Source organism: Mercenaria mercenaria, chromosome 8 (assembly GCF_021730395.1).
Source record: "Mercenaria mercenaria strain notata chromosome 8, MADL_Memer_1, whole genome shotgun sequence".
Lineage (NCBI taxonomy): Eukaryota > Metazoa > Mollusca > Bivalvia > Venerida > Veneridae > Mercenaria > Mercenaria mercenaria.
The window spans coordinates 62,018,563-62,162,741 of record NC_069368.1 but is presented as its reverse complement, the minus strand read 5'-3'; positions in this window follow the sequence as shown (position 1 = coordinate 62,162,741).

Below are 144,179 nucleotides of genomic sequence, written 5' to 3'. Positions count from 1 at the left end.
ATTTAACGATGTTACGTATCCACACAAATATTTATAGAATTGAACCCAATTACGTTAAAGATCTGTCCGATATGATTTTTCACTGTGTAAAGTCTGCGACTCATGAATTGCAAGTGGGCAAAAAGTGCTAATCAGCGAATCACGTGCGAAATTGTGACGGTTCAGTGAGTTCTACATGTTGTTACAATTTGTGTACACGATATTAGTCTATGGGAAAATTTTTATTTGTTTGTTATTGGTAGTTAAAAATGTATGCAAGTCAAACCTATGCGTTTCTTTTTCCTTTTAGTATTTATAAAGCCGAATCTGCCTTGGCGGCTACCTGTATTTTGCAGCCAAATACCTAAAGCAGCCAGATTATGTCGCTCTCTGGACTTGCTGAATGAGGCAAGCTGGACTGTATAATTATCATATACCTTACAATAAATTGTAACAAAATGGCGTAGGACTGAAACCTGTTACCAACGTTAATAGCACGAAGTGGAAAAATAACCGGTTATTGGACTACATCGCATGTGTGATGTCATTTTAACGTCATTTTACCCAGTGTCGTCGCGTGATATATGTTATAAGACATTGACATTCATTACGTGTTTATTAGCACGGCTAAACTTATTTTGGCACGAGGGTGTCAAAGCAGATTAGAGCGAAGGTACAAACGTATCTTGAGACAATATACTTGGACTTTGGTGACGTTGATATGGGTATACATGTGTTAAGTATAGCCATTGATGAAATTTGGAATGTCCCTTTGTCAAAAATTCAAACAAAGGTGTTTTAAGAACAGTTAAATGTCGCACTACCGCTAAATATCGTAACAATCGTTATAGTATTTTACTGTGAATGACAATCGTTGATTTCCATGCGCTTCGGTCACAACAAGATTTTTTTCTATTCATAGCCACCGGAGAATGCCGAAATCATGTCGGAGGATACGGAAACGGACAGAAATTGTCAATTGTCATTATGGGTCTACTACCTTAAATGCGGCAAGTTTGACATTTGTTATCGCAACCACTGCTAAATGTTGCAAAGTTATCTGTTGTTTTATGTCAAAAGAATATGTACCACCGTTAATATCTTGCACCAGCATAGCTAGATGTGGCACTACCTATTCAGAAGTAAGATATTTACTAACAGTTTATTGTTTCTTATCTATTCATTTTCTTTTTATATATCATAATTCAACGCTTAACCATTTGTTGTTGGGTTCAAGCCCGACGGAAGTCATAATTACACACTATTTTATACTTTTTGTTTCAAGGCAGACTAATATCAAGTGTGGCCTTTTCCGCGAGAGCGCGGGATGAACAAAATCAGGCGTCGTTCGGAAAAAAACAATCTTATAAAATTGGAGACTACTGATATATAATTGCTAAAACTATTTCTTTCCTCAAAGTTATTATCAAAGCTGAATTGACAAGACTATATGTTTGTCTAAATGCTAGTGATAATTTCCGGAGATGTTAAAAGAAATCCACAGCCATATTTGTTAATCGGTACAGTCATATCACTCTCTGTTTGCCATCTACATATTAGGAAAATTAGAAATTAAATGGGTAACGAAAATGTACCTAATGAGTTGATTAGTTTAGTATACTTCACTTGTTAGTTGTGTCGATGAGCTTTTCATGCTTCAGACGAATAAAATCTTTGTTATGTTTTGTTATGTTATACCTGTGATATATCTTTGTATTCGGTCGATTTCTTACATATGTCTTCAATAATTAGTGTAAACAATGCGTTTTGAAAATTGAAATTACAGAAATGCCTGTGGTGACCAAATTTTTGAAGAATTAGATTAACAACCAAACACACAGACGTTTAAGCATTGCTATAGTAAAGCTGTGTAATTGTTTGGTTTTTTCAACAGTATATCAGTCATGTAACGGCGGGCAGTTAACCTAACCAGTGTTCCTGGATTCTGTACCGGTACAAACCTGTTCTCCGCAAGTAACTGCCAACTTCCCCACATGAGCTATCAAAGGTGAAGGACGAAATGGTTTCAGACACAATGTCTTTTATTAAATCGTCACGGAAAACATACGCCCCGTCGCGACCCCAAGATCAGTAGACCAGCGCTCTCCCTACTGAGCTAAGCGGGCGGGCTGCTGTACAATTGAGAGTTGTTATAATGCAATTAAATATATCTATACAATCTGAAGGCGAGTTAATATTTATTCAGATTTGAAAAGATAGATAAGTAGGCCTCGTTTAAATTCTTGTTATTGATTGCACATTAGGAACGAACTTTAACATAAAAACGAGCAAAAAGCACAAAACAAGATATATTTTATTTTCTTTATGATTAACATTAGAAATTGTGTTTTGGGTCGGTCGCTATAAAAACCTTTATACACAACAATCATAGGGAGTATAGGGTATAGGAAAATGTTATAATACGCTTCGGTTACAATACATGGTCTAGTAACTGTTGTAATATTATTATGTTGTATATTTAAAGCATCATTATTGTCATACAGCCTAGCTGAGATGTTCAGCCATGGTACGCAGATTCTCTGAAAAGTGTAATTCGCATATAAGTATATACATTCAAATCATTTCCCAAAATACGTTATATGATTATAATGTATGAATTAGATGATATAATTGTACTCAGTGTTCTTATATTTTCTTGTCAGAACATTCATTTTACTATAAAAGAATTCCGCACTAAGCCGGTGCTAGGGAGGCATGAAGGGTATTCCACATTTCCTTACACTTCATGAATGCCAATCAAACCGAGTCTGCTATTATGACGTTTAGTTGCGTTCTGAGCTCCAAAAAGTTCTTTTCACAGATTTTATTACACAGGTATATAGGTGAAGCACAAATGCTCACTGCATTGATATTGATTGATTTACATGTACACACATTTACGATATTTTGAATTAGCAGACAGATAACATAAATCAAGCAAAATTAGATTCAAATGTTAGTGATTAAACTTTCACAGTATTAGTAACAACAATTGTAGATACACAAAAGGATTAAACATTACGATATTCGTATGTATTATACAAAGATTGGATTCAACGTGACGCCGACACAATTATAGGTCATAAGGCGACTTTTAAGCTTTTCGTGTTGGAGGAAAGCCTCAGTACTTGGCTAAACTTGACCGTCCATTAGCCATCCGGATGTCTTCCTCAAACCACATAATTCTACACCCAAGTGAGGTTTCAAACTCTTATCGCTGAGGGATATGTGATTCAAATATGGGCGTCGTATGAATCTAGATATTTCAGGAATTCCAGGAGATACGGGCATGACCGATCAGGATATTGAATCTAAAATTCTTGAAGAAGCCAAGAAGAGCAATATCCACCTCACAAGCAGTGACATTGATAAGTGTCAAAGGAAGGGTAAACTCGTAGATAACGTAAACAGAACAGTAATTAACAACCATCGTTACATAAATAATATCAAAATGTTTTGTTAGGTTAAATGTTAAATAGTGGGAAGTTATTCTCATCCGCTTAGCTCAGTAGTGCAGATATACGGATCACGGGATCGTGAGATCAATCCTCGGCTGTTCGACTGTTTTCAGTGGTGATTTGATAAAAGACATTTTGTCTGAAGTCCTCCACCTCTGATTCATGTGGGGAAGTTGGCAGTTACTTGCGGAGAACAGGTTTGTACTGGTTCATAATCCAGGAACACTGCCCACCATTACATAAATAAAATACTGTTGAAAAACGGAATAAACACAACCGAAACAGACAAACACAAATATTCTAAAACGACCCGATTTGTTTTCCTATTAAACAAAGAAAGCTGAAAACTATGTGCTATTTTACAACAATTTACAGTTTTGACACCACAATTATTACGTCATACCGTCAAACGGCATAGCGGCGCGTTGGAAAAGAAACCAACAAATACAGGCAAATATTTGATGGACGTCTTCAAGTATATATTTGAAAGTCCTTGGTAACGTGTGAGAATCGATATAATATATCTCGTTGAGTGATTTACTCTTGAATAAAATCATTGTTTTTCGATCAGATGCATATTATTGTATCACTCGGTCTGCGCCCTCGGGATATAATTTTTTTCGCATCTGAACTCCAAACAATGATTTTATTCAACGACAAATCACTGGGTGAGATATATTATTTCTTAAGTAGTGGACAGTTCACCTTAGTCATCGCAATATCTACAAACATAAGTAACATTTTTATACCTATCATACATAATTTAAAAAAAGATGATTTTTTTATCCTAGAGCATTATTAAAGTTTACAGATAAAAACACAATATGATGCCAGATTAAGGAGCATTTTAGTAAAGTTCCAGTTTAGCGGTTATTAGAAAAATCATTGTTTCAGCTGCAAAATATTTGACATGTAGGTTTTGTCATTGTTTTTATTTGTTTTTCACTAGGTTTGAAATTACCGACTGGGTCCCGGCGAACCTAACCCGAATGGGGGTAATGAAGACTGTCTTTCATTTTTGCAATATATGGGTTTCAGTAGAATGATGAACGCTGTAACAGAGCATTCCGCTTCCTCTGCGTGAAGGAGTAAGATAATATTTTGTTAACCTTTTTTGTATGGCAAAACAGATTAACACAGCCTTGTTTATATTTCTATCCTCTGTGAAACATCAACGTTTATTCTTGTGTTTCGTATAAATCAGCACTTTAATCAACTTCACCAGGCGCCCCTTTCAATGCTTCTGTCTGACGTGACCAAGTGCCTAAGGTCGTTACTTTGAATCACTTGAACCTATCCGTCATGTGCTCGAAAGCCTACTTGGAATTTGTTATTTTTTATTTTTTATATATTTTTTTTTATTTAAGGTATGTACTCAAGTGCTCCCCGTGCCGGAAATAATGTCCAAAAAGACGATTTGTGTTTCTTCTACCAGTAAATCTAGAAGGCCACCATAACCTTAAATTGTATCAGTGTCACTTAAAGCCAAGACAGTTTCACACAAAAAAAATATATAAGCTTATATATTCATATATACTTTCTTTTGTTTCTTAGAGCTGTTGGTACCGGAGGAGTTGTCGGTGAGAATTGGCTATAAACATGCTATAAAGTGATATGCCAAATAAAGATTATGATGTTACATAGTGTTATGTTATATTATATTTTGCTTAGTTGTAATATGCAGGCTCTGTATCCTCAGAGCCATTTTGTTTAGATGTGTCCATTGTATTCTCGTTTAGTGCGAAGCCATTATTTTAACTTGGGACATATGACGCATTTCATGGAATGTACTGTACACTGTAGGGTATTACTGAAGTTTCTATTTGCACCGCTGTATAACAAACTTACCGATGTCTCTTAATTGGTTTTAGTACTTGCATTTGTGACATGTGTAAAAACCCGAGGCTAGAGGGCGTATATGGTAGCATGCTTTTCCACTACCGTCCATAAACAGGCTCAGTCAAACCGAGCCTGCGACATTTTGTCATGTTGAGCGACCTTCTATTTCATACCAATGATGTAAAAATGTGTACATTCATCAAACCTGGCCTGTGGGATCATCAAAAGGTTATCTCCTAACTTTATTCAACCGGAAACAAGTTGTGCCTTCCAGGATGCACTGGGGTATACTTATTAGATCCATTACCATATTTTGTCAGTTGGGGCACTAGCAATAATCCACTTTTGCAAGCTTGCTTTTTAAATACATGTTTGCACATATCGAAATTATATATTTTTGTGGTGATATTTCTTAAGCTACAGCTTCAAAATGACGAAATTAATTTCTATCCGAGATACATATATCTACAAGACTGTTGCAAGTATATTTTTATGCTTTATATTCTCCATAATTTGTTATGATTACATGCCATGTTACTGCGCTTTCTAATGGTTAAAATAGAGTTAGATCAATTCTCAATTAAGTTACTTGGAGATAGAGTACTTTTTTACAGTCTAACGATGATCACGTAATGTTAATTTATGTGTTTGATTGTTCAAGAATAATTTTAAACATTTCAGTACTCTAACTCCTGGAGATAGAGTATTTTAATCGTTACTGTAACATTTGAACGGAGGACATGGAGCAAAGTATTAGAATCTTCCTTTATGACGTCAGAAATTATGTTTTCTTGCTAAAGAACAATAGCGCTCGGCGAGACAAACAAAATAATGTAAAAATCTGATTTTTTGCAAAAAATGAAGATAGAGCGCTATAAGAATGTGGCGACGTAATGTAATTTTAATATCAACGGTATTTTATTACAAAAATATATAAAGATAATATAAAGCATTTGGAAACATTACAAACACTGTATTATGAACAAATCCTGAAGAGCCAACAATAGTAAATAATTTCGAATTTCATCTCATGTGTTATTGAAAAATATAAATTGTAGATGATTACCGTACTAAAGTACAAAAAATAAAACCCCAAAATACACGAGAGTAAAGCATCTGGATCAATTTAGTAATTTAGCATTTTCTTCCAATAGCAGCTGTTAGCAATTAAGATATTATGAATTCATATCGAGAATATAAGAATGCTAAGAAGATGACGTTCAGCACAAAACGGTGCTGTATTATTTCATATTGTAGTGTATGTTGGTGGTATTCCTTCACTGCATCCCATTGTATACCCACACAATTTTGCCTTACAATTTCTACTTGCCCTTTTATCTTTTTATCATTAATCTATTTTTAAAAACTATATAGTTCAAGTAATTTAACTTATTTGTTTTCTTTGCCATTTAATGTTTTTGGTGTTTCAATTGTAAGGAACTGTGTTCCGTAAGAGCAAAGACCGCATATTTTGAGCTCAAAACAACTAGAGATGTTGGAATTTCAAAATAACGAAACTTTGATAATGAAATCGCGACACTACGATGTTGAAAAGTCGGAACAGCGAAACTTCATTGGTGAAAATTCTACATTAGTTCCTACTTTCATTGTTGAACGTTCGGATTTTCATCATTTTGGTTTCTTTGTTGCGGCTTTTCAAAATTGCTGTTTTTGTAATTTCGACTTTTCAGTGTCGTAGTTTTTCTTTACAGCATCATAATTTCGACATATCACCATCATAGTATCGCGTTCTTGTTACACTCACGCGAAAGAATCTAAACAATGGAATAATACACGAATGTGTACAGAGAAATTAAGATGTTGCTGTCTGTGAATAATGCGATTACTCAAATGTTTTATTTAAAACAACTCAGTAGTATCATTTTCAGATTGTACTAGCTTGTATGCACACTAGTTAACATTTGGCTAACCTCAATATTTCGTTTGATATGGTCATTTCAACAAAAAATACCCCTTGCCGACTAGAGTGTAGAACATATCGGCGGTAACTCCATCCAGAGGGGTACGACTCCCCAAAAAATGGAGCCGCCGGTTTGCCCCGGGTGGCGTTCCCTAACCGAAAGAGGAGGGTCCTGGATGTTGAGGTAACCCATAGCACCCTTGGGAGGTTATGCATGTTTGTTTTGTGTGTGCATTTCCCTTTTCAAAGTGTGGATGCAAATACACATCTTTGGATTCTTATTCGGTCTAGACATTTTTGGCGGTTGTATTGGCCCGACAATCAATCGGCTAGTCCTAGGAAATATACCTTTAATTACGCATACGCCTTCTTATTCCTAATGCTTATTGCTTCTGTATATTTTCATGTCTATATTGCACAATTATCTATGTTTTTATTTGGCAAATTAACGTTATACAAAATGTATATTTCTTTTTGTTACGTCAGAGGGTAACACTTTCTTTTTTACAGTAAATAAAAGTAAAAGTAACAGAAAGACAAACCTGCAACTATCAACAATAACAGAATTGTTTTCATGAACTTAAAGGGAATTCCTATAGTTTTTTATGCGCATCTTTCTGCGCAGCCGTCACTTTCTATGGAAAACTTAAGTGAATTCAACATTTGTTGAAACGTGTGACAGACAATCTTAAATATGAGGAATCTTGAATGAAATAACATTTTTGATAAGTTTTATCAGTAATCAAATGTTGATACTGGATTATGTTGTGATGACAAGTACCCTGCCTGACAGGTATCTTGCCATTTTTGTGGTTGTGCTTTCACATCGCATTTTAGTACAAAGACAGTGTTGTTTATATTATGTAAGACTATTGACTTAGTACTGATAAGACAATATCACCTTCCAGATTATTTAGTATTCAATTATAGAAAGAATTAAGAAATTTTTAAACTATTTTTTAACTTCTAGCAGATATACATGTAATCAATTTGGTCAGGTTCGCGCCATTTTTCGTCCAAACAGGTGTTGTATTCAAGCGGTCTTAACATAAAATTTAGCCTGGTGACCCATACATTTTTAGCCATTTTTATGCTCGAAATACAATTATTCATACAGAAGAAAAACAAGTAAAAAATTCTATGAAACATTTTTTTTTCAAAATTTAGAAAAACATATTCCTCACTATGGGTATTTTTCATTGGAAAAAGTTCACAAAGTGAATAGGAAACAATATTTTTTTTTCATTTGTACCCATTATTGTAAGGATATAGCATTACAAATAAGACTATGATATCAAAAAAGTATATAATAAATTATGTAAAAAGAATAAACTTTATTGTGCTGTCTTGATGTATATTTTGGTTGGTATTTATAAAAAAGCAGAAAATGTTGAAAACGTTGAAAAATCGCTGGCAGTTTCAGCAACAGTGGGTGTTTTCAAAACAATTTTTCACAAAAACAAGCCTGGTGATCCATTGTTTTTATTTGTTCATTGTTTTCAGCATAAATGTTCCTATCATATATGTGAATTAAAAAAAATCTATAAAAGGAAAAAAAACTGTAGGAATTCTCTTCAAGTAACAAATAAAATACCTTAAAAATGTCAAAGAGCCGTAAAATCCAATCTTATAGAAGTATTGCTCCAAGATTTATGAAAACTCGGGTGTTAATCTGATTTGGTCCTTCAAGAACTCTGGAGATGTTATCAAAAAGCTGAAAAACAAACACTTCAAATGTTCGAAGATAAGACTTTAGTACTAATGTTTTTTCTACTCTTTATACTATTTTACCACATAATATCATTACGTTAATTATCTGGCTTATCTGGAACTAGAGCATTCTTTTCTAACAGTGCATTTAAGAGATACAACCTATGGATTTGTGAAGCTCTAAATATTCTACTAGATAATATATTTATCAAATTTGGCAATAAAATTACAGACAAGTAATTGGTATCCCGATGGGAACCAACTGCGTCCCCCCGCCCCCCTACCCCCAACACTCATTGCTGATTTATTCTTATACTGTTATGAACGAGATTCCATGCTTAGTTTATCCACTGAGACATAATTTGAAATTATTGAAGCTTTTAATGGAACCTCAAGGTATCTTGATGATATTTTATATATGGACAACCAATATTTTTCAGAAATGGTGAAATATATTACCCTAAAGAGTTTCAGCTTAACAAGGCTAATTCTTCAGATTAAGAAGCATCATTACTGGATTTAAATTTAAGAATTGTGAATAATAATCTAGAAACAAAATTATATGATAAAAAGGACGATTTAAATTTTAAAATTGTCAACTTTCCCCATCTTGATGGAGATGTCCCTCGAGCAACATCATACGGTGTCTATGTTTCACAGCAAAGTTAGGCTCTTGTTGCTCTGACTTCAGACAAGTTGTTTAGTACATCTATGTAATTGTACCTTAAATTTACCTTAATTATATGTTTTGCTATATTTATCTGTTACTTTTGCACTACTGTTAGAGCCTTTCTCAGCTGGGATTTTATTGACATTGTGTTGTTTAACTTTTTGAAAATAGGGTAGGTGCGACGTTGGCATGCCCTACACGCGTTTAAACCCCCAGTTTCCTTTTTTTAGGTTACCCCTATTTTCAACTGGTGGTTTTGTCTGTCTTGTATTGTCTGTTGCGTATGTTTTCTTGTTTGTTGTAAGCGTTTTTCCTCCGCCCCTTTCCCCCTATTGCCCTCTCTTTTCCCTTGCTTTTACGCTACTTTTTGCATCCACTCCCCCTTTACTTTTAGTAAGTTTTCATGGCTCACCTTTGTTTTGGCAGCCGAATCCCAAGACGGTACTTGATTGTTTTTCCTACGTGTGTGGGCGCGTTTGTATGCTTGTGAGTCTATAACGGTGCCCTACTGTTTTCTTATGTGTTGCTTGTTCGTTTTTCTATGTTATTTGGTTGATCGTAGTTGTGTGTTTATCTTTGGTATATTAGTTTCTGCGCTATTGTGGTTTACGTTGTAGTGCGACTGTTTTTAAAGAACATGGCATTCCCTTGTATATTCGTCCTTGTTCAACTTTCGGATTTATACCCCCCCCCCCCCCCCCCGACCCCATTTCGCCCCTTGCCGTTTCCTTCCCCTCCATCAATATTTAGCAAAATTAAATATGTACTTGTTGGATGTTTGAAGCAACCCGTCTGAAATATTTTTCCATTACAGCTTCTTTTTGTTGTGGGCCTGCTGTGTAAATGCGTGGCTCTGGGGCTGTGGTTTTGGTGCTCTGTCCTTCTGAGAAATCTACCCCTACCTATTATGTTTCATACGTAAAAATAGTCCAATTACTGTCCAGGTCAAATTGAAACAAAATCAGAATAAATTCCACAATATTTCACAACAGTTCAAAAGTAACTTTAGTATATCCAAAATTATAATTCCTCTCTTCAAAGATAGATATATCTAAGTTCTGGCCTGTTGTCAGACAGAACCCTATTTAATACATCACGGAATATTTCATCTGCATGCTAGTTCATTCATTTCATAATGTTTGATGTGTAATTCATGAATACAATGGCAAAAACACTTGTTATAACGACTGCCGGCACGCACATATACAAAAATATTTATTTATTAATTTTGTTGGGTTTAACGTCGCACTGACACAAGGTCATATAGCAACTTTCCCGTTTTGATGGTGGAGGAAGACCCCAGATGCTCCTCTGTGAATTATTTCATCATGAGCGGGCACCTGAGTAGAACCATGGACCTTCCGTAAGCAAGGCTTCCCCACATGAAAACTTTAACACCCCGAGTGAGGCTCGAACGCAAATCGATGAGGGGCAAGTGATTTAAAGTCAGCGACTTTAACCACTCGACCATGGAAGCCCGATACATATAGAAAAAAGTGAATGAAGTATTGCCATACAATACAAAGTCCCCTACTGGAAGGCACCAAATTTTCTCCACTGTAGAAAAAAAAAACTCATAAACTGATATCTGTCAATGATGTACATTTTGTATAAACAATATTATACTATATATACAATATGTTATAACAAAACACTTGGATTCAAATTTGAATATACAAAAACCTTTAGATGTTGATTATTTCATATAATCTATAAATATAAACAAGAGTGCCAGAATGTCACAATATATACCCGTCGTAGCAAATGTCTTTAAACTAGCACCTCTATCTTAATATGGATTTTTTTGGCCAATTATAAAAAAGCTATAATATAAATTATCTATAGTAACCACAAATGAAAGTTAATCCTAAAAAATCTATTTAATATAAGTCCACACGAAACTCTTTTACTAGGTGGGGGTCAAAATACACCTAAAATTGGATGTGACATGTATGTTGTAGCACAGGAAGGCGGTCTCGATTTTTCCCTACGGTAAGTAATAAAACAGTTACAGTAAGCTATTATTTATAGTAAAAACAAAGGGAACAAGGGTGCCTCATAGTGGTGAACTGTTGTGCCAAGGTACATCAAAATTCCACCATGCATGAAGAAGTAATGCCCCGGACAAAGTCATCCTTGTAACTGATCACTGGTCTCGAATTGTGACAATGAACTTAGACACAGGGTTCTGAATCTTGCGCAAGACACTCCCTGATGGTGATGCACATTTGTGCCATGTAATATTAAAATCACTATAAGAATTGTTGAGTTACAGACTGGACAAGAAAAAAGAAAAACATCTTTCGGACTTTGTCTTCCAGGTGTGACCTTGACCTTTCAGCTTAGGGCCCTGGTTTTGAACACGACACGTTGTCTCATCCTGTGGAATATGTATGCCAACTAATATTTAAACCTTGTTTTGCATGGCAAAGTTAAAGACCGGACAGGAAAAAATCCAATTGACCTCAAAATGTGACATTGACCTTTAAGCTAGGGTTCTTGGTGTTTCGCATGACAAGTTATCTCATCATTGGGAACATTTATGCCAAGTAATATTGTAATCCCTTGATGGATGAAAGAGTTCTGGACCGGACAAGAAAAAACAAAACACGTTGACCTTTGACTTCTAATTGTGACCTTGACCTTTAAGCTAGGGGCCTGGGTTTTGCGTATGACACGTCGTCTCTTCAACATCATGGAAAACATTTGTACCAATATCGAAATCCATTGATGGATGGCAGAGTTAGGGACCGGACAGGAAACAAAACCCTGCTGACATTTGACCTCCTCTAACTGTTACCTTGACTTCTGAGCCACAGTCCGGGTTTTGCGCATGACAAATCGTCTCATTAAGGGAAAGATTTGTGCCAAGCAATTTTAAAATCCCTTTACCAATGACAGATTTATGGACCGTACCATCCATAAAATGCGGATGGACGGAAAGACGATCGGGATGAAGGACGGACGGAAAAGCACATTCCTATAGTCCACTAAACTGGTTTTCAACTAGTAGGGCACTAAAATGCAATGACCTCAACTGTGATATCATTATTAACTATAATGACATCACAGTTAGGACAGTTTCACATTTGATCATGTCATATGTTTTTGCATTGAGTATAATGCAAATATGAGCCATCTGAAAATAAAACCTGTTTTTATATGTTTTATTTATGTATTTATTTTAAAGTTGTAAGTCTTAGCGAATTATGATAACCACTAATATCATTCTTTTATTTGTTTTATGTTTTTACTTAAGACTACTGGACTACTTTTCAAATTCATAAGATTTTACTTGGGAACAGTTCAAAATCAACCAAGTCACTTGGTACAGTTTCGCAATAACTTTTGTACGTTTTCACAGATGGAACCATTTGGACAAATTTATTACACAGCTACTAAACCCTCGTGCCACCACCAAGAAGTGGAGATAAGGAAAGGATCTGCCGACATTTCCGTGGTGCAGCTATCTAGGGTTTTAAATTATAAATATTTACATTTTGTCTTATATTGTTATTGAGTGAATCTAGTTCCGTGTAACAACACTTTACCTACAGGTTGAAGGTAATTGTTTTATATATAATTGTAAATTGTCAAGAGCTTTTCTCCTGATTTGCACGTTTGTACATTTTGATATCTGTCTGTATGCAAACAACATTTTGATTGATATACACGTTATAAAAACATTATCCCCGCATGCAAATGGTCAAAATGTGTATGATACTTACACAGACAAACACTAGAATTATTTAAATTTCCCTTAAGAAGAAATATGCTAGTATTTTTTAAAAGTGGTGGCGCTATCATATCTGTGATGGCGCTATTCAGTAGTAATGGCGCTGTGGTGTATGGTTTGCGTTTTCTGGTAATTACGGCTTCCAAGTTTATTTCCTATGAGCTCACAATTTCCTATAAAAAGTCAAGCAGTATATAACTTATCATATCCAAAAAGGAGAATATTCACCAAATTGCATTTTTGTCTGCAATCGTTTTCGAGAAATGTGTAATTTTACATATTCTACCTGTCATACGGCATCCGCATTGGAATTTTTCTTTTTACATCTTAAAACAGCAAACATGCAACATTATCATTTGGAATTTTCAGAAATGACAGAAACTCATTTTATTACTTCCTTATATTTTTTTTCCAATCATCATTATCATCATTAGAACTGTTTAATATCTTAATATGTTTTCTGATTTGATAGTGAATAACTTGTCAAAAGATTTATTGTTTTGGTTGCTTTGAAAGTAAGTTCCATTTTATGACCTATATTATGGTCGGTGAACAAATTTAGCCTTTTTGCATGACGATATTGTATGGAGTTTGCTTTCTTGTTATGTTGATTTTGTTTATTTCAAATTATCCTTTCTGCGAAAATGGCTTGGGAAATTTTTGTATTCATTAAACTTGCTAGGAGAGGTCCGCTTTTCCTTTTTCGCTTAAAAATCTCCATCTGCAATGGATAAACAGTGTATACAGAACTTATCATAGTGATACTTGAGTATTTATAGTCTTATAGTGCGACTAAAATCTTAAAACCGATCACTAACTGTTCATTCACATGCTTCTCTTGTTTCTATAATACGTTTTTGGTAAATGACCATCCATGCAAGCATACCAGATTGCTCATGAATAAAACTACTAGTGAAACATCCTAACTCTAACCTTCCGCAGCCACAGCGCCACCACTACTGAATAGCGCCATCACTGATACGATAATGCCGCCATATTGAAACAAAATACTAGCATATATCTTCTAAGGGAGGTTTTAACTATTCTAATGTTTGTCTGTGTAAGCATCATACACATTTAGACCATTTACATGCGTTATAATGTTCTTAAAGTGTCGCCGCATCGAAATGTAATTTGAATGCATACATATGTAAAAATGTACAAACGTCTGAACCAGGAGAAAAGCTCTTGACACCACATTATACATTATATTTTAAAGAAGTTACAGTCAGTCTGTAGTAGACACGTCCTTACACGGCACTACATTCTCCAATTTTTGAAATAAATTGCATAAGTAAAAATATAGAATAGAATGTAAATTGTATGTTTGAGTAAAAATAATTGGAAACAGAGAAGATATCACACTAGTGACATACAAAAAAACCTACCTTAAAACTTGAGACCAAGCCGAAATTTTATTAACAGATGGATTTATTAATAAAAAAATCCCACATTTGCTCAAGAGGCCAAATCTTCGACAACCTGTATGTATTGGAGCATGTATTGGCAAACCAAAGAGGACTTCCATTATAACTTCATCTTGGAGAGATACGTAATTCGCGCTAGCCACCATTTGCCAGACATAGTTTAGGGTATAAGACCAGCAATGAGGACTTCTACAAAGATATGAAAATGGATATTCAACAACGATCGACATATCAAACCAGCACATCGTGCATTTATATAACCGAGAGTAAACTAGAACATCCTCGAAAAGTTTCAGGATTAGTGTGGAGTAACCAAATGTCAGAATGTAAAGGTCTCCGCGCTTTGATATATGCCCCAAGCACATATCATGAAACTATTTAAGCCGTCTCTGAGTGCTAAATAATAGTTACTACTTATATCAATATTTGCAGAATCTACAATTTCAGAATTTATGCATAATTTCATATTTTATTTTTTTCAATGATGCAAACGACAGTTTTACAATATTTATCATTTACATAAGCGACGTGATTATTGATAATGACGACGTCATTAACATTCTTCTGAAGATCCATATTAATGGTGAAACCGGTTGAGATTTTTAACTTGTATTTTACTCAATTAAACTTTATAATACCAAAAAAGGCATTTCCTTTAATTTTTTCCCCGCTATACTATCCGTATTGTTCGGCCAATAAAAAAGAACCCGGAACGGGAACAAAATATCGTAAAATTATAAAATGACATCACACGCTCGCTTAGTTTTTCTTAAATTTTAATATTGTTATATATTTATTATTGTTATATATTTAGACACACTGATGAGCCATTCACGGCGAAACTAGTTTGTGACTTTTATATTAAAATTTAAGAAAAACTAAGCGAGCGTGTGAAGTCATTTTATAATTTTACGAGATATATATATATATATATATATATATATATAATATATACATTTTATTTCCACTCTGTTTTCATACATTAATAAGCCAGGACCTGAGCAACAAAAAGTTGCTCTGTCAACGACATTTAGTGCCCAGCAGGTAATCCAAAAGATATTGATTGTTCCAAGAACCTAAATCGTTATTTTTCAAGATGGCGTCCAATATGGCGGCGATACATTTCTATGCTGGTTGATGTCTTTGCATTAAGGTTGCGGATGTTTGAAGTTTTTAAAAATATGTTTCCACAAACTGATAGTTAAAAGACTAAGTATTTTCAAAGAAAAAAATGTAAACGTGTACAAGGTATAAATGTTACATTTAACTGTCAAATAAAGGAGAAATGCATTTTTTAAAAGTTGACAAGTAAATTTTTACAAAATATGTTTATTTTTAGCTTTAACAACACATATCATAAGCATAGTTGGGATCTGTAAAGAATACGTAGCAGCAATAATGTAAAAAAAGTTAGTTTAAAACACTGTCCGCTAAATTATTCCATCTTTGACATAGTACACGACTCGAGCACACGACCTCAGTATTTCACGCTCATTAAGTATGTCTATGGATAAGATAAAACGTTATTTTGATTTCTTTGCAATCAGATGTAGCTTCTTATTTTCTCTATGTTTAAAATGGATTTCTTCAAACCGGAAATTAATTCACTGGTATTCGGATACGAAATGTTAATGCTGACATTCTTGCGTAGGATAGATGCAATATTATGATGTGCTTTCAGTTGAAGTATAATATTTCTGCAAATACATTTTAAATACATTATACGTACAGCATGGTTCTTAAAGATATATTAAGTATGAGTGCCTAACTGAAATGAAACGACCCCATTTAGTCGGAATTGCATGTACTGCCTCTTATATTACCTAAAGCGGCTATAAACCATATAGTTGCGTGCGCATGTTTTTGGGATGTTGCACATTTCATTTGTTTTCTCATAAGCAAATTTAGTCAAATACAGTCTGTTTATATTTTGCTAGGGTAGTGTTGTAATAATTGCATGGTGGGTATATATAGCTTGTTAGTAACCATTTTTCATAGCCGTAACCATTTTCTATAGAATAAAATTTGAAAGTAAAGAGAAAAATATGTTCACAACTGTTTTAATCATTGTTTTAATTTAGGTATTTTTAAGTGAATGGAATAAAGCAGTTTGGTTGGAAAACTCGCTTTGGTTATGATATTTGCTTCTTCCAGATTTGACTCTGAAAGTGGATTTGATAACCTGCACATGCAACATTGAAAGGGATATTAAATGTCTCCGTCCTAACTGAAGCTGAAATCACAGCAGAAACAGTAGAATATACAGAACTTCGTTTAGGTACCTGAAATGTAATATTGTATTTCATCCATTGTTCTCCTTAGTGAAATGAAACCTCAAATACAGATTTTATGTTAAATCTAAATCTAGTACAATATCCCTCAAGCTATCCCAAACTACCCCTAACCCAAGGGTATCAAATGTCATAAAACGCAATAAGCCTCACTAAAGTACCTTGAATTCGTGCATAGTTTAAACAGCTTTAAGCAAATTGATTCTAAACAATATATCGAACTATCTGGATGATATAATTTATTTTTTTTAATAGTAATCCTGGTTTTTCCACTTCCTACAACAACCCCTACCCCTTTGGCCACAAAGTCTAAATAATCACAGCTGAAAACTGTGAATAAAGGTTAAAAGTTATATTTTTGATAGATCCTATGTAAAGAGAGGAAGAATTTTGGGTCGCCAAAAATATTCGAACGAAACAACTGTGAAATGTTATTCTCATCTATTAGCGATTCATAATCGACATTGTAGACATTTGGTATGCAAACTTGTAAAAGATTGGCCTCCTTAATACACCCCACTACCCCTCCCCCTCCGTCAAGCTCCCTACGTTCTCAAGTTTTAAAATCGCTTCTACGCGAATATAATGTGGTATATATTTCTCAGTTAATTAGATGGTATGGATCTGCCCTGTTACTTTGGAACATGCTGGTGTTAAACTGTGAGGTTTGGTGCATCATAAACAGCATTATAATTCTCTAGTGGTATTTTACCCTATTGTATGCATTTATTTGCTTCGTTTGGCTTAGAGTTTAGTTGTCTGTAAGTTTTTTTGTAGTCTTTTTATTTTTGGTGATTACGTTAAAATGTTCACATCATAAAATACACTGCTGGTGGGTTTCGATTTTTGGGGTTCTGCGCTTTCTGTTTTTACATTTGTTCTGTTTTAAAAAGGGAATGTTCATTTTAGGTAGTCTAGATATGCTTAAGCCATGCACTGAACACTTTAAAAATATTTAGTTTCCTAGTAGATCACTAGTAAACACGTAATATAATTTATACAAGAAGTAAGATAAGTACACAGTGTCACAAACTTATGTCATATTTCCAGCTTTTCATTTAGGACTTCTATAAAGTATGGTCTTGTTTTGTGGTGACATGATCATATTTGTCTGTATGTATACTTAATATTTCATATTCCATATTTGTTCGCAAGATATATATTTGCATTGCTCATGAACAAATTGAGGGTAAATGCTGATTGACCTATTAATAGCCATCTGGATCCATATAAGGGACACGTGCCATTTTGACCATTTTACCTTTCTTTTCAGTGAGACGCATTGTTTTATGCTAAAAACCACGATTTGCGATTAGCTCTATATCTGGAATGCACATTGCATAGAAAACGAACACCAAATTATTAAGTGCATTTACACAACGCCTTAAAGATCAATACCTTCAAGAATGAACTTCATTGTTAAACGATAGCTCTAAAGAATATATAGAAATTTCAAAAATGTCATTATACATTAGAAGTTCATTAATAGTATGACAACGCGTAAATATAGAACTGCCAGGTCTAAGCTAAAAACATCATCATATGATCTGAAAATAGAAAAGGAGAGGTTTAGCAATATAGAAAGAGATCAAAAATATGTAAGTTATGTCAGCTAGAGGTTGAAACTGAATTTTGCATTGTATTAATATGTCCTGATTTACTGCATATACCATAAAAACAATATATACCAAGTTAATGCTATGTAAATACTTCTATAAACAAATTTAATATATTGATGTATTCTCTTCAAAATGTTACTCTTTTAAGGACAGGAAGATATCAAGATACTGTTATGATGCTTTCAATGAAAGAAGGCATTTATAAGAAAGTAGAAATATAGATGCTGCTGTGTAATGATATTTGATTCATTTTATTGCTAACATTGATTACTTTAAAAGAACTTCTATAACTTATACACTGATTATAAAAGATGTGTGTATATATCGTTTTCGTCATATTTATGCATTAAGTATCCTAGTTGTACCATTGCCATACATTTTGCTATTACTGTCTGAATTAAATTATACTTATAGAATATACAGAAGGAAGTAAAAGAAATGTCTGTATAAATTGAATTTTTACACCACACATTGTCGGACATATTTTTTTTATAACTATGTCGATATAGGCTGGTGGCCAAAATAAATAAACTACATTGTCATTGTCATTGTCTATAAAATGAAGGTACAAATTGTAGACAAAACACGCATTTACTAACGAGAAAAGAAAAATATGTTAAATGTAGAAATGCAGCCTTCAACGTGTACATTTTGATATGTTAAAATGGTCGAAGTTTTGTTCTTGAACGACGAACTCTCATCTTTCACGTCTATTTAAATATGGTTTGAGATAACCAACGGAAATAATGTAAGAACTTTTATTCATACATATTTCTTATCCGACAGTGTGTATATAACATTTCGGATAGCAAAATCCGAAAAAAATTTAACTGATTTACTGTCTCATTTTATATATTATGAAAGTCAGAAAAATCAGAACCTTTTCTGATTTGAATAAAAAGCCAAAAAAGAAAAAGGCGTTTTACCTACAGCGAAATACGTATTGCGCATAGACCTAAGTACTGGTGTCATCTGCACGAGTAAGTCAAATACGGTGTTAAAAAGGGAGTGATTTAGCGTTTAGGAAATTGTGAAATTAGTTCTTTTCACATTCATGTTGTTGCATATACTATTCATATCAAATATATTTATACGATATATATGATTCATGCCTGAATAACACTGATCACTTAACAAAATTATCATGCAAACCTTTTAAAATGAATTTTTGCAGGTTTTCAACAATTACATGTAATAGTAAACGACATATCAATCAATATTGTATTCTATGTAAATATTTAGTACTTTGACAATTCATCTGTGCAAACATATTTTTTTCGATTTAGAAACCTGCCATCCGAATGCAAAGACATCAACCCCCGTGAAGATAAATCGCCGCCATATTGGACGCCATCTTGAAAAAATACAATTTCACAATTCGATAGGATATGATTATTATTAGTTTCCCAAAATATAGGGGTTTAGCTATTTAAAACAGTCAATATCTTTTGTATTACCTGCTGGGCAATAAATTTCACTTTTTAATAGCCCAGGGTCCTGACTAAATATGGTTGTGCTAAAAAACTGCGGCTTGGTGCCAGCTACCTAGTTTAACCTCCTTAGTGGCGCTTTTTCAAATTGTTCGTTCCAAGACAATGCCCTACTGTGTTACATCTTCATTAATGGTTTGTATACTGTTGGTTACTGTTGTGTTATGACACATCGTCTGAGTAACTGTGTAAATATTCTCTCAGTCACAGTTTGCGTGTAAACAGCTGCAAATACCAGTTGTTTTGTTTTTTCATGTGGAGTGCTCTATGGGCTGCTTGAATGAGTTTTTTTCTGTTGTACTTCTGTCCTTGCTTTTAATGCATCGTCATATTCCTCTGTCAAACCCATACTTGGAAACAACTGCAACTCAAACTCTTCGAATACCTATGTTCTTTGAAAATATTTACTAGAGAAATGCTGCCGAAATAGCCATACGAGAGGGATATGGGAATACAGAACGACACCATCAGCGATATAGTAAAATGTTTTGTATCTCAACTCAGCGCTCAACTAGAACAGGAATGAAATCTAACATAGAGGTTTAGCAGGAAGTAATATCAAGACTTACACATTATTTGGCGAATAGTCGAGAAATCTTTCAGCATCTATTCATTGAGACGATAATAAAAACCCAGAACACAGCAACACGGTGACTTGCTTTCCAGAGTTGAGTGAATTAGGGAGTGGGTTTAATTTTACTTTGTCGACATCAAACGGTCAGGTTTCGCAGAGAAGAAGTTGTAAAACGTGAACTGAAAACATAAATAGTAAACATCTCTAAATTTACACAAATTAACTTATCCAATAAGATAGTTTCGATGCTGCTTTATATACACGCCAGAATTGTACTTCACATAGAAATAGGTTAAACATTTACATACATGTATATGCTTATATATCTTTTATCATGTCATGCAAGTTGATCTGTAATGAAATATGCACACACGTTTCTACTGCAAGGCGCTTTGTGGTGTGTGTTGTAAGGATGATTAGTTAATTTAAAACCTCTCTACCTATAACAATTTAGAATGCGAACTTGTTTTCACACATATCTCGAGTATGGAAAAGTGAAATGTTCTTAATTATAACCCTTAACGCAAACTATTCCTATGAATTAATTGTATCCTCTTTATCCGGTTGACTTTCACATACACTGACGAGATAAAGAAACGCCTCATTCAAACTCAGTATACAATTTTTCGTTAACCGTGAGTCAAAATTAGAAAAGAACAGTTCCATTCGCAAATTAGATGCTTTACAAGAATTTATGGTCAATAAGAAATCATTTCATTGTCGCATTATGCTTAAATTTTGATTTTAATAGCCCGGTCGGAGAAATTGCATTAGAAAAATCAGTAGCGCGTGTGCCCACCTCTGCTGCAACCACAGCAGAAAGGCGACGCCTCATAGAGCCGCACCAGTTGCGTAACAGATCCCGTGGGATTTGGCCCACTCCTGGTGCAGCGCTGCTACCAGTTCCGGACGTTTGCTGGCTGGGGTTGACGTTGGCGTAACCGCGCCCGAGATAATCCACGCGTGTTCAATCGGATTGAGTCGGTGAACACCCCGGCCAAGGTAAAACATTAATGTTTCTAGCCTGTAGAAAGTCTGGTGACGCGTGCAACGTGAGGTCGCGCGTTGTCGTGCTGATAGACTAACCCTTTGACGTTGACGGAATAAAGGGACAAATACATGACGTATATCTGGTCGATTTTAACGCCTGGCTGTGAGATTACTTGGCAAACGATGAGTTGGGACTTAAACCTATGGTTGATTGCTCCCCAAACCATTACCCCACCTCCCCCGTACGATTGGGCTTCAAAACGCAATTGTTTGCGTGGTTCATGGCGTCGTCTATAGACACGGATACGTCCGTCGGCGTTCCACAATTTGGGAAAACGCGACTCGTCACTGAAACTACGTTCTGTCAACGCGGCCGCGATGGTTGGGGGCCCCAAAATAAGACGTTGGTAACGGTGGGCGTAACGTTAGAATTAGACGCGGTGGGGCCTACGACAGGTAATTCCGCGTTCTCTGAGTCGATTTCCATGTATGGTCGACTAATTGGACGTCACGGTTACTACAACTATAGTGACGTAGATTGCGCCGTCACAAATCTGTCACGTAATGACGTTGACGTATATAATTATCCTGTCGTACTGACGTTACACGCGGTTCCCTAAACGTGGTCTATCGATGATTTTCCCCGTGTCTCTAACACGTCAAATAAGACGCACAATTGTCGAAGTGAGACGTTAAAAGTCTGCAACTTGTTCCTGCGTTCGCCCACATTCAAGCATAGCCAAAACCTGAGCCCTCTTTTCAAAATTCACCCTGGGCATTACGAAAAACTAATGTTTTTTTCAGGAATAGCTGAAAATATGGTTGTGTGTCGTCTTACACATGTACATATGCAACAATCGTTCAATAAAAACCACATGGTTTACATGCACGGACTGCACGAGGAAATCATGACCAGGTACATGAAATGAACAATTCGCTGAATGAAATCGCGCGGAGTTTTTGTTCACTGTGTTGTCGGTCAGAGTACATGTAGATTTACTACATTTCACAACAATTAAAAGCGTTAGGAAAAAAATAACGCCAAATTTCAATGAGTAGTTTCTTTATCTCGTCAGTATATATAATAATTAATTATATAGCTTCTCTTGTCGAAATTATCTAAAAAAAACTACTATGTAACTGCTGATATGTGAGACATGATTAGAAAGATTTGAGTTTATTATCGGGCGTGTATGTAAAGCAGCATAGAAAGTAACCTTGTTTGCTCAGTATGGTTAGTAGATTTGTTTTAGAGTGTGCATGCGCGTTTGTGCTGCTTGGAGCATTGACGTTATTGGCCTGGCGTATTGCGACACTGCGAAAAAAGGGTCAATATCCGTGAGTGTACGGTCCCGTATATTTCGAAAATACGGGAGTATACGGGATGTATATTACAAATATACGGACCTAATATACGATCCCGTATTCGGAACATCTAGTATCCGGGAAGTCCGTATATTGTCATGCATATACGGGATCCCGTATACGCCGAAATACATAAATGTATATTTCCCGTATATATGCAAATCGAATTAAAAAAAAAATCCCTGGGAAATGGTATTTATGGTGTCCTGTTTTTAACATAAGTTTCATTTTCATGTATTCGAAGGGTCTTGAGACTTTTTTCCGTATACTTTCCGTATTTTAGAATATAGGAAAACGTATTTGAGCCTGTTTTATTCCGAATAACGTAGAATCCCGGATCCCGTATTTTGTCATATTACGGATGTCATTGCATCTAATTTTAGGGGGCATATATGGACTTGTATTTTCAAATATCCAGGTTCGGTTTTTTTTCCGTATACGCATGATATATTACGTAGTATACGGATCCCGTATTTTTGTCATATACGGACTGTGATTGCATTTAATATAAGGGGCATATACGGACTTGTATTTTCTAATATACGGGCTTCGGATTTTTTTCCGTTTACGCATGATAAAATAAGTATACGGATCCGTACTTTTGTCATATACGGGGCAATACGAACTGTACTTTTGATTATACGGGCTACGGACTAGTCCCGTATATGATGGTATACGCAATATACGGATCCCGTACTTGTGTCATATACGGGGAATATACGAAAACTGTATTTTCTATATACGGGCTACGGTCTAGTCCCGTATAGCATGGTATACGCAATATATGGATATGTAACGGTATGCATCTGATAAGGGGGGATATACGAACCTGTAGTTTTGATATAACGGGCCAGGTTTTCTCCCGTTTATGCAAGATATGCAGAGTTTTACAAAATTCCATATTTGTGTACATTTGATGAATATGGTTTTCGTATTCGGGGAATTCACGGACAGTATTTCTAAAAAAAATTATTACCGGGATGTTCCCGTATATGCACTATGTGTAGTATTCAATCGTATTTTTTTAATGTGAACTGATTTGTATATGGGCACACACTGAAAGTGACAAAATAAATGTCAGTAGAATACGGTATGAGAAAAATATTTTTTGTTTTTAAATTGGAGACATGTCAGATTAAACTAACATTTTATTCACTTAAATACTTTTTAAATCAGTTTTTAAAAGATTATAAATCATTTTCATTTCTTGTCTAAATGAAATAAGCAGAATTAAAATGTGAGTAACAATAACATCAAGGTTTTTTAAATATTATCATGTTCTTTTCTAATTGAAAAACTAGCAATTCGCAAAATTTAATTCTGCGCGGTTGATCAACAAATCAGTTGAGTATCATTTCCTTTAAATTGTCTGTACATGTTTCGTTTTTCCCATGAATGTTGATTACAGCTATAGGTTTTTTCGATTTGCCGTCTTCAAAGAAGAGCAGTACACCCTTCCAAATGTCCGAGATGTATTCAAAACGAGCGCTTTAAAAAGACGCATGGGGTTCTGTGCTGGAAAACGATATGTAAGCAGGTTACAAATGATGAACCACATGGAAATATTCAGTTTCCTAATCTCAATAAGTATAAGCTTTTATCTGTGTTACGAATGTCACTGAGAACGGATGGCTCACCCGGGTGTCGTCTGCATCTGTTGATCAAATAGTAGAAACTTCACACATAAGCATATTCTCTATCGTGAAATAAATAGTCGCCCCGTTTTCTGATTCCAGTAAACAACTCTTGTGTCAACCGGGAAATTAAAAAAAAATGCACGATATATTATCAGTTATAAAAATGGAACTTGCAATTCATAGATACGATGATTATATCTATTAATGATGTGAAATTATGACGAATAAAATTGACATGTGGGAGGGATGGCGACATCATTAAGTGCCCAGAACGCACCATACTCATTTCGTCCCGAAAAAAAATTAGATAATTCATTAAATGTCCCTGTTGATATTTAATACAAGTTATCTACAGTGTTTTATTTGATTTCATGTTATATTACGTTAAAATTATCTCCAAATTATATTAAATATAAAATGCATGGTGTTATAGTGCCGCCCACGTTGTCGGTCAATCCTCACCTCATTTTGATGGATTGTCTTCAAAATGACTACAGTAATAACATAAGTAGGGAGAGATTTTTTTCAAGGAGATTTTACCTGTCAAAAACTTCAAAGCACATAAAGTGCGGTAATGGGATCAAAATAACACTTCCAAAATTTATTCCGACCAAAATGTCAAAATACGGTCACGGTAAAATTTTAAAAAACCAAACGCTACCCGTTAAACGTAAACATGCTAAAATAAGTGTTCCTTAACCTGTCCGCAAATTTCCGTGTTAGAATTATTCAAATGCACAATAAATCTTTTGTCAGTTTGGATAAAAATTATCAGTGGAATAACAGTCTCGTTGTTAAGCTTTTTAATTTAATTTTCAAACATCTCTTTAAACTTTGTGACTGAACAAGTTCTGAACGATATATTTGCCTCTAAACGTTTTAATATTTGGTTAAACAATCTGAAGAGTTTCCAGAATGTCCAATATCGCGGTCAGTATAATATTCTTAGACAAGTAAAATATTCATCATAAACGCTAGCGTTAACGTAAACTATGCTAAATAAGTGTTCCTTAACCTGTCCGCAAATTTCCGTGTTAGAACTTATTCAAAATGCCAATAAATCTTTTGTACAGTTTGGTAAATTTTATCAGAGTGAATAACAGCATTCTCGATACCAGGGGTCTACCATGGTTCCCCGGGATTTTGACGAACATCTAAATGGAGAGAATGCATAACAGTCGCGTTGTTAAGGTTTTTTTTATGTAATGTTTCAAACATCTCTTTAAATTTTGGGGACTGACCAAGGTCTGAACTATATATTTGCTCTAAAGTTTTAATATTTGGTTAAACAATTGAAGAGTTTCCAAAATTTCCAATCTCGCGGTCAGTATAATATTCTTAGACAAGTAAATATTCATCATAAACGTCTCATCTATTTATGTTCAAATAAATATAATGATCTGTAAATCTGATTTAAAATTATCCAAATCTCATAGATTACCTAACTAAAATATAATAAAATTTAATCAGGGTACAGTGTAACTTCAAAAACCCGGACCTTCTGAAAACCGGAAACCTTAGAAACCGCACAAAAACTCAAAGCCCCATTTTTTTCTGTTCTTATTTCTTATATTTTAACTTCTGAAAACCGGAACTCCCAAATTCTGAAAACCGGACGATTTTGAAGCACCGTTTATATTTTAACACTAGTTTGACTTCGGAAAACCGAACGCAAAATTTTTGCTGGATTAAAAGTGTCACCTGATAATCCCAAAAAATGTGTCAACATCTTTTTTTGTTTATCTATTAGCGGCACGTGTTTATTTTGACACGCTATATAATCACAATGATCATCTGATGCAAAAGTAAGGAAGTAATTAGCGATTTTTTTCATTTGATTCAATTATGAAACATGAAGAATTAATATCTTACGTGTTAAAACCTTTCTTAATGTTTGAATGAAAGAAAGATAGGTGTTTTAAATGATTTAGTTACATCGATTAAACTATGCATTATCAACATTAATAAAATTTAATTTTGACAACTCAGGACTCCAAAGATGGTAAAATGTAAGTGGGGAAAATGTTTGCATTTAAATGCTATTTCTAAAGTTATGTTGTTCTTTTTTTACTTGTTATTTATGTATTTATTATCCTTAATGTTTGTAAATTTATTATAATTAAATTTAATTAATTTCTTTAAAGTGAATTGTAAATTAAAAAAGATAAATCTCATTCATCCTACAAGTAGGAAAACATAACTCTTTGTGCACCATGTCCACTTTGCCTACAGACTTCCAAACTTCTGAATTCCGGAAACTTCCAAAAACCGAACTTTTAGGCTGGTCCGGAGGTCGTTCGGTTTTCGGAAGTTACACTTATATCAATAAAATTTACATTATTTCATATTAGAGTGGCCGAATATTCGATAATAATTATGTAACAGTGTATACATGTCTAATATGTGGTAAAATGAAAGAAATGGTACTAGTTTGATTGAATGTTTGAAGATCGAATTTACAGACATACTCGATTTCATTCCTAACAAGTGACCACTTTGTTTTCAGAATGATTGGTTTTGCACGAGCGCATGTCTATTCGTGCACGTGAACAGGCCTGGCTAGAGTAACAGAAAAACGGTAGGACATGCAAAGATAGACCCTTTTCGCGAGATGTTTATTGTTCTCACATTTTTTTTCTTTCTTTTTTTTGATATATAGACCTAGGCAAAAAAGGCTTTAAAATTCCTTAACAAAATTCCTTAAATGCACAGGATATGCTTGACGATAAAATTCTACAAATGACATCTACGGGAAATTAAATTTGAAAGGAGGTTCGATTAAAAAAGCAGAATTATCAGTTCATCAGGATACCTTTTTAAACTGAAGTTGTCACATTATGAAACTTTAAAACGGAATTTTCGTTTCTATAAACTATTAAAAAAATGTCTATATCGAAAAAAAGATGGTCGCGCGGGAAAACGAAACCTGACCGCAGCGGAATAGAAGTTTTCCCCTGTCGTTACAATAACGCAAGGGAGGAATTAGTGTTTTATGCGCGTTAAATATACAATTTTATCGCAAAAATTAGTTTTAAAACATCTAATTTCATGTGTTTCCGCAAACATTATAGTCTGTCAGTATACGTAGCATAATTATACACCATTAATTTCCATATATCTAGAAAATATAATGCCGAGTCCATGAGAAAACCAACATGTGGGTTTGTGGGCCAGCATGGATTGAGACCAGCCTGCGCATCCGTGCAGTCTGGTCAGGATCCATGCTGTTCGCTTTCAAAGACTATTGGAATTAGAAAAACTGTTAGCGAACAGCATGGATCCTGAGCAAACTGCTAAGTTGGTTTTCTCATGGCACGGCTCAATTATATATTTTTTTTTGTTTTGTCGGACGATCTGGAGGCCCGTGCCTTTTTTTAAAATTCGTTTAAAATTGCCCTTTTTTCTAAATTTATTTTAACCCAAGTAGTATACAGTAAATTAAAAATAAAATAATTTAATTGTGTCAAATGTTTATTCACTTTTAAATTTATTGTGTATTACAATATTGCCTGGGGATAAGAAAAAATCCCGGGTTTAGTGTTGTTTCAAGCTGGGTCATAAAAATATGTTAACCCACTTACTAAAGTGATAGGTACTTTTATGGTTTTATGCTTTTTGTATTGTAATATACATATCACTTTCCTTCTTCAGTCTTTTATATCGTCTTTTTCTTTCTCACGGGGGTTTGCTTTCATGATTTTGCATCATGTCATAAATCTTATGACAGACGGAGGAATCAGTAAAAAAAATATTACCCAGCCTTAGAATTAACAGTAATAAGTTATCGTAAATGGACATGTTAATAGAGTTGCATATACTGAGTGTATATGAACAGTAAAGATCCCGGCCCAAATTTCACGAATACAATTAAGGTATCATTATTTTTACTGGGGTAAATGATCGAATTCTTAAAAGGTGACCACCCCCATCATTTTTTCCTTTTTATTTTAGATGAATGAATGAATCATGTTTCGCTTTTTCAAAATTGTTAAAAAACAAATCGGGCAGTTTGAATAAATAGGGCGTCTTTACGCACAATTTTGGTGATTGAAATCGATGTCAGTGTTTTGCGTTCAAAATCGTTTGCCTCAAATATGGCGTCTAATTAAACTTGACACATTATGTATCTTCGGAGAGATAATTTTTAACACAACCCAATTTTTTCCGATGTCTTGTTGTATATAGAAACGCTACTTAGAAAACCTGTTAAGTACATCATTTTGCGCCCTGCTGAAAAAAGACGTTTGTGGTCTATTTGAAGATTTACAGCTATAAAACGGAGTATAAAACAGGAGAACTGAAAAAATACAGTCAATCGGAAATATCGTCAACTTTAATTTTATAAATGTCAAAATGGCCGTGAAAATCGATTTAAAATAAAGACTAAGTGAGCAATTACTTATTGTTTGTCATGTATGGTCCTGAAAGTAAATGTTTGTTTTAGATGTATAATATGTAACCCATTTAAAAAATGTTAAATAAACCATATTCATTTACTAAATATTACTTTTTTTGACAATAAATTAAAATATTCTATACATTTCGACTTGTTCCGCATTTCACTTAATATTAATTTTAAAAATTCATTCAAGTACATCGTTAGTAAACCGTTTGCCTGTAATGCAAAAATTATAATGACCAAAGCTTTAGTTATCGATTCACCCCACCCCCACACCCGTGTTACTACAAACAACATTAGTACGGAAATCGACAATTGGATTATTTGTTCTTAGGTAAGCTCTCCCCCTTTATCGGTTTTAAAGATGTTACTAAAAATTGGTAATGTAAAGATCTATAGTTTTGTATGTATTTAGGTCACTATAAATTCTTAAAACGTTAGATTTTAATCAAATTCTACATAATTTTAATTTTTTATTATTACCAACCTTTTTTGATATAATTCTTTGAAAATATATTACGCTCACAACCGCTTCATAGATTACAAAGTCTTAGAGATAAAATAATTGTAATAGTATTAATTTCTTCATACGACATGATATTTTCGCAGAAAAAAAAAAAACATTTTCTCTCTAGACAGAGGCAAGGGGATGTTTTTAATTTTTTGCAAAAGTGCCCTCTAGAAAAAAAACGTATTTTTCATATTACCCGGGACCCATTTTCTAAAATAAAAGATTGTAATTATCAACTTTATTTAAAGCTTTTTCCCAGATTCCAGTTTGATTTGAATGAATGAATGTGCGTCCGCCTTATTCATTCTTAAAGCTAGCCTCGGCTACCTAGCTTCTACGAAATAAAACTTCTATCAGGAGTTGTTTTGTCCTTTCAACTTTAATTCGTTTAATTTCGGCATATGGTATTCATCAAATGATTTTTGACGATATTTTTTTATTTCAAAAAACTTGCAAAATCAACTTTGGTGATGACATCCTTGTGACTTTGGATGAAAGAATGAATGAAATAATAGTTAAATGATGAGTTGTGAGAAAGATCAATCGAATGATGAATGGATGAATGAATGAAAAGAATGAAATATTTAACGGATATTGTGAATTTCTTTTTTATATTAAGATTACAAAATTAAACTGACATTTTTGAGCTTTGAATTTTTTAAAGCATAAAAAGCAACACGTGTTTCCCATTAATTGAAATATAATTCATGGTCTGGTGTCACAAAAACATCAGTTTATTAAAATTAAAACATATTAAATCAAAAAGTACTTACTCGTGACTTCCTTTCCTTTGAAATATGCAATATACAGATTATCGGTGCGGTCACTTGAGCCAGTGTTATCGCTTGGGATATGAAACGCGCGAAGCGTATTTCCCCACTGATTGGTACCTAATATCTATGCATTAAGATCCACGTACTTTGCGCTAATTTGTGTTAATTGGCATTCATCGAGTTTTGATATTGTTTAATTTTCAGGTAGAAAATGTTAGAAATTGTCAGACTGGATTACCAGGCTTAGGGTACATGGGCTTTTCTTCTGATTTAGTTTAATATGCATACAATTATTGTTTAATTAATGTTGCAGTAAAACTGTTCGGTAGAAATTATTATGTACAGTTATTTTCGTGGAGATCGGTAAATCAGTGTAAATGTTATATATTGATTTTATGAAAGGCATCATTAATATTTGCCCAAAATTTTTTTTGAGCGTTTTCGTTAATTTAAGCAAAATTTGTATTTTATACAGTTAATTAGTGTAAAGCCATCCACGTTACCCCGGTTATTTATTTCTTTAAAGTAAAGTAATGTGATGTTATCGCTACTGTTTTTTCTTTTATTTTTTTTTCTCTTAAAGTATTTTTTTTTTGTACGCTTGTGAAGGTAATGTGTCTTTTTTTCTGAATATTTTAAATAATTGACTTTTTTACAAACGGGTGAATATGATAACTTTTAATAAATGGACCATTAATATCACGGTGCGTTTGACAAATAAGTGAAAATTTTGCCCCAAAAAAATAGGGGAAAAGATATGGCCAAAACTCGAACCCACTACCCTGATATTGGCAGCTAAACGCTTTTCCGCCTCAGCTACCTGCACATGCGACAGTATAAATCAACTAAGAATATATATGTAATATTTGTATCGCTATTTTTGTTTGGACATGAAAATGAATTTACGGAATTACGAAATATTCACATTGCTAGGTCAATACTAAAGGACCCACATCCCCGAGAAATAAATGTCTACCACAGTGTATACTACAATGGAGAGGGGAATAGGAAAAAATTTTTTTTATCAGTGCACAGTGTTAGCACCACATTCGCCATGTTTGATAACACGTGCGCACGTAATAACTATCTTAGCTAACACGTTTGCATGTGATAGCTATCACGTTCGCAGTTGTTAGCTGACACGTGCGAACGTGAAAAATTGCCAACGAAAGTAATCGAGATATCAGCCTTTTTTTTTCAAAAACAAGAAACACTTACTTCGTAAATTACAGCTAACTATAAATAACACGTCTTTGCTAAACTACAATAAAAACACAAACACCGTATGCAATGCCAGACGAACGTTTAATTGATAAATGTTGCAGCCGGAAGTACAAACTATTAAATCAATTACCATGAATGGCACATTATAATACAACAATACACATATCATTATTGTCTTACAAAGGCAAAAGTCTCTTCAATTTCAGTCACAAATTAATACGAATCAAATGCTGCAAAAAACATGCTTAATTTAAGCCTTGCTAATCTGTATATTCATATGATAGCATACCCCCAAGTCAAATGAAATAAACAATTTTAACCAATTATGCGCAAAACAAAATCCGCTTAAATTTGACTCGCATTGCAAAACCCCGGGTCGCCAGGAAAAACCAGCTTACTGGAACTGTGTCCGTTTGTCAGTGCCAGTTTGCTAATGGTTGGACCTCATTTTATTTTCGCGGCGTAAAGCTACCATGCATAAATCATGTAAAAAGCACACATCCATAATACATGCCAAAATTATTAAAGTTAAGATGAACTTTTTCATTGTCAACAAATTTGGTGAAAGAAAATGTGTATAACACGAAAAATAATAATGTGGATATTAAAAACTTTACAAGGAGAATATACAATTTATGCATTATATATAAAAAATATATATATAATATATATAATATATATATATATATATATATATATATATAATATATACGGGAGCTATAATTTAACATAAAAAATTAAAGAGACTCCCAATAGTTTAACCCAATCGTCACATTTTATATTTAGTAATTAGGTCAAACTGACGTGTCTTCCTTCTAAATAATTTTCACGGAATTCTATTTTTAAAACCAGTTTATGAGTCTTCCAGTGCTTTTACTAGACAGGACAGGTACATGTCATCAGCATAGCATAATTATAAAGGTTTGTTCTCACGGACAAAGATATCGTTCATAAAGCTATTAAAGAGATCAGGGCCTGAAGTAGACTCACAGTCTACATCTTTTATAATATTCATAAAAAAACTTCTAACATTGCTGAATTTGACACCATGATTTCTAAGTTACTTAAGTAACTTCCGACAATAGATATAGCTTTATCAGAAAGTAAAAAGCAACAGATTATATGGCTGGCAGTCAAATGCTTCCGAAAGGTCCATAAGGATTGTGTCAAGGTATTTATCATTATCAAGCCACAACTTCTAATATTCAGCTATTTTAAGATGAGCAGCGCTACATTCAATTCCAGGTCTAAAAGCGCTAACTTAAGAAGATTCAAAGTTTTTTTAATTATATTAAAATTAATAGTATGTGAGGTGCTCCAAAAGTAATGTCATCGGAGCCATGAAAATGTATGTGCCAAGGTACCTTGATCTATTTAACAATCATGGTAGCTATGATCGCCGTATGTTACTAATGTCCGAATTTGATTTTTTTTTCGCACAGCGAAAAACAAACATCTTCAAAGATGTCCTTCTATTTTTCACGGTTGACTACTTAAAGATGTAACTACACATCATAATAATTTCATATAATTAGGTGTGTTATTTTGATGTCAACTGGTGACTGTCTTTGTTTCAGTTGTTTAGTTTTTTTCTGAGCATAAAAATAGCGTTTCTTAATTCAGAATTCATAAAAGTGCTAAATTATAGGTCGTTTCTTTTTGTTTCTACTTCTGCATGCTTGTTATGAAAACATTTTAAAATTTGAGAACTTTGTCTAGCTTTTGGTGTGATACTACATTTTCTAAGTGAATATTTTCAACATTTTCTTTATACTACATTTTCTAAGTGAATATTTTCAAAATTTTCTTAATCATATTCTTTACTTGCCCAATAACAATTTAACCTAGAACTCATGGCCAAAATAACATATATATAGTTTCAACGTGTAACTAAGATTGTTTCTGTAATATGCATGTTTGGGAATTAACAAATTAATGGTGGAGAACGTCATGCAACGATCCTAAGAGTTCATTACGGCACTGTGTGCACAGCTTAGCTAAAATTATTTTTACAAGCTGGTCTTCCAAAGTCTTAAAGCATGGAATCTATCTGGAAATTGCCTTTGGTGCAGTTCTGTTTAATACGTCTAGTTATATTACAGGAATCACTGATTCATCAGTTAAGATTTAAAACATCACTACATTTCTTACAATTATTAGTAAAATCCAGATGCCTTGGGTCATTCCCTCAAGCGTAACATGTAGATTCCTTTTATCACAGACTTGCGTTAGAACAGGGCATTCTTATCAAGTAAATAGTTAGATATATTAGAGATATATATATATAATATCACCTAAAACAACATTATCGTATATTTAGCTCACCTGTCATGTAGTGACAAGGTGAGCTTTTGTGATCGCCTTTCGCCCGTCGTCCGTCCACCATTTCTTGTTAACACGACATAGCCAGAGTTATGGCCCCTTAAAGGGCCAAAATTTGCTATTTTGGCTTGTGAACACGATAGAGACCACATTTTGCAATCATATTTTAATCAAACTTGCACACAACTTGTATTGGCATAATATCTCAGTTCCTTTCGAAAACTGGCTAGATCCCATCATGAGTTCCAGAGTTGTGGCCCCTTAAAGGGCCAAAATATGCTATTTTGGCATTTGCAGCCATATAGAGACTTCATTTATGGTTTGATTTGATACAAACGTGCAAAATGTTTTTAACTACAATAAATCTTGGATTCCATGATGAATCAGTCAAATCCAATCCTAGGTTCCAGAGTTACAGCCCCTGATTGACCTCTGAAAGAGCCAAAATTTGTTATTTTTTACGTTGTAAACACGGTGACATTTCAACCACACTTACACACAACTTAAGTCACAATAAGATCTCGGTTCCTTTCGAAAACCGGCTAGATTCTGTCATGGGTTCTAGAGTTACTGTCCCTGAAAGTGGCATTTTTTTTTTTTAGCCCTTTCAGCCATATAGAGGTTTCATTTATCCTTTGATCGATACAAACTTGCACAGAATGTTTATCTTGATGATCTCTAGGCCAAGTTTGAAACTGGGTCAGGTGGGGTCAAAAACTAGGTCATCAGGTCAAATGAAAGGAAAAACTTGTTAACATCCTAGAGGCCATATTTATGACCCTATCTTCATGAAACTTGGTAAGAATGTTTATCTTGATAATTCCTATGCCAAGTTTTAAAACTGGGTCTTACCGGGTCAAAAACTAGATCACCCGGTCAAATCAAAAGGAAAGCTTGTTAACACTCTAGAGGCCATATCTATGACACTATCTTCATGAAACTTGGTAAGAATGTTTATGTTGATGATTTCTAGGCCAAGTTCAAAACTGGGTCATGTGTGGTCAAAAACTAGGTCACCACTCATATCAAAGGGAAACCTTTTAAATACTGTAGAGGCCACGTTTATGACCCTATCTTCACGAAACTTGGTCAGAATATTTATCTTGATGATTCCAAGACCAAGTTTAACAGGGGAGCGATATAGGGCGACGTGACCCTCTTGTTATAGATATTTTGTCGATAGTATCATATAGGTCATCATAGGAATGAGAATCCTGGGGTCTGTAATGTCTTAAATGAATAACCATTACGAACTACTTAATGTACATGTATGTGTTATATTACATATAAATTAATGGGCCACAGATGACTTAAAATTAATAAAGCTATATACTTACCATCATATACTATGAATTTTCTATATCCTTTACCAGGTAGGAAAGGGGAGCGCTGTTGGCTCAGACAGAATGATGGAATGGTGCGGCCTAACTTACTCATTTGCTGGAATTGGGATTAGTTATGGATATGGAAGTGATGGCTATTTCAAATTCCCTACAAATGGATAAATCATGTACTGTTAGGTTATTAAACAGCAATGATGGGCTTGAAGTGGTTTTAGGCACGACTAAACCTTTGTTTGCACGATGAATAGCCGGAGTGCAAGTATAGGCTTAGGAATGTTAATAACCACGCAAGGCACGTCATCGCCGTTTAAAGAGTTGTTTATTATATACTTAAACAAAATAATGTGTTGTCAAACGTTTGAATCACTTATTCTTATATGACTAGGCAATGCTTTAATCATCACAACAATATTACGTTGACGTCACGTCGATCTCATATTTAGCGCCATGGACGCATCGAGAAATAGCGCTTTCAAATTTAATCAAATATTTTACTCAAATAAACGTTTAAAACAAAATGTCTCATAGCACAAATAGCTTGATTAATCTAAGTTGGTAAAATTCGCTGTACAGAGTAATTCGCCATCATTCGCGCTCTAATTGAACTATTCCGCAAGGCGTATTACCATTTTCGATCTAGGCGTGTATAAACAAAGGAGCGTGACGACCTACCATTTGGTGCCATACATCCGCGAAGAAACAGTTCTATCACATTTGATCTAAATTATACAATAAAAGTCGTATTAGAATCGAAAACCGTTTTTAACACTATTTATACACTCCGGCGCTACGCCCTCGTGAAATTGTTACGCTCGACGTATAACCACCTATCGTGTATAAATAGTGTTAAACGTTGTTTTGCTATAAATAATTTCTTAAATCTCGGCTTTAACGAACTTTTAAACGTGACGACTTAGAGTAAATAATTTTGAAAATGATGTCACACATCCGTAGCGGTCCAAATAGCGGTTATTGTGCCCGCTTCCGGTTACTAGATTCTGTCCTATGCAGTTTTGTTACTATTTTAGTATGGTATATAATAACTGAAAAAAAAATGTTTTAATTCATGCACTAAATGATAAATAATCAAGGATTTGTACATTTTGATACTATTTCACAGTCAAATTTGTGAAGATTGTTATGAGATATGAAGACTCCGTACTTGGGTACACCTTACGCATAGAAGTTAAAATATTATATATCCATTATTGTAACTTATGTGATGTTTTCGTTTATCCTGTAAAATTATGTGATCAAACAACAATACACTACATTCCAGACAATAAGACTATATTGTATTCAAATAGCGGTTGTGTTCTATATTGGTGAAAGTCTACTTTGTCTACTTTGCAGACATGCACTTTTCAAAATTCGTGTGCATTTTTGAAGCTTTGTTCTCTTGCAATCCTTTAACAAGAGCACCGCCTTTCGGGTGCAGACGACGCTTATCTGATTTTTTGTCTCTGTATAAAAGAAATATTGTCCTACCCATTTGTTTTTATGAGAAGTCAATTAGGGCCATAATTGTGGCAAAAAAGCAGGATGGAGTTATGTTTCTTGTTGTACAGAGTAAGCTTTTGATGGTGAAATTCATTTTCTACGTCCAAAAGGGGCGATATTTTTTGCAAAAAAGCAATGTAGAGTTACTTGCTGTGCAGAGTCAGCTTTTAATGGCAAATAGTTGCTCCAAGCTTTCAAGCAATAGCTTTGACCGCTAAGGAGGAAAGTTGACCTAAACGCAAAACTTTACCAGGATCTCTGATATTTTCAAAAAAGGGCCATTATTCTTCCAAAATGCAGGATAAAGTTATGTTTCTCGTTGTACAGAGTCAATTGTGATCAAGTGTTGCAAGTTTTAAAGCAATATCTTTAATAGTTTAGGAGAAAAGCTGATCTAAACATAAAACTTAACCAGGCAACGCCAACGCCGATCAAGTGATGACAATAACTAATCATTTTCTCCAAAAAAAGAATCAGATGAGCTAAAAATGGATGAGCTAAAAATGGCTCTTAGATGTGAAGACCTGATTTTTGCAGCACTGGATTTTTGTGAGAAATTTTATCACTTTTGTGTTAATTCTTTGGCTTTTGATTTAAGTACTTTAAAATCATTATTTGAAAAATTTGAAATATACTGATGTGGTGTAGTTCTTTCTATTGTTTATGTTTTGATGACATTCATTCAATTTCTTGCATTTGGTGAGAAAAGTTTTGCATATTTAGGAAAATGTCTTTGACCAAACAGATTGCAGCATTTTGGGTACTTCTCTATAAATATGGGCTTATCAACTATTTCTTGGCTCTTCTAGTTTACACTTTGGACGTCCGCAGACTTTGTCCGGAGCATATCTTCTTCATGCATGGAAGGATTTTGATGAAACTTGGCACAATTGTTCACCATCATGAGACGGAGTGTCATGCACAAGAGCCAGGTCCTTATGTCTAAGGTTAAGGTCGCACTTAGAGGTCAAATGTCAAATTCAAGAATGACTTTGTCTGGAGCATATCTTCTTCATGCATGGAGGGCTTTTGATGTAACTTGGCACTTCTTATTGGATTGGAAATTATTGAAAATTTACAATCAGTTTTAGGAACACCGGACTTTAATTTTATAACAGAAATAAATTACAATTTTGGAATTTTATGTTAGATTTTATTTGCTGAAAAATATACTGAAATTTGTGCGTTTTAATAGATGTGGAATGTTTGATAATATTGACATAAATCTTTAAAGAAGTAAATTTCAGAATTGGTAGGCATGATTCAGATCTTTCTCTTTCTTAGAATGTGTGGTAAAGAGTGGACTGTAGATTTTTTAATAAATTTATAAAACTGGACTTAATCTTGTGTCTTCTTTTAATTTTACATCATTATGTGTTGACTTTTCTTATTTATAATCAAAGTGGTGTAATAATAATTTTCAAATGATCATTACAGCACTGAGCATTAGGGCATTATAAAAAAAACAACTCTGAAATAACCCAGAAAGTGGTTTTATACCAAGATTGTTCAAATCATGACCCTGGGATCAATATATGCCACGCCCGGGGCCCCTTATGTTACATTGACTTATATAGGAAAAACATCTTTAAACATCTTCTTGTCTAGAACCATAAGGCTCGGACCTTACATATTTTGTATTCAGTATTGTCTAGTGGTCAACTATCAAGTTTGCTCAAATCATAAACCTAGGGCCAAAATTAACCGCGCTCCCGGGTCAACAGCTTTTACATTGGCTTATATAAGTAAAACCCTTTAAAACAATTTCTTTTCTGAAGCCATAAGGCCAAGAGCTTAGATATTTGGTCTGTGGCATGATGTAGTGGTTCTCTACCAAGATTGTTAAAATCATAACCCTAGGGTCAGTATAGGCCACGCCCAGGTGGTCATCTAAATATAGACTTATTTGTTTTTGAAGCAATGGCAAAGACATTAAGACCACAATTATAATGTTTCATACAGATTTCAATACTCATCTTGAATTTTTTGAAATTGCAGCATAGAAATTTGGACAGCATGTATAACTTTTGCTATAGATTTTAATACTCATCTTGAATAGTCTTAATCATGACTTACTGACCTACTTTCTTGATGTTATGAACTGGTTGTCCTTTATCTTGTAAATCCTTTGAATTTGCACATTTTCACCAGTTTCAGCAAAATGACTATAAATCCAATCAGTCTGTGCATGAGTTTCACACTTTAATCCTGCCTAATTTTAAAATCCCTTAAACAGTTGTATCAATATTTAACAATTTGTTCATCATTTTGTGTTTAACATGCCTTTGAGCATTATAATCCATTTTACCTTTCACATGCTTTTGTTTTCACTGTGAGTGGCCACTTTTTCACTGCATTATGGGGCATCAGGAAGCAGTATTTAGCAGTTTTTTAATACTGCTGTTCATAAAAGATGCTAAAAATACCGCTCTTAGAAAATAACAGCATTTAACAGCCCGTAAAAGTGTTTTTTGTGAAAACATTTACAAAAACTTCAAAATAACTACAGAAAACTGGCCGCCACCAGTTTTTAAATCCTCCAGTTATATGCAGTTTCTTAAAAACTGCATTTTACTAGTCATTTCATGCTGGAAAGTTTTAATACCTGGCAAAGAAGGCAGTTTTTCTGAAAATTGAGCAGTTTTTTTCCGTATTGGTAGGTCTTAAGTCAAGGTCATACTTAGAGGTCAAATGATACAAGAATGAAAAGTTTGTCTGGAGCATTTCTTCTTCAATCATGGGGGGATTTTGATATAAAATGGCACAAACGTTCACCACCATGAGATGGAGTCTCATGCACAAGAACCAGGTCCTAGGTCTTAGGTAAAGGTCACACTTAGAGGTCAAATGTCAGATACAAGAATGACTTTGTACAGATCATATCTTCTTCATGCATGGAGGGATTTTGATGTAACTTGGCACATTTGTTCACCATCATGAGACGGAGTGTCATGTGCAAGAACCAGGTCCCTAGGTCTAAAGTAAATGTCACACTTAGAGTTCAAAGTATACAAGAATGAAACTTTGTCCGAGCATTGCTTCTTCATGCATGGAAAGATTTTTATATAACTTGGCACAAATGTTCACCACCATAAGACGGAGTGTCATGCGCAAGAACCAGGTCTCTAGGTCTAAGGTTCAGGTCACACTTAGAGGTCAAATGTCAGATACAAGAATGGGTTTGTCTGGAGCATTTCTTCTTCATGCATGGAAGAATTTTGACGTAATTTGGCACAATTGTACACCATACTTCCCTTTGTTGTTACTATAAATAGCTTATATTTTAACGTTTTCATTACTAGTCGTAGGGAAGAATCGAGACCACTTTTCTGTAGGGGGCCTCCGTGACCGAGTGGTTAAGGTCGCTGACTTCAAATCACTTGCCCCTCATCGATGTGGGTTCGAGCCTCACCCGGAGCGTTGAATTCTTCATGTGAGGAAGCCATTCAGCTGGCTTACGGAAGGTCGGTGGTTCTACCCAGAAATAATACTCATTAATATAGTATAGTATAAATAAATTCAGTATGTATTTTAAAATACACATGTAACAGATAATAAATGTTAAATAACATTAACATTAGTTCGTTGATTTTCTTGTTGCTTGTTGATTCATTTGTATTTAGTTAATTTATTTCTATCATTAAAAACAAGGAACTCTATGGTCTCTAATGAGCAAAAATGCGTAAAAGGTCATGCCACCACAACTGATCATATTGCGAAACATATGGCAGAATAGTTATATCATGTTGTTGAAGGTAAAGAAAGACAGATTTATATTAAACTAAACATATACATGAATATGGTAAATGCAAACGAGAAAGTAGACAAAAATTAGGTATAAAATCAATTATCCATTAAAATTTGGGTCCGTATTTGTTAGCTAATATTTAAAACTTCTACTTTTACCTAAATCCTTTAGCATATTATAAAGATAATCAGCTTTTGTTGAGAAGATAAATCATTCTTGTTAATTTGGATATATATAAACGTCATCAGTCTCATTGAAGGAAAAAAACAACACTGTATGGGTTTGGAAATGGGCTTTACTTATACTGTTTGCTAGTAGATATGTATTTAATATCGCATAATCATTCTTTTTCAAATTTAATCACACTCTTCGTCTAGAAAATACAAAAGTAAGACACGTGTCCCGGCCATTATACAAATAGATATAGCTTTTAGCACGTATAGCCACATCCTTCTATATGATTTTGGTTTTGTCATGTTTCTTATAATCAAAATTGTCACGAAATGATTAAAATTATACAAAAAGAAAAATATATGCCTGATACTTCTTGTGTGGGTTGTGTATTGAAAGTTTCTAAGTTGCTTCCCAATGTGTGATGCTAGATTAAACGTCGGTAGAATTCTAAAAACTTTTTTTTTTTAAATAATGCACCGTTTTCGTTTCTTTTGAAAATGATCTAATTTCAATAGTTTTTATATACCTGTTGTAAAATTGTGGTTGAGAGTAAACTATGTTACAACGTTTATAAAAGTATTAACTTTGATAATGTATTTGAATTAATACGTTATGTTATTCAATATATTAAATGTGTTAATTTTTATGCTATACACAGAGGAAACTTAAAGCTTAACGAATCTTTTAACTGCAACATCTGTTAAAGAGCATGTATCCCGGATTGATATTTTTACTATAGGAATTATACTACCTTTCTTATAAAAGTGTATCTTTTTTGCTGACATTTATATTTTTAAAGTGACATACAAAAAAAAAGGATAGCAAGTGATATCAGATATCTATAATGATATACCAGTATCGTTGAATTACGTATTTTAATGTGTTTCGTATGCAATTAAGCTAAATTATTTCTATCCTGCATCTAATTCCAATAGCGTTACTTACACTATTGAGTGTGTTCTATTTATTTTATCAAATAACGGGGTGGGGGTCGGGGTTTATAGTCAGAAAAGAAAAAGAAAAACAAAATAACAACTAAAATGCACATAATAAATTTATATTGTTTTTCTTCTTTTTTTTAATTTCAATTATCAACAAACGAAAACATTTTCTACATTATCAAAAAAAAAGAACAGCATAAATCTTGAAGCGGGCATTTCAACATCTGATACTATATGTTTATAAATTTGGATACAACATATTGATACTGATATATTTTTTTTCATGTCTGTCACATCTTTTATAATATGGCATCAATTCTGTGATCCTTTTCCTGAAACGTTTTATTAGAAAGGTAATAAAACCGTCTACATTGCCTCAATAATATGATAAAACATTCCTTAAAGCTACGGACATATTATGTTAAGTTTACATTTATCAATATAATCTAATTTTCGTAATTAAATAGTCGTGCTCAACCGTTCCTAAGATGTCGACTCCGTATCATATCTTTTAATCTAATGTGGCCGTTTCGTGGAGATAATATCTATTTCATGAGCATAGTACGAGGCAAATGCGTCGAAATTCAAATAACAACCAGTATGCATCAGAAAACAGCAATGAACTATAACATTGACAATAATAGTCTGTGTAGAATTGCAATATTGTTTTTTTCCCTATAACTTGAAAGGTTATGTTTAATGAAAGCTTATGTGATACCTTTGAAGAATTTAATTGGTGACATTTTTTTGGGCCATCAGTATGGCATCCATCTTGAATTTTAAAATGGCTGCTATATTTCAGTAAGTATGTCCTTGTATATTAGACCTAGCCTTCAAATAAACCTGTTTTGTTTCACTAAGAGATGGAAATATATATATTTCTAAATAGAAAAGGTTTGTTTTGTACGTTTTTTTTTTAACATTTTAATCAAGTATTGATTTTTTATACATGGAACAAAATTTCAAATGCAAAACCGTCTTTAATATATCTAATTCTTCAATGGTAAAATGCGGTCATCCTTTTAAAGAAAGAGTCTAACTTTCCAAATGCATGCTTCTTCAACTTAAACATAGTATCAACAATTTTAAAACATAATTTTTATACATCAAAATTTTCAGGGTGTAGCAAAAGTTCCCGCTGCACTTAATACGTATTATAATGTATGAAAACACAAAATATTGTGGTTAATTTGGAGCTGTTATTTGATTTTCCTTTCATTTTAACATCATCCGTTTTTAATGTAACAGTACAGCTTTTTCTAAAATCTACTACTGGAAGCCTACTTCAAATAGATATGATAGTGTCATAAATTGATATACTGTTGTAGAAGGCAATATGAATTAGCATTAGAAGTTTTGAATTACTTTAAGTATAATAGCAAGTTTTTTTTTACTTTGAATTGGTACTTTGTACATCGAATTCCTAAAAAGACGCGTTTAAATTGTAGACTGTTCCTGATGAAAATCTAATCTTTATAAAGGTATGTTGATAACACGAGTCAATATACACAATTTACGTATCATACGTTTTACCATCATGACACTAAGTTTGACTCTGTATAATGCTAAACTCTCAGACAGCACAATATAATCGTGCCAAGTCATCATGTGTCTAGCGAAACAGTCAAGAACTGTTGGTGGGCAAAAATTGCGCCCCAAAGGAATGGGGGCATATCACAAAAAACCCTATTTGTTTTGAATAATTTTAAAAGTAAAGCTGTGCAAATTAAGGAATTTTGGTTAGGGGGGGGGGGGGGACACCAAATTTTAAAAGGGGGAGTAAGAGGGGGGGCAATTCAGGGGTGGGGGGGGGGTGGGGGGGGTTTTGTCACCCCAAACCAAGTTTCAGACCCGATTGTTTTTGAAAAATGTAAGAATAAAAGGGGGGGTTTGCCCCAATCCCCCCCTTCCCCTTTTTGGGTTCGTGCATGTACAGAAGGACTATCCCATAGGGCAACGGGAAAACCCCTCTAAAAAATTGATTCATAGACAAAAAATTGTTGTATTAAAAAAAAACCCCGTTTACTAGTACCATTTATTTTTTAAAATTTAAAAACCCGCATTTGTTTATTAAGGCCGGCAGAAGGATTGATTCTATTTGGAAAAAAAAATAAATTTTCCCCCAAATGAAAATCGCGATTATTTTTCAAGTAAAATGACTGTCATGCCATGTGCCCCCACCCGGATTTCAGTCTTTGAAACTAAAAAACTAAAAAGCTTTTTTTGATTAAACGCCTAATTTTAACATAGTATATTCAATGGCTTGTAATTAAATTTTTCCCAATTTAATAGCCCCCAAGGCGATTTACAGTTCAAATGCAGCCACATGGCGATAATTCACCTCACTAGTACAGACACAGAGCGATCGCCCAGAGGCAAGTGAAAAAACCCCCACGCAGAGAGATCGAATCAGTAAGGTTATCGGCAATTAGCCTAGCTCGTTTCGAATAGCACCCTGGTTTTTTAACGTCCCCAGGGTTACATGATACACGAAGGGGTTGCCTGGGTTCCCGACCAGACCCTTTAGTCTTTGATGCCCTGTATTTGGGCAGAGAGATGCAAAGATGAATTTTTCTTCTTCCAAAAAAAAGGGTAAACTTGATATTGATACCCCCTGAGTAACAAATATGCCGTAGAAGTTTTAAGTTTGAACAAAATCTCCCGTTTTTCAAAACCGTTTAAACTTCATACTTCCCGGTTCAATTCAATGTATTTAGTTTAAAATTTTTAGCCAACAAAACTTCAATTTCTTATTTTAAACTGCCGAAACATCAACTGTCTTTGTCTGTTTTTTTCCCACCGGATTCAAAAACTATTGATGTGAGAAAAACAGGAATACAATTTGAAGTTTTCAAATTTAAAAAAAACAAAAAGTAAAGAAATTGACGATTGGTTTGAATGTTTTAAATAGATTTTTTGTTTTGTTGGCAAGAAAGTTTTGGGCAAAAAGGCACTGACTTTCAAGGTAATTCTGTGAGCACGTTTCTAAAGCTTTTAGAAGGCTAGACAAATTTTTGGGTAGCTCATGATTTATGCCCACGCAAACCTAAATCAAATTTTTTTGAGTTTTCGTTTTCGGTTTTTTTCCCCTTTAAAGCATTGTTTCGTGCCTACTATTTGAATTTTAAAATTTTGGGTTTCCTTTTTTGTGATCTTTATGGGGCTGTCCCTTCTTTGTTGTTCCTTTTAAATTTTTCTCTTTTTGCTCTGACCCCTTTCTAAGGTATACGATTTTGTAAAAGTTTTTTATAACAAGCGAAGTGGATTGATGAATTTTGTTACGTCTTGATTGACAAAATCAAGTTTGTTTAGATATACAAATCTTTTTTAGGCGCAGGGAATTTTTTAATTTTAAACTTAACAAGTTTTAAATTTTGTGGGTCATAAAAATTGTCCTTGTTTGATAAAAAATAAATTTTCAATCTTTTTTGTTGATAAAATTTACAGTGAGTTCATTACGGGGAAAAACAATTTTATTAAGAGGAAAACAAAAAATGAAAATGTTTTCTTTCGAAAAAAAAAAATTTTAGTATTAAAATAAAAGGGGTGATTGTTTTTTTGGTTGGTTAATTTCTTCTTTAATTTTTTTTTTCCCTGAATATTTTAATTATTCGATTTTCAAAAAAAGGGTGTCTCTTTTATGTAAAAAAACTTCTTATTCTTGCCCTCATTTTTTAAAATTTTTAAATTTCCTTTCGCGGGCTTTAACAGTTTTTTAACCCCTTTATTTTTTGAAAAACACGGTTAAAGAAATTTTTTCAATAACGAAAATGGAATTTAATACAAGTGAAATTTTAAATCCTTTTTAAACCCTAAATTTTTTTCCCCAATAAAATTTGGGCAAGATCTATGAATGCATTAAAAATTTTCTAAAAATTTAAAATGAGAAAAGAAAAAAGGGAAAATGTTTACAGGCCCATTTTTTTTAATTTATATCAGTTTCCCTTTTTTATAATGTTTTTTGGGTTATGTTTTCAATTTTTAAGTGTTTATATTAATAGGGGGTACTAAGTCAACTTTATACCCTAAATTTCTTGGGAAAAAGTGTTGAAACGGGATCAAAAAACGCCCCAAAATGACATTCAGTCCTATCGTTTATATGTTGTCCACTTTTGTAAGACTTTGTTTATATGAAAATTTAAAGTTTACCTTCCTATTTTAAAAATTCAGTAAATGCAATGTTTCATTAAGTTTTGGTTGGCATTCTACTTTGCGAAAGATTTTTTCCTTGTTGGGACTGCTTTTGGTAACAAAATATAGTTACAAAACAAATTGATAGATAGGGGAAAAGCCCCCATTTTTTTTTGGGAAAAACAAATAAGTCGAATAGGGTTAATATTGACTTCATATATAAAATTTATATATATTTAAAATTAATCATATAAAAGAAAATTTTTAGGGGGAAATCTGCCCTTTTGTGAATTGTGAAAAAAAAAAACCCTTTAAATGAGTTCAATTGCTCTTTTAGTCTTCATTATAGTGTTTTTGTGTTTTTTCCATTTCCGAGATGTAAAAAGTTTTTTGTTGGTCTAAGTGTCTCAGGGGACATTTGTTTGGGGTTTTTTGTTTTTTTTTATGTTTACGTCAGCCCCCTGTTTTCTTTAGTGGATTCTAGTTTTCTAATGTGTTTAAAAGCGTTTTACGATTTTTCCCGAGATATTTCGGGTTTTTTTTTTCTATAATTGAAAGTACCTTTTAGTTTTGTTTTTTTGGGCTTTAGTTTTTTTAGGGGTCAAAAAAGCTTTTCTTTTGTGTTGTTTCAATCCCACCAAACCGGGAAATATTTTAAAATCATTTTTTAAAAAAAATGAAAAAAAATTGCCATGGAAAATTTAATGAATTTTTTCCATGGCAAAAGACCGTTTTTGCCATGTAAAATGAAAATTTTTTCGTACTTTTTAAAAAAAAACTAGAATGATATTTATCAAAACATCTAACTTTAAAAAAAGGGGGGTTAATGAAAAGATAAAAGGAATTTTTTAGTTTTGTAAAGGCGTTTTAAATATGGGCTGAAATTCCCAAAATTTCCCGGCGGGGACAAAAAAAAAAGGGGTTGTATTTTGGGTTGTTTTTTTTTTTGTTTTTTTTTTTTTTGGGTTTTTCGGCAAATTTTAAGTCGTGTTAATGCGTTTAGGGCTCTTTTGTCTTAATTTGTGTTTTAAACGCTTTTTTTTAAACCCCCCCCCCCCCCCCCCCCCCCCTTTTTTTTTTTTTTTTTTTTAGTCTTAAATGTGTTCCAGTTTAGAGTTTTTATGCAGGGTTTTGAGTTTTAAGTTTTTTCTTGGCCTTAATATGATGAGGGGTTTTAAAGTGTTCCCGGAGTTGACTTAGGGTTTTTTCCCAGTGGTGTTGAATATGCCACAATTTGTATTTTGAGCGATTACTAGTATTCAGGTGGTCTTTTTATTTAGTTTAAAGGCTTTTTTTTTTTGTTCTAATCCCTTTTATGTGCGTTTACGGGGTTTTAAACTGTGTTGGGAGGGGTCTTAATTGTTTTGAAAGAATCAAAATTGTTTCTTGTTACTTCAGTAAGTTCTAGTGCATTTAAAGTGTTTGGTGGTTTTAAGTTCCGAAAAAAGGGTTTAAAAATTTTTTCCCAAATTTGGTTTACCAGAATTTAAGTGTTCGTTAGTGCGACCCGTGGGTTTTTAGTTGGTTGGGGTATTTTTGTTGGGGGTTTTCCCAGTGCTTTTAAGAAATTTTCTGGGGTTTTAAAAATAAAATTTTCAATGCTTTTAAATAGGTTTTTGTGTTGTTCCCTGGTTTTAGTGTTATTAGTTGACCCTTTTGGTCAAAGCCCGTTTGAATGTCAACCCAGAGGTCTAGGATTCGAAACCCGGTTAGCACTAGAAATTTAGAGATGCTCTTGAGTTTTCTCCCCAAAATTTAAGAGGCCTCTATTGGTACCCAAAGGGAAAGCGGCTTCGCGTGTATCGGTGCTATACCCCGGAACTTTAAAAGAACCGACTGTCTATTCTCAAAGGGGCTAGGCTCATTAAAGTATCAAAAATTTGATTTCTCTGTATCTGTTTTGGGGGGGGGAGGGGGGCGCTTTTCTCACTCTGCCCCCCGGGTCAGATTGCTCTGGGGTCTGCGCATAGGGGGGATGATTTTCACCCCCGGGTTTGTGGCGGAGTTTTGTTTACTTCTTAAGCAAATTTGAACGTGTTTTTATGAAAATGGCGCTATAAAAATTGTGGTATATTAGAAAAAATTAAAAAAAAAGGGTTCCAGCCCCCGGGCAAATTTTGTTTTCGTTGGTTTTCAGTGTATCCTTATGCCTTTGGGTGTTCTGTTCTTGGGTTCTAAAGTAGGTTGTAGACCCTTTTTAAAATTTTTTTTAGGTAGTTTTTACTGCGTTCTTTGGGTTTTTTTAAAGTTTTTCCGTGTATTCGGGTTTGGCCTTAAGGGGTATTAAGTGTGTTAAAATGATTTATGTGCTTTTTTGTGGTTTTAAAAGTGTATGCTTTTCTAAAGATTTTTTGGTAATATCAGTGATTTTGAGGGGAAAATCGGTATTGGGAAGAAAATTTTTTTGTGCTTTTTTGGTTTTTAAAATTTGTTCAAGTGTTTAAATTTTTCCCAAATGCTTTATGGTGTCCCTTTTAAATTTAAGTAGTCTTCAGTGTGCTTGAGGTTCCCAAAGGGTAGGTTCAGTGGTTTTTGTTTTGTTGGATTTTGTTATGTGTGTCCTAGGGGTTTCGCAATTTTCTAGTCCCCCTTAGTGGGGTTTCTAGCCCCCGTCAGTTTTTTCCGGGGACTTTTTGGTGTGTTTTTTTATTTTTAAATTTAAATGCAAAAGTATTTTTTAGACTATTCAAAAGGGGATTTTAAGTAATATAAAAATTGGCTCATTTGTCAAAAAATGTGTTAAAAATTTGTTAAGTATTTTTCTTTTTTTAAAAAGTGTTACAATTAAAAATCATGAGCGCATTCGTTTGATTTTTCATTTTTTTATTTAGGGTTTAAGGTTGGGCTTGATTTTAATTTTTAAATTTGTAATGTCTACCCAATGTAATTTTAAACCAATTGTTAGGGGTCAATGAAACAGTTGCTAGTTTTTTTTTTTTTTTTTTTTTTTTTTTCCCTCAATTTACCCGGGGAAACGTTTTAACAAGTTTATTGTCTTTTTACCAAAAAAACCGCCTTTTGTGCAATTGCTTTTATAAGTATTTATAAATTTTATTGTACAAAAAACCCCAAAAGAAATTTAAAGAAAACATTATCAACCCCTTTTATTTTGGATATATAAAACAAAGTTTATCAAGTTTTCAGGTCTAGCTTACATTAAATTTTTCATGGGGGAACAAAATAAAATTCTAACGCCGCCAAATTTTGCAGATTTTAAAAAACACTTAATTTTTTTTTTAAAAATTGAAAAAGCTAGGAAAGTAATTATAAATTCAAATGTTAAAAAAAATTGTTTTGTAGTTTTTCCCAATCAACTTGGTCATTACCGAAATTTAAAAGAAAGTCATAAAAAAGAAAAAATAAAAGGAAAAAGGGTTTGTACTTTATCATTCTTATGTAGCAAAAAATATTTTCTGCGCCCTTTTAAGTTAGGGGTTTAATTTCGGTACAAATATTACGACTTACTTAAAAAGGGAAATTTGATAAACTTTTTTGAACTCAATTAAAATTCATTTTTATTTAAATGATTTTGTTTGTTAAAATATCTGGGGTTCATAGGGACGTCCCCAAATTTTCGGGGGGGCCCACTGTGCGCAAGTATTTTTGCCCCCGGAAAACTTCAGTATGGTTGAATTTGTCGTTTCCCCTTGTTTTCTAAAAAGAATTAAAAGAAACCCGGTTTGGAAAAATGTAGTAAACCCTGTATTTTTATTTATTGTTTCTTTTTAATTTACTTGCTCCGGCACTGATTTCTACATTATATATATATAAACATTCAACGTTTTATTACAAAAATGGTAAAGAAAAAATTAAAAATTAAAATTGTATGCACCAAATAAGAAAAAATGTGAATATTTTAAAAGGTTTAAACAACATTGAATTTCATAATAGTCTTTTTCATTCTGGGCCTTAATATCGTATGTACTGATTGTGTTTGCCCTTGGGTGTTATTTTTAATTTGGGCGCAATAAATAGATTAAGTAGATGTTATCAGTAAGTTTGGTTTAAACACTTCAGAAATTAAATAAAAAAGTAACATTTAAAAAAAAAAAGTTTTAAATTTTGGGTATGGAAAATGTAGAAAGAAAATTCGATATTGGAAATCTTTTTAAAAATTTTTTTTAAAATTTTTCCGGGCCCTTTTTCCAAAAAAATACCCTTTTAACTAATGACAATGGGAAAAGCGCAAATGGGCCTATGATATTGTTCTTAAGAAAAAAAAATGTTATTCATAAAAACGAAAATCATGAGAAAAACAAAATTTTTAAAAATCCTTCGGAAAAAATTTAAAATTTTTTTAAAACTTATAACAAAAAAATATTGTAATTTTTTACTAAATTAAAAATAAAGATATTTGTATAAAAATAGTATTGTATTTTCTATTTCAAAACGAGCACTTTTGTGTATCTTTCCTTTTTTGATTTCCTTTTTAACCGTCTTCAAAATTAAATAAATGAGGGGCCCTTAAGGGTATCAATTTTTTCCCGAGTCTGAATAAACCAATCCTGACCTTTTTTCAGCAATTCTAAAACGACAGCAAATACCTACATCATGTAGGCAAAATCTATCTCGGGTTATTCTGCAATAAAAAACCCCGCGTGCGTGCGTCACCCATCCAGATGCGTTGACGTCGTTAAAAAAAACTTTTCCATTTTTTCTAACACGGGTTTATACAAAAGTCGTGTTAGAAACGAAATAATAAGGCCTCAAGTGTTTTAGAAAAAACCCAAGTTTTTTTTTTTCATGCCCACGTGAATAATTTTTTACATTTAAAAACTCAAAACCCCGGGGTTTTTTTTATTTATTAAGCCACCTTTGGGAACGGGATTATTTTTAAAACAACATACGGTGGTTTTATGCCCCCAAAAAATTTATAAAATATGACAAAGCGGGTCTTTATGTGCCTTGTGGTTGCCATGGTAAGTTGCCCGTACTTGAAATCCCGTGTTGTTTTATTTTTTTGTCCCTTTTTAATCGTGGTTTTTCCTTTAATTTCACTGTAACAAAATTCTGCTTAAGTCGCTGTTTTCGGGGGCGTGAGATGTGTTTCACATTTCATTTCCTAAAATAAACAGAGTTTTGTCCAAAAAAAGGATTTCTATCTTTTTTATTGGGTTTCTTTTTTTTGTTCCACCGCCCCTTTTTAAAGGAAATTTTATTATTCAGTTATTTTATTGTATAAAGGAATAAAAACTACTGCCCTGTTTTTAAACTGTGTTTGAGCATTATGACATAATAAAATTTCTTTTTATTTTAAAACAGTCGATTAAGTTGACCTATTTCTAAAAGCACCATATTATATTAATTATATAATTATAAATAAAATTTTAAAGCGGGGTTAAACATTGATCACGATCAGTGAAGAATTACCCTTCATGTGCACACAATTACACAATAAAAATAGGGGTGAGGGGGGAAAATTTCGGTTTGATCGTAGGGAAGTGTATTTTAAATTTTTTCTGCCAGCTCCAATATTGAAAAATTTAAATTTTTGGGGTACGTCAATATAAACTTCAATAGGTTCCTTTGGGAAATTTTAAAGTGGAATTTTCTATGAAAATATTGTTTTCTAAATTGAACATTTATTTTTTTTTTTAAATATAAAATTGGTTAAATTTGACCATGGGTTTTTATATTTTTTTATTTCTCTTGAGAAATTTTACTTTTTTGTTTTTTTTTAAAGAAAGATTTTCAATTAAAAATTGTAAAATTAATAACGTATTTTGTTTTTGAATACCTTTATGGGCACAGCGGGCCTTGTTTACATGCAGTGGGAAAAAAAATGGATATTAAAAAGTAAATTTTTTTCACCCTTTGTTTTTGGAAATTGTTTACTGGATTTTTGTCCTGAAATTGGGGTCAGAATTTTAAAATGACTGACCCCTTAAACGAGGTATGTTCAAAAAAAATACCCCACAAAGCTTCTTGTCTTTTTTTCTAATTTTATTTTTCGAATTTTGTAAAAATTTTTAGTAAGAAAAATATTGAAAAAAAAAAAAATTTACTCTAAATATTTTTGAAACATTTTGGGAAATTTTAAAATAGGAAAGTTTTAAGGCGACCCAAAACCAAAGTTTAATGAGCCCCAAAAATTTATGGGTTGGCCCCTGTTTATATCAAATAAAAAGGGTTTTCCCTACCCAAAACCCGGGGCAACGGTGAAGTCAATATTTTTTTGCCATTTGAAACATGTTCTACACCTTGTTACTTTCAAATAAGAACTGTAAAATATTTTTGTTTTTTAAAATGAAAAAGGAAAAAATGTGTGTGAGGTTCCCTTTCCCTATTAAGTAGTATTTTTGTTGTTGTTGTCTTTTTAGTATTTTTTGGGGCTAAATGATTTTATGTCTGACGTCTGAATCGTAGTCATCAGTGATGGTTATCTGATCACCCAAATTTTTAAAAAACTTTTCAACTAAAAATTTCTTTTTTTATATTTCAGGGGGCATTGGCACCAGCAAGTGTCTTTCCCTTTTAGTTTTTCGTTTTTAAAACACAAAATGTATGCATATTTTCCCTTCAAACCCCTTTAAATTTTTTGGGCCAACAATTATTTGCTAAAAAAAATTTTAAATTAATGTTCCCCTTTTTTAGTTTTTATTTAATTGGCGTTAAGGATTTTTTTTTCCCCCCCTGAAATAGAAATACCTTAGAACAGCTCGAAAAAATAAGCTTTTAAAATAGTTTATCATTGTGTAAGATAGGTAAAAAAAAAGCGAACTTGATTTTGTTAAAATATTATTTTAGATATTTTAGGTTTTTTTAAACTACCTTTGGTTTTTGATAGATTTTGGGAAAACACTATACTACCGTCAAACATAATTGTTTTTAAAAAGGGGTCTTTTTTAAATATAAGGGAAAACGTTTAAAAGATAGGGCTTGAAAAATATTTCACATAAAAAAAAAAACAATTAAAATCCTAAGTTAGCCTTAATTTTTTAATTTCAATCATGTTCCTTTGATAAAAAATCAGGGTAGTATAAAATTTAGAAACGGTTTTTTTGGGAAAAAAAAAAGAAAATACTTATTTTGCAAAAAAATATCGGGTTAAAAGATTTTTTAAAAAAATCACGTTGTATGAATCCGTCGGCGTTCAAATTTTGGTTTTGGTTTTTGTATATAAATTGTATCCAGTAACCCGTGGATGGGAAAGGAAATTTTAAAAATTAAAAAAAAAACTCTATCTTGGGGTTTTTTTAAGATGATATGCCCCTTTTTTTGCTTAATAAAAATTTATTTTTTTTATATGCAAGTGGGTTTTTAATACCCAATTTTGTGAATGTATTTAAACTTTACACTTTGTTTTAATGCCCCGATTAACATGTAGTGACAGGTTCCCTAACTCTACTTGGTACTTTAGAAAAAACACGCCCCCTTTTCGAATAGCGTTTGGTTAAGCTTTTGTATTTTGTGGTTTGTAAGAACCCCCTTTATGGGAACCCGATTTGGGAAAATTCACCAAAATTTTCTACTGTCATTAGCTTTATATCCACTGTGTAAGTTCAATAACCCTGTTTTGATATTTACAAAAAATATTTCCCCTTTTCGACTTTTTTTATTCTCCAATTTTTTAAGGTTGAAAGTTTGAATGTTTTTATCCTCCGAAGTCTTTTTTAAAATTTTTTTTTATTTAGCAAAATGTGCATAATACTTTTTATATTGCTCGGATAAAAGGTCGGGGGTTGGTTTCTAATACAGACTCCCGTAACGGGATGCAGAAACAGTTTGAAAAAACAATAAATGAAATATTTTTGTTTTTAAATTTAAAAGAGTGCTTTTTTTTACGTCTAAACTAATTCTGTTTCGTTTTTAGTAAAAAAAAAATTAAAAAAAAAGAAACTAAATTTTTTTCGGGGATTTTTCATCAAAATTGCGATAAATTTATATAAAAAGAATGGTTTTTATACATAAATTTATTGTAATTTTCCCAAAAATTGGGCTCTGGTTTATTGATTTTTAAATCTGTACTTATTTGCTATTTTATACAGTTTTTCTGTATATTTTTTTGCCGGAATTACTGCTCGAATTACATTATAAACAGTCATGAATTTATGTCTTTCTTTTTGTCTTAAGCCCCATATGACGTCATTACTTTTACCAGTCGCATACCTGGAAAAGATACGCTTGAAATTTCGATTACTCACTTCAATCTACAATTGTACTTTTTCCTACATTTTCTGTATTTTTCTCACGGCGTGCGTTTTCGTACAAACAGAAATGCTCTAATTCATCATACGTCTTTATACTGAAAACGACGTCAAATATGTAATGCCAAAAAATATGTAATAGCTTTATTTCACTCCTCTCACGACGTCAGACATGAGATAAAAAGAACATATCGTGTATGCATTGTGATTGTGATATCTGCTGAAAAAAAAAGTTTCACGAAACGTCTATATCATAATTCAGAATATGGTTTGATATTTTTCTAACAAGCTTCATATTCTTAGCTTCATATCATAGTAATGAAAAATGTTTCGTTAATATAACCTTTATTTATTGGTTGCATGTGACATTTTCTCACAATCTTGATATGCTTGAGTGTATATCGTATTAGAGTAACATGTATTTTTAGTTAGACACCAAAGGATGGAATTGATATTTTCAACTAAGGTTGTCAAGTTTAGTATAGTTGGCTCATTAAAGTTTCACATACTTTGATTTGAATAATGCTATGTCTGTAAATCTCTTCACAATTCATACAGGTATGATATAGAGACTAGACATGTTTGTTTGACTGGCTGACCGATTTAATTAATTATTATCTTGTGTACATTCTTAAAACACATCAATACAGGTGAATTTGAAATGTTATTTAGATAATCATATTATAAAAAGCCGATTTAGCATTATGCTGTCTTTTTAAAAATAGTAACGCAAATCATTGACTTTTTCGTAGGCGTGATGCAATTTCAATATTATGTTTGATATTATAAATTAGCGTTTACTGTAAACATATATGGATTTTATGTGTCATACGTTAGCTACATTGCATTTATGTTAAGTATTGTTTTCGTGTATTTTCTTTCCTTAACGTCTATAGACTGCGATATTTTAATTGGTTCCCTAGTATAATGAAACGTTCATCTGATCTCATTTCATTACATGTATAAATTAGTTTTGGAACATTGTATAATAATACTTAACAAACAACAACAGTTTTTGCATGCTTCATAATAAGTAATGTTTTTAACAACTCGCTGTACGCTCTTTCGAAAATAAAACCAATTTTATATAAATCGGTAAAATAAGATAATTATTAAGGCTACATAAACATCTATTTTGATTAAGTGAAATCAAACTGAATTCAATAAAATGTAAAAACAGTACATTGAGTTTTGAGAAATAAATAAAAGATTTGTACCAAAATTACGTTTTTATGTAACTGAAGCAGAATCTAGTATGTGTCAACTTTTCATTTCTTTTATGAGTTTTCTTAATCCACGATGAGTGTAACTGGGCTAAGGCGCTCAATAAAATGGGAAGAGGTGTAAAATACTCACTAATACGCATACACAATGAATTTATATTCCCCAGTTACTGTTGATTTGTCACAGAAACTAAGTATGATATATTTAGACTTTTAGATGAATAGCTCTATTTATTATTAATCAAGAGGCCACAACTGTCGGCAGAATTGGTAAGGTGAAAATAACAAACAAACGCTTAAATCAACAAAATTGCAGGCCAATATATTTGTAGAGTTTTACTAGTTTTGCTAAAAACTCCCGCTTAAGTGGCTGTGGCGTTACCACAGAAACGATAAATGATTGATGTTCTCTAAATGTGTTAGTTAAGGAATTTCTGTTCATTATATTAACTTTCATCAAATTGTGAAATTCATCAAATGATAAACAAAGTGGTTAGAGCACTTTGCCTTGTACTTATTGAACACATCTCTTATAATAATATAAAAAGTTGCAAGTATAATTATTCAAATAAGATCAGCTTTGATCATGAGCTAATTACTCAATTTAAACCCTAACTTTCCCTCAACTATTAATAGGTCAGCGATATTTACGAATGTGACAAGTAGAGTTTTATACACAACTGTAATGCGAGTTAAGTCTAATGTTTGTGTCTCTTTGAAAGCTTGCAACAAAAATCTTAAATTGAAAACATAAATCAATTACAATACATTTTGTCTTTTAATTTATCAAACTGTTATGTATACATCTCATATAAGATAAACACTGATAATAGATTTTTTTTTTTGTAAGGAAGCTGTAATTTAATGAAAATCGCATTTACGTTTGCTGTATATTAACTTAAAATGTCCCAAATAAAAACATTGCACTTCGTAAAAAAACAAAAAGATGATGTCATGTATACGACCTACATTTCACACCTTCCTATGCTCCGGATTTTTTCCCCTGTTATGTTCTATATGTTTAAGTCTTTTAAATGAAAATCAGCAAAATAGTACCTTGCTCGGAGATGTTAGAGCACTTCGCCTTGTATTTATTTATTATCCCTCGTAAAATATTGTAAAGGTTTGCATGTGATATTATTTAAAATAAGATCACGAAATCAGCTTTGATCTTGAGCAAATTACTCTACTTAAGTACACATACCTTTATAGTTTTCAGCTATATAATAGTGAAGTGAATATTTACGAATGTGAGAAGTTTCATTTAGACCTTAAATGTAGTGCATTTTTACACAACTTTATTGCAATTCTACGTCTCAACGAGGTTGTAATGCAGTGTCGTCCGCGAATAGTATCTATAGTTTAGTAATTATATTAACTAGTCGTGTTTGTGTCTTTTAGATAGCTTAGGACTAAAGTAAAAGTCTTCATTTATTGCAATTCACTATTTTGAGTTTAGCTAATTGTTATGTACACATCTCATAAGCATATACACTGCCTAGAGTTTTATTTTTTTGGAAGCAGCAATTGATATAAATTACTTTTCGTTTGATACACAAATAAAAGTCCCCAGTAAAAACATCGCGCTTCGTAAAATAGCACTTTTAATGTTGTCATATAATCGACCCCAACTGTTAGATCGCTCCTTGCTCCCGATTTTTTACTGCGTATTGCGTGATGGCTTTAACATGGTTTGAAACTTTTTGTGCCAGTGAGACTGATGTTGACGGTAAACGACTTTTTATTAAAGTCCAGATAATAATAACCTAATTTTCATACATATCTCAGATATGCGCATGTGAAATATAAATGGCTCAGGATTTTACATTATTTTTGTTACATTGCATGCATGCCTCGCAGGTCTTACATATTTTTGAATTTTATTATATTTGCGTTGATCTTTCATGCATTATCAGGTTAAATTCATTAATCAAAGTATGAAATCATAAAATTTCGCTACATTTGCTGGTATGTTTTTATTTCGTCTTCTACTTCCGACCATCAGGGTTAGATATATAAATTTTAGTAAATATTTAAGTGACTGCAAGGTGAAAGGTTACGGGAAAACGTGTTTATTTTCGTACGGATATCAAGCACATTTTCACTTGTATATTAAACCGCAGCAATTTTAACTGCTTTGTTATTTTCTGGAATGCGCATTGTAATCTAATAATTATGTACCATTTTTTTTTTTGCAAATAATAAAAATAAATATTGACTTTTTTTCTTTCTATGGAAATTTATAATGTCCAATTCGTATATGAACACGAAAATGAAAGCACGAAAGTTACGTCAGCTCTACTTAGTGATAACGAGCCTCTGTTTTGACGACGTCCGCGTATAGTCATGGATAACGTTCCTTTAATGACGTGGCTATTGTTCTCTCTGGTAAAATAACAATGGCCGGGAAGCTGTTTTTAATGTTAAATGCAACAAAATCTGTAAAATTTATAATTCAATCTTGATTACAAATGGAAAGAAAATATAATGTAAATATAAGAAATGAAACCTTTTTTTCGATGTTCATGCGAAAAGAGGACAGAATAGTATCGGCTAAAATTGGATATGGATTTGCCGATCCTATTCTGTCGTTCATTTCAAATGAACACCAAAACAAAATATTTTTTCTTAAATGAACACCTACATCAATCATGATGTTTTGGTAATGATGACTTTGTTGTGCCATTCACCGTTCTTTGGCGATGTCACGTGTGTTTGCTTCTTTGTTTGTACATGTGTTTGCATGTTTGTTTATGTGTGATAGACATTCCCCACGCCCGCGTACGGTGGGTTGCGTTTTGAAATGTGTTTTTTTACTTTTGTATATCCTTTTTTTTCCTTGTTTTCCTTAAGTCCAAGGGTTTTGAGCTAAACAGCATAGTTCATGCGTACATGTTATGAAAGTAAGACCACACGATAACATTTTTCCTCATACAAAACAGTCATTAATGTTTATCTTTGATCTGATTTTCACAAAATATTTTATACGATTACCTGTATATCGTCAGATACCCGAGGTAAATATATCCAGTATTGCCAGCAGCAAAAATGGTCAATGTGATATTGGATACCTATATCCCGCGTCTGCATAAGATTATTTAGTTGTAAAGGGATGTGCGTAAATGTTTAATTAACATACATTTATTATAGTCGTTAATATTTACTTTTATCAGAAGTAGTATACAACAATTTGATAAAGCTAATACACGAAGAAGAATTCATTATACTGAAACGATTTGAAATAAAACTGTTACTCAATTACACATGAAATTTAAAACAGACAATGAAGATGATTAAACGGGATTTTTGTTGCATACTATGCTGCATCGCCCTCTTTCTTTCTGTTTTTCTTTTTTTCCCCCTTTTTTTAGCGGTTTTAGTATATAGGTTATATTACTCACAGAAAATGTCGCCAAAAGCTTTCAGCAGTGTCAAAATTTGAAATGTGTGACCAAATTCAAACACAATATATACTATATTTGTGATACTTTCTGGTGTGTGTGGTGTACCGATTCAACTTTTCTGTTAGTTAGAAAATGCATCCCAATATATTGTACTACATTAAACTTCTGTTCCCCTTTTTACAACTTCATTCAACACAGTTAATGCACCGTTTTCGTTTCTTTTGAAAAAAAATTATTTCAATAGTTTCATTGATCATAATGAATGAAACCGAAAGCTGCCTTTATTTTTATGAGGTTCATCTGAAGTATGAATTTCTGATTTGTTTAGAGTTAAATGTTATCAAACAGGTTCATAGTAGAGACTAAGATATATCACAATGTTAATAAATGATAACACATTGACGTTCGCAAAAAGGTATTGACTTTTATATATTATGCTGCTAAAACATACAATGTGCTACATTTTATACGGTTCACAGAGAAAACTGGAAGCTTAACGTGAAATAACTACTACAAATCTAAAGTCTTAAGACCACTATTGAGTTTAACTACGAATTATAAGAATAAAAGTCGACCTAGTACTCCTCAAAATCGTTTACTTATTTTTAATTGGGTACTTTGATTAGCATACTTACAAAAAACGTCTTCCATGTTCAGAACATTCTAAAGTTTATTGCAAGATATATATATTATTTTGTTTGTTTTCTTTGATGTCTTACCTAACTCAAATGTTGCACAAATGCATTAAAAAATTCGTTACAGATAAATAAAAACGTTTTTGAATTACTTATATGGAATCGAACAAAAACCGCTTGAGAAGGCCCATCATTCCTCGTAATTTTTTAACAATTAGTTATAGTTGAAACATTTATCTTTCAAAGCAAAAGATGATGTATGTTGCGCGCTTTATTTTAACCCAAAAGTACAAAGAAAACCAAATTTTTGGGGTTTTAGTACACAGAATGACAAATAACGTCTATTACGCCCTTTTCTTATTGAAATTTTGAAATAGTTTTTTTCCCTATCCGGGATTTCCTGTTTTTTTTTTACATTTTGCATCTGACAAAATATCCGTGATACATAAGAATAAATTTGGTGTTGCCAACGTTTAAATATTCTTATATTATTCACGTTACCCGTTTGAAAATGCGGTATGTATGGCTTGTTATAGCATAATGTAATTTTAAAACTACATTTTCTTGCAGAATCTATGACCATGTACAAAGCTTAACGACTGTCTTACTGCAATCAATACTTATGACGTTCATAATTACGAATACATTGACGTTAAAACAATATTACGTCCATGTACATCCGCATATATTTAAGTTAGGCGGTAACGATATATTAAATACACATCGTCTTTGCAAGGTTTAAAGACATAGTACTCAGTTTATTCAAGAAAATACAAAGAAATATCAATTTTTTTAAGTTTAAAAATTTCACAATTCTACAATATTTCAAGAAAAGGCACTTAATGTTCCCCCAGCGCCTTTACTCCTCTTAATAATCTGCAAGTGTACAACGTTACAAAAGTATGTTTTATGTAGTATTCAAGAAAAATGCGGACAAAAATAAAACGGTCAACAAAACAAATCTCATTTTCTCAGTACTAAAGTCCCTTGATTCTGACAAAATCCAAGAGAATGTTATACTTTCTTCCCTAAATACTTTTAAACGATGATTAAGAAGTTTTACATGTGCAACGTAGGTACGTCTTTTTTCAAAATCAAACATAAAGTTAAGTCATATTCAAAAATGTTGATTTCGGTTAAACTAAATCCAGTCGAATAATTTCGTAGCAATCTGAAAATACATAAAAGGTTAACAGGTTTGTACAGGTCTCCTTATGTCAACGGGTTTTAGGTGGCAGATTCTACTTCATTACTTTTGAAATAATTTTGGTACAAATGCTACGACTTAATTCTAAAGGAATTAATGAACTGTTCTTTGAATGCTATTGAATTCATTTTTATTTCACTGATTTCGTTTGCGATAATATTGATAATATTTGAGTTCACAGAGTGCGTATGTAGCCATTCTAGTTTCCGCTCTCATCAAACGGGACCCAGTGTGACATCAATTGTATTACAGCCGGATACTTCAATTTTGATCATGTAGTTATATAACCATCTCAATTAAAACAAAATAGACATGTTCCTTGACATACAGATAAAGATAAAAGTCACATTTAAGACAATTGCAAAAGTAAGCAAATGAAATAGTATATTTGTAGTTGAAATATAGAAAAAAGATGACATTTTGAGTTGTAATCAGTTCGTTTTAATATGTTTCTGTCTTTGCTAAACTTTGTTTCCGCACTAAGAATATGTATTGTGGAAGGCAGCGGTAAAAATATTTAGATACATATGTGCAAAAATGAACGACTAGTTGATATATTTAAAAGTTGAGTTCTGTATACTGTCCCTTTCTTCTTGATACTTGAAATATTTCTTCCTAAATCAAATTGTTACTGAGATATGAGATGTTACAGATCAATCACTGTTGTACAGTTGAAATCTACTGTCATCAACGAAATATGCAGGTTTGATAAAAATGTAAGAAAAAAAGAAGCGGTGAGAATAAATGAATAAACAGATTCATTATATTTGTAGTTAATATCATAATTGCCACATTTTACTTCTGATGTTTATTCAGCAGTCATGCCAGTGTCATTATGTAATGAATGTCCGCAAAGTCGGTGCTAGTGGGCATAATCTCGTGTTGCAATTTATCATTTCGTTAACAGACTCAAACTTTCACATTCATGTAATAACGATTAGCGTTTGTTATGGTATCTGCTGTAAATAAGGTATTGCTATGTTTCTTAAAATCCTTGAAACACTAAACTTATTTGCACTCATTAATATAGTATAGTACGAATAAATTCAGTATTTTAAAATAAACATGTAACAGAAAATAAATGTTAAATAACATTAACATTAGTTCGTTGATTTTCTTGTGGTCTCTTTTGTACTTAGTTAAATTATTTCTATTATTAAAAACAAGGAACTCTAATGTCTCTAATGAGCAAAAATGCGTAAGATGGCATGCCACCACAACTGATGATATTGCGAAACATATGGCATAATAATTATATCATGTATTGTTGAAGGTAAAGAAAGACGATTTATATCAAAAAACATATACATGTAATTGGTTTAAAAGCAAACGAGAGACAGAATTAAGGTATAAAAGGGATTTTCCATTAAAATTTGGGTCCGTATTTGTTAGCTAATATTTGAAACTTCTAATTTTACCTAAATCCCTCAGCATATTATAAAGATAATCAGCTATTGTTTAGAATATAAATCAAGACATTCTTGTTCCTTCGGTATATACAAACATCATCATAAACATTAAAAATAAAACACTGTATGGGTTTGGAATGGGCATTTAATTACAGTTTGCTAGTAAATATGATTTAAGATCGGTATAATCATTTTTTTTCCCAAAATTTTAAACACGACCTTTGACAAATCGGGAATTTATCCACCCCTTGACAGATGAAACTTTTGTCTAGGAACACCATACAAAGAGGGACACGTGTTCAGCCAAATTTAAAAGAATAGATATACATTTTTTTAAATCTAAGAGTTTTTCTGTCTAACATAAAGCATATGTTTAATAAAGAATACGAAACCTTTTCATGTCCAAATGAATGCGGAAAAATAAATTTAGTAGGAATGTCCCAATGGTGGTGTTCTTTTTTAAAATGCCTTTATTATACTGAGAAGAAAGTGTGCTTCAAACAAAAATTAACAATTATAATAGAAATATAAGCAACAAAATTTTAAAATGTATTGTTTGAGAACATATAAATTTCGTATTAAACTCTAAATATTTTACGTGACTTCGTCAGTCAAATATAGGGCCTCAGAACAATTTTTTTTGGCTATAATAATGACAGGATTTGCAAGCAAATCTTTAAGAAAGACGTACATGTACCTTTTAAAAGGACTTAAAGTACATTTCGCGACATTTTTCTATCGATTATAATTTATCACTGAAACAATACAGGGACCCTTTTAAAAGGGTTTTTTAAAAATGATCAACTAATGTTAAAGATTTGAGTTACGTATAACTCTCCCAATAAATTCAGCGACTTTAATCAATCAAAAACCACTAAATTTTGTATTGCTTCAATATGAACATTGTCAGCCACAGTATGGTTTTAAAGCACCAGACGGTAAATTAACATGAAGAGGGTAAATCGTTTTCGTTTTTGTGTCAGCGACTGAGATGTAATTATTTTTTTGAACATAGTCTGCCAATTTACTGTACTGACACATAAGGAACTACCATAAATGTATTACGATTTGTAACACTATTGAGGTCCTAGGGTGAGACGCTCCAATAAAGATATATCATAAATGGTTTCTGTTTTAGGTTTACCACCTTGCGGCGATGATTAAAACACTGGTTTTTTTTGTATCGGCCATGTAACAATTTTAACGAAGAAAGAACTATTCAATTCTATGTGAAGTGCTTAATGGCAAGACTCAGCTTTAATTATCTCTTGTCACAACATCATTCATTTAAGATTAGGTTAGTGTAATTTTAGTGTAGATAGCGTCACATGTTTGTCATTACGAGAATTTTGGGATGGAGAGAAAATACATTGTCTTTTTGAACATCAATTAATATGATATGTCGGAATTTTTGTTAAATTCCAGATAATAAGAGTTTTTTTGTTTGTTTTTTTTGGGGTTTAACGCCGTTTTTCAACAGTATTTCAGTCATGTACGGCGGCAGTTAATAACCCGTGTTCCTGTAGCTGTACCGTATAACCTGTTCTTCGCAAACATGCCAACTTCCCACTGAATTGGAGATGGGGAACGAATGATTTCCGACACAATGTCTTTACAAATCGTCACGGGGAACATACGCCCCCCTATAGAAAATTCATGCGGGATCCCCGTGGAATTCATGGGGGTTCCCCCGGTGTTGAAATCTCGCGGGAATTCATTCATCTGGGGTTATTTTGCAAAGTAAAACCGGGGTATTAGGGGATTCCCCTTTGGCCCTAGCGGAAAATTTCCCGGGACGTTCCGGGATAATCAGAAAATAAAAACCAGGCTTTGGGATTTAATGAGAGGGATAAACGGAAATATGAAATTCCGACAATCTATAAAAAAAAGAAGTAAATGTGACGTTATACTATTCTAAAATACGAATAAAATTGAAATATCGATTTCTTGTGTTGTTGTAAAGTCAAAAACTGATATCGTCTTAGAAAAGTAATACAGGTATTTATAGAGTTCGATATAAATGTGATTAAAAATGAAAATCAATTAATCATGCAATTGCCCTAATAGTGTATTTACTTTATTCAATTAATGGTAAATTGAAACTTTTGAAAATTCGAAAATACCAACAGAGATGTCAAGAAGACGTTTCGCCCGACTATATCTATTTATATTTGGGAAATGAGACATACATGTATTTAGAAACTAGAGCAATAATTGAAAAGTGTTAATCAATACAACAAACTTGCAAGAACAGTTTAGGTTTAAGGTAAAATCCTCTTACCTTTACGGCATCGAACCTTTATCCGGAAATTCAAAGTAAAAAAGGAAACCAAAATGCAATCACCTTTTAGGTTTTATGTATCGTAATCCATGTGAATGATGATGAATGACACGTATTTTAAGTTCATAATAAAACCCGTCATGCAGAGACAAACATCAAAACCTTGATTCTGAAACCTAAGTAAAAGGGTAGACAATCATGAAATATCTAGATGCGCGACGTAAGCTCCATGTAGTCATAAGATGTTGTTGATGATGACTGACAAATCATTCGAGTAAAAATGCACTAAAAACATTATTCAAAGTAAAGGCAGACGTGTACGCCTGAGAGTAGTAGATCGTATATTCTAACAAATTAATACATATTTTTTATGAACGAGTAAGAAAAAAGTCCTTTAACTAACCCCCGTCATACTTTGTTTTTTTTTACAATAATTCTTTCCTATCAATTTTTTGGATAAAACATTACGATAATCGTACATTATTATAGCAACACATTTTCTATAATAAAGGAAGTATAATGTGCCGCTACTACTTAAAAATATAAATAAAAGTAATTAATTATCTCCATTCTTTCCGGCCTCTTTCAATTCAGTCAAACATTGGGGAGAGATGCGTATTGTTTTAATGTAGCCTCAAATATTGGTCGATTTACATGCTTCGTGTTAACGATAAGGACATAGAAGCATACTTTAATGTAATAAAACCAATTGTAATATAAATAACAAGGATTTTCACAAAAAAAAAACAACATGCAATAAACTGCCTTAATTTTTTATACCTGTTTTTAGTTTTGCTATAAAAATTTTGTGATCAATGAATAAATCAAAAATAGTATTTAAGAAAATATGACTAGATGAAAACCATATTACTATTATTATGTCCCATGAGAGCTGTCAATGATAAAAGTTTAACAAGAGATGAAACTAAGTGAAAGTTAACACTAAATTGCGTGCATATTTTACAAATAGAAGCCAATGATGTTACATAGACTAGCCACTATACTGAAAAATAACTATATTTCTATATTTTTTTTCCTTTTTGACAATTCAAATTCATTAGATGAGACAAAGCGCCAAGTCAATATAAGATTTGTTCACACAGACTGATGTTGAAATATATTGGAACATAGATATAGACAGGCTCATTCATTAACATTCAATCATAAAAATGTAAAAAGATATTTCATATCTAGAGCTAGTCTATGGGGGGGGGGGGGTACACTAATTTGTTGTTATCATTTTTAAGTTAAAAATGAAATAAGTTGCAGGAGTAACCTACGATCTTCTCTCAGAGAAACATTGAATTTCATTCTTATCGTGACAAACATGAAAGCGTCTTTAAGTGGACATCATCTGTTTTTTAGTTTTGTAAAAGAATTTATTAGTATATATAAACATTAAACCAAGCATGTTAGCGCAGATATTAACAACTGGGAACGATACAATGCACGAATGCGCACAAGTTGAATTATTGTTTCCTTTTCGACATTTCGACTCTATTTTGTATAATTTTCCAGCCATTTTCCTCATGTAATTGCCTATATTATACAGATGATATTTCAATAACTGATTTCATGAATCGTGATTTCACAACATCCGTCATACTGTTTTTATAAATTGTTATTTTTTCGGTTTAACAAGTATCGATATCAATATTTTCACATAACAATCTTTTGGAAGTTGTATCATACTTATGGATATCATTATTAATAAAAGCCAATATTTAATTAACGCTGAAGGGACTTAAGTACAAAATTTAGGCGAAGACAATATATAAAAGATTTATGAGGCACTGCAACATTAGAAAAATTATTGGTACAAATTGTTTTGACAAAAAGTTTTGCAGGAAATGCCCATAAATACCCAAAATATTTGCAGAAGGTAGAAAAACTGTTGCAACATTTTTTAAAATGCAGATAATATACCATCTACTTGGCATTTTTTACCAATATCTAACTTTATCTCAGCATACATTTTCATGTGTCATATATTACAGTGGTGGAAATGTTATCTGACAAATTTTCACCAAGATGCACTGGCGGGACTTTAAAGTGACCTGGAGCGACAAATAAGGATGTGAGTTTTTGCATACAAATTTTCCTTCTTGTCTTGTTTCATAAAAAAACCCTGACGTAAGAATTGACTAGTCTGCAACCGGACTAGGCAATCTATTTAGTTTTGAGAAAAAAAATCTTAAAACAATTCTGACTTCATTATTCTGGGGGCTCTGGGGTCTACGGATTTTTGAGAAGACAAGGGACAAAATTATACAAAATTGTAATAGCCACGGAGTTATCTCCTTAACAAAACCTACGTCGAACAAATGACTAGATATTGACAGAAAACTATTAGATGATTTTTTTTCGTTAATTAAACGAATGCAATGAATTGTTCATGGAATTTATTTCATTGTAAATTACATACCGCATCCCTACCCCCCGAAATTAAACGACAGAATAAATTCAGTATTTGTTTTTCTGTATCTCCTCATATTTTAATTAATATGAGCCTCGCCATAGAAAGCTAACATATGGCTTTGCGACCACATGGATCCAGAAAAGCCTGCGCAATTCCGCGCAGTCTGTCAGATCCCATGCAGTTCGCTTTCAAAGCCTGTTGCATTAGAGAAACCGTAGCGAAACGAGCAAGATTCATGGTCAGCCCTGTGCAGATGCCAGACTTGTCTGATCTATGTTGGTCACAAACGCACTATGTGGTTATCTCATGCGCGGCTCATAACAAGCTCTTTTTATTTCCGTTTTTACGTAGAATTTAATCGAATAGTCCTGTGTTTACTGGTGTAATGATATTATTCACGTGAAAATCACTTTGAACATGACTGAATTAATTATCTCGCAAGTTTAAATCATAATACATGAAGAATCACGATCGATGTTCATGACATAGTATATCATTTACAAAATTTTTTGTTTAGTATTCGAGCAAGTACATGTACCTGTAAAAAATCCATCAAAAGTCTTATTTACTATGCGTTAAGAAAAAAACTCAATATTTATGCATTTGATGCATTTAGGTAAGCACATTTTAGGCCGACCTATATACCATGTATTGTTTCTTAGTAATATTACCAGTTCTAACCGATCACTTTAGAAACTCTTAACAATGAATTCCGTCCTCGAATTGATGAAGGTAAACATAGTTAAAATGAAGAAGATTTATTTTTAATATTAGCAAATGACGCGGAATTATTAATCGCCGAAGAATAATTCCTAGTGTACCCATATAACCATGTATAAAAAATCGTAAATTATCAAACTTTATTACATGAGTTCGAATATAGCTCAAAATCTGAAAAGCTTCCACGGGCAAAACTGCATTTATTTGCTGTACAGATTTTTTGCTGTAAAGGTTTAAAATTCATTTAACATTTTTTTTTTCTAGTTTAAAAACATCATCCTTTATAAAAACAGAGTTCTAGCTCTCAAGAGATGTTTACACTTGCATGCAACGAAACAAAATAAAAAATTTATTTCATAGGAGTTTTTTTTTTGCTAACATCAAAAACCTGTCAAGCTATACAAATAATGAACACAGTATATGCTAGATCTTAAAATGTTAATTTCCTTAAAACGTAAGAAGACAGAATTGTTTTCGTTTGCGTTTTACGGTGTCCTGAAGAGCTACAGCCGCATAATGGTAGCTCGAAACAACGTTACTACGAGTTGACAAGTCGAATTGACAAACATGTAGTTTCGTGATTTCGACGTTCCATCACCGTAGTTTAAGTGTTTTAAATCATCGTGATTTCGACTTTCCAATCCACCACTGTAGTTTAGTGCTTTAATCATTTGTGAATTTCGATTTTCCACCACTGTATTTTAGTGTTTTTAATCCATCGGCATTCGACTTTTTCAACATCGTAGTTTCCGTTATGTCCCGACTACTTTGAACACTTTGGTGAAAACAAATTTATGAGTCTGCTTAATAACAATAATTAAATATTGACTGAGTAAAACTGCCTCATAATTATAACTAGTATTATTTTACTGTTTGCTACATAAGTTAACAAAAATATATGAGATAATCTGAGCCCAAGAAAGACTGTGCAGAATATGAACAACGACTGAAAAAAAAGACAACTTGTCTTAGCCAGACTGACCTTTCCAGTTTTCCTTGCTCTGTGTTTTTTTTTCACAAGAAACTGTTAGCGTCACGACTAGACTAGCTCCTATACAACTGATACTTTGTTTTTAGTTTTATCCTTGAAAGTTGAATGTAGCCAGTCTATATCCTGTGTCCAATATCGATATAAACATTTAATAATACAATCCGTCTCTATCGCCAGCTCAAACAAGCAACTCCCATATCTTACGTATTTACAGACCTTAGAAATAGTATACGAGTACGTGTATATTTGTAGAGAAATTTATTTTTTTATTTCATTAAGCGTCCTGAAGTGTCAAAACTCAGAACGTTACAATTTTTAAACATTATAAGTTCATAAAGATCAATACGCTCACATCTTTGAGATCACACAAAGTTAGATATAATTTAGCGACATTGCTTTTTTAAAATTTTCAAAAATCATCACTGGCCTTTAAAACAAATTCTGCCATCAAAACATTGTATAATTCTTGGACCTGCAACTTGCCTGTAATTTATCTTTTAGATGTAAGAACAGAAGCATGATATTGTCTTTATGCAGAAAAAGGCATATAATACTAGAGAATTGTTGTACAACATTTTTTATAAGGTTGTAAGGAAATCAACACCAGTAGCCATTGAGTTTTTTTTTCTATAATTCATACATTTCGCTGCAAACCTCCTATCAATGTATCAACATATACATGTATCTAAATACTGCTAAAGGAGACTCATTATTCTTAAATCCGTATCGAACTAAACTTGTTATCTGTTATTCACATTTACCATGTATTAGTGAAGCATTTATATAAAATTTTATTGTTAATATCAATACTTACAGACATGTTGTTGCAATATAACGCACTAAATTTTTACGCAATAAACATGTATAAAGTGAACTTTTTCGATACACGATGCATATGTTTATATCAATATCAAATCCACAAATCAAATGTGCAGGTACGCAAGTCAAATTATAAAATCATATGAGCTTTTAATTGTAAAACTCACAATTCATTAAATGCACAAACTTGAGCACAATGATCAAAAATTCAGAAATGCCAAAATTGTCCAAACGTATCTTTGTGTGGATATCCCGTAAGGCGTAGAGGTTCGGGTATGCAAATTCCGATGAAACAGCGGCAAGGAACCGAAGTCCCCACTGTTTTTACCAACACGCGCAAACTGTCAGAAATGATCAACATGCGAGAACATTCTTCTTGACTTATAAACCTATTTAATTTGCTGACATTAGAAAATTAATCGTAATGAGAGAAATGTTATCGTGCTTTTTTACAGTATACCTACACGAAAACTGTATTTAATTTTAAATACTAAGTAGGAAAATAAAGAATTCGAAAAAAAAAAACATTGTCAGAAATCGAAGTGTGTAAGAGTGAAAAAAAGGGGTTTCCCGCACTGGCCACATCTAAATGTAACCAATATATAGTTCTTGTAATAAATAGAATTCCATTTATATTAGAATATGTGTGTAGTGTCATATTATTTCTGATAGATTGTGAGTGTGTAATGTCATATTTTTTCATTTTACGTTTTCTGTACAGGCGTTTGTGGAACTGATATTTTTGATATTTGTACGCAAAATCCGCTGGTTTTTTATCAAATGATACCCTTGTTTCGATAAGAAGACCTCATGGGCGAATACCCAGAAAAAATCATAATATCATGATAAATTGACGGTTCTTTAATCTATTATCCATAATAATGAGACAAGCATTATTACTTTCTGACTAACACAGGTGACAAACGAAGTAAATATACTTGAAATCGAGGCGAAACCGTTAACTTCTCAGAATACATAGCTCTTAAACATATTGCCGGCATATCTAAAATAGCGCAAATTTTGTTAATAAAAGGTATACTATAAATAAATTCAGCTTACAGGCATAGCACAATACTGTAACGTGCAAAGTAGTGATTCGATACTCAACCAAGGAAAAAGTTTCTCACTTACAATTTGTAAAGACAGTATTTCAGAAGGTAATTTCTGCAACCTCTGGTCCAGAGTTCTGTGCATTACAGGTTAGAGTTGATAAAGAATCAAAATCACATTAGGTCAATTGTCCATCTATAATATGTTGACAATCTGTTCTTAATTAAAAATATATTATAGCACACCCATGTTTTTATAACGCAAATAGCATGAACATCAATAAAAAGGATAAAAAGGCAATCAGTGACCAATCTGAATCAATGTTCTTTATGAACAGGAATCGTACATGAATTATGATGATAACGATGATACTTTTGCAATAAATATCGGGTTGAAATATTAAATTTTGTTTATCGATGATAAGTATGAAAATATATTAGCATATTTAGTTGTAATCTTACTGCTTAGCATTTTATAATACATAAATGGTAAAATAATCTGTTTTAAATGTGTCTGATTTGTGACATTTTTGTCGTATTTCGTTCTGCTCGCACGTAACAACAACCGACGTTTATTGCACTCCGTCTAACGTCGCCACGACAAGTTGCCTTGCCTCGCCGAACACTGCCCATTCTACAACTATATCACTCATATCCTCGAAACCTCATTCCTGATGGAATCTTACGCCACGACAGTAAAGAAGAGACGTATTTCCCTTTAAAATGTTGAGCGTCAAGCAAGGGAGCTACTGGTACCATTTTACTCTTTGGTATGTACGCGGGCCGGGGAACGAACCCAGGAACTCCCGCACTCGAAGCGGACGCCTAAACCACTGACCTATTAAACTGAATTGTTGAATTGCAAAAAGCTACCTGTAATTTCGGTTTTTATATCTTACTCACTTACCATAAAATTGAGAACACCCATGATCAGAGTTTTGTAAAAAATAATGTTATCAACTGCGTGCAATTTTAATGCAACCATCGCTTTGTTTTTTTTTTTTTTGTTGTTGTTTTTTTTTTTATCTATTCTTTCCCTAACAGTTGTATTATTAAATTTTATAATCTCCATTTAACATTCATGAGATTTTATATTTTATTAAATATCACCTTTTTCAATAATAACTAAAAGGTTCTTTGAGATTTTTTTTTTCTTTTTAACAATATCCAAACATTGATTAAATTTAAACTTCTATCACAATGTCAAGTAATTCAATTATCTAAATTTTTATTCCTGAGCAAAATGTTTTTAACAATTTTTATGTCTCCCTTTTTAACATGGTACTGTTTTCTGCCAGGCTGGACGTGGAAGTTATTGTATGCTTTAACACTTTATGCCCATTTACAATATTTTTGATTGCCGCAAAGTCTTTTTAAGACGTTTTCCGGTAACTTTACGTTACGTCATTCTACTGCCCTGAAGATATACATGTACAATTGAAAGTGACTTGCATGAAAAATTCACATTTGCAAAGACAAAAAAAATCTTCAGAAGAATTATGCTAAAGTTTATAACCTGGATAGATGAAGTTTTTTTTTATATCATTATTGATACATATACTATAAATATATATATTGAATAAAATAAAGGCATAGTAATGTAATTAATTAGGTTCTGTTCTGTTGTGATATATTGTTAACGTGACCACGCCGATACTTTCATGCATGTTTATTAATAAATATTCGGTTGCAATCTGCGGTATGAATGAAACAGGGCCAATATAATTCCCCCCATGTTATTACTATAATGTAATGACCCACTGAAAACTCTTTTGTTGAATTACAAAATATTTCGAACATCAAAATTTAACCTTCATATTATTTTTTAGACTAGCTCCCGTCACTAGTATATTCTTAGTACATATACAGTTTTTCTTCATTATGCGGAAGTAACTCCAGAAGGTTGTTTCTCATTGACATTTTATTGCCCCCCGGCTCCAAACAATTAATAGGTGTTTTATGGTTCAGCCATCAGATAAAATTGTGCTATTTTACAGGCTTAAAATTTTCTATATAAATAGTTTCCGGTATTTGATACAATATAACCTTGCAGTCAGGGAGCCAGGCTATTTTGGATTTCAGCACCATTATTTACAAACGTTTAAAATGTTTGAATAAAAATCGATCCGGTTTAACCAAGCTTTTGTTTTTTTACTATCATGCATTCTGCACCAGACAGACCCATCTAAACGTCAGTTTACGATTGACCAGGTCACTAGTGAGATAGACTCATTACCTGCTTTGTATTAAAAAGTCGTTATCGCCAGGAACCGCCAATAAAATTCTTTGGAAATTCGGTACAAATACTTCAAAGTCTACAAGAAAGACAAGAGTTGTAAATGTTTATGAGCGTGCGTGAAAATTTGATCACGGCAGTGTAAAGTTTGCTTGCATCTTCGTTTCTTAGTTTTTCTCAAAGTAGGCAGACACATAATGGCGTAACAGCAAAAAGAAAAAGAATATACTAGAAATATTTATCTCTCCAAATCTATCAAATGTGTATTTGACATCATCTATACAGCTGATTAATACATTACACAGAAATTATTTGGTAATTGCAAAATTAGCTTACTATAATAGACGAAGATTCTCATGCACAGTTACGTATGGCATTTTTAATAAAAAATACCGTGTTGAAACATATCGAAATAAATATCGTTGCTCAGAAAATCCAAGAGGCACACTTTATAACCGATTCGTAATTTTGAATATTTTAAAACTTGGTCCTCGGTATATATTTCGGATTAGATGAAATATGGAAGCAAGTAAATCCATGGGCGCATTTTGGTGGCCAAAAAGATATAAGGGCATGCGTCACGTCAACTCGTAACTGTATATTGACAGTGCTAAATTACGGGAAATGTTCCACGTCCAGGCGGAATAACTCTGTAGGCGAAGACGTGTCTAATAAGTTCTAAGGCCCGTCTTGAAAAAGTAGATCAAATGTAGTCGAAATCTTTCTCGGTGCCTGTATGTCACAAAATAATAAATCAGCTTGAATTCAGATTGCTTTTTTTGGCTAGAATTATCAATGGGTTTTTCCCAATGTCATTCTTAAGTTAAATGATGAGAAGTAAAAGATAAATATGGCTACTGCGTCGCTAACGGCAATAGTATTTGTGTTGCAAATAATAAAATAATTTTAATGAAGGTAAAAAACAACCCAGAATGACTACTTATCAGACATAGTTACAGAGCTAAGGAATCTTAGAAGTTAATTTATCTCTCGGCATCACTATCTTTACCAAGTGTCGTATTCTTTTCGAAGCAAAGGATTGTTAAGTGTGCACGTTTATAAGTGCCAGAGCGGGCGAGAGAATCTAGCACTGATCCCTCAAGATGCTCAAATTGTTTGTGTAATAATGGGGTTAATGGGGGTGGGGAGGTATTAGGGGTAGTCCTGGCCTAACTTTCTGCTTGCTTCTTACAAACGAAATATTGTATATTATCTTTCTCAGTGTTTAGACTTTAGAATCTGCGTTGCTAAACATCGTTTTATTTATGTGTTAAATTTTAAAATCAGTTTTAAAAAACAACTGAATTCTCTTTGACATGTTATACCTTTAATTTTTATTTTTCGTTTCATGTAAATATCAATATTGGTCGTTTCAAACCGGAATATTATATTTAAAATTAACGACCGCTACCAGAATTCTACTTCTTTTTTGACATAGCGTTAGTTTCGTGGGCCATTTAAATAAGTTGCCCTATAATTTTAATTCACATTTAAGCGTAAATCACAGTTTGAATTTTGACACAGACCTTCAAAGGTAGTTTAATGAAACCTTCTTTACTAGGTGACTTGCAACCCAGTTGTTTCATATGCATACATGAATACTTTTATTTGTATATGGCATAACCGTTTACACAGGACTAAGACGGGAAACATGAATTTGAACGTGAAAAAATAGCTGACCCAAGCACCTAGTATATAAAATATTCAGCCTTTTTAAACAGTTTCTAAGAAATTAAATTATTCGATCTCGATCAAAACCTCTAGTACTACCCAATAACCAACATCTATAGCCCCCACCCCCCCCCCCCCCCCCCATCCCACACCCTAAATTTCATATATTAGAATGTACATGAGTTGCGAAAGCGGATGCACCTACTCAGACGACACCCCTATCTGGACCTTTTTCTACTGTTTAAGAATAGCTATATACTATTTGGATTTTTCAAAAAAATAAAAAACAATACACTTGCTATGAAAAGTGTTTAATTGGTATAAAAATACGCCTCTTTAAAGTACTTTTTTCTGATAATACACTCTATTTGAAATTTTTACTTGTTTTTGAAAAAAACAATTTATCTTCTCTTTTTATATTCTAAAATTACATTCCTCTTTGATAATGTTTTAATTGCTGTAAAATATACCCCCTCTGTATTTTCTTTTTTTTTAAAAAAAGAACACATCTCTTCTGAAAATGTTTATTTGTTATAGAAAAAATATCTCTCTCTTAAAACGTTTCGATTTTAATAAGGGATAATTTGGTAACTTGAACACTCTCTCAATATTTACTTTAGACATCACTCAAACAACTATGTGTAATATTATCGCGACATAAATATTCGGACAGAACAGAATTTATCTTTATTTCTAGATTCATAGCTGATCATCTGATCATTCATAAAAATAGCAAGGTCAAAACTTATTACAGTGTTCGTTGTTTATTGGTATCCTAAACACCCGCGAATACGATGGTACGATGACGAAAACGTGATGGAGCGATATGAAGCATCGATGTACTATGTGAACACGCAATAACACTAAGATGAAATCGGCGATGATGCTAGCTACGTGGTGAAATTGTCAATGTACTACCGCGTATTCATCGATCGTACCAATACGTTTCACCATCGTATCCATCGTACATGTAATATCGCGTTTTCATGATCAGACATCACGTTTTCACCATCGCATCATCGTACATGTACCATTGCATTTTAATCATCGCACCATCGCAATTTCACCATCTTGCCATTGGGTTTTCCTCATCGTACCATCGCATTATCACCATCGTGTTTTCACCATCGTACCATCGCGTTTTTATGTGATAACGCAATAACACAATGGTGAAAACGCGATGGTACGATAGTGATAACGCGATGGCACGATGGTGAAAACGCGATGGTACGATGATGAAAACGCGATATTACACCAGCATTTCGGCATCCTACCATAGCAACACCAGGATTTCATCATCGTGCCATAGCGTTTTCACCATCTTATCATCGTTGTCTCATCATCGTGCCATCGCGTAATTGCCATACCACATAAGATAAAATATAATGTTGTTTTTTTGTTTGATTGTTTGGGTTTAAAACGCCGTTTTCACAGTATTTCAGTCATGTCACGGCGGGGCAGTTAACCTAACCATGTGCCTGTATTCCTGTACTCAGTACAAAACTGTTCTCCCGCAAGGTAACTGCCCAACTTCCCCACATGAACAGAGGTGGAGGTACTAATGATATCAGCACTAATGTCGTTCATCCACATAGCCACGGAGAAACATACGCCCGCCCGAGGCTCGAACTCGCGACCCCGAGATCCGGAGACCCAACGCTCTTACCTATTGAGGCTTAAAGCGGGCGGGCAAAATAATTGTAATGTGAACATGCATAAAGTATGTTTTGCTGTTTAACTATTTATCATAGATCCTCTAGATTATTTCTGATAGATTCAATTTAGGAGCTAATAAGGGGGAATAGCACTTAGTATTTTTTAATGCACCGTGCGTATGATTTTTGGTATCATATTACAGTAAAAGTTACCACCCCCGGCATGAATGTACAACTGTTTTCTTGGTTTAAGTGATGCATTCTACTTGCGACGGTCGCAAACAATGCCATGCTCGTCTGTTTTGGCGCCACGTAAAAAAGAGATAAAAATCGTTTATTTTCTCTCATTTGTTTAATTTTATTTACACAATACGATATAATTATATAAAGGTCTAACGGCGCTAGAACAGTATTTGTCGCTTTATTTTTTTAAATATGGAAAAATAAAGAAAAAACGACATTTTCCAGTTTCTTCTAAAAATAGCACTCTCGTTTGTTTAAGTAACGGAAATACGGCTCGAATTTTTTAACTAACGATTGGTAGAAAATTAAAAAAATAAGTACGTTTACCATCCAGTTATCTTTTTACTAAATGACTTATTAAATCACCGTCAGTAAAAAGGTCGTTTGAATGCCGTTGCGTCAATAGAATTTCTAACATGGCCCGATTCGATCAAGTTAAACAATAGAATAAAATCAAGTCTGTATATTCTGCGATAAACAGTGTCGACGCGCGGACCAGTAAGAGATTCATTAGACGTCAAATATTATGTCAAGTTGCCGCATGACATCCTGATACATTACTCCTCAGGAAATGAATTCAGCAGGATATTAAAACTTTCTTATACATATTCACCACTATAGAGAAATTACGCACGTCAACTTTCAGTCCATTTCCGAAGCCTCACTCTTGTTATGGTCCATAGTAGCTTCTTGTGTTATCTGTATAGGGTACTATAAATATAGCAGTTTCTGCTTCATAACTTGATGTATTGACCCTAGAACTATGATATTAATCACCATAATGTGGTAGTGCTGCACACACAATTCGTACAGGATTGAACATTTATAAACTACAATTTTGCAACCCACACCCATTCCACTCCTGCTCATACACCCTCCCCCATGCCCAGAAATTATCCTTGGTTTATGGAGACTGGCTTCATGCCAATTGCCAAGTGCCAATGATTTTTTTAAATGCCAAAAGCCAATTACTTCTTAACACTAAATGCCCAAAAACTGAATGCGTAATGCTACATACCAAATGCTATATTGAATGCTAAATGTCAAATGCTCAATGCTTTATTTATCAAATCGCTAAATGATAAGAGCTAATATCAAATTCTTTTGATAAAGATCTGTACTTGAAACTGATGAACACACCTTTGGTTATGCGAAACATATAAATGTTCTAACAGTCTGATTTGAAGCCATAGGAACGTAGGAGACTCAACTGTTTTTATTCTGAAATTCTAGAAAATAGGTTAAAAAATTTATGTAACAAATGCCAACGAATATTGAGGTTAAACTTCATTAGGGCCTTTAATTGAAAGAACACTTAGCAATTACATTTGGCATTTATTGGTATAACACTCCCATAACGATTGGCATATATCATGTGATAATTACAATGTGACGTCAATATTTTACATAAACATTTAGCAAAAGAATTTATGAGCTTTCTGTTTGTCATTTAGCATTGGACAGTTAGCATAGAGCCTTCCATACACATCATCCTTAAATCTGAATTACTTGAACGAAATTTTTCTATCACGAGGGCTTCAGGCTGATCAAGGCATTGTTTCCTAGCCTTTAGTTGGAAGACCCATGCACCATGCTAATTGCCAATGCAAACAACAATTTTTAATGCTAAAGACCAAAGACTAAAATCTAAAATTAATGAAAATAATAAACTTTATTGATTACTATCGTTTTTAATTATTGAAATAACTTTTACTGATTTGAAAAATAAAAAATAAATGGTATTTCCCATTACTTATTGGAGCATGTTTCACCTGTTATAAGAACACGGAAACGTTATATTTGCCTGTAAAATTCACTAAAATATTTAACAGAGCGAATTTCAATATACACTTTATAATGAATTTTTGGCCATTTATTGTTTAATCAGTACCATTTATAATGACAATTACCATTTATGCAGTCCAATATTTGATAAGCATTTAATGCATAAGCATTTTGCATTAACGACTTGCCATTTAGAATTTTATAATTAGCATGGCGCATCGTCCATCCATAGCATATAGCTTTGATATGCTGCATTAAAATTAAATACCTGTATGTGAGCATGGCATTTATTATAAGCAATTTGCTACTTATTTATTTGCAATTAGCAGGTGCACCAATCTTCCAATGAAAATTTGTCATTTCGTTTGAAGATTATTTTTGCAATAAAGGGTATTTGACATTTAATTATATTTGGTTTCTGCACTTGGCAAAATAGCACTGTGCACCGTCATATGCCGTAGATACATTTATATGAACATTAGACCAACTTTGGTAGAACTACCCTGCACTGAAAGGAATTTGGTACTCCCAATATTGTATCGCGATTGAGGAAGAAAAGTCCAATTATAAAAAACGCATTTATTATCAAAGTCATAGAACTTTTAAGTTTGAAATTACTTGATTACATAACAGTAAAAGAAAATCAACAAAAAGAAAGAATTCCAAATTGCATTCATTATCTGTTTACGTATCTATACAATACAGACAGCTTACAACATTAGTGTCTCGACAAAAAAATAATCTGTCCACATTTTTTTCCAACTATTAATTTAACTAGCATGTTTTCATACATAAACACTAAATAATGCCATGCCGAAAGTTAGCGAGTTATCCCTTTACGTCATTGACCGTGTGTATTGAACCTAAATGGCATGCACTCCGCTGCATTAATCTATCAAATGAGTATAAACTTATGTAACAAAACCTGTTAACTATATTTTTTCATGAAGAATTATAAAATATTTTCATTCCAAAAAAAAAAAAACAAAAAACAAAAAAAAAAACAAAAAAAAAAAAAAAATCCAAAAAAAAAAAACAAAAAAAAAAAAAAAACCAACAGCATTAAATTGTTTTTAATAAATCTAAATAATATTTTGTAATAAAATAATACTTTTGGTTCATTATTGAATGCACTTGCTAAATTACTAGAAATCCACGAGCAACGCTTCAAGGGTTTGTAGACTGCTCTTAGACATAGATATAATTATTTTTCCAGTGTTTTTATTTCTATTTTTTCAAATACGGAGCGAACAGAACAGGTCTTTAACATTTTTTCAATATGATAATCCTTACAGTCTAAGGAACTCTTACAACACTCTGGCTTTTGAAATAACATTGAAATAAAACTGAAATAAAAATAAAACAACAACACATTATCAGTCTTGTGACTAACCTACTGATTCCCTACACAAACAAGTATGAACTGCAACTTTAATGTTATTTCAAAACCTGATGGTTAATCAATTATGTGCACTCTTTAAAGTGACATTATAAAACTTTGCTTTCATTATAAGCAGCAGAAATAATTAATTAGAACGCTTGGAATAATAAGAGTTAAAGAGGAGATGTTTTTGATACAAGTAAACGCGAAAAAGTAGGAAAATTAACAAGAAAAAGATTTAAAAAACAAACATTAACATCAAACGTTGTGCAAGAACGTTAGGTATGGTCGAAATAGTTCTACAGTTTTGACTTCCGTCTATTGCAATTAAAATCCCTTGACCGGTCACTAGCAGGTACATCATAGAATTAAATGCAGTGTAATGATATGAAGGTAAACGAAAGCGTAAAATTCCTGTGTATTTGACTCATTTCCTGCAATTTACCGTCTCCCTGTCCCGATCTAGGCATTGCATTACGGTATACATGTAGCTCTAGAACACATACCACTCGTTGTTTAACTAATTACAGTGAATGGTGTAAGAATTATATAATATTAAGTAACCGTGTCCATGTGAAGTGAACGTTTTTTGATAATATAGTCGGATAATATTTTCGTGATACTCTTTATTTTGTTGAGATTTACGAAACAATGAGTAGAGTGATCGACGGGAAAACAATTATATGCGATGTCCTAAAACTTGAATGGGATTGATATAAGATCAAAAAGACCAATACGGAAAAGCTGAAGACTGTAAGTGAATATTTATATATCATTTCAGTCTTTTACGATATATTTGTATTAATTTTAATATTATGTAGAATCCCGTAATTGTGGATTACCGACGGTGACTTTAATTAGCTCGTATATATATAGCGTTGGCTATATACGTATCCGCGGTCGGTGTGTTCGATCCTCTGCGCGTATGTTCTCTGTGACTATCTTATAACAGACTTGTGGTCGAAATCATTAGTCCTCCACCTCTAATCAAGTGGGGAAAGTTTGCAGTTACTTGCGGAGTAACGGTTGTTACTGGTAACAGAATCCAGGAACACAGTTAGCTTAAATGCCCGCGTTACATATTGAAATATATTGAAAAATGCGGTGGGAACCCATAAGAAACAAACAAATCATAAGGTAAGAACACAATTTATGATGAAATTTACATCTCAATCAACAATTCAATTTCAATTGCATTAATCTTCAAAAAAACAAATCTTAACAAAACTGTAATTTCAACCCAAATTTTTAGTTTCTTCAGCATAGAAGCTATGTCCGGAATTATTTACTATCTCGTCTCCCTAGATTTTCTTCTATTGCCGTTTGGAAAGATTTTTTTAATTACAAGTTATACATGTAAAATGTCAAAAGTTCCACCGCGTCATTGATGATATTTTTTTGTTAAGGGTAACCTTAAGACTCTTCTCATAGTAGAAACTCTGTAACCATAATCATTCATTAAATAAAATCTGAAAACTCTTAACATTAATTTCAGGTGGGTAGTTCTAATAAGTAGAATTTGTATAATGGTAAAATGTGCCGTGTGTTGACAGTTTCATGGCAAATTATTTGATATTGAAATGATTTTTTTTTTATTGCTATCAATGTTGAATATCTTATCTAATAGGCCCAATTCATTTTAATAGATGTAACAGATCCGTCACAAATACAAATTAAAAATGGTGAACTTTCTTTTTACTGCTTGCACTGAAAGATTTGCTGACATTTCTATTCTAAATAATGTATTCTTTTTTTACCTGCGTATAAATAACTGTTACTTCGAAATAATTCTGAATAGTCTCTCGTGATGATTTTTGCTTTTAGCGAAGTAATAAAAGATATTACCATTGTAACAATAAATATCTCAGATAAATAAATATTATTTCCGTGAAAGAAAGTTATAATTTTCATGCTTAAAAAAATTGTTTTTTTCAAATTAAAAAATACTTCTCGTTTAAACCAGATAATATTTTGTTTTACCTCCTTTAAAAACAAACTGCAAACTTCCACCACTTGAATCAGAGGTGGCGGAACGAAGATTTCAGGACACCATGTCTTTTATTAAATCCGTCACGGAAAAACATATGATTTTCGTTTAACGACATGAGACTTAATATTATTAAAATATATTTCGATTTTACGGCGTTATATCAAAAGTATTTAAGATCGAAATTAAATTACCGGAGGTACTTTCAGAAAAATTCATTTAAATTAATAAAGAACAACAATTAAAATCTATTCAATTGCATGTAACAATCTACAAAAGCTTCTTAAATAAAATGCTCTGATTTTATTGTTGTTGTTTGTGTGGTGTTTTCGCTACTTGGAATAACGCACTTTTACATCAAAATATACTTTGTAATGATAGAATGTAATGATTAATTGAGTAACATACTGCAGATATAGTGCATTCAAATGTTATTTATAATGTTTGTCGAACAGATATTATAGATTCAAATACTTTGTAAAGTAATTGATTTGTATAATACATTGTAGGTGACAAAAGGCGCTAATCGAAGAAAACAACTATCAGAGACAACACTTTACACATGCATAAGATATACATACCAAAGAGAAGAACAATAGACAGCATAAACATCCCAAGGTGCGTATTCAACTGTATTTTTCATCGACAGTCATGGTGAAATTTCGAAGGGTTAAAAAAATCCATTTTAATTTCATCTTTAGAAAAAAAGCAAACAAACTTGTTTTTGACAACAAAACCAGCCGTAGAAAGTATATACATCTATTGTTTAATAAAATTGAATATATCAAAAAATACATATTAGACTTTTGACAATTTTCAACATATGGCATTTATTTTTGCCTATTGCTGAATTAAGGATCTTTTATTGGATTTGTGTCCTTATGCCATGATTAATATATGAATAAAACATCATAAAAATGTGACAAATAAATGTTTTCAGAATGTTCTGTTTATTTAAAATAAATAAAACATTTATTTTAGGCGATGATCATAACGATAACCAGTATCAATTAGTCACACACGAAACTATTTTATTATAATTATATAAATTATTATTTACTTTACAATTTAGTCTCGTTTGGCTACCCGACTAGAAAAATTATTTGTTTATATTCTGACTTCATCAGTCGTTTGCTCTGTTATCTGTATTTCGAGTAGACAAAGGGACATGATTATAATAAATTCAATAGGCCTCAGGATTATGTCATGTGAACAAAACACAGGGTCAACACAGACCTAAACTTAGTCCACACCATTCTAAAACCTTGAATACTTTTATGTGAAAAAAAAAAAAAACATGGTTTGACAAAATTTATCTCCAGGTGACATAGTTTGAAAATGGTCGTGTTACAGAATATTACATTTAAAGATATTTTTGCTTTGCTAATGTCTAATATTTATTTCTTTTACAGATTTACGTTTGTCTATTTTCTGAGTCCCAGGCATTGTTTTCTTCTGTACACGTACTAATGTATCAACAATCTAGTTAATGACAATTTTAATTTACATGAAATAAATGTTTTAGACCTGGATAGGATAAACCACTACAGAAAGTTCATTTAATAGCTGCATGTTTACTTAAAGATGTAAAAAAAAACTGTTTGTGGGTTGTTTTCAAGCAAAACTTTAAAAACTTTATTTGCAGTCAATATTAACAAGGACAGAAGAACGATAGATTTAGACGATTGTGAAAGGAAACAATAGAACCTTTAGAAGTGTAATCTTTCTGAAACGTATAACTACAACAAAGATCCTGATCATTGTATTAGAAAACTGAATTTTTTCCAGTCTCTAGTGATTAATTACCAACAATGATATATACCTTCAAGGTTGTTTAATACAAATATCTTTTTATATTTTTTTATCTTTATATTATAGTTGATCCGAATACAATGAAAAAAAAGGAGTATATCATATATAAGAAAATTTATTGCAATTGTAATACTTGGAATAAACTTAAAGAGGAGATTGACGTTTTCATTGATCCTTGATATTACACAAATGTACGTGATATTAGTAAACTCATTTTAAATTGGAATATAGCTGAATTCAGATACAATCGGTTCAGAAAGGATGCGACCTTGACTCAGCCCATAATGTTTATCTCGTATAGATACCTTTTTGATCTTATTTAAATCCTTTTTAAATCAAAAAACTAGGTATTTGTATGAATGGGATCGATCGACAAAGAATAAATATATCATGCAATTATTGTGCTATAGTTCTTACGAACCTTTTAAACTTAAAGTACTGAACAGATTATATGTTATGGAACACTTCAGAAGTATTTACTATTAAACTATTTTTTCCATTTTGAAAATGTGGACGAAAAACCCAATAATTTCAGACAGAAACAAAACATGCACAATTATGTTTAAAAGTGCTTTATCTGAAAACAACACTTTAATCGTACTCAATGCACACTTATTTTATTTGTGACTTAAGTCATTTCTTACGAATCTTAAGTTTAAAACCTGTTTTATGACTAGAACTAAGTTTTACTTAGATTTAAGTGAAATCACCACAAACTTAAGTAAAATCTAAACGTAAGTCAAAACTTATACAAGAGCTTTATGAATAACGGCCCCAGTGTATTCATTTGTTAATATACATTTCTCTGAAAGTCGAATGTATTTTCTTTTAAATTGCATACTTTACTCTTTGTAATAAGATACGTTATTAATATTATTGAAGTTAGCATACAGCTGAAGCATCTTTAGTTCAGCTGCTTTGTCTGCGTAGATAACATCAAAGCGTATATATCAAAACACTAAAAATAACAGATAAGAGTGAAAAATGTAAATTGAAACATTCGCAATATCTAATTTTAATAGATAATGTTTTTAAAGGAGATTCAGACCAGGAACTAAAGAACTAGGAAATTCTACACGGTCGGGTATGCGTAACACTATACCACACGGCCGATCAGTCGATAAATAGTATGTAGATATTTTTCTCTAATTATGTGGTTGACCTTGCTCAAATGACAGGTCAGCCCTATTAAAATTGTTAGTTTTATGCATGTGCAGGTTTTTCATTTACTTTGCAAATAAGTTATATATGCAACGATAAAGATGTTTACTAAGATTAACATATACATACCCGAGATACTGGAAAAAATTATTAACCACGGATAGGGTAGTTTTGATACAAGAACACCTTTATACTTTACTCTGCGGGTCGAAGTCGTGTAACGTATTGTTGAAATTACTATTGTTATAATGATATCTTAATCAATGTGCGTCATTTCAAGTCTATGATTCACAGGTTTTAATTTATTCATGCTAATGTTAAAGATCTAGTAAGAAAAGTATATTAGCATAGGCATTATTGCTATACCCTGTGACACATTTTTACGTCTTTTCACAACATACATGTTTATATTTGTTAAAGGGAGCAAACTCAAATAAAAGTGATCAATTTTAAAATCGTTTTTGTAAGTTTGAGTTACGAAGAAACCAATTAAAGGGAGCAAACTCTATGAAAGTTAAACGTTTTATTCTATATTTATTTTGTGCTGTAATGCAAATTCTGTTGTTGTAGACTTACAATGTGTTTCCTAGTGAGTACGTATTTTAATAAGAAATAATGTAAGACTATGTAAGCACACATATTGTCAACATATTACTTACATTTTATACGGGAAACATTGTTTATATTATTAACCTGCAAAGATTAAATTAAAATATGTAAAATGATTGTGAATTTTTCGTCTCTCGCCTTCCCTGTCAAAATCATGTGGAAATGTTATTGGTGTTATAGCTAAAACTAACATCGCATTCGTTTCTGCAGTCGATATGTGTGCATGTTTCAGCAGAATTATTGCTATTTTGGATAGATTTGGATTTTTTTTCACGTTGTCTTTAATACACATTTAGCATGAGTTAAAATTATTTTTCCTCTCCAGTTAAGTAGATATCATTTTGATTAGTAATCATTGTCACTACGTGGTATCATGGGAGAAATGACTCAGAGCAAAGGGAAAATGTTATAATAAACTAATTTTCAAATTCATTTTAAAGAAAATATAAAATTTGGTTTCAATTTGCAACCTTTTAACTTTAAAACCTGTACAAAGACATTTATTTCTCTATATAATAGCTGATTTCACCAGATTTTTGTTGCGTTATTTTTGTTTGGATCCCGCTAAAATTCAACCAAAAACGCTCTTTGATCCCGGTTATTCCCAATCAGTTGGGATCCCAGCGGGATTTCGGTGGAATATTACCGGGATCTCAGTGGGAAAATTTTTCGGGATCCCGGTATATCCCGCTGGAATTCCCATATGAATTCCCGGTGGAAATCCCACTTGAAATCCGGGATTCCCGATGAGAAATCAAGTGGGATTCCGCTGGGAAAACCAATATTTCCCACCGAGAGTCCCACCGGAAGGCACTGGGAATCCCGAAAATTTTTCCCGCTGAAATTCCCACTGGAATTCTACCGAAATCCCGTCGGGATTTCCACTTAAATTTTCTATAGGGGCCCGTCCGGGGATCGAACTCGCGACCCCACGATCTGTAGACCAACGCTCTCCCTACTGAGCTAAGCGGGCGGGCTTATAAGAGTTGATGTCCATAAGAGCTGATGTCCATGATATAATTATTCAGTTTGTATTAATAAGTTTGAATAAATCAGACCATATACGTCTACATTCACCTTCCTATTGTAGAAATCCTTACAGATCACTCAGATACGCTTTGAAACCATGCACTTAATTTTTGGTTATTTTAGTATAACTGTGGGATCAAATTATCATGCTTACATTGTGACACAAAGTATTAAACGGAAAGTTTGTTATAGATATAATCATTATCTGGTTATTCAATAACAACACACCTTGGATCAGACCATTCTAGCGTGCACAAGGGAATGCAAATGTAGCCATACATGTAAAACCAGAATAACACTGCTGTAATATCAATGAAACGATGCTAAAACACCTGATGTTCTAACCCTACAACAAACTATGTCTAAAAACTGATATGACAACCGATTTAAACTAGTAGTACAGAGATGTATATTTTCTATATGTGCGTTTTAATGTATGCTGGTAAATACTGAAGATACTATGGTGATTTAAATCTATATTTTAACAAAAACAAAAATGATGCTTGGTTACAGAAACGTATTCGAGAAGCACAAAAGCTGTTATATTCGTCTAGAGGAAACGTGTCCGAAACTCCTTCAATGTCAAATTATTTTAAATTCTGTTTACGCACATTTATTTATAAAGTTATAACAATACAAAATACGAGTAGCCAGCAATCAATATTAACCAGACATTGATGCAGCAATAAGTCCATTCTATTTATATCAATTATGTCTCCCTATAAATTCTGACATGGTAAAAAACTCGTACAGTGCAAGTTTTAACTAATTTGAAATAGACATTTAAATATATTGTTATCTGAGACCTTTAGCCCTAAGACGACATTCAACATTAATATCGTTTTCAGAGGTCCATAAAAAATAATATTTTAATCATTCATTACATTACTATTAGATCCACAAGAAAAAAAAAGTATCCCAATGAAATTTGACCTCAAAAATGTCATCTTTACAACAATTTGACAGCACTTTGTCTTGTGTTTATTAAACAATTTTCATATAATGTGAATGTTTGCAAGTAAGCTATTTCAGAATAAGGTCACAAAATCGGCTTAAATCATGAACAAAATGCTCAACATTCTGACACTCACCAGTACATTTTTCGACGGTATCATTTACGAAAATCAGACGTAGTATGACAATTTTAATTGTAGTACGTTTGTATACAACTGAACCACGATTTTACATCCAATGATCTTGCAATGTAGTATCGTCCGCGAAGAATATTTCTTTGTTAATTATGAAATTAAACACTCGTGTGTGTGTCCCTGAGATAATAAAATCACAAAGGTAAAACATGAATAAATAATAACACATTTCTTTTTCATTTGATCAAACTGCTATGTATATATCTTGTATAAGTTTTATGTTATGTATATGTCATTTCCCTTTAAGCATTTTACTGACCTAGTTTTGAGGCTTCTTTTATGATTTGTTTATATTCTATGATGTTCCAGAATGTTTTACCACAATACTGATAAACGGTGTTAAATTATATTTCAAGTCTGCATTGTTCTTTGTTTTCCAAAATTTCTCTCTGTCGTGGGGGCTTTGTATCACTCTGTCCCTCTGGTCAGATCGCCCTGTGTCTGTACTAGTAGAGGATGAATTATGCGCCCTGTGTGGCTGCATTTGAACTATGTAAAGCGCCTTTGAACGTGAAATTGATCATGAAAAGGGCACTATATAAATCTGGTATAGTACATATAATAATAATAATTTGAATTTGAATTTGTATTTCCATATCGCTAAATTGATATTTGTCACGTACAATGTAGCTCTCCAGTCGCATCGTGTTTTTTAACTGACACGTCGCGAAATTGATGAATTGAGATTCCATTGACCCAATTTTTACATGAAATAAATTTGATGTTAGTATGTTTATTGAACATGAAAAAAAGTATTTTGTCCATCTTGGTCAGATTACAGAAAAGGTGGAGGTAGTCCTCGAGAATTTGCACCCCATCCCCACTCCCCGCGGAATCCTTATTCTAAGTGGTAAAGTTTATTATAAATGTTCACAAATATGAAGTTGAAAAAATGTTCGATGTTGAACGCTGTAAGAAAAACGGTATTATTATTTAAACATTTACGTAAAAATGTTATTAACTGGAATCGCATTTGGATATAAAAAGCCGCATAGCATGTATCAATACCTTCTTAACAACACCTATGCCAGTATGGAAGATAAGTTGAAGCTTTTCCTAATTAGAGGACCCTCAATTCTGATTATACGTAGATCACAAGCACCGCAAAGACGGTATTGCACTTTTAACTTCTTTTAGCCAAATATTCGTCTCGTGTCAACCAGTGTGATATATTTCTATGACGTCTATTTGAAATGTAACAAGTTTAGAAAATGCCAAAAAAAAATGATCTTTTATATGGATATTTATTTTTGATGTTTTTCATTTATTTCCTTTTGACTTTTATTTAGTGTACTACATATACCTTTTCATTCGTCATTTCTTAAAATTAGCTTTTTTCATGCTTTTCTGTTTCATTTATTTCAAGTTGAATGCAATACTATTGTAATTTCGAGATACTTCACACAAAGGCGGTAATTAAATTAACATTTCCTTTGACTTATGCGGACAAAGACTGCTGCTTCACCCCGCATATATTTATAAGAAAAACAGCTATAGAAAAGTCAAACAAAGTCGTAAAATACAAGCTGAATTTAAAATTATAATTAAAAACATAATAAATCAGTAATAAATGTTCGCAGGATGAGAGAAGGGTATCTGTCGTTAAAGATGTGGGTAAAGGGTAGGGAGGGGACTTGTGTGCGTCGGTGGGAACGGCATTTTCCGTTGAATTTTATACGATTTCATATAGTTCGAAAAGTTTTGTTACTTCTATAGAAAAATACATTTTTACATTTCAGGAAAACAGTATGTAAATTCAAAGGAAGGACGAAAACACAAATTCTATGGAAGTATTTTCTTGAATCCTGTGAAGAGAGATTCTAAAATAAATCAAATTGTAATAGTTACATAATGATATATGCATTTTAAAATCAGATCTGATTTAAAGCTTTTAAAAGTCATTGATTACTTAATTGGACATATTAACAATTTTATGACTAATTGACGGATAGCAAACTACTGCATGAATCAACAAGATGGGTAAAACTTTCTTCCAATGCAGATTAATAAAATATTTTGTATCAGTATGACTAGAATAAAACAGAATATTATTGTTTCTTTTGATCTTGTTAAGGCATCGCCACTGTGGCAGCCATTCTACACAAAATTTTACATGCTAATTTTCATAAAAGTATAAAATGACTAAGTGGTAGCTAAAAAGTCAATAATATTGCCATAATTACGGTCTAAATATATAAGTGAACATATGCAAGTTAAAGGATTTGCATTTCCCTACCTATGTTATGCCTTTGTTCGATAAATTTCTCTGGCCAAAATGACAAAATTTTGCAATTTTGCATGCAGTCAAATTCAATATATACTCAATAAATTTTAAAAAGATAATATAGACAATTGTAAAGCAAACCATGAAGAATAAAGTCTTAGGGAAGTATTTTGAAATTTTACCTTGTTACTGAATTATACATAAAAAATCCAAACACTGTGACAATGGCGATGCCTTAAACACCATAAATTCAATTCATACGCCACTGACTATTTCTGATATGACATTCTACGCTAAAGGCATAGAAAAATATCTTTTAAGCATGTGTAAAGCAGATCATTTGAATAAAATCTACATCCTCTGTTTATTGTTAGCTGAATAAGCAGGTACTCTTAAGTAAATTGCGATTTTAAACTTAAAAAACCAGGAAGAATATCCAACAGGGAAAGCCACGTTCAGAAAACGCAGCCACCCCAAAGACACACACAAACAACTCTTGCACACCACACACAAAAATGAACACAAAAGGACAAAACAAACAAATACAGGAACACAGTGGGGCACCGCCTTGGAACGGTCAGTGGCAAAACCACCACTGGGGAGTTTAAACCGGTTTATGGTGCACCTAACCTCACTCTTACCCCCACCATGTTCCAAAGTCACAAGAAACCTTAATAATATATTGTGTTTTTAATGATAACCATTCAAAACCGGTTACTGAAGGAGCTCCAATCGTGTTTTAAGGACACGTTGTAGCTAATATCTTGTTGATATATAAATATACTTGTTGCGATTTAATCTCCTTTTGGGTCCTTTCTGTTCTGCACATGGAAGAAGGTCGTTTGCAAATAAATGGCAGGGTTGTTTTAGCTTCAAATTGAAGGAATCCTCGATTGTTTATACTTGCTGATATTTAATATATCGAGGGTTCAACGCAATAAATGCGTATCTACATAAAAAAATCATATGCAGATACGCCCTTATTGCGTTGAACCCTCGATATTCTATGCGCATTTAGATATTGTGAGGGAATACTTAAATAGTATTTTGAGATTTTTGTTGAGTGATTTAGAACTATCAGTTATGCAGTTTATATAGCAGGGAGCTAGGCTGATATTATTTGCTTCTTTTTAATATAGTTTGTATTTATTGAACGGATATGTCTGTGTAATTATCGAAAGACTTAAACGTTGAATTGATTAATAGCTTTTCTGTTATACTTTGCAGCTATCATAATGACTGTTTGTTTTGTGACCTGCTACAGTTTAATCCTGGAATATTGAGGTGTTTATTTGTGTGTTACTGAAAGGTATACACTTAAACGAGAGGTAAAAGAGCAAGTCGATATTCGAAGGTAATATGAATTATTAAATTGGTAATATGTCATACAAATCTATGCAGGTAATTATGTGGTTTCCCCAGCGAATTTTGATAACAATGCATTCCTTTGTAATGCAGGGTTAAACATAGACGTGTGTAAACATCCATGCTAGCAGTGTAGCAGACGATTTCTGTATACAAAGCGGCGAGTTATTCATGTAGTCTGTTACACTATATACAGAACTAATATGTAGTATAAACACGTGAAAGAGTCTATTATATAACTCTAATAAGTCGGCAAAGTTAAAATTTCATGAGCACGGATCAAGTAATTAAGTGCGCATGTGAGAGTTAAATAAGTAGGTTCGCTTTTCAATATACCACCGTTTCTTGCAGTTTGTTTTTAGTCCTGTTGGCTAATGTATATGGTTTGTATATATAGAATCATATTGCTAATAAAACAATCGAATGAATGAATAAATATAAAGCAAGTTGGCTTTAAAAAAAGAAAAAAATAAACAGTTATAACTTTAATATTGTCATTTTAAGAAGGATAGCTGTTTTCAGATCATAATCTTTTGTTAGCCCAATTAGTAATGTCTGATTGTATCAGCCCGTATTGGCTTAGAAAACAGGCTGCCATTATTATCCATTGTATTGGATGGTAACTGGATTTTGAATTTATGATAACTGCTTAATGATGAACTGTTTTAGCCCATTTGGCTGTGTTCGATCGTTTCTAATAATAAAAAAGAAAGTTAAGATAGTTGCTATTATATCCATTGTGTTGGATGGTAACTTGATTTTGAATTAATGATTGATGTATATTGACTGTGTTTCGCCCATTTGGTTATGTTCGATCATTTCAAAAAAAAATGTTGCCGATTATATCCATTGTGTTGGATCGTAACTGGATTTTGAATTTATGATTAATGTATATTGATGAACTGTGTTTGTGTTTAGCTGGTGGCGGTTGTCTAGATTTTTCCACGTTGTTCCAAATTCTCGGCATGTGGCGGTTAGGTCAGCCTCCACCAGTATATCTTAACGTTGTGTAACAAGAAGTGTGTTTGTTTCAAGTATACTGTATGAGGTCTCTGTTCCCAAGGCCTCGACATCTGCATTTTAACCATATACTTAATATTATATGTATTTGTATATTGACATTTATGTGAAGCTGTGACCAGTTTCTGCCAAACATTAATCAAAACGAAATTAGATATTAATTGCTTGCTAAAATTGTTTATAGTAAAGGTAATGTGTTCGTACAACTGTCTTGGGTTGTTCTTTTTTAGTATTAGTGTTTTCACAAGCTTTCTTCAGTAATGTGTTTTTAATGATTACCATTCAAAACCGGTTACTGAAGGAGCTCCAATCCTGTTGTAAGGATACGTTATAGCTAATATATTGTTGGTATATAAATATACTTGTTGCGAATCTCCTTTTGTGTCCTTTCAGTTCTGCACATGGAAGATGAAGGTCGTTTGTAAATAAATGGCAGGGTTGTTTTAGCTTCTAATCGAAGGAAATTTCGATGGTTTATACTTGCTGATTTTGAATATCCCACTAATCTTATGCGCAAATTAATAAATTTGATGAGTTTTACGGTTTATAATAACGAATTGATTCAGAGTTTTCACTGTCAGTTTACAGCTTTCTCGCTGCACAGACGCAATCTCGTTTCTCGGTTCTCTTTTAACGATGCGCATGCGTAACTGGATACGAATTTTCATTTACATGGTTCTCCTTTTTAAAATGATTATCGTTTCATGAACGGTTACCGAACGAATACCGGCTTTTTTCCCGAAATCACGGGAACATATTGCGAGCTCCACTGTATCAAAAGCATTAGACAAGACAATATTGAAGCGCTGAATATTGACGTAACATTCATACGTTGTGTTTTTGTTTCTTGGGTGTTTTTTTTTTTTTTTTTTTTTTTTGTTTTTAAGAGAAACAAAATATTTACATAATTAGACTGTCGTGTTATTTTTAATTTCAACTTCGATTTTAAAACAAATATAGAAAGCATATTTTCTTTGCAATACCTGTTTTACACTGCACTGTTACAGTATTACATATTTCAGCTTAAAATAGCTTGTACTGTATTTGAGCGTAAGTTTTTTTTTTCTGAATACCGGATACTCGGAATTCTTAAAAACCCTCTGTGTTTCCACGGCCAAAGAAGGATTATTAAACTTACCTTATCCTCTGAATAACAGACACTAACTGTCAAACTTATGTCATGTATATTTACTTTTAATTTCAAAAACATTTTAAACACGTGACCATTTTTGTTGAACAATTATCTATCACGGATGTTACCAACCATAAGCAGTCGTGAAAAAAAAACGCATATCTGAATAACAGACAAAAACTGTCAAACTTCTGTCATGTATTTTTACTTTAATTTCAAAGACATTTAAAACACGTGACCATTTTAGTTGAACAATCACAGATGTTACTGACTATAAGGAGGCTTGAAAAACGCATATCTGAATAACAGACAATAACTGTCAAACGTATGTCATGCATTATTACTTTAATTTCAAAAACATTATTTCAAAACGGGAGCCATTTTTGTTGACCAATAATATATCACAGATGTTACCTACTATAAGCAGGCGTGAAAAACACATATCTGTTTAACTTTGAGCTAGTTTATTTAATATGTTTCGGAAATTTCGAAGGTTAGTTAACAACTGATAAAATAAGTTGAGTTTTACAAGTATGTTTAACATAATGAAATTGACACAAAATGCATCAAAATGATAGTTTCGGTAACATATAAATCGTTTCTGAATTGCAACATCTGTAACTTGTTTCTTCTTTTTGAGTTTAAAAAAGGAACGCAGTTTTCTTAATAGATAGCTCTTTTTTAAGGTCTTTGTTCAGTGTTGAAAAAATGTAAAAAAAATCTCCATGCCAGCGAAAATTAAAAGAAAAGAAAACAGTATTTATAGGTACGAATGTAGTAATTCGCTTGGCATGTCTCCGTGGTCCTCTAGAATGTAGTTAATGTCAATATATTGTGCCTCTTTCCCGCCCGTAATATACCATTTTATTGCTATATATAAGCTTAATTTATGTTTGATTGTAAAAAGGAATGTTTGCGGATGATTTTAATCTATCTGATGTGCTTCAAATCAAACGTTGCCCCGAAGCAGTTTGGTAATTGAATGTAGGTATTTTCTGATGTCTTCTTATGCAGACAACTGCACACAAGAGGCCAGCAAAAGTAAAAAAAAATGAATGTCAGATAAACTGTGATCATTTTATAATAATCTTACATGGACGTCTCTTTTGTTTTTCCCCTTTTTGTAAGACATGAACCTTTAACCTCTGGCCCCTTAACGACTTCCTTAACGCTGCGTCCAAATAAAGGTCATCCTCACGAATCAGACATTTTAAAAAGAGATAAAAAGAGAGCTGACATGTAAAGTAAATAATTAATTAATCCTTTAGTTTTGAAAGTGGGATGTAAGGAAGAGAGCATATTTTTTTTCTTATTTTCCTTGTTGTAGAAGATAAATATACATCTGGTATGTAAAGTTGTGATTACAAAATGTGTTATTTCTACCCTTGCACACATTCAGTTTATGTTTTTGTCATGGTGAATTTCACATATCGCTTCTTTAATTTCAGATAATTTTCGAGACCAAAGATGGTCACAGACAGCACTGAAGTATCAATTAAAACGGCAGTATCATCAATTTTAAGAGAAACAAGGGGCCACCCTGCATTGAAATGTTAACTTTTGTGGATGGGATACCTTAAGGTGTTTCACACTGTACTGCAACGTATATTTCTGGTCACCTTAGCATTCGTTCACAATATGTATTTTGCTAATTTGATGTGCCTTACTCCTTTAAATAATTTGTTGACATGATTGTTCTCCCAATATATTTTAAAAATCAATTCAAAATAAAATATTTTTCTAAGATTAAAAGGATGCTAGAAATGAAAAAAAATATAATCATCAATCTAAGTGTGCTCTTCGTGTTTGCGTTGAATTACTAGTTGTAAGCGTAATATCGATAAGAATTCATTTAAAATAGTCAAAACTGTAAAATTCCCTTTATTTTCCAAAGTGCTTTTCAGGATATTTTTTCGTAATTCAGTAAAACTCTGATAACAGGACACACTTAAAACTGAAATTCGCAGATGATCATACAGTATTCAAATTCTCAAGGTTTCCTGTAACAAATGCAAGCAATAAAGCACTCTGAATATCAAGAATACTGAATTCTGAAAACCTAGCCACTTTTATATGGCCACAATGAAAAAATAAATATGTATTATCGAAAAATAAGTGTTTAATGTATGTGTATTGCCAGGTTAATTCTTAAGACATTTTCTCAGACAGGTATAAATTTTGGTTTACAATTTCACAAATGTTACCCAATCAGTTGTGTTAAACGCTAATCTGTGTGTTTAAATATTAGACCTAAACTTCGATGTATTAGGAAATTTTCTTGACAACATTTTAATAATTTTCTCTCTTTACAGTTCCATTTAATGTAATAAAATTTGTCGCAAAATGTATCAAATGATTCTTAACATTTCATTTAAGTCGTTTCTGAATTACGTCATGCATAGACAATTTCCTAAAAAACATGCGTCTGAAAGGAGGACAGTGATTTCAATTGATGGTTCATTATAAATGTAATGATCCAGTTTTGACAAAATGTCCCCCCAAAACATCCCCATGCCTGTGAGAGTTAAAAAAATAACGGTAATGCATTTATAGGTACGAATGTAGTGATTCGCTGGTTATGCCTCCTTTGACCACTCGAACGTAGTCTACATCAATAAATAGTGTCATTATCCGGCCTGGGAGATGTCATTTATATGCCGAATATAAGTTTTAATGATGCTTGAGTTTACAGAGAAATGTCAGCGGATGATTGTAAGCTAAGTTATGCTTCAAAATTTGCACCAAAGCTGTTTGGTAAAATAAACGTGACAGCAGGTAATTTCCTGATGTCTTCCTACAAAATATTAGCATTTTCATCAAGTTTCTCGGTCATATGACCATTGGTTCATTGCATCATGGTCAACAACATATATGAATTCGTATATTTGATTTCAAAAAGACAGACCTACAATATAAGGGCTGTCTGCAAATACGTTATGAAAGCTTCGAAATGCTGATTAAGACATGTTTATGATATGTCCCTTTTACACAGAAAATAGTGGTGGAGACATTTGTTAATGTAGCTTCTTACCTATATCCAGGATTGTTATGGGTTTTTTTTGGACACTTTTGATAGAATAGAGAACAGAGAAAACAAATCATTTTACATGTTGTCATCAACTTTAAAGAGCGCTTAAAGTGTTTGTCAATGTAATTGCTATATACCCTTTTAGAGATTTAACTAGCAGATGTTTCTATATCATAAAAAATGCTCTTCTATATGAAGTATTAGAAATGTGTTATCGCGAATCTATCCATCTGAATTATCCCTTTCAATCTATAGTGGTCAATAAAGTTCTTTGACTACAATCTTTAGTAACGTTATTACTTCTGAGGTTTTGCAGAATAAACAAAGCTTGTCATTCTTCTTTGTTTAATTAACCAAACAGATCGAACCGTTTAATGCATTGACACTTAACGTGTTCTTACATACAAACAATTACATTTTCCGGTCACGATATATTGATCATACATCGCCGTTGCAAATCTAAAATTGGAGATATGTATCTTTAGTAGATATACAATCAAGACGTATTTTGAAAAACAAGTAATTATCTGGAAGTCAATCTTTATGAAAGTGAAAGTTAATAACATTCATATGATTACAGTACAATAGGGCTTTGTTATATTGTGATGGCGAGCTGATATTTTGGTGTAAGTTGTCAGCTTTTGTCTACTTTTGAAACTGAAAACCAATATACTACAAACGGAAAAGCAAAGACTATTAGAATATGTTAATGTTTTTTACTAACTACATGAAATGTTTATAATACAACATGGCAGGACGTTACTTTAAAGAAAGAAAAGCACCGCATGATGATAGAAACGCTCGTCTGTACGTAAAATTAAGCAGTATGCAAGCAAAGGCAACTGTATTCTTTTTAGCTTTCTCTCTTATCTAGTGATGATAAAAATGTATTAGGTCTTAAAGCTATACCTGTTGCAGTATTCAAAAGTTTTACATTAACAAGAGTTTAACCAATAGGTAAATATAACGGTAAGCTTTATTTTAATGTCGCATATAATCAACCGATAACTCGAGCTACTTATCTCTTGTGCGACTAAATAGATGCGCTGACGTTGTCGAGGATCAATATTCAGACATCCTGCACTCGAAGTGGAAACCCTACCACTAAGGTATTGAGGCCGTCGACAGGAGATAGCAATTGTTAAAGTTTAGATGAGCCATTATTCTGACAAATGCAATAGATGATGAAGTAATCACTTACCTTATAACCTCTATGTAAACTATAGCTTTGAAATAATTTTTATCATGACTAGGGAAAAAGGAACTCTCATGCATTGAAATAAATCTATTTATTGTTGTTCTGAGAAAATTGGAATATCTTGGTTAAAACATTTGGATAGGTCCATTCGTCTTGAATATTATAAGAAACTAGCTCTGAATCTTTGAACAGTGCTTTAGTATCATTGGAAAAGGGACTGGTTGCGAGCCATCAATTCATCATCTCTGACATTTCTCTGTAAACTCAAGCATCATTAAACTTTGAAAATTGTTGTCTCCTGGTGACTGCCTCAATAGATCAGTGGTAGGGTTTCCACTTTGAGTGAAGGTTGTCTTGGGTTTTAACATTGACCATGTCAGCGCAAAGGCGTCAAATTGTACTGGTTGCTCCTTTGTTGGCACTCAGCATTCAAACGATTGTATCAGGAGGTCAAACGAACACTTGTAGGTATGTTTTACTGGATATCTAGTTAGTCGCACAAGAGCTAAGTAGCTCGTGTTATGTGTTGGTTATATACCACGTTAAATGAAGCTTACCGTTACCTTTACCTTTCGGTTAAACTATTGTTAATGCTCCCATTTTTAATATTGCAACAGGTATAGCCTTTAAACCTGATACATTTCTCTATCATCACTAGATTAGAGAGAAAGCTATAAGCAGTTGCCTTTGCTTGCATATTGCTTAAGTTTACTTACAGACGAGCGGTTATATCCCCAGGAGGTATTTTTTGGTTGTTTTTATTTTTAAGTAAATTTCTGCCTTATTGTGTTATCAAAAGTTCATGTTGATAGTGACAAACATTAACATATTCTAATAACCTTTACATTTCCGTACGTATTGGCTTTAAATTCTAAAGGCTGATTCATTAATGGTCATAAGATGACCACTGAAAAACAAAATATCAGCTCACAATCGAACTATGATCAAGCCCTATTGCACTGTTATCATATAAGTGATTTATTTTTGTAAAGACTGACTTCCAGATATTTGTTTATTTTTCAAAATACGTCTTGTCTGTGTACCTACTAAAGATATTTATCTCCAGATGGGAATCGCATTATAACTACAAATAGTTGCGTACGGCATTAGTACCATTTTCAGATTGGCAACGGTGATGTATGATCAATATATCTTGACCGGATAATGTAAAATGTAAGAACACGTTAAGTGTCACTGCATAAAACGGTTCGATCTGTTTGGTTAGTTAAACAAAAAAGAATGTCAAGCGTTGCTTATTCTGCGAAACCTCAGAAATAATAACGTTACTAAAGACTGTAGTCAAATAACTGTATAGACCGCTATAGATTGAAGCGGATAATTCAGAAGGATAGCATTGAAATAAAAAAAGCATTTTTGATTATGTAGAAACATCTATTAGAGTAATTTCAGAGTATAACATTCAGATGGATCAAACTTTAAGCATTCTTTAAAGTTGATGAGAACATATAAACTGGTTTGTTTTAACACTCGCCTATTCTATCAAAACTGTCTAGCAAAGCATAAACATCCTGGATATAGGTAAGAAGGTGCAACATTAAATGTCTCCGCCACTATTTTCTATGTTAATGTGACATATTATAAACATGTCTTAATCAGCATTTCGAAGCTTTCAAAACGTATTGCCAGACTGTCCGGATATTGTGGGTCTGTCTTTGGGAAATCAAATATTCGAACTCATATATGTTGTTGACCATAATGCAATGAAACAGTGGTCATATGACCGAGAAACGTGATGAAAATGCTAATATTTCGTAGGAAGACATCCGCACATGCCTGCTTTCACGTTCATTTTACTAAACAAATTTGGTGCAAATTCTGAAGCATAACTTAGCTTACAATCATCCCCTGACAGTTCTCTTTAAACTGAAGCATCATTAAAACTTATATTCGGCATATAAATGGCATCTTCCAGGCCGGATAATGACACTATATATTGATGTGGACTACGTTCGAGTGGTCAAAGGAGGCATACCCATCGAATTACTACATTCGTACCTATAAATGCATTACAGTTAATTTTTTTAACTCTTAAAGGCATGGGGATTTTTTGAGGGAGATTTTGTCAAAACTGGATCATGACATTTAGAATGAACCATCCATTGAAAAAACTGTCTTTCTTTCAGACGCATGTTTTTTTTTAGGAAAAAGTATATGCATGACGTAATTCAGAAACGACTTAAATGAAATTTTAGGTAACATGTTGATGCAATGTGCGAGAAATTTTATTACATTAAACGTAAGTGTAAAGAGAGAAAATTAATAACATGTTGTCATGAACATTTGAAAATTCCGAATACATCGAGGATAAGGGTCTAATATTTAGACACACAGATTAGCGTTTAACACAACTGATTGGGTAACATTTGTGAAATTTTAAACCAAAATTCATACCTGTTTGAGATAATGTCTTAAGAATTAACCTGGCAATACATTTACATTTTACACTTTTTTTTTTTTTTGATAATACATATTTATTTTTTCATTGTGGCCATGTAAATGTGGCTAGGTTTTCAGAATTCATTGTTCTTGATATTTAGCGTGCTTTTTGGTGTCCATTTGTAACAGGAAACCTTGAGAATTTGAATACTGTATGATCTTCTGCGTATTTTCAGTTTTAAGAGGTTCCTTTAATAACAGTTTTTACCGTATTACGAAAACAATATCCTGAAAAGCACTTTGGAAAGTAAAGAAAATTTGACACTTTTGACTATTTCAGATGAATGAATTATTATCGATATTACGCTTACAACTTGCATTTGAACGCATAAATATCCTTACAAATACGAAGAGCACATTTATATTTATGACATTTATTTTATTTCTATCATCCTTGTAATATTAGAAAAATATTTAATTTTGGATTGATTTTTAAAATATTTGGGAAGAACAATGATGTCAACAAGTTATGTAAATGGATTAAAACATATCAAATAAGCAAAATTCATATTGTGAACGAATGCTATGGTGACCAGAAATATACGTTGCAGTACAGTGTGAAACACCTTATAGTATCTCATCCACAAATAGGTATCATTTAAATGCAAGGTGGCCCCTTGATTCTCTTAAAATTGAGAATACTGCCGTTTTTATTAATACTTCAGTGTTGTCTGTGACCATCGTTGGTCTCGAATAATACCTGAAATTGAAGAAGCGATATGTGAAATTCACCATGACAAAAACATAAACTGAAAGTGTGCAAGGGTAGAAATAACACATTTTGTAATCACAACTTTACATACCAGATGTATATTTATCTTCTACAACAAGTAACATATGTAAAAATGCTCTCTTCCTTACAGTTACCTTTCAAAACTGAAGGATTAATTAATTCTTTACTTTACAAGTCAGTTCTCTTTTGTATCTCTTTTTAAAATGTCTGATTCGTGAGGATGACCTTGATTTGGACACAGCGTTAAGGAAGTCGTTAAGGGGCCAGAGGTTTAAGGTTCATATCTTATAAAAAAGGAACAAAAAAAAAGGGACGTCCATGTAAGATTATTATATATAAATATTATCACAGTTTATCTGAAATTCCCTTTTTTTGTTGGTTTCTTGTGTGCAGTTGGCTGCATAGGAAGACATCAGAAAATACCTACTTTCAGTTTCATTTTACCAAACTGCTTCGGGGCCACGTTTGATTTGAAGCACATCACATAGATTAAAATCATCCGCAGACATGTTTTTTTACAATCAAGCATAAATTAAGATTATATCTGGCAAAAAATGGCATATTACAGGCGGGAATGAGGCACAATATATTGACATGGACTACATTCTAGAGGACCACGGAGACCTGCCAAGCGAATTACTACTTTCGTACCTATAAATACTGTTTTTTTTTTTAATTCTCGCAGGCATGGAGATTTCTTTTACTTTTTTCAAAACTGAACAAAGACCTTATAAACGAGCTATCCATTAAGAAAACTGTGTTCCTTTTTTAAACTCAGAATGAAGAAACAGGTTACAGATTTTGTAATTCAGAAACGATTTACATCTTACCGAAACTATCATTTTTTATGCCTTTTGTGACAATTTTATTATGTTAGTCATAACTGTAAAACTCAACTTATTTTATCAGTTGTTTACTAACCTTCGAAATTTCTGAAACACATTCAATAAACTAGTTAATAGTTAAACAGATATGCGTTTTTCATGCCTGCTTATAGTAGGTAACATCTGTGATATATAATTGGTCAATGAAAATGGTCACCTTTCTGAAATAATGTTTTTGAAATTAAAGTAAAAATACATGACATATGTTAGAAAATTGCAATGAAATTGTCAATTATTTTTTCAAGTACATGAGTTGTCACAGATCCAACCGTTTTTTATTTCTAAGATTGACGATGTTTGTCATAAATAACATTTGCTGGTGGGATTCAATAAAACAGAGATAATGCTGATAATAACGCTTATTTTATTTATTAACTGCACTCCTAACTCTGCAATATAACAGCGGTTGTAGTAGCGTTTAAATTTTTGGTCGTTTGAGATTAGCGAGTCCGATAAGACTGTGTCATAGGGTTTGAACGGATGTTGATTACCATTCTAGAGTCGACTCAGATTTTCATATCATTACAAGGCTTACAAACACCTGCAGAATTTGAATTATTATATTTTTTGCAACTATTTACCCCAGGAATCAATTTGTTCTAAACATAGATGTTAAACATTACTTGTGATTCGTTTAAAATACAGGCACAATAGGACAGAAATAAACGTATTATTCAATCCTTAAAGAAAACTTAGTAGGTAATGAAGATTTTTGTTCCTTAAGAAAAACATTGCTAATTACCTAATTCTCTTTAGCATTACAGAAAGACATCTAAACGCACTGAGCAGCTTAATAAAAGAAAGTTAGCCATTACAAGCAATATTATTGTCTATCTTACCTAATAATTTTCCGAGTTAATTTTTAGAGTTACATTAGTTCAATTTTACATTTGAACAGTCTTACGTTTTAGCTGTTCCATGCAAATTTCATTCTTAAATATATAACTAGGTGTTGTTTGCACATTTGTTTTTGTATGAATTCATCTACTAGTCGCCATTTTTGCAACATTCACAGCTGAAATATTTTAAATCATTCATTTACAACTGAATTATTTTAAATCATTCATTAATCATGACTTACTAATTGCTGTTCAAATCAGCGATGTAACTAATTGCAACAGAGAATAAGAATTAAATGCAAATATGTTTGATATTAAACATTCTAAAACAAAAACAAATGAGTCTGATTTAAGTTCTATGCAATAAAAATTCTTCTTATCATTGACAGAAATAATATGAAAAAGGTGCCTCACTTCTGGTGGTGCAATAATATTGCACACATTAGACCAATTCTGGCAGATTTTCTTAACGATATTGGCAATTATAAAAACCCACTAAAGTAATGTGATGCTTGTTTCGTTATACCGAAATTAAGTTTACAGAATATGAAAGCCTGTTTTTACAAAAATGAACTACTTCCAATATGTTTAAGTTATGTTCATTGCTATACATTTGTTTTGCCAATGCGATGACATTCTGAACATAGATCATTTGAAATACAGTATATTGATAGAAATATTAAGCATAACTAACATTTATTAAATTTGAGTCGGAAATCAAAATGAGATATAATGGTATGAGATTGTGCTATGACAGTACATATAATCAATTTTTGAAGAATACTGTAAAGTGCGAAGGAGAAAAAGCTGACTGTATTACGCGAAACATTATAGATAATTATTGTGCAACGAAAATCAATATGCCTTATTGTATCTTTTGTATTATACCCCAATATTCCTCAATCACAGATCCGTACAACAATATAAGCTGTAAACGCAATAATTTTATTTTGCATAGAACAGAACCACAGATTCCAATACAATATTTCAAAAGAAGTTAAAAACAATTCCTAGCTGCTATATGCAAGATTTGCATTAGAAGTACAAAGGGGCACAATGATTTACATGTAATAATAAATAGCACGCGTTTAGTGGTCTAAGAAATATTAAATATCTATTACTTCATGTAACGTTTATAAAATACCTTACTGACTTCATAATCCCAATGAGGGTTGGACGTTCGAATCACTATAAGTCATATTTCTAAAGTATCCGTCAATTTAAGTTAATTTCCAGTTTGACATAAACGATCCGTCGTAATTCGTATGATTCTTAAGACTTTAGCTTAACGAACAGAGCTTGCTAAGTATTGCCATTTATTGTGTATCTCTTGTTGTTCTGCTTGCAGAAAAAATTCATGTGCATACATTTCATAAGGAGTACGATATGAAAAAGAATTTTACAGTCATTTTCTTTATTCTAAGATCTCCACTGTTTTGCTTGTTTCCTGATATTGTGCAGTTCTCTACTGTGTAAATGGTATAAGGTATCAGTCCGATACATATACTTTTGTTACAGTCTTTGTAAAACGTTGTAGGACGTATTTAAGATCTGTCGTATCCGAAAACAGATTTGAAGACATTAAACTTTATAAAAGTATAACCCGGTCTTGTAGCCACAGCTATTTGCCTGTTATTTAAATAAGCGATCATAATTTTTTTTACATTGTATCATAGCTAGGTGTTTTTTCTTAACAAATTTGGTGCAGGTAATTCGTATACGGTGAATACAGGGTGCGGTAACTAAAAGTGTGCAGGTATTTGATACCCGCACGCTAGTTACCGCACTGTTGGGTAGGAAAGTATGCCAGCGTGTCTGGAACTGTAGACAGCGAAGTGTATTTTATTGATTTTCTGCTCTAGCATTGGTTTATTTTACCTGGGCTTTACACATTTGTAAAGCAAGGATATTAAGTAACCACTGAACTGGTGTATATGGCAATGTGAAACGCCTACAACTACCATATATGGATGGCTATGATACCAAACAGAAAGAACATTAAAACTCTCGGGTAAACAATTTATACTCGGGGGCTACGCCCCCTCGTACAAATCGTTTACCCTCGAGTTCCAATGCTCTTTCTATTACCTAATATACGACTGAGAACAAATCAGATCACGTTGTCAGAGGAGGAACTATTAATGTTTCAACATATAAGTTTCAACAAAAGCGACATGCTATAATTAGCTGCTCAGTGTATAACTACTATAAACCAATGCAAACACGCAATATCTTTAAAAGATCGATATTATTTATTATTTTTTCTTGTGCATGGATTTGTCTAAAATATAGGCATATATATCTAATTATTTCAGATGCACGCCTTTTCAAAATATTAGTATCATTTTCTCAAATGTATGCAATAATGTATAACTGGTTCTGAGTGAAGAATCAAATTGTTGTTTGTGGGTTTATCAAAATTGCCCCAGGTAATATTTTTACAGAGATTAAATTCGTTATCTTTGTAGTCTAAATGCCCATCTTCTAATTTCGCACATCCACATATTTTTACTGATATGTTTCACAGATTGTCTAATGTTCACCAAAATATATTTGCAACAACACTGAATGGTCCTCTCTTATTTACCCAAAAAAGCTTGTGTCAGCTACACACAAGGGGCCAGCAACAGTAAAAAAAGATAATTTCGGATGAATGTTAAACTATTATCCTGTAATAATCTTACATGGGCTCTCTTTAGCTTTTTACTCTTTCTTAAAAGATTTGTTATTTATTAATGAAAGAACAAGGTGTAGTTCAATTGTTCATTACTAAATTTTTGAGCTAGGCCCCAGTACCAACTGATCAGTGATTTTACATACAGTTGCATAAAACTAAGATAAAAACTAACTTTCAAAAAAAACAACAACAAAAAAAAAACATAACGCCTAGGCATGATATTTCGCATGTATGAAGCCTCTTCACTAAGACTAACATTTCAAAACGCTGTGGAACATGGACTTTTTAGCGACTTCCTTTGAGCTATATCCAAATCAAGGTCATCCTCACGAATCAGGCATTTTAAAAAGAGATACAAAAGAGAGCTGACTAGTAAAATAACGAATTAATCCATTAATTTTGAAAGGGAGCTGTAATGAAGAGAGCATTTTTTTCATATTTTACTTGTTATAGAAGATAAATATAGATCTGGTATGTAAAGCTGTGATTAAAAAATGTGTTATTTTTTACCCTCGACATTTGGTTTTTACGTTTTTGTCATGGCGAAATTCACATATAGCTTCTTCAATTCCAGGTATTATTCTAGACCAAAGGTGGTCACAGACAGCACAGAAGTATTAATTAAAACGGCAGTATTATCAATTTTAAGAGTAACATGTGACCACCAGGCACTGAAATGTTACCTATTTGTGGATTGGATACCTTAAGGTGTTTCACACTGTACTGCAACGTATATTTCTGGTCATCTTGACATTCGTTCACAATATGAATTTTGCTTATTTGATTTGCTTATTTTTGATGTGCTTTAATCCATTTACATAATTTGTTGAAATGATTAATCTCCCCATATATTAAAAAAAAACATTTTTCTTTTCAAGATAAAAAGCTTGATAGAAATACAACAGTTCATAAATCTAAATGTGATCTTCGTGTTTGTAAGTACATGTATACGTATAACTACAATTATATAAGCGTAATATCGATAAAAATTCATTTTAAATTGTCAAACGTTTCATATTTCCTTTTTTCCAAAGTGCTTTTTAGGATATTGTTTCTTAATACAGTTAAAACTCTGATAACATGACCCGCTTAAAACTGAAATCCATAGAGGACAATACAGTATTTAAATTCTCAAGGTTTCCTGTTATACATGCAAATAAAAATGCACTCTGAATACCGAGAACTCTGAATTATGAAAATCGGGCCACTTAAACATGGCCACAAAGAAAAACAATATATATAGAATACCGAAAAATAAGTATAAAATGTGTATTGCCAGTTTAATTATAAAGACATTATCTCAAACGGCGATTGGTTTTGATTAACAAATTCACAAATATTACCCAAACAGTTTTGGAAAACATTAACATGTGTGTTTAAATATAAGATCATTATATTCGAGGTATTCGGAAATTTCAAATGTTGAGGACAACATTTTAAATACTTTTCTCTCTTTACACTTTCGTTTAATGAATGTTGGAAAGCCTAGGCGTTCGTTATGGCGCGTTCCTGCAGCAGACGACTTACCGGCGCGTCGACGTACGTTACGTCATTGTATTGATTTGTATCACTTCCGCTAATAAAGAGAGCAAATGCACAACGCATTACTCTTCAATTCTCCAGACATCCAGTCTGACAATTTCTAACATTTTTCTACCTGCAGAAATAGCAGAAACTCGATGAATGCCAGTTAACACAAATTAACGCAAATTAAGTGGGGTCTTTAATGCATAGATATTAGGTATGATTTCTTCCGTCCAATCAGTGGGGAACACGCTTCGCGCGTTCATGTATCCCGATGCGATAACATCTGGCTTAAGTGACCGCACGCGATAATCTGTATATTTCATATTTCAGAGGGGAAGGAAGTCACGGGTAAGTACTTATTTGATTTAATATGTTCTAATTTTTAATAAAATGAATTTGACCGATTTTTTTTCAATATGAATTCTTTTTTGTGACAAACCAGACCATGAATTATATTTCAATTAATCGGAAACACGTGTTGCTTCCTACTGAGTTTGCCGATTTAAATGATACACTTCAGAAGAAATACTTTTTTATTGCTTTAACAAATTCAGAAGCGTCAAAAAAAGTCAGTTTAATAAATTTTGTAATCTTAATATTAAGAAAAGAAATTCAGAATAGCTGTTAAATAGTTCATTCATTTATTCATTCATTTATTCATTCATTCATTCATTCATTCGATTGATCATTTTTTTTCACAACTCATCACTTAACTATTATTTCATTCATTCTTTTATCCAATAGTCGACAAGAATTTCAGTCACCAAGTTGATGTTGCAAGTGTTTGAGAAAAAAACGTGCACAAATCATTTGATGGATACCATTGGGGTTAAACGAGATTAAAGTTGCAAGGACAAAAACAACTCCTGATAGAAGTTTTATTTCGTAGAAGCTAGGTAGCCAAGGCTTAGCTTCTTTCAGAGTGAATAATGCACGCACATTCATTCATTCGATCAAAACTGGAATCTCGCAAAAGCATTCATGAAGTTAATAATTACAATATTTTATCTTTAGAAAATGGGTACCGGTAATCTAACTTGCAAAATAACGCTTTTTTCTAGACTTATATGTAAGCGGTTGTGATGCGTATTATTTTCTCAAAGCATTATAACAAAACAGGTTGGTAATAATAAAAATTCATAGTATGTAGAATTTGATTATCAATCTGAAAGTGTTAAGAATTGTATATTGACCTAAAAATACGGAAAAATACATACATACTACAGATCTTTTGCATTACCAACTTTTAGTAACATCTTTAAAACCGATTAAGCGTTACACCTTTACCTATCATAAAAGTCCATAGCACAAATAATCCAATTCGTCGATTTCCGTACTAAGTGTTGTTGTTGTAGTAACACGGGGATTGGGGTGGGGGTGGGGTGAATCGATAACTAATAGCTTTGGTCATTATAATTCTATCTGATGCATTTACAGGCGAACGGTTTACTAAACGATGTACTTGAATGAAGTTTAAATTAATATTAAAGTGAAATGCGGAACAAGTCGAATATGTATATAATACTTTATTTATTGTCAAATAAAGTAATATTTAGTAATATGAATATGGTATCTAACATATTTCAAAAGCGTTAAATATTATACATCTAAAACAAACATTTACTTTCAGGACCATACATGTACAAAAAAGTAATTGCTCAGCTTAGTCTGTAATTTTAAACATGCGCCACCGATCGATTTCAACGGACCATTATGACATTTTCAGAAATTAAAGTTGACGATATTTCCGATTGACTGGTATTTTTTCAGTTCTCTGTTTTTCTCATTTTGCGGCTTCAAATATGACCACAAACGTCTTTTTTTCAGCAGGGCGCAAAATGATGTAGTTAACAAGTTTTCTAAGTAGCAATATACAACAAAAATATACGGCAAAAATTGGTTGTGTTAACATTATCTCTCCAATGATATATAATTTGTCAAGTTTAATTAGACGTTACATTGGAGGCAAACGATTTTGAACGCAAACCACGTAAAACTAACGTCGAGTTTCACCCAAAATTTTGCGTAAAGACGCCTGTATTTATTGAAACTGCCCGATAGTTTGTTGAACAATTTTGAAAAAGCGTACATAATTCCATTCACTATCTTTTCCAAAAATAAAAAAAGAGAAAACTGGTGGGGTAGGGGGTGGGGGAGGGGGGGTCACCATTAAAGATTTCGATCTATTTACCATTGCGCTTCCCCTACCCCAGTAAAAATAATGATACCTTAAGTTGTTTTGTTTTTTTTCGTGAAATTTGGGCCAGATCTTTACTGTTCGATATTCACTCAGTATATGCACCTCTATTAACATGTCCATTACGATAACTTAATACTGTTAATTCTAAGGCTGGGTAATAGTTTGTACTGATTCCTCCGTCTGTCATAAGATTTATGACATGAGTGTAAAATCATAAAAACTAAATCCCCGAGAGAAACAAAAAAGACGATATAAAGACAGCAGAAGGAAAGTGATATGTATATTACAACGCAAAAAAACATAAAACCATAAAAGTACCTATCACTTGTAGTAAGTGGGGTAACATATATTATGACCCAGCTTGAAACATCACTGACCGGATATTTCTTATCCCCAGGCAATATTGTAATACACAATGAAATTTAAAGGGTGATTAAACATTTGACACAATTAAATCATTTGATTTTCAATGTAACTATATGCAATCTTGGGGCTAAAATAAATTTTAAAACATAACGCATTTTTTAAACGAATACTTAAAAAAGGCACTGGCCTCCATATCGTCCGACAAGAACAAAAAATGTATATTAATTTGAGCCGTGCCATGAGAAAACCAACATAAGCAGCCACCAGGATATCTTTGCAAAACCAGGACTTTGGCAAACTTCACTACCATTTCTAAGTGACTTAGAAGCTTCTGTTTTACCTTGGATGGTAGTTTAGGGGCCAAGGAGCAATGAATGATATAGTTTTGCATTATTTTTAATTTCATTATGTACAAAAAAGATGATTTAAAAAATTTGGCCAATTGGATTTTTCCAATTTCCAATCGGATATACAGTCGAGACTGCCTGAACGACCCCCTGAATTTAGCGACTCCCTGTCATATGCGACCCTATTTTATGCTCCGGACGCAATTTACTATTAAAAGAGTCTGAATTAAGCAACCCCCTGCCTTACGCGACAAGCGACTGTGAAATCAGGCTCCCGAATCGATATTTAGACCGTTTTCAGCGACTTTGAGACGCTCCCTTGCAAGACTTTACACGATAGAGTTACCGTTTTTTATCTCGCGTGAAGTTGTTTGAGACGAGAACTTATTTGTTTACAAAAAATGGCTGATGGAAAACATAAAAAAGAACTGTTTTGACATTAGAACAGCGTGTTACGGCACTTGAATTGCTCGATTAGGGAAAACCAGCGTATAACGTCGCTGAAGAATTCGGAGTCGGTGCATAAATTAACTTTATTCCTGGTGAAACAAAAATATGGCGGTATTTAACAGGAAACGACGAAGTAAACACAGATTAAAGATGCAGTCAATAATCGAATAAATGTCAATGAACAATTAGTACACAAAAATATAAATATCATAAACCTCAGTGTGTAAATAGTTCAAATGGAACATTTATATTTTACTGCTCTCCTATATTTTCTTGCCAGATCATGAGCTTAAATTTGTTTTATCAACATCATACGAATGATGCAAATTATTTGAAATTTATATTTTATAATATGCAATTAAAGAAATAGTATTTAATCATTTTCCACTCCTACCTTAAAATAGGCCAATATATAAGTATCCGATATTCATGTACTTTAATTGGAAAAATATATGAAACCAGCGTCATCCTGTTAAGTGAGACTGTTTCAAGAGACTCCCTGTCATAGGTGACCTTTTTCGCTGCTTCCCAAAGTCGGTCTCTTAAAACAGTCTCGACTATAAAAAAATCCGATTGGACATTGTCAGAAAAAAATCAGATTTATTGTAAACACTTATAAACAGGATCAATGAACACCCTTAAACATAAATAGTGAATAACGATGTTTTTAGTCAGTTTAAAATGGTTTAAAAAAAAAATCTAAATCAAATTGGATTTTTTTCCAATTTTAGGAGTTGGAAATTTTTCCAGCTTTAAAAGTTTGATTTTTTTCCAGCTTAAAAAAGTATGAAAAATATCCAGCTTAAAAAAGGGACCTTTTCTCCAAATTTTAATGACTGTGCACCATGGGTGGACGGATAGCTCAGTGGTTTGCACACTGGCCTTCCAATCCTGAAGTCTGGGGTCCGATCCCCGGCAGCTACTCGGGAATTTTCAGAAACGCTTTTCAGTGTTTCCCACCCAGCTAGAGGTGTACTGGCCCCGTGTTCACAAAACAATTTCAGTCTCAGCTGAGTTTGATAATGAAACTTTATTTGTCCTTTATATCTAAATGACATGATTAAAACTAAATTTTAAGTTAAAAACTAATTTCAAGTGAATATTCAGTAACGACAGTCAGCCTAAGTTGGAATTTGAACTTGAAGTTTTAGTAAAATTGATATTAAAATTTCAAACTCAAACTCAGCTGAGTCCGAAAAATGTTTTGTGAACACGGGGTCAGGTCAGGAACCCAGGCAATCCTTGCGTGTATCAGTGCTATACACTGGGCACGTTAAAGAACCAGGCTGTCTGTTCGCAACGAGCTAGGCTAAGTTAGCCGGACAAGTCTGTATCTGATTTCTGATCTCTCTGTGGGGGCTTTGTCTCACTCTGTCCCTCTGGTCAGATCGCTCTGTGTCTGTACTAGTAGAGGATGATTTCGCGCCCTGTGTGGCTGCAGTTGCTGTAAAGCGCCTTTGAACGTGTTTATCATGAAAAGGGCGCTATATAAATCTGGTATAATAATAATAATAATTTTAAAGCTACAATACTTCTTTTCTAAGCATTTTTGAACTGCATTGATATAAATTTACTGACTGGTGAGCCATAAAATACGGTCTGTTATTTGATACCTATCTATAAATTATTATGAGTTCAATACCATTATTATGAATTCTGAAACGTCAATATTTTTCTAATATAATGTTGACGTCCAAATAAATATCATATAGGGCCTGCGACGTCATTTGTGACACCAGTTTCATGTCTGCCATTGCGTTTAAAAGTTTTTGTTTTTGTAAACAGGAATTTGTACCATTAAAATAGAAATAATATACTTTTGTGAATGTAACAAAATGTTTGTATTGCATCTAGAAATGGGCACTCCATATTTCTCGGAATAATATTCCACCCATTACGTCGCCGAATATCCGAAGCATATTTCCAGCGTATTTTCTCAATTCTTATACAAATCTAATAACCAATAATTATTCCAAGATAGAGACTAAATATAACTTTCTTCCGTTTTATGCTATAGCGCAACAATTGTTTATCATCCCGTATAAAGAAAAAAAAAATGTTGTTGCGCTTCAACATGTGACATTTTTAACCTGCCGAACGGATTCTGTTGTTTCTATGATAAAAAAGAGTGAAACACCAGTTTCAAAACACTAAATTTTGAGATATAAATGGTCCTGTACCTTATTATCTGCAAATGACTGGCCTAAAACATATGTATATTTATAAAGCGTGCGACCATATTTGTAACCATGCACTTTTTCCACAAATTTTAGCTAAATCTGGATGGATGGATGACCATTTCCATTTCATCTGAGTTCCGGTATCTCAGGTAAGGTTTTAGACCAGACCATCTACATGGAGCTTCAAGCATTAGTTTATTTTACACAGTAATTACTCGTACGCAGGAGTCCTTCATTCTATAATTATTATTAGAAAAACCATTTGAATATAAATGCCTTTACAGATCTACCTGTTGTAGTGAAAAAAATCGTACTAGACCATAATACGAAACAGGCCCCTGCCACTTAACTTAGCGCAGGTTTTAATTCACACAAAGCGATAACACGTATATTTGTCAAATCCTGACATAGTATTTACAGAAATATGAGGAAATGGCCTTAATGTCAATCATTATGTAGAATACTACTTAACTTAAATATTTCTTTAAGAAATTCATCGATTTTTAATTGAATGACAAGTCATGGACATAACTGAATTGTTTGTTTTTATTTTTTTTATTCCAGTTGGCGCATTTAATTTATCTAGTAGAAACATTAATAAGATGTCAGTATCTACTCGGAAAGCAGGAGTGAAAAGGCTTTCACATGTCATTTTATTCGTCATAATTTTCACATCATTTAATAGATATAATTATGAATTGCAAGAGTCCATTTTTATAACTTTTAATGCGTGCATTTTTTATTCCAGGTTGACACAAGAGTTGTTTACTGGAATCAGAAAACGGGACGACTATTATTTTTTCACGATAGAGAATATGCTTATGTGAGAAGTTTCTACTAGTTTGATCAACAGATGCAGACAGACAGCCCGGATGAGCCATTCGTTCTCAGTGACATTCGTAACAATAGATAAAAGCTTATACTTATTGAGATCAGGAAACTGAATATTTTCATGGGGTGCATCATTTGTAACCTACTTACATATCGAGTTCCAGCACAGAACCAACATGCGTGTTTTGAAAGCGATCGTTTTGAATACATCTTCGGATATTAGAAGGGGTGTACTGCTCTTCTTAGCAGACGGCAAATCGAAAAGTCTATAGCGGTAATCAACATTCATGGGAATAACGAAAACATGTACAGACAGTAGTAAAAATATGATACTCAACTGATTTGTTGAGCCAACGGCGCAGAATTAAATGTGCGAATTGCTAGTTTTTCAATTAGAAATGAACATAAGAAATGCTTGATGTTATTGATTACTCATATTTTCTGCTTATTTCATTTGGACAAGAAATGAAAATGATTCATAATCGTTTGAAAAACTGTTTTAAAAAGTATTTAAGTTGAATAAAATGTTAATTTAATCTGACATGTCTCCAATTAATAACAATATGACATTTTTTCTCATACCCTGTCTTTGTCTTGCTTTTTTCTAACATACTGTATTCTGATGTAGGTATGATTGACCTTCATTTTATGTCATCTTTCAGTGTGTGCCCAAATACGAAATAAGTTCACATAAAAGAAAAATACGGGATTCGTATACTACACTGCCTTCTTTCTCACGTAAAGAACCGGGCTAGTCGGTAAAAGGGATGAATGACTTCTCTTCTGCTGTATTTCAAGGAAGTCAGTCTATTTCTATGCTAAATAAACATTGATTTATTTAGAATCTCTATTTACTGAATATATTTGCAGCATTATGTATGGTCCAAAGAATTTTAGAAGAAAAAAAAAAACAAGAAACTTATCAACAACAAAAAAGTTATGATTCATTATGTCAAGTCATTGAAACATGTCATTGTAACTTAAGTTTCATTTCAGGCTCTTTCATCACACTTCTCCCTTGAAGTAGACTGGGCGGTTATTGAATGGGCACAGGCGAAAGCCACCCTTACCACAGATGAACACTTTGAGCACAATGGAGTGGATTATTGGTAATCTGTCCAAGTCTCACCCAAACCTGTGCAAAGTCGCTACAGTGGGACTGCTTCTACCAACCTCCACAGCTGGTGTGTATACATGATCTTTCTGAAACTTGCTGCTTGCAGTAAAATACATAGTTAAACTTGAAATACAGAACCTGCTTCTGTGTGTAAAAAAGCTGCAATGGTGTTGTTAACACCCAGAAATATTTAACAAAAATACTGTTGCAATTCATTGTGCAGAAGAACACAAGATAAATGTCAAATCTTAGGAACTTTCAGAATAAAAATCCACCCTTGGTTTTCCTTGCTCTGGGAAAATAACAAATACTTTTTATTTGTACTTTCAGATTGTGAGAGAGGTTTCAGCAGTTGAATGTGTAAAGACCACCCACCAATCACCAGTGAGCATGAAAGTGCTTAATGCCTTACTCATGGTGTCCATGCAGGGACAAAAAATGAATGACTTTAATTTCAGTGGTGCAGTAAAGGAATGGCACAGTGCCAAAGACAGACACTTATATGGAAAAAAAATGCCTATGTGTTGTTAGTGTTAGTACAAAAGAAGTGGAAGGACATATGTGTTGTTCGAAAATACTTATAAAAGAAGTGGACATCTGTGTAGTGTATATGATATATTGATGGTTATATGATTATGTGAAAACGTAGAAGTAATGAAATACATGTTGTTGTGTTTTTTGTTTGCATATGGTATACTTAAAAAAGCACCATACGGGTTCGATTTTTTTTAAATCAAACACGGGAGGGGAAACCCCTACCCCACCCACACCTTATCCCGCCACGCAAACGTTACCCAGCCCAGCGCCTTAAAAAATTTCTGGGGAAGGGCATTACACATAGTGCACATACGGGAAAAGTCTGGTAAACGTATCTTTTAGAAAAACTGGTCCGTGAATTCCCCGAATACGAAAACCAAATTCAGTCTGAATGTGACACAAATATGGGATCTGTATCTTGCATAAACGGGAAAAAAACTGGCCCGTATACCAAAAACTACAGGTCCGTATATCCCGGTATATCAGATCCAAATACATTCCGTATATGACACATGTACGGGATCCATATATTGCGTATACCATGCATATACGGGACTAGTCCGTAGCCCGTATATCAAAAAAATACAGTTTCGTATATGCCCCGTATATGACAAAAGTACGGGATCCGTATACTAAGTATATCATGCGTATACGGAAAAAAATCCGAAGCCCGTATATTAGAAAATACAGGTCCGTATATGCCCCGTATATAATATGCAATCACAGTCCGTATATGACAAAATTTATTTTATTTTATTTTGTTGGGTTTAACGTCGCACCGAAACAATTTTAGGTCATATGGCGACTTTCCAGCTTTAATGGTGGAGGAAGACCCCAGGTGCCCCTCCGTGCACTATTTCATCACGAGCGGGCACCTGGGTAGAACCACCGACCTTCCGTAAGCCAGCTGGATGGCTTCCTCACGTGAAGAATTCTACGCCCCAAATGAGGTTTCGAACCCACATCGATGAGGGGCAAATGGTTTGAAGTCAACGACTCTAGCCACTCGGCCACGGAGGCCCCGTATATGACAAAAATACGGGATCCGTATGCTACATATATCCGCAATATACAGGCTCGTATACGTGTTCCGTATATTCTAAGATACGGAAAGTATACGGGAAAAAAAGTCTCAAGACCCTTTGAATACATGAAAATGAAACTTATGTTAAAGCAGGACACAAATAAACACCATTTCTATGGATTTTTTTTTAAAGTTCGTATATTTCATGTATACGGGAAATATACATTTATGTTCATTCGGCGTATACGGGATCCTGTATATGCATGACAAATATATGGACTTCCCGTATACTAGATGTTCCGAATACGGGATAGTATATTAGGTCCGTATATTTGTAATATACATCCCGTATACTTCCGTATTTTCGAAATATACGGGACCGTATACTCCCGTATATTTACCCTTTTTTCGCAGTGATTATATGTTTAAAGTGACTTACTTTTGCCTAGTTCTAAGGGCAGTAATTTGTACAGAAAGTTCTATCATTGAATATTTTGCACTTGTTGTATGGAACCATATAAAATTCAGAATTTTTAGAAGATCTCAAACCTGGTCTACTAGGGATATACTCTTTAAGCAATTCTGTCAAATACAGAGATGCTCTGCCAGCGTGACAGCTATACATGAAAGAAATTATCTTGATCTCATTTTTTTTTCTCACCGGCAACCAAGGTAAGTGATACAATACTTGTTTAGAACTGTCAAATTTCTTCCTGTTAAGGACAAGTTTTGCGCACATGTTTTGAATACGTTGCATATTACGCCCCTCACAGTTAGCTACATCATACAGTTATACATTGCAGTAATCAAGATGTATTCTTGCATAAAAACTACTTTTTTCACTAGATCCGCCCATGTATAAACGGGAGAAAAATCGTGTGCAAACAAGGCAATTCACGTGCTGTTAATACATGAGTTTTATTTTTGAAATGCTTTGCCAGGAACATATGTATGTATTTCTGCGCAGACTGATATTTGGCATTTGCATTTTGTTTCTTCCATAATAACCTCTTCTTGTAGCATTATAGACACAATGTAATCCATAGTATGTTTAGCTGTATCAGTTTCCAACCCCAAACGTACTGCCCCCATCAATGTACGCACTAGCTTCTCTTAGAGTTTACTCCCTTTACAAAGCGTCTGTTCAGTTATTGTAAATAACTGTGAATAAATAAGTATCGCGTGTAACGTGTGCTATTGCCCGTTTTTAGGTATTATATTAATGACTTTTGTTAGTATCAGTCGGTTTGTTTTTACCTGATTGTTCGCAGAATTCATATAATAAACCTAGAAAGCTAGTCACTAGCTTCGTACTCATCCGTACTCTGTTTGTTCGTACTCAAAATAATTCGAATGTAAAGTTGTTATTCTTAAAATAATTGTGTTCCTGTTTATCAAATTTTTAAGTTATATGCAAAATTATGTGTAATGTAACGTTTGTAATAACTAAAAATAAAATTAAGATGCTCAAAAACCTTCAAAACATGCTTCTAGTAGTGTTGTTGTTATGTGTGCCCCGGTTATGGATATTTAAAACATGTTTACCGTTTCCAAGAACAACAAGAATGGTAAATAAAAAATGTAGCGGAATCGTCAAGTCATCACATATGAAAACAATGTATTTAGTCGTCGTGTAATGTTTTTTTATGCAAGAATAGCGACAATACACGTTTGTTTTGTGTATTAACGCCTGCAGAAGCCCTTGGGATATGTTTGTGACTTCGACCTTCGGTCTCGGTCACAAACAATCCCGCGGGCTTCAGCAGACGTTAATACACAAAAAACCGTGTATTATCCCTACAAAATAACTAAAGACAAAACTAAAATTTCACTGTCTGCTTTTGTAAAGTATTTTCGGATGTTCTTAATTCGTAGGTAATTCAACATGGCTGCATTTGCGATAGACATAATCTTTAATGTTCAAGGTTTTATCAAGAGATGAACTGAGATATCTTATTGTGCTTTTGTGCTTTCACGTTTGACATTATCACCAGCAATGTTAATGGAATTTGTAAAACATTTGTTCAGTTGAGGTCTACTATCAAAAATAATTCAAGTATAGTTTGAAAACATATCATTCAAATATATTTGTTATAGGATTTTAAAGGGTGCAATGCTTCCGAAGGCTCTTTGAATTCATTTTTAGTTGATTTCTACTTTAATAAATAGCATATTTTGTACCTACTTTCAAAAGTCATTTAGCGCATTTGAAACATTGACATTATATTGTCGAAAAACCACGGATATATTTTGCAAATTTTAGATTTTATCAATAGTCACATTTATTTATCGTTTCATAGCCATGTTAACTGCTCTTTAAATGTTTCCTCTTGATTTAACGTTCCGAAGTATCAATTGTAATTAATTTTTAAGTTGATATAGTCTGTAACTACTCCTATTCCATTTGATAGTAAACCCAAACCAAAAATAAAGCATCTTAAATGTTTTTGAGCTTCATTTGTTGTTTTATCAAATGAAAGTACAAAATAAAAATATATAACCATTTTACCGATAAATGACATTTAACAGGTTAATACATTGATTATATATGAATTCGTTGTAAATTTTTGAAACTAGTGCTCAGGATAATTGATTAACTATATCTTGAATTAAAAATTACTAAATGTTTTGTAATAATATAAGCCTGTACTTTTGTTTATACGTCGATAGCCGTCTTTTTTACTAAATTTTATTATTATTTCATGCAAAAGTGTCTATTACTAGCCTTGGCTTTTATCTTGTTCACAGCAAATATATTAAGGAATGAAGTAATTGTTTAGAATGGGATCACTTATACATTATGTCTTCTAATCTTTTTTCGAATATAACGCTTTTCCAAAAGTAGTTTAAATTCAGAAAATCGCAAAAAGAAATATCAAAATACACATATTTATTACATTGTGGGAGCCTATGGCAATATAATGGATATGTTGATATTGAGAGCGGCATGTTGATAGAACTTCGTCAACGTCAATAGACGTCAATTACAATATCGTTTTGCAAAGTCATGATAACTTTGTTTTGATTGAACATTGTGTTCTAGGCAACGTAACAGACTGGCACAATACAAATACAGATGTGTTCTTTCAGAGCAAAAATCACAGCCTCAATAGAAAAAAAAATCAATTCAACATTGCTTGAGAAATATATAACTTCCAGATATGCCTGCCTCAGTTTCAAATCCTCAATCTGTAAGGCAGAATTGTGTGATAATGTCAGTATTTTGGTGATGCAGTTATTCAATATATAAACTGTTATTCACTTTTATTATATAATTAAACGTTAATTTGTTTACCCAAAGAATATATGTCAATCAATTCAAAAAAAAAAAAAGAAAAAAAGAAAGAAGAACTGTCTTGAGATCAGCTTTTCAGGCTAACCTGATAGATTGAACAATCCGAATAAAGACCAGCAATTTCAGAACAGAAATAAGTCGCTTCAGTAGAATTATTTAAATGCGACATTGCTTGAGAAATTTGTATCTTTCAGATATGCCTGTCTCAGTTACTAATCCTACATCTTCGGGCACATTCATCAGTATTTTATTGATGCAGTTATTTTACCTATAAAATGATATTCACCTTTTATATAACCTTTAATTGTTTAGGCAAACTGTATCTTTCAATCAAGGCCAACTATATAATTATATATATATATATATATATATATATATATATATATATATATATATATATATATATATATATATATAAATAACTGTCTGAGTTATGTTTGTTAGCAAAATATAATATGATTTCAACAGATTAGAAAAAAACAAAAATCTGATGTCTACTTTATTCCACGCTAAAATCAATATAGTCTCCTTAAGCTTTTATTTAAACCTGGCTTAAAGCTATAAACATTTACGACGGGAAATGCTGATAACGTTTGTTATTTCAGTCAACATACCCAGGATATAATTATAATTTTGATAAGAGCCTGTATCTAACGGATACGCGTCACGAACAAAATGACCATAAATGTCCATTTCTAATTGGTAAACACAATTGAAGTCGAAGGATGAGCGGTCCATTAAGATATAATCTGTAAATGGTCTCTGATATTTCGGTACACCATCTCCCGCGAAGATGAGACCACCGTGATAAATTGTTATTTATCTCAACCATTTTTCAACGTATCAAAGAGAAACCTGTAACGCAATGAATGGTTAGGCGCAAGTGTATTATCTCGTATCAATAAATCTTGGGTTTGCGTACTTTAAGTGTAAAACATAGTCATTTCTATCTCAAAAGCTACAAAAAATCAAGTAAAACATGTAATGAAACAAGCAAAAACATTGTCCTTTTCATGCACACTATATATGAACATGTGGTATTACATCATGATGCTTGTTTTATATATTTATATTTATAGCACTTGCTGTCCATATTAAAACTATTTAATTGATATACAGTCTAACCTGTACTAACGGTCACCTCCGATCAGCGGTCACCTCCGTTCAGCGGCCATTTTATGACGCCCCCGACGGATTTTCCTCTATTTTATCACTTTATACAGCGGCCACATGCCGTCCGCGGCCAGCGGCCACCGAAATTGCCTCCCGACCGCCGTATTTGACCCCTTTCAGCGGCCATTTTTCTTACCAGTCTATAGCCTTTAGGCCCATTTCTTTTTGGGTTTCCCATTATTATTTTACCAAGATACAATGACGTGCATTTGCCTTCGCAATACGAATGGTCTTCTTAGCAATCTAAAACTCCGGCGTGGTTTTTTTTACTACAAAAATTGTTACAGACAATTTTCCAACTTCAAAACAAGTTTGTTTACAATTTTCGCCATTTTGGTAAGGGAAGCTACTCTCGGCGCTTTTTGTCTACGCTAAATCTAATGTTGCCGTTACGTTCCGTAAAAGATAGAGTGGTTTATATTTTTTTTTCAAACACAATTAATTTCGTATAAATTTAATAGTATTTTGATGACAGAAGTATAAAAAAAATCACAAATATTATGCTACTTATTAGTTATCGAGTATTATCTTTAACCGAGGTCAAACTGTGAACAACAAAACTGACTCGAGGTGACACGCTAATTACCGATAATTACTGGCCATTTGATCATAACAAAAGGGGATTACACCTTTGGTTATCAGTTTTAATTGAGAAGCTCATGTCATTTTGTCGTTCTTTTGGTGAAGTCACGCGAAACTTAGCAACCACGAGCTTCTCAAAATCGAGTATCTTCGGCGATTGCCTAAAAATAATTGGTTTTGGAAGAAAAATGACCGCTGATCGGAGGTGACCGTTAGTACAGGTTAGACTGTAAAAATAAAAAAGTCTTAGTTGTTACTTCACATATGCAATTTACAAATTACATATTGAAACGTCTATCATAGATAGCATTTGTAATACGTTTTTTCTTTGAAAATGTCACAAGTGTGTTCTTATTACGAATCACCGATTACTCGGCAAACGGTCCCGATGACAATTGGCAAAACAAACTTTAATTTTCTTATGTTGGTCAATGCTTGGGTCGCTCGAAACCATGGATAACTCGAGCATTTTGCTTATCCCCTTGTGACCTCGAACTACCGGTGTTTTGCTGTAATGCACTGTTGCTGAACAATACGGACACTATAACGGGAAAAAAGTTGAAGAAATGCCTTTCTGGTATTACATACATTAGTTGAGTAAAATTACAACTTAAAAGTCTCAACCGGTTTTACCATTAACATGGATCTTCAGGAGAATGTTAATTACGTCGTCGCCACGCAACGAGTTTATCAACAATAGCATCGCTTATGTCAATAATCAGTATTGTAAAATGGCCATTTGCATCATTGAGCATATATTCAGTAATAGTGAATTCTGCAAATACTAATATATGTAGTAATTATTATTTATTATTCAGGTTTAAATAGTTTGATGTAATATTTTCTCTCATCTTCCTTTTTTATTTTCTCTGAGCTTATAAAATGGAAATATTTTGAATTTCAGAGTACAGTTTTTGAAACATATTGCTATGTGTCTGCTTACTAGTATTGCATCGTCTGCTTGTCCGATAATTGATTATGTAGTGTAACCGTGTTTCTTACACTGGTGTTCTTTTGTGCATGTATTTTTTTCTTCTATATAATCCTTTTTTCAATCAGAGCAGCGCAACGCATATATCACTTTCTTAATTCGCAAGTTGCTGAAAATTATATTTTGAAATATATGCCGTATTTAAATGTAAATGTGTTCCCTTCTATATTTTTAATAATGTCACACCTGAGCTAGCAGGTTTCCTTACACAAATTTTTCTCAAATGTCATCAAGTTTGTATCATAATATACAACCACCAATTGGAATTTCTTCTTTCGGTGTCAAACTGCCTCGGGTTGAGAAAAAGTGCCGTCAGTCTTAGGCTCAAACCTAGAACCCTCCTTGTCAGGGCTATTGTTCTTTCCTTCATATTCTCCATTAAATGCACCAAGAAAATATAATATAATCATAAGAACACAAGCAGAAAGGAAGTTAGACTATATGTGTTTTGATAAGGAGAGTGATATAGGTCAGAAACTTTAATTACACTTCCTATCCGAAAAGTAAACTTTTAACTTAACGAAATATATTTTGTTTTTGTATTTTATTCCGTACAGTTTGTAGAGCTGCTGACAATCTTTATGATCCTGGTATTGGGACCATCAGTTTAATTATTTTCTCTTAGTGACATTATCAGTCGCTCTTCTTGTTGTATATCCATCCATTTCTACGAGTTTTTTTTCCATGACTTTCGGTAGGATGAATTACTCGCAAATATATTCTTTCTTAAAACAGCAAAGTCCAAAATTATGACATACACGTCCACGTAAAACTTTTGAATGTCTTTCATAAATATTACTTTTGGTTTACAATTAAGACTTACATTGTCGACCAGACGCGTGACTGTAAAAAACGAGACAATCCAAAGTGTGAGCATAGCAACACCAACAACAGTTAGGCCGCGGTTCAATATTTTTAGTGCCGAAAAATTATTTATCTTTAAAAATCCATGTTAGGAAATCCTCCCTATTAAACATGTGTCTTCTTTTTGAAAACTATCATTTTTTCGTATCCCTGATGTTGACATATTTTATGAGCTGAAAATATTGTTACCCTCGGTGGTTCGGACATAATTTTTGCTACTTTAAATTATATTAATTTTCAGGTTTTGTACCCTTTTTTATTAGACTAGGCATCAGTTAAAATAAAAACAAGTCATTTAACAAACTGACATTAACTTTTGAAAAATTCCGAAAATCGAGGTTTATCCTGTTTAGACCGTTCTTCTGTCTTGCATCTGAATTCAAACATTGTCTACTAGGAATATACTCTGTAAGCAATTCTGCTAAATACGTAGGTGTTTTACAAGTGTGACATCTATACATGAAAGACAGTACCTTGAACTCAATTCTTGATTTCACCGGCAACCAATGTAAGTGATACAATGCTTGTTTAGAACTGTCAATTTTTCTCCTGTTAAGGACAAGTTTTGTGCACATGTTTTGAATACGTTGCATCATACGCACCTCACAGTTAGCTACATAATACAGTATGACATTGCAATAACCCAGATGTGAAATAACTAGAGAAAAAAATAGAATTTAAGTGACTGCTTTAGTTAAATACTTTTGGATGTTCTTAATTCGTAGGTAATTCATCATGGCTGTACGACATTTGCAATTTACATGATCTTTAAAGTTCGATGTTTCGTCAAGAAATGCACCGCGATATCTAATTGCGCTTTCACGGCTGACATCAACACCAGCAATGTTAATGGAATTTGTAAAAGATTTGTTCAATTGAGGTCTGCTACCAAACATAGTAAATTCAGTTTTGGAAGTGTTTATTTTCAGTATGTTTCTATTCATCCAGTCATTGATTATAATGCGCACTTTTCAAGGTTTCCGATCGCTTGTGATTCTACGAGAACAGATGTAGGACGAAAGCTTTTACTTAATACAACACAATGATGCTGCTTGCGTATTTCATTTCATATTTATTACTGCTTTTATAACATGGCAACATTTAATTCTAAATTTCCATGCAACTCTCCTACTTATAAATGTCAGGAAACCATCTACTTTGCTTCAATAATATGACAAAACCGTCAAAAAACAACGAATATATCATGTTAAGTTTAGGTATATCAAAAGAAGCTTATTTTCTAAATTACAGGGTCGTGCTTAACTGTTCCTTAAGTGTCGACTCCGTATTATATCTTCTAAATTAATGTGACCGCATCATTTTGATAGCATCTATTTCATTAGTTTCTTACGACGGGTAATAACTTTTGTCATTTCAGTCAGCCTTCCCAGGATATTATTATAATTTTGAAAAAAAATTGTAACGTACTGATACCCGTCACGAACAAGATGACCATAAATATCCATTTCTAATTTGTAAACACAATTGGTGTCCAAGGATGAGTGGCCCGTTAAGATATAATCTGTAAATGGTTACTGGTATTATGAGACAACCGTGTAATGTTGTTATTCTACATCGTCCATTTTACAATATATCAAAGAAGAACCTGTCAATTCCCTGTAAAGTAATGAATGGTTAGTTGCAAGTATATTATCTCGTTTCAATAAATATTGGGTTCGCGTAGTTTAAGTTGAAAATGTCGTCTTATGTTTTGTCATTACAGTAAAATGAAACGTTCATCTGCTCTCATTCCATTATATGTATAAATGAGTTTTGGAACATTGTATAATAATACTTAACAAACAACAATATAGTTTCTGCATGCTTCATAATAAGTAACGTTTCGCTATACGCTCTTTCTAAAATAGAACCAATTTCACATAAATCGGTTAAATATGAATATATTAAGGCTATATTAACATCTATTTTGATTAACTGAAATCAAACTTAATTCAATAAAATGTAAAAACAGTACATTGAGTTATGAGAAATAAGTAAAAGATTTGTACCAAAATTACGTTTTTATGTAACTGAAGCAGAATCTAGTATGTGTCAACTGAAAACTGTTAAACAAGGACGACCAGATAACTTTTCGTTTGTTTTATAAGTTTTCGTAATCCTAGGAGTTACGATGAGTGTAACTGGGCTAAGGCGCTAAATAAAATGGAAATGCGTGTAAAATACTCACTAATACGCATACACAATGAATTTCTATTACCCTAGTCACTGTTGATTTGTCACAGAAACTAAGTATAATATATTTAGACTTGTAGATGAATAGCTCTATTTATTATTTATCAAGAGGCTATAACTGTCGGCAGAACTGGTAAGGTGACAATAACAAAAACAAACGCATAAATCAACGAAATTGCAGGCCAATATATTTATAGTGTTTTCTGAATCTTAAGTGGCTGTGGCGTTACCATAGAAACTTTAAATGATTGATGTTCTCTAAATTGTTTAGTTTAGGAATTTCTAATCATTATATTAACTTTGATCAAATTTTGAATTTCAGCAAATAATTAAAAATGTGGTTAGAGCACTTTGCCTTGTACTTATTGAACACATCAATAATAACATAAATAGTTGCAAGTATAATTATTCAAAATAAGATCAGCTTTGATCATGAGCTAACTACTCAACTTAACTATACATTTTTCGACTATAAAATATGTAAGCGATATTTACGAATGAGAGAAGTAGAGTTTTATACACAACTGTAATGCGAGTTAAGTCTAAATGAGCCTGTAATGCAGTGTCGCCCGCAAAGAATTTACTTCAGTAATTAAATAACTACTTGCGTTTGTGTCTCTTTAAAAGCTCACAACAAAAGTCTTAAATTGAAAACATAAATTAATTACAATACATTTTGTCTTTTAATTTATCAAACTGTTATGTATGCATCTCATATAAGATAAACACTGATTATAGTGTTGTGGTAAGGAAGCTGTAATTTAATGAAAATCGCATTTACGCTTGCTGTATATTAACTTAAAATGTTCCCCAAAAATACATTGTGCTTCGTAAAAAAAAAAAAAAAAAAAAAAAAAAAATGATGTCATATATACGACCTACATTTCACACCTTTCGATGCTCCGGATTTTTTCTTCTGTTACATGTATGTTCTATATGTTTAAGTCTTATAATGAATATCAGCAAAATATTACCTTGCTCAGAGATGTAAAAGCACTTCGCCTTGTATTTATTTATTACACCTCGTAAAATGTTGTGAAATTATTTAAAATAAGATCCCGAAATCAGCTTTGTTCTTGAGCAAATTTCTCTACATAAGTACACATACTTATATAGTTTTCAGCAATATAATGGTAAAGCGAATATTTACGAATGTGAGAAGTTTCATTTAGATTTTAAATACAGTGCATTTGTACACAATTATATTGCAATTCTACGTCTCGACCAGGTTGTATTTCGGTGTTGCTCGCGAATAGTATCTATAGTTAAGGAATTAAATTAACTAGTTGTTTTTGTGTCTTTTAGATAACTTAGATCTAAAGTAAACACATTTATGAATTGCATTCACATATTTTGAGTTCATCTAACTGTTATGTATACATTTAAAAAACATCTACACTGCTTAAGAGTTTATTCTGGGAAAGCAGAAATTTATACAAAATTACTTTTACGTTTGATGCACAACTAAAATATCCCCTGTAAAAACATCGCGCTAGGTAAATAAGCACTTTTGATGTTGTCATATATACGACCCAACAGCTAGATCGTTCCTTGCTTGATTTTTTTTCTGCGTATTGCCAGATGGCTTTAACATGGTTTGAAACTTTTTGTGCCAGTGAACCTGACGTTGACGGTTAAATGATTTTTCAAAAAGTCCAGATAATAAATAATCTAATGTGTCATACATATCTCAGATATGCGCTATGTGAAAATATAAATGACTCAGTGTTTTTCCATATATTTTTGTAATATTGCATGCATGCCTCTCAGGCCTTGCATATTTTAGAACTTATTATTTGTTTTCTGCGTTGTTCTTTCATGCATTATCAGGTTCAATCCTTATTTAAAATATGAAATTATAATCGTTACATTTTCAGGTATGTTTTATTATTTCGTCTTCTACTTCAGAAGGGTTAAATATAGATATTGTTTAGTAAATTTTTAAGTGGCTGCAAGGTGTCTGGTTACGGCACATGTGTCTTATATCGTACGGATATCAAGCACATGTTCCCTTCATATACTAAAACCGCAGCAACTTAACTGCTTTGTTTATTTTCTGGATGCGCATTGTTATCTAATTAATATTGATATCATTTATTTTGCAAAATAATAATCATGTTAAATATTTACATTCTTCTTTCTATTGAAATTTATGATGCTCAGTTCGTATATGAACACGAAAATGAAGGCGCGAAAGTTATGTCAACTCTACTTAGTGATAACGGGCTACTGTTTTGACGACGTCCGCGTATAGTCATGGATAACGTTCCTTTGATGACGTCGCTGTTGTTCTCTCTGGTAAAAGAATAAGGGCCGGGAAGCTGTTTTTAATGTTAAATGCTATAAAATTTATAATTCACTCTTGATTACAAATGGAAAGAAAATATAATTTTAATATAAGAAATGAAACTTTTTTTCGGTGTTCATGCGAACTGAAGACAGAATAGTATCGCCAAAAATTGGACATTGATTTGCCAATCCTATTCTGTCCTTCATTTCACATGAACACCAAAAAAATCATTTCTTAAAAGAATACCTACCTCAATCATGATATTTTGGTAATGAAGACTTGGTTGTACCACTCATCGTTCTATGGAGACGCCACGTGTGTCTGCTTCTTTTGTTTGTACATGTGTTTGCGTGTTTGTCTATGTGTGATAGCGTTTTTGAAATGTGTATTTTACTGTTGTATATCCATGCTTGTTTTCCTTTAGTCCAAGGGTTTTGATCTAAACAGAAAAGTTCATGCGTGCGTGTTATGAAAGTAAGACGAAAGGTAAACGAGCAGTGTCCATAAACCAACTGACCACACGACAACATTTTTCCTCATACAATACAGTCATTAAAGTTTATCTTTTATGTGATTTTCACAAAATATTTTATGCGATTGCCGACGGAAATATATCCAGTATTGCTAGCAGCAAAAAGGGTCAATGTGAGATTGGATACCTATACCCCGCGTCTGCGTAAGATAATACAGTTGTAATGGGATGTGCGTAAATGTGCAATTAACATACATTTAGTACAGTCGTTAATATTTACCTTTATCAGAAGTAGTATACAACAAATTGATAAAGCTTATACACGAAGAAGAATTAATTATACTGGAACGATATGAAATAAAACTGTTACTCAATTACTCATGAAGCTTTAAAACAGACAATGAAGAAGATGACTAAACGGGTGTTTTATTGCATACTATATCTAGGTATATGCTGCATCGCCCTCTTTCTTTCTGTGTTTTTTTTTCATTTTTTTTTCTTTTTATTTGCGACTTTAGTATATAGCTCATATCGTCATATGAGCGCAAAAACTGGATAACTGACATTTTTTTCGAAAATTACTTTTTTGCATATTTTAGTCCGAAATGATGTCATACATATACGAATCATTTATTTTTTCAAGTTCTTATTTAAAAAAAACACCCTTTTTTAGAAGTTTGGAAAAACCTGCTATCTGCAAACCAATTTTAAGTAAGAGCAAAAACAGGACAAGTGCACTTGTCTTGTTTTTGCACTCATAAAATATCATATAATTGCATAAATTCTAAACGCAAAAACAAGCTAGGTGCACTTTACTTGTCTTTGCAGCAATGATTTGTTAAAAGACAATATGACAGTTAGGCAACAAAATTATAGTTAATTTGCATTTTATTATAATTTTAACATAAAGTGAGTTTGAACACCGATCTGTACTATTTACTGATCTTAATTTGTATTTTTTAGCTCAAGATGTTTTTGTTATACTTCATTATTCAAAGCCAACAAGCGCGATAAATCATACATTCTGTATATTAAGTAATTTGCCTTAGTACAAATGAAACAGCTAAATGCAAGTCTCCTTGAATAAGCAAAAATGGTAAAAAAATGGTTTTCAATTTTTCATAATACATTAATTATATAATTGATACCTTAGTAAAGTTTGACTGCTATCTTTAAAAATACTGAGTTAGGTACATGGGGTAGAAGTTCTCTATTTTGCATTCACTCTTTTAAGATTACATATTGTGGAAGAAATGTAGGTAGGTTTTACTTCTGCCCCAAAGGTATTTTTCAATGAAGTGAGCAAAATTCAAAGCAGACCGACAGGATTCGACCTTAATTTTTCAGTGTTTGAGTTAGAATTCTGTCTCATTAAATCCCTTTACTTAAGGTACCCCAGAAAAAATATATATTTACCATGTTTACAGTTTTATTTTGTGTTTTATTATTGTTTACCAATAATTTGATGTTTCTTATATGAAAATTAATGATAAAATGAATTATCTACGAACATTTTGGATAGTAACCATCACTTTGAAATTTGTCTGTACTTGAGCTTGAGGAAATATCATGAATTGTACAAAAAATTGTAAGAAAAACGGCATGGTAAAATTTCTTTAAAAATTGCAACACAGTGCAAAACACATCGACTTTAAGAATATATCAAGCAAATGCCATTCTTTAAACATTAACATTATGGGTCTAATACCTTAATGTCAAGAGTTGTTTTGTTCGACAGTGAGATGTCTTCAGCTATGGCCAGTTCTTGATGACACAAAGTCAGTTAAGATTATTTTTCAATTTATTGCCAGCAATAACAAATGACAGAATGCCGTAGTTCATAATTTACAGTTTTAAAGCTAATGAAATTTTACACAGAGTTTATAATCAGTTCATCACAGTCTGTGAGGAATTCTGTGTATTGTAAAGAGTTGAAATTATATTGTTATTCAAATTATTTTGTCTGTGTGTTTGAGAGCTATTCTTAACAAAACTGTCCTTGCCAAAGCTCGACTTTTTGAATTGTTGTCCAAGAAGCAGGAAATTACCATAAATGTTAAAGTATCTATAGAGATTCAATCCAGTATCTGTATTGGTTAACATGAAGGCAAAACTTTAACCAGGATTTTGTTTATGTCCAAAAGGAGGCATAATTTGACAAAAATGCATGTGAGATTTATAGAACTTGTGCTATCACCTAGTTTTATATCCCTGAAGCCACAAGTGAGGTTTCAATTTAATATCTACATTGGATTTGGAGAAAGGAACTTTTAACCTAGTTTTTCTAAGTCCAAAAGGGGTCATAATTTGGTCAAAATGCATGTCAGGTTTATAGGTCTTGATGCTATTACCTAGTTTAATAACCCTGAAGACAAGTGAAGTTTCAAGTCAATATATGCATTAGTTTTAAAGATAGTAACTTGTACCACAACTTTATAACAGTAACCAGGATTTATTTTCAAAGTACAAAAGGGGGCATAATTGGCAAAATGCATATCAGAGTTATGGGAGTTGATACTGTGGCGGCAGTGGGGTTGATATTTTAACATAGAAAAAAGGAAAAATAAGTTTTAAAGCTATATGCCTTTAAATAATAGGTATATGTACTTGCATAAGGCATATTACATCTTATGTTATATTTTATTTTGAGAAAATGTTGTATAATTTCTGTACAAGGGGGACGTAAAATTTTGCAATTTGTGCACGGTAAATCCTGAATTTTAAGGCGATTTGAACACTGATTATGGTTGTCAATTACTTTTGTTAAAGTTACATATTGTCATCAAAACTTGGTAAAAATGTATTTTAAGTAGAAATCTTTATTAGTGTACAATATCTTTGTTGGAAGTATTACTGCAGATGGTTCTCAATATTTCAACAGCCAACTGCTGAATTCTAGTGAGCTTTTATGATATAATTATCAGTATGGTCTTATAAATAAGAAGAAAATATACCAATATATATATAATACTCAAAAAATGGTATTCCCCTCCACCATGCCTCCTTGAACATATGCTTAGGTTTTCAGTACAGATTACTGTTCGTAAACTGAAATTATCAGTACAAAATAATACTGTCACAATTACACTACACAGAATCAATCTCATCTTCAACAATGTCCAATAGTTAAATGAAATGCTGCCAAGAAAAAGTGTTATGCTATAAATGATATAATATTTATACTTACCTTACTATGTGATTATAAAATATTAAATCTAAGGGCAGTTTTGAAACAAAGAAAATGGCTTTCAAAGTAATATTTTTTTTAAAAATCTGACTTGGAGCATTACAGTCGACATCATACTTGCGACCACCTCTATTAAGAAATTATTTTTATTAAATGACCACTTAAAATCCTTCACGAACGTTTTCAGTACATAAATACATTCCATACACAGCATTTTTATTAAACAAATAGCGACCACATTACTGTAGTCCTGACAGGTAAAATAAAACATTTAGATGTTGATTCTGAATTAATTAGGAAATGACAATTACCATCTATTTAACAACTTTTCTGTTGGAGAGTATAATTGTGTACGAAGGCTATTCAAAAATAACGTAGACTTTTTTTCTAGCTTTTACATTCTTTAATGAAGCAAAACGAGAAATATAAAATCATGATTTGCAATCTTTCTACTAACTGCCCTGCAAATCTCACATGATTATGACGGAGTTACACCTCCTCGATAAAAGTTACTTACAGTTACACGGACTCGGCGCACAGCGATCATATTTCAACGACGTTAACGACGTCGTACCTACATTGTGATGCTTTCATTAAGTTTGCGATCATTTATATTTGTAATTTTATTTTCTAAATTTTCTTGAGATGTACTTAAATAGTAAAAGTGGAAACTCCACAGATCGTTCAACACAACAAAAACGAAAATGTTGCAGGCTTGGTTTGATTGAGCCTGTTCAAGGACGGAAGTCCACGCTACCGTCCACGCCCTCAAGCCCTGGGTTGAGCAGGAGCAGAACACAACATTTACACATGCTAAAAGTACCAAAAACAGTTTAGAGACATCCGCAGATGTGTTCATACGGCGGTGCACATGGAACCTTTAATTCCATGAAAAGCGGCGTATGGTCCCAAGTTAAAATAATGGGTTTGCCCTAAACGAGGAAACAATGAGCAGAACTAAACAAACTGGAATTTAGAAAGGGGATCTGAGGCTATGGAGCCTGCATATCACAGAAACAGCCAAAAGACAAAATTAAAAAGCAGGCACCATATCCAAGGGGTGATTATGCAATACCCAAAGCTATGAAAGCAGGAGTATTGGAACCACCCAGGCCGAAATGTTCATGTTCAGAAACTAAACAGTACCAGTATCACGACATAAAAGTCGTGCTGAACGATCTGAGAAGATCGAAATATAATAGCCCTGAATGAATGTACGGGGAGACATTTTACGGCCGCTACACGGCACAAACGACGCTGCTGTGATAATAAAATAATAAAAGTGGAAACTCCACAGGTCGCTCAACACAACAAAAACGAAAATGTTGCAGGCTCGGATTGATTGAGCCTGTTCATGGACGGTAGTGGAAATGCATGCTACTGTCCACGCCCTCTAGCCCCGGGTTGTGCAATAGCAGAACTCAACATTTACACATGCTAAAAGTACAAAAAATAATTTAGAGACATCCGTCATAACAAGTTTTTGGGTTAAAGTACTAACAATGTATGAACACTTATGATACTCATCTTGGACAGGGAACTCAACGTGAGTACTTGGTCTTTATCTACAGCGTCATACATTGGCGCTAACATTCATTCGCATATTTTTCGTTTTCTCCCTCCATCTCGCTGACTTTAAGCAATTTTGAGAAACATTTGTACCACTTGAAGATAAAGACACAGATGACTGAACATTGTTGTGGTGTCTGCTTCATTAGTTTATGTTTCAGTTGTTCGCCAAAATTTCTCTAAACCTAAGCATCTGTCTTAGTATCCATGCAAGTTGATGAAGATATTACAAGCATTATAAACAGTAATACTTGGCTTAAACGTTGTTTTCCTCTGCCTCCCACGTCGGAATGACGCTATACTTTAGGTGCATGTTGCCTTGACGTGCTGCTGCACTTTGGCAAACATGTGTATTATTAGTGCGAACATGAGCGATCGAATTAAAATCATGACAGATTAAAAAGCGACTGCGCTGGTAATGCGTAGTTATGAATAGAAACGTTCGACGCACTTCACCTATCAGCAAAAATGTTACGAAAAATATATTATATTAGAAATGTACAGAAAGATTCCTAATAACAACGATATATTTCACATTATTTATATTTACACAATATGCAACATTTGACAGCAGAAGTCTACGTTATTTTTGAACAACCTTCTTATACTTCAAATTATTGGAATAATAAAAGTATCTATCTATCTATATTATTATGTTGGAAAGGGATCCATCACTGAGTGGATTGAGTTTTGTGACTTAATTTTGTGTCCTAGATCCATAATTATAGTCTAGGGAGTAGTCATATTAATACGAGTTTTATAGGTACTAGGACACAAACATAACTCAACCCACTCATTGCCGGACCCCTTTGTTACGTTGCATTAGACTGTTAATTTGGATTATTGAGATTATTAAGTTATCAATTTCAGTCACTGGCTTGCACTAGGTTTCTATATTTTCAAATTATTAACATAAATGATTATAATAATTAACACCAATTGTAACCGAATGTAATAGCCGCCGGTTTCTTTTTGCCACGCCGGTATTTGTCAAATTCAGCCCATATTTATACGCGCTTTACAAAAATGAAAATTGCCTTAAATTGTTACATTAACCCACCTATTTTAAAGTTAGTATGTTTTGATATGATATCATTACTAGTTTTTTTGTAAATCAGTACGAGAAAATTACATTTGCCATGGCAAAATCGGTTTTGCCATGGCAAATCGGTCTTTTGCTATGGCAAAATAATTTAGCCATGGCAAGAAAATTCGTCATTTTGCCATGGCATTTTTTTTTTAAATTTTTCTTAAAAAGTGATTTTAACTATTTCCGAACGAATGTATTGGTAGAAATATGTTGTTTCATATCGATAACTCAGTTTTTTTTTTATTTTGCCATGGCAAAATCTGGCCATGGCAACTTTGCCATGGCAAGATTCTGCCATGGCAATTTCACCATGGCCAGTTTCTGCCATGGCAAGATTCTGCCATGGCAACTTTGCCATGGCAAGATTTTACCATGGTAAGTTTGCCATGGCAAGATTTTGCCATGGCAAATAATTTTTTTTTTTCAAATATTTTAAAGGAAGTTTGATAATTTTAGTGATTATGAAATACAATACTGGCAGGAAAAGAGAAGATTTTAGATTTCTTGTGTTGGCACATTTAAATCAGCAAGCACAGAATCTTGCTACATAGATTGTTTCACCATTACTGGGATAAATGCTGATTGATTTTCAGTGGCAAGAAATAGTTTTTACATCCTTGTTTTAATGAATGAAAATGTATGAAATGTGTTTGTAATATTACATAACGGTCATCGTGTGCCATTATTATTTTTCTATTTAGAACAATACAAATATTACTTAAATTACAGAACATATCTATTCACCAAACAAGTGAGTTTCTTTCTTTTATGAAATACGATATTAGTTATTATCATAGTATCTTGATCTTTGATGTTATATATGACTCGAGAATTTTAGCAGGCTTGAATAATCTAAGCCGCGCAAAAATAGAAAAAAATATATCCGAACAAAAATGTTTAGCGCTTTAAAGTTTTTTTTTTATATTCTTGATCTGCATTGATGTACTTAAGCATTCAAGACATCATACAGCGATTTAAGGACGAATAGGAAAAATGTGTATCAGATTTCCCATGCACATAGGTTTGTGCAAACGATATATGCTATGTTACAAAAAAAAGCATTTTGCAAAACCCGTAAAAGTCACACACCAGCGGAACCGGTTATAGGTTCGATGCCCGGTCGCGTCATACCAAAGACGTAAAAATGGTACTAGACGCTTCCTCAATCGGCGCTCAAGACGGTAGTCTTAGGACTTGTCAGTCCGGTGTCAGTATAATGTTACTGGGTGGGGTATCATATCACGTTCTTACGGCGTAATATTCTAGTTAGGCAGCACTATAAAGTTGGGCATTGTGCTCACCGCTACAAGTAGACACCGTAGTTTATATAACTGTAAAACTTTTGAAAAAGATGTTAAACATGAACACACACTTAATTCAGAGATACGCACCGGTGTCAGATAGCTGGTATTTACTGGGAATCAAAACATGTCAGGCAGGCGAATTTTAAGTGTATCGGTACAAAGGCAGTTTGTTTATAAAAAATATTATGAAATGACAATATTTAAACACAGAATTTTGCAGGATAGATAGATTGTTTGTTTTGGGTTTAACGCCGTTTTCAACAGTATTTCAATCATGCAACGGCTGGCAGTTAACCTAGCCAGTTGTTGGATTCTGTATACCGGTACAAACCTGTTCTTCGCAAGTACCTGCCAACTTCCCCACATGAAAAAGAGGTGTAGGACTAATGATTTCAGATACAGCTTCTTTTATCAAATCGTCACGGAGAACATTCGTCCAGCCCGAGGATCGAACCTACGACCCCGCGATTCGTAGACCGAAGCTCTCCCTACTGACTAAGCTAAGCGGGCGGGTAGGCGGAAAGATAGAGCTCCTCAATTTTAATCACTAATGACTAATCAGATTTTAGATATGGCCGGGTTATTATCATTAATGTTATTTTTATCATTATTATCATTGTTATTATTATTTTTGTAAACAAGTTCAAATGCGCTTTACATATAGAAATGCATCCACACAGGGCGCGAAATTCATCCTCTACTTCAGACTCTGAGCGGCCTGACCACAGGAACAGAATGAGATAAGTCCCCAGAAAAGTTAGAGAGAACATATTTAGATAAGGTATGTCCGGCTAAATTAACCTATCTCTTTGCGATTAGAAATTCTGTTATTTAAGGTGTCCAGTGCATAGCACTGATTCACGCAAAGCCGTCTCTCCCTGGAAGAACTAGTACAGGCCTCTTAGTTAGGTGGGAGACACTCCAGAGCATCTCAGAAACTTCCAATTCCTGGACCGGAACTCGATCCCTGGACCTCTTGATGGACAGTCAAGCGTGTTACCGCTAGACAACCGGTCCGCTTAGAGCTGGACATAATTCTGAAATAAAACGAAGGTTATAATTATGTCACAAGTTGGACTATCAGACTGAAATAAAAATGAAAGGAATAGTCACGTTAGAAAGTGGACTGATTATTCCCTACCTAGCGGGTAATGATATTATGCAGGTAGTAGATCGCCTTCATGTTTCCAAGAGAGAAAAGCTACAAGTCAGCATTTATGACGCCATATTTCGCGTCATATTACGAAGTGATAGTGTATGAGTGAGTTTAACTAGACGGCGTGGATGGTAGCATCCATTTCCACTACCGTCCAAGAACAGGCTCAATCAATTTTATGAAGAGATATATATCAGAAAAAAATATTCAGTTTCTTCTTTTTATGCCCCCGAAAGAAGCAATTTTAGTTTTCAACTGTCCGTCCGTCCGTTCGTTCGTTCGTTAGTTAGTTCGTTCGTTCGTCACAACGTTTTGCATGAAGGCACTTTACTCGCGAACCACTGCACCCGGGACCTTCAAACTTCACAAGCATCTTTCGCACATTTGCACGTAAAACAATGGCCAAATGAGCATTATTTCACACGTGCAATGTATTTTACATACAATAAGATACTTTACATGCCTTTGAGTTGTTTACTTTAAAATGTTATAACACACTAAATAGTTGTTGTTCTTTATTCTATATAAAATTGATCTATTTCAAATGGCCGCAGCACAAATCAGGACCCATTTTAAATGTCATGTAACCTACATTTTCTTGAAGAATATTATCAGTGCTAAATGAAATTTAAAAAAAAAGAAGTGGGGTCATGTTTGATGCAAGAAAAATAGTATCAGTCAACTGAAAAAATACTAGTAGCTGTAAAAGAGACCCCAAATTATACTGGTGGTGTATAATTTAAGTTTCCATGAACAATTTTGTCATGTTGTTATTTCATTATCGAAATGCTACCTACGTGTCAAGCATAGATCTGTCATGTGATTTTACTCCAAAAAATGCAAAGAGAATAAGAAACATAGCTCTACAGAGCCACAAAAATGAGGACTATTTGCATCCGCCATTACCATTTGTTTTCGCGCCATTTTCTATTTAGTGTCTGTATGCCTATAAACGAAAGTAGGGTGTTTATTCTGCGGACCACTTTCTGAAATGCGGCAATATGAGGGTACCCGACTTCATTAACGTGCATTTACTGCATACTATTCAACACCCCCCTTTCCTGTTTTGTTGAAGGCAAATGTATGGATTTTTTGTGAAAAAATAGGTCTAAGACAGAGTGAAAATCTAAAAACTGTATCAAAATTGTTTTGAGGTAGCTGAATTTTATATGAAAAAAAAGAACATTTTTATTGGTATATAGCCAACACCAGACATGGAAGTGTGACCTATTTGCCATCGAGTCAGTCACTCATTAAGAACTAAATAGGTATGTATTTAACAGATGTTAGATGTTAAAACAAAGATTATCTTATCCTAGAAAAAAATCTACAAAACTTGATTTATTTCAAGTGAAATGATGTTGTTGCACCGACATTTTCGAAACACAGGTTGATACGAATGTTACATGATTGATTCTTTAATACTTGTTCTATTTACATATTACTCTTTAACCGCTCAATCACTTTTTCCTTTTATAATGTGGTAAGAAAATATCGCGTTTATCATAATTATTATTGTTGTTATCATTAATATTATTATCAAAAGTATAAGGGATTACAGATTATTCTTTTCTTTTAACGTGTGCTAGAACTGCTTGAGTTTAGCTCTACGAATATACTAAACCACGGTTACATTTTTCTGAACTTAACGCTAATAAATACAGACAGACAGACGGACGGACGGACGGGCAGACAAATTATTGAGGTAAACTGTGTGTTTTTTTTTCAAACAATATAATCATAATTATACATTTAAATGTTGCCGTGAGATTGTATACAAATAACGTAGAGAGTAAGCATTTTTCAATAAAATATTTCTATTTACGTACTGACTGTATCTGACAACAATTGTATTTATTATAATAATTAAAAATATTCGGGAATTTGGCTGTTAACATAGACGCAGTGCTTCCGCTGCTATCACCAACACTCTAGTCCCCTAATAAAAAGGTGTTAATAAGCGATAAACATGCAAATAGATATTGATTAGTAATAAAATCTCTGCTTCTACGGCTGTTCAGGCGCTCCGAAAACAATTTACTCAAAATGTTGCATTATATCAAGTCTTTATTGCATAATGGCTAAAAAATTAGGTATAGATATATAATTGTGTGAGTCTCAAAATACGAGACAGCTATATCTATCTTTATTTAAGAAGAAACAAATTAAATCTATAATGGATATAACAGACTAGTTTGGCTATATGGAAAGAAACAGATATTATAATTCCTATGTGTAGCAAAGCTGATTATCAAGTAACTATCTACTTGCAAAGTACATTAATGTTATGAAATATAGCCATTTTTTATTATTAACAATGATACTCAGCAGTGTAATTTGAAATAGAAAAGATTGATAAAACGTTTTCCGTAAACAATAGACATGTATTTTCAATATTACAAGAAAGCTGACTTAAAGTAAATAGCTTTATACTATACCAATTTATCTATCCTATCGCGAACGTTCATGCAACACGTGACCGTAAAATATATTACGGTATTTGGATGCACGTGCGTACAAAAATCCTGTATTTTCTGTATTTGGACGCACGCGCGTACAAAAAAATCCTGTATTTTCTGTATTTAGACGGTTCAACAGTCCCATGTTAAACATATGATAAAGCCAGAAACGCGTGAAAATGTTCCGAATGTAAATCGGATAAGTAGGCGCTCTTGTAACAGAGTTTGATTATGCGTCTTGAAATCTGGATTTAAATTAGTTTGTTTTTGTTTTGTTTGTTTACAACACACAAAAACGATTCAAAGATAAACAACGCTATCTGATTTAGATATTAAAACGTTCGTTAATAAATACAGTAAAAAGGATCACAGATGTGGAATATTTGAAAAGTCGCTAAAAGAAGCCGTTCCGGACGAAACCTAGAAATTGGTGTCTGAATAGCTACCTAAGCATTTTTGTTTAACGGTTAGAAACAAAATGGAGAAGACTATGAATGGCAGCGGACGGGCGGTCAGCATCCAAAACATGTCTCTCTATAATTCAGTTTTCGTCGGCTCTTCACCAAACTTGCTGAGAATGTTAGTGGCATTACATCTCGCCAGATTCGATAACCAGCCAATTGTACCAGGCACTCTTTGATATATAGTCCTTGAATTACTCGAAAAGCGGGGAATTTAGCCTTGTCCGCTCTTTAAGTCTAACAGTTTACATCCGATCTTCACCAAACTTGCTGACAATGTTTGTGGGCATAAATATCTGAGCCAAGTATTATTACCACCAAAATCGCCAAATGGCTGTTGTAGGGAGGTTGCACCATATACTTTTTTAATGATGATACGTCATAAAAAACAACATTCAATGAATTACGTATATACGTATGAAGTGAAATAAATATAGAATAAAAAGGTTATTTAAGGTCTAACATGTTCTGTATAATAATTATATATTTGCACTCATACCAAGCTGGGGAAAAAAGACAGGAATACAATATTCAGTGAAACATTTTTAATTTAAACTATTTTTATAGTAAGATAAAATAGATATAGAATAATAAGGTTATTTAACATTGTACTGTACAATACGAGATATATTTGGACTCGTACCCAGCTGAGAAAACCATATTGAACTCGCCTAGCGGCTCGTACAATATGGTTTTCTCAGCTGGGTACTCGTCCAATATATCACCGTATTGTACAGAACAATGTTAAATAACCTAATAGTATTTCATATATGATATTTGAAAGTAGTACTACAAATATTTTACAACGGACAATATTTTGTCCAAACAATTCTCAGGCGAAAATAGTAGACTACTAAATAAGGCAGTGTTACTATGACGAAACAGGCGCGTGGCGAGGCATCTAGTATTAGGGCGGCATAAGACATTGACAGGGTGGTATGGGAGGAGTGTCCCCTCCGAGGTTGTGGGAATTTTTTTGCAAATTGCACCATAATTGACACGATTTACTTGCATTTAAATACCTTAAAACCAAATATACAAGACGTTAATTTGTGCCAACTTTATCAAAGCTCTGTTTAAGCAATGCTTGAAATAATTTGAAAGACACTGAAATTAAAAACGTTTCATTGTCTAGAAACTGTAGAAACTGTAAAACTGCGCAACTGTATCAATGTGTTGGAAGCTTATAACATATTTTAAAGATCTTTCCTCGTCAGGTATCAATCAATCGTCAAAAATATGAAGCAACGAACCATTCATTATAAAGAGGTAAAAACACAAGAAAGAGTGATGTGAAAGACGAATGTTGCTTGTTTCTTCTTTATCAGATGTTATTGCATATACATTCTGCATCTATATTCTACAGATAATCAACAATTAAAATATTCTTATTAAGCCTTTACCTGCTTTTGGTATAACACCTGCTTCAATATGTAAAACAATATCGGCGCTCAACTAAGGCACAACTGCAACCTTTAACAAAGTTTAAGTATAGAAGATTATATCGAAAACTCTACACTTTTGTTCTGTTCAAAGAGCTATCATTTTTATTGCTCTTTGCTCCATTAAATGACGAGCGTCCGCCGCACCACCAAAAAGATAATCTCGCCCCCCCCCCCCCCCCCCAATTAATTTATTGATTTTTGACACTTGGCGATTCCGCTTATTGACAATACACGTGTCAAGAAAAAAAAAGAAAAAGAAAGACAATACACGTGTCCCTAGTAACGCTCTGTGAGAACGATGAACAGAGTTCGATAAGCTGGTGAGTAAAATCGATAAAATGCAGCAAAATTTTGATAAGTTTGACAAATTAGAGGAGTGTCTTAGTAAGTTAGATAAACTGGATAAACTAGATGTTATTGAGAGAAGTGTACGAGATCTAAATGTTAAGGTCTATGACATGGATGAGACACTTCGCGCTGTTGAGACAAATAGTAAGGAGGTTCAGCGTTCAACGGAGTTCCTCAGTACTGGATATGACAACTTAGATGCCCAGCAACTTAATAACCAGAAACCCATTGATAAACATTCTAAAATCATTGAGACTTTGTCTTCTGAAAATGAAACCCTGAAAAAGGTCCATTAGCGATAATAGATATCTCCATGATGACTTAAGGCTCAACTCATGACAGTAAGTGCAGAGAAATGCGTGACAATTTAGTGTTTACAAAACATTAACGAAGTGATGCAAACGAGTAGAACGGGTGCGCAGTTCAGGACACGGAACATTTGTAACAACATTTGTCTTCAAAACTCAATTTACATTCCATTAAATTTGAACGTGTGCACAGAATTCCCACGCGTCGGATCCAGAACGCGCCACCCACGTCCTATAGTCGCAAAATTCTCCTATTTTAAGGACAGGGAAGAAGTTCGTCGGTCTGGGTACCTGTTACAGGAACACGTTACGGCTTAATGAACATTTCCGGAAGAAATCGAGAAAAAGCGGCCGTGAACTTTATCCTCTTATTAAGATACTTCCGTGCACAGAACAAGCGGACTGTACTTTTGCGCGACAGGTTGTTCGTCGAGGCGTAGGGAAGTAAGAGCGGTGAGGTTGATATCTCCCAGAGCAAGAATGCCACGTGGACCGTCAACCGGAAGCAGAGGCCGTGGACGCGGGGCGATTGGCGACCCCAACAGCGGTGGACCCCATCTCAGCTTCCGGCGGCAGAGCTCAACCCCAAGGATACGGCCGTCATCAGGCACCGAAATGCGACCGACTCCACGCACTTATAAGGGGCCGTGGTGGACTTTAATACTCTTGCCTCAATGTATGTGGCTAACAGCAAAACTGAACATCCCTGAATTTGTCAGTCATGTAAAGTCGTTGATATCTTTCTTGTTTTGAAACCCATTGTGATGATTTGATCTAATTACCATTGACAATTATGATATGTTTTCTTAAAAATCGTTCTCAATAACATCCAAAAAGTCCGGTGGTATAGCAAGTTTTATTAAGAAAGATATTTCAAAGTTTTTCTCTATAATCACAATTGAATGTGAATATATACAATGGTTAAGCTATCTAAAGCTGTTTTAATGCTGACGAAGATGTAATATTCGGTGCAGTATAGTACCCCCTGCAGGTTCAAATATTTTATCAAAACCTACTGGATAATTTTATGCTGAGATTGAAAACTTTAACTCCAATAATAAGTACGTGATATTACTTGGAGATTTTAATGCCAGAACATCTAATATTGCAGATATTGCAGAAGTAGACCAAAGACCTATTGAATTTAAAAATATGGACACCTCTGATAATTTTGATATTATTTGCGTGAGAAACTACAAAAAATAATATGTGCTTTGAACGATGTTCTCAAGATAGTCATGTAACCGTTTTGGTAGATTATTGACCGAGTTTTGTCCGTACTAATGATTTTGTTATATGAATGGAAGATCATTTCTGATAAAATTGGACATTTTACGTGTAAAGATACGTCTGTTATCGACTATGTAATATCATCGTGTGAGGCTATTTCTTTATTTTAAAGATTTAATGTGAGCGAATACTGTCCTTAATCTCAGATGTCCATTGTTGTATAAATTTTAAACTAAATACAGAATATTTCAATGTTAACCAATATGAGACAGGTAGTGAGAAAATACGTAAATGGGATAATAGTAAGAAACAAGATTTTATAGATAATATTAAATATGCAAATTATAGAGATGCGTTGCAGAGACTCTGTGAAAACGATGCGGATTTTGACCAAACTAGTATTAATGAAATAGTGAGTTTCTGTTGATTATGCTTTAGTTGACTCTGTCCGCACTACGTTTGGTATATACAGTAATATCCAATCAAAGGATAAATGCAATAAGAAACAGTCTGCTAAATGGTTTAATGATGACTGCAAAGCAGCTAGGAGTAACTATCACAGATGTAAACTCAGATACAGTTATGTTAAAAACAATGATACTAAAACAGAATTGTTACAGTCATCAAAAAAATATAAAGCTATAATAAGAAAATCTGTTATAACACATAAAAGAGAAGTTAGGAAAAAAAATAGAAATATGCGGAGTAAGTTGCCGAAGGAGTATTTGAAGTATATTAATAGTTTAAATACAAAAAGTAAGCAAACTAATGCTTGAGTTTTTTAAAAATTTGAATGCTAGTTACGATAATGCAAATGAACACGTTGATGCTGATTTTCCAAGTGTACATATAGATCATAATCTTAATGACGAAATTACAGTTGATGAAATAAAAAAGTTGTGTAAACAAATTAAAGTCCGTAAGGCCGTGGCCTAGATAATGTATCAAATGAATAAATATTAAAGCATCTTGTGATATCTTGATGCAATTGTATCAGAAAATTATTTAACAAAGTATTTGATACTGGTTAATCCCAGAATCGTGGGTAGTTGGATCGATTGTGCCTATTTTTAAAAATAAAGGGGCAAAAGGATGACCCGCAAAATTATAGACCTATAACAATTCTGAGTTGTGTTGGAAAATTATTTACTGCTGTGTTGAACAACAGACTATCAGAATACCTAAAACTTATAATTGTTAAACGAAAACCAAAGCTGGTTTTAGGAAAAAAACATTCAACTCTTGATCATATTTTTGTCTTGCACACTTTAGCTGAAGTTTGTAAACGTAGAAATAAGAAACTATTCTGTTGTTTTGTTGACTTCCAGAAAGCCTTTGACTCTGTATGGAGAATTAGTGTGCTATGATATAGATGGTAAAATGTTACGTATCATAAAAAAACATGCATAATGTCATAAAATCATGTATTTCTGTTAATAATAAGTTGTCAATTTTTTTCCCTTGTGCAAGAGGTGTGCTTCAGGGTGAAAATCTTTCACCGATACTTTTTTCTCTGTTCTTGAATGATTTGGAAAACTATTTGATGGAACATAATAACATAAGTGTAACTGTATCAGATGAAAACTTAGATATGTATTTAAAATTAATAGTTATACTATATGCAGATGACACAGTTGTCTTTGCAAATTCTGAAGAAGATCTCACGTCTGTATTACATACTTTTAATGAATATTGTACACTATGGAAGTTAGATATCAATTTTGATAAAACTAAGGTTATGGTTTTTTGGTGATCGATTTCATAGAAATAGAAATATTGTTAATAATCACCAGATTGAAGTTGTAGATACATTCAAATATCTTCGTGTGGTTTTCTCAAAAATATAGAAATTTTGCAACAGCTAAAAAGCATATTGTTGAACAAGCACGAAAGGGTTTATTTAGCCTGTATAGAAAGATAAGAAATTTAGTTTATCAATTGATTGTCAACTGAAACTATTTGATTCTACTATATTACCCATGTTGACTTACGGATGTAAAGTATGGGGTTACTCAGATGTTACCTTGTTAGAAAAAGAGCATACGGACTTCATGAAACACATATTACATGTTAAACGTAGTACTCCACACATTATGCTTTATGGTGACCTGGTAGATACCCTATTTGTATAGCTATTAAAAAGAGATAACTGGATTTTGGTGTAATGTTATATCAAATAATGAAAAACTAATCGTCTTTTATGTATAAATATATGTATTCGGACTACATCAGAAACGACAAAATGTACAGTTGGTTATCATATGTAAAATCTATTTTAGATGAATGTGCTTTAGGTTAATGTACGGCTTAACCAAGGTTTCAATGGTTCTAGAGAGCTTTTGTTAGCTAAAATTTAAAAATGACTTCAAGATCAGTAATGCAAACCTGCATAGCAACGTTTTGAATCTAATAAATGTTTAAATTACCGTATGTACAAAACCGAAGATAAGTATGAACATATTTTGATGCACTATCACCATACTTGTTCAGACAATGTCAATTTTAAAATGTAATAACCACCTACCTATTGAAAAGCTAGAAGGGCAAAAATAGAACGTAATGACAGAATTTGTAATGTTTGTAATTTACGAGAAGTAGGTGATGACTTTCACTATTTATTTAAGTGTACTCATTTTAAATCAGTTAACGCAAAAAGCTAATTCCTGAACGGTATCTAAGAAACAATAATTGTATAAGTTTGACTCTTTGGTGAATGAGAAGGATGAAAATATTCTTACAAGTTAGGCAATTTTTAAATGTCGTTATGAAACAATTAAGAAACCACCCGCAGGCAACATACCACATAATTTAACTTTTAACTTGAAATAGATGT